The sequence below is a fragment of the Argentina silus genome (genome assembly GCF_951799395.1).
Source record: "Argentina silus genome assembly, chromosome: 1".
Classification (NCBI taxonomy): Eukaryota; Metazoa; Chordata; class Actinopteri; order Argentiniformes; family Argentinidae; genus Argentina; species Argentina silus.
Window position 1 is genome coordinate 38,451,921 of NC_139655.1, and position 144,179 is coordinate 38,596,099.

General features: G+C 41.6%; 4 protein-coding genes across 8 annotated transcripts; 3 read left to right on the plus strand and 1 right to left on the minus strand.

Moving 5' to 3' along the window:
• The first annotated feature begins 430 nt into the window (after positions 1–430).
• Positions 431–7,173, plus strand: crfb16 (cytokine receptor family member B16). 4 transcript variants are annotated; one of them, XM_083671029.1, is made up of 7 exons: positions 431–943; positions 4,094–4,217; positions 4,655–4,845; positions 5,417–5,541; positions 5,847–5,997; positions 6,498–6,667; positions 6,812–7,173. In XM_083671029.1, the coding sequence occupies exons 1-7, from the start codon at positions 880–882 to the stop codon at positions 6,944–6,946; spliced, it is 960 nt and encodes a 319-aa protein (XP_083527155.1). In that variant the 5' UTR covers positions 431–879; the 3' UTR covers positions 6,947–7,173. The 4 variants fall into 4 exon arrangements, with proteins under 4 accessions (XP_083527155.1, XP_083527156.1, XP_083527153.1 ...); XM_083671030.1 differs by having other exon boundaries at positions 6,498–6,650; XM_083671027.1 differs by having other exon boundaries at positions 6,498–6,917.
• An 87-nt stretch (positions 7,174–7,260) lies between these two features.
• slc39a6 (solute carrier family 39 member 6) lies at positions 7,261–21,779 on the minus strand. 2 transcript variants are annotated; one of them, XM_083671007.1, is made up of 12 exons: positions 21,259–21,779; positions 20,344–20,534; positions 19,557–20,202; positions 17,782–17,938; positions 15,443–15,562; positions 14,609–14,778; positions 13,228–13,422; positions 12,987–13,074; positions 12,304–12,693; positions 12,074–12,154; positions 9,579–9,769; positions 7,261–8,854 (listed from the first exon to the last, which is right to left on the minus strand). In XM_083671007.1, the coding sequence occupies exons 2-12, from the start codon at positions 20,532–20,534 to the stop codon at positions 8,702–8,704; spliced, it is 2,382 nt and encodes a 793-aa protein (XP_083527133.1). In that variant the 5' UTR covers positions 21,259–21,779; the 3' UTR covers positions 7,261–8,701. The 2 variants fall into 2 exon arrangements, with proteins under 2 accessions (XP_083527133.1, XP_083527132.1); XM_083671006.1 differs by lacking the exon at positions 21,259–21,779 and having other exon boundaries at positions 20,344–21,246.
• Positions 21,780–36,528: 14,749 nt separating this feature from the next.
• Positions 36,529–81,450, plus strand: LOC310806437 (tomoregulin-1-like). The gene is made up of 10 exons (XM_083672532.1): positions 36,529–36,845; positions 60,174–60,283; positions 61,346–61,475; positions 63,250–63,276; positions 66,891–66,987; positions 67,077–67,225; positions 78,053–78,109; positions 78,827–78,944; positions 79,252–79,413; positions 79,774–81,450. Exons 1-10 carry the CDS (start codon positions 36,692–36,694, stop codon positions 79,856–79,858), a joined length of 1,089 nt encoding a protein of 362 aa, XP_083528658.1. The 5' UTR covers positions 36,529–36,691; the 3' UTR covers positions 79,859–81,450.
• A 2,212-nt stretch (positions 81,451–83,662) lies between these two features.
• Positions 83,663–90,387, plus strand: cavin4a (caveolae associated protein 4a; the record flags this gene model as incomplete). The annotated part of the gene is made up of 2 exons (XM_083681768.1): positions 83,663–84,070; positions 87,546–90,387. 2 exons carry the CDS (start codon positions 83,663–83,665, stop codon positions 88,197–88,199), a joined length of 1,062 nt encoding a protein of 353 aa, XP_083537894.1. The 3' UTR covers positions 88,200–90,387.
• Positions 90,388–144,179: the final 53,792 nt, after the last annotated feature.

Sequence of the window (144,179 nt, forward strand, 5' to 3'; positions counted from 1 at the left end):
GTTTTCACTGCCCCCTGCTGAAAAAATACTGTAATAGCTTTTTCAATTTGATATTCAAACTCACAGAGACAACTTTGTCATCTCCAGGATGCCTGACAAGGACAGTTTAAATAAAATGTAGTAGGGGCCTGTATAATAAGTACCAAGGAAAAAGCATGAAACGTTTTGTATGGGGGGAACTTTCTACTGCCTTTGGCTTTTTCACAAAACACAAAGGTAACTTGGACATGCACGCTCACAAACATGCAGAGACACACACATACTATGCTAAGTGCTTGAGAGGTGTGTGCTGTTCATAACAAGTCTGACAGGCTCTTCAACCCTAATGTTATCCATAGCATCCAATCATACCAGTCATACTCACACACATGCTGACATTCGGAAATACACACTTCCGAAAACAGAGGAGAAGTCATGTTGAACTCACACACCCCACTGACACGCATCATAAACATGCAATGGTTATGTCTCTCACAGGAAAGATACACATTTGCACGCTCTTTCTGTACATTTTGATATATATATATTAGGTTGTAATTCTTTAACAGCGGAGACAAGGGTACCACCACGGCAGGTTTGGCAGAAGAGCGATCACCAGGACAGAGAGAAGAGCTTGGCATCACAGTCTGGGAGTACACACACCCGATCGGAGGAGAGGTTTAGTTTCAGTTGTGCCCATAGTCAGAGTTTGACTATCAATCCGCTTAGGTGGTGAGGTTTTGGTTGGAATAGAACAATGGTTGAAGTGATGATCACATCGAGGAAATCGGAGCAGTTTCACTCTATTTGGTGGATCATCTACATACAGTAAAGTGGTCAGAGACACAGTTTAACACAGAAGTCGCACACTTGGCCACAGGAGTGCTTCTATTCCTCTCAATGGAGAGAGTGGCTATGACACTGAGAAGCATTCTACTGCTGGTTCTCAACATCCCCACTCACTGTAAGTACTGCAGAAACAATCACTATCCTGCTATTCAAATACAGTGTAAAAGTATTTGGTGCTATGTATGTTTCAGGGGAGGCTGGTGGAGGTAGAAATCGGAGGACAGGCTCATTGTAATGCCGGGAATGAAATGAGGAATGGTATAATACCATTCATTCCTCATTCCATTCCATATGTTATCATGAGCCCATATCAATGAGCCTATATCAGACACGTGTGTTTGATACCATTCCTCGTCCCATGCATTACAATGAGCCCGTTCTCCAAACGGAGAGAGTATGGGGTGTGATTGAGTGCGATGAAAAGTGGGTGACCTGTGAACCAATTGCGGACCAAAGCAGCCCGGTGGAAACTAACATTGTCCAGCCCCCGACCATTAGAAATTAGTCTGTTGTGGAGGATGTCCCTAAATGTGATAATGTGTGCAGTATTGTATGGGCCTAGGATTGCATGATGGTGAAGGACACTGTTTTGACTAATAGCCGCACACACCTTGTTATGTTGCCACCACGTTGTCCCGGGACGTTGATGACGGCACGGTGTCCGATGCCACGGCCCCTTGTTTTTGCAAGGTTGAAACCTGCCTCGTCCACATACACCCACTTAACACTTTATTAGGAACACCTGTACACCTTCTCATGGTGGAGGTGGTGTAATGGTGTGGGGAATGTTTTCTTGGCACACTTTGGGCACGTTAATACCAATCAATCATTGCTTGAAAGCCACAGCCTATTTGAGTATTGTTGCTGACCATGTGCATCCCTTCATGGCCACAATTTACCCATTTTCTAATCTGCTACTTCCAGCATGATAATGCACCATGTCACAAAGCAAAAGTCGTCTCAAACTGGTTTCATGAACATGACAATGAGTTCAGTGTTCTTCAGTGGCCTTCCCAGTCACCGGATCAGAAACCAATAGAACACCGTTGGGATGTGGTATTGTGTGATGCAGTCATGTCATTCTGCAGGAATTATGCGATGCAATCATGTCATAATGGACCAGAATCTCAAAGGAATGTTTCCAACATCTTGTGGAATCAATGCCACGAAGAATTGAGGCTGTTTTGAGAGCAAAGGGAGGCCCTACCCAGTATTAGTATAGTGTTCCTAATAGAAAAGTGTTCGGTGAGCGTATATTAGCTCATGATGCACAGCATTGCTTCTAGCTCCATGACTCTCTGAAAGAGACAAGACAAAACAATGTAGCACAGTACGAAAAGACAGGGGTCAGTCGATATGATGTAGCACCATACACTTCCAGATCCAGTACCAGTGATAGGATAGTATAGCTGACCTGCACATATTCACATCTCAGTTGTTTTACACAGAGTTTCTTTTGAAAGGGACTCTGTACAGCTGCTTCATACTAATTCTATTGCGTTTCAGTAGACAAGACTGCAAAGAGAGTCACTCTGTTGATGTTTTGGAATACGGTGTTATCTGCCATTATGTGGTCCTGCAGTTCTCTGAGTCTGATGCAGTTATTTGCAATGACCATATTTACAATGTGGGTCTCCTGCTCTGGGGTGAACAGTCGACCTCTTCCACCAGATACTGGTTTTCTTGCAGTTCTGTAAAAACATTTGAATGGTTTTACTGATAGATCCTTTTCATTATGAAAGTACAGTACATATTACTGTACCAGTCAGACTACAGCACTTCGTTACTTACCGGTTCTCATTTAGAAATATCCAGATGATGATACCTGCAACAGTATAAGGGCTCAGATTTGGTTGTACCCGTTGCCCAGCCTCCCTCATCCTCATCCCATGGTTGACAACATGGTCAACCACAGTCGCTCTGATTTCATCAGTTATTGAGTTAACCCTTCCTCTTCCTCTTCCCTGTCCTCTCCTTCTCCCCCATCCTACTTCACCTCTTCCTTCTCCTTCTCCTCCTCGTCCTCCTCTTACTTCTTCACCTCCTCGTCCTTGTCCTTCTCGTCCTCTTCCTCATTGTCCTCCTCTTCCTCCTCTAGTTCTCACCCCTCTTACTATCTGTCTAATATTGGCCTCCATTGTTGTCCAAACCAAATGTTTACCTGTGGCCAATTTATAGTGCTCAAGCTCTGATTTGTAAGTGAACTCATTATCTAAAAGTGTTTTCACATGTGTCAGCGTAGAAAGGCAGTTGGGAAAATAGTGTAGCAATGTAGAGACCAATGTTTACAGTTTTGCTAGAAGTGTGTTATTAAATTGCAAACTGAGTGTAAAGCAGTGAGTTGTGTTTACAGTTTTGCAAAAAGTGTGTTATAAAATTACAAACTGTAATTTGTGTAAGTGTAACACAGAGCTGGACAGCAGGTTATGCAATACTTTTTGCCCAGGGCTAAACCACTCGCAAACCAGTTTTGAATGCTGTGAATGTGCTTACGTTTGTTTAAGCATTTGTGAGTGTGTGAGTGTGTGTGTGTGTGTGTGTGTGTGTGTGTGTGCGTGCGTGCGTGCGTGCGTGCGTGTACGTGTGCGTACCTGTACAGAACAGCAGGTGCACCTACTGCATGTGCTTCGAAACAGAATTTGCTTCACAAAACCAGTCAAACCTGCATTGATCATAGGCAAGATGACCTACTGTACCTACTTGCCATTGGATTAGAATAATTGCAGATAGCAGTTGTACCACATTTATTGCATATTCTGAACAGTGACCACAATATCTGCATAAACTATCAACACCAATCAAATTCAGACTCTCATCCCCTTACAGATTTGTAATAATAAAACAAAATAAAAGTATGAATGAAAGCTACTGTTGTGTATCAAGTTTCGGTGACTTGATTACTTTCGCATGCAACTTAGTCTCCCCTCCAAATCAAGCAATTTCATTGGAGGTTACATACTTATAACCCGTAGAATGGTTGCTTGTTTTTATGTGCGTCGTCTTTTCCGACTGGGTAGGACTATTTTAAGATGCTATGCTAGCTTGCAACATTGAAGAAAATGGAAGAAAATCTGAAGGAATAACTGAATTCTATTTTTCTGGAGCTCCGCCTAAGCAAGGTATTTGATTGGTTTAACGTGTCGCGAGGCATCACTCATTTCAAATGGGCTTCCGCCTCTGTAGATAATTTCTGCAAAGGATTACCCCAGGCGTTATGTTCACATCCAGTTTTGTTCTTGCTTCCTCTATTTATTTGTTTACATAGATGCCTGGCTACTGCCATCACCGCGGGGGGTCTCCATGGAGTCTGTAAACATGAGGCACTTGATCAAATGGCGCCCCCAACAGTCTCCCTGTAGTACTACAGTGTACTCTGTACAGTTCCAGGGGTGAGTCTTTCACCTCACCTCCCAAACATTACAGAAATGTTCAGAATGACGAAGCTTCCTGACACAGCTAGAGGGCTTCTGAGCTGTCTCACACAATTGTTCAACTAATTGGTTAACTGGCAGGCCCTCACTGAGAATGCTCCTAGGCTCAGTGTTCACCATTTGTGGGATCAGGGAAGATGTTAGTGGAGAAGAAAATACATAGTTCAATAAAAGCATATTAATTAATCCAAGGTCCAAACACTCTTGATAAAGATAAAGATAAAAGTCTGAATCATGTAGGAAATGCCAATTACCAGACCTCATCAAGGACTAGGTACAGTACACTTGAAGAAATAGCCACATACACAGCACGTATTATTTGTATATTTGTGTCTCAAATTGTGTTGACAGTGTGCTATTATTATGAGTATTTACATACCCTGTGTCTCCTGTAGAGAATTTGAGCGCACGGTCTTGAATGGAAGCTGGGAGGACGTGCCAGAATGTCAGCAGGTTGGCCAGTCCGAATGCGACCTGACCCTTGACCTTGGTTCAGACTCAGACTATAACGTGCGTGTACGGGCGGAATGCGGCAGACGTGTCTCACAGTGGGCAAAGCTTGGGAGACCATTCAACAGGAAAGAGAGTGAGGCATTGTGGGCCATCTGTGTCCATACTCTTTTTTTGATGTAATGTGGGCCATATTCATTTAATTTTCTTAAATCAAATGATTTGTACCTTATCTAACCATGTCAACTAAGATTACTTGGAAATACAGAAATGTGTTCATCCATACACCAATGCGTCAATAGTATGTATGCCAATGTATGTATCAACATAAGCTGAGGACAACAACCCAAGGGCAAGTGCCTGTATGTAGCTAATTAGGCCATTATGAGGTTTTACTAGCCATCAGGTAATTATTAATTTATCATTAGTGTTTTCATCTTCATGTCATTAGCCATGTGGCTAGCCTTCTTACCCTCAAGGTCAAAGATGCCCCCAATAGCATTGTTGTGTGTGTGTGTGTGTGTGTGTGTGTGTGTGTGTCTGTGTGTGTGTGTGTGTGTCTGTGTGTGTGTGTGTGTGTGTCCTGAGGGGCTGGGTAGAAAGCAAACACTTATAAGATACATATGAGTGCCTAATAAGTGTTTCCTTATCTGAAGTGTTACCCATAAACCTCTAGAATCTGAGTGGTAATGTCTTTTTAAAAACAGCCGTCCTGACTGTGCCTTCTATGACAATGACTGCAATGGGAGACGCCCTCCAGGTGGCATTCAAAGACCTTCCTCTGACGGTGGGAGTGACTGTGACCTTCTGGAAGAGTGGCGAGGAGCAAAGGGTGAGGCAACCACCCAGAGATAGGGTCGAGAGGTTGGTTTGGGATTGTGCCCAAAGTTGAATATCCTGAAAAGTAGACCAACCAGAGAGCTCGGTGGAGCTCTAATCATATTGTAGACCTAGACACTTATCCAACACTGCCTGTAGATGGATGGGTAGTCAACCACAGACATGGGGATACAGGCCAAGGGCAGGTTTGGGATTGGATCTACAGTTGATTCTTTTCAGATCAAGCACACTCCCATGAAGCAGAGGATATCTTCTTGATCTTCCTCAACAGCGACTCATACTGCTCTATTTCTAAAGCAGGCCTCCACACATGTGATCACTGTGGAACACAACCCATTCCACATCGCCGCCCTGCAGGAGGGAGCTGTGTACTGTGCCAGGGCTCAGGCCCACCTGGGCACGTCCAGCAGGAGCAACAGCACTGACATCCAGTGTGTCTCCATCGCAGGTGGGTGCTCTACAGGCAGAAACCACACAAAAAAGTGTGTGCATGTGTTTTTGTGGGTTGTGGTATTACACACAGACACACACATATTTAGTAAAAGGTGGATATGTGCCAATCACATTGGTCAAACAATGTTTACACTCTACCACACCCTTGATTATCATACGCACTAAATAAAAGAGCACACACACACACACACACACACACACACACACTCGCACCCTCTTTCATCATTGTTGTTTATGTATATTTATACTATTTATCTGTATTTATTTCACCTAAGGCTACACTTATTGGCTCACTGTTAATACTATTGATTGTATTGTTATTACTTATATTTTATTCCTATCCTTGTATTTCACTACACTGAAAGCACTGCACTGTTGAGCATTTACTGCTGTGCATATGACAAACAAACTTTAATTTGATTTGGATTCGACACTGTATATGTTTGTGCATACAACAGACTGCAACAGGAATAAACATTGTCTCCATCTTCACAGGCCCTGGACCCAACTGGCTGCAGACAACCGCCGTGTCTGTTGCCATGGTGATATTGGCAGGCCTGGTGTTTGCTGTGTTTTGGTCAATAATCCACTGTAATCCAGAAGCCTGTCATGCCTATTTCCGCAGGGAGCCACTGCCCACTTCACTGTGTGGGTTCAGTCATTTGGTACAAAATCAACTTTCTCTCTGTTTCTCTGCTCTGTATGGTTCATTCAAAGTTAAATGTATCTCAAGGTATACAGTAGACAATGTTCTTAACGGAGACCAACATGCACTTCTCATCTCTCGTCTCTGTTCCTGCCCTCTGTAGTTACTCGATTGGCCGATCACAAGACCGTATTCTAAGGAAGAGCTTTGCGAGCCCATCCACACAATCCTGCTGATTAGCCAACACAGCCTTCTGATCAAGCAGACTGAGCCTCTCACAAATGAGGGAGAGGGATGACAATATGAAAAAAAGACGGATTAAAGAATGGCAACTTCATAACCCTCAGCAACATGGTGGTTCTTACATGGTATTGATAATCAAACTCATATTCCTATTCTCAGAAAGCATTGCACAGAATTCAGATCTGATGTCTGCTGTGGTTACAATACTATTAAACGGTTTCCACCATAGTCTGTCATATTTTCTCCTGTTTACTTTTCCCAGTGAGACCAAGGCAGTGGGCAACCATGTTTTATTTGGATGTGGAATGTAAGGTATGAAATTACACTCAAGTGTAATGAAATACCTTGAAGTACACAAGTCAAATGATAGCATACAAAGTAGTTCCCTTTATGATGTACCGCTTAAATGTACCACGTGTGCAACAGATGAAAACATAAATGCTGTCACCAAGGCCGGGCTATCTTTTTAAATACAGCAAGACAAGACATTGGCACAATAACTTAATAAAATACCACTTTGAGTGACTTCATTCTGAACATAATATTTAGACATCATATACATTCATTGTATGGTTTTTAGAAGTGGTTACCACTACTACCACTTTGTGAATACAGGAGCAATCAGGTAAAAATGTGTGGTGAATTTCCTCACCCTGAATACAGCCTACAGAAAAGGTTCCAAATTACAACTTCTCATAGTTAATGTATCCAGTTCCACAGGACATCACAATTGATAAGGCGACTGAGAACCCCACTGACATGGGTTAAATCAACTAAATGTAACAGTAAAAGGGATCTGGAGGCTTCTGTCCCCAATAGAATACGTTCATGCAGAGGAAATTCTCAACACAATTTCAAATGTTAGTAATGTGTCCCTTTAAAAGGAAACAATGCAGTTTCCCCGCCACCGGGACAGGGCTGGAGAAATGTAACAGCTCAAATTCTTAGATGGAGCTATGGATGCAAGGACCAGCTATCCTTGAGATCAAAATGACATTTTTGCAGCTATAGAAGGTATACAAGAAGTAAAACGCATATATTTGGGATTCTGATGGTTAACAGTTCAACTAAGCAAGTGAGGCATTTATAATTAATACTCAAGAATCAATGGCTATAGATAGGGGTGCACCCTTTAAACATTGATTGCAATTTCCTTTCAAATCAAAGATAATTACAATTCATTCACAACTAAGGGTTCCCTATGAGGGTAATGGAACAGACAACACTGATCTGAAAAAATATTGGCCTTTGTACTTTTATGTCCACAAATAAAGCTTGGTCTTACAATCATCTCGTAAACAAAAAACGTGGTCCTCCATCTTGACCGGACATAAGTATGAAACACACTGAGGAAAGAATCTGACAGATTTAAAACGTAACAACTTTTAACGGAATATTTGTTTGTTTTGTTCACATTAATCAATATCTTATCTACTGATGGGAAGGTACTGGACTACAGGACAGAATCAATGTTGGAGACTACAGAGGAGGATACAATAATGGCTGACTGGAGAAGGAGAGACACATGGCGCTTGGTCCTGTGAGTTAGGAGTGTTCCTACTGTAGCACTGCTTGTCCCCAAGGAACCCTGTGTGAGCACGTTTATTTTCACATTTTGCTTTCCATTCTAAATCAACCAATCATGTTCAACATTTGTTCTTCATCAGAGAATGATGATTTATAAAATCAGCTCGCTGCTCTCTTGACTCTTTTCAGGACTCAGTTCAGGCAACATCAGACTATTTCTGAACTAGAAATAGAAATGCACACACAGGGGTGCTTTGAGACAATGACTGATAGCCCTTTGGTACTAGAGGTCAATGTCCAGCTTGATTTTGTGTTCAAAGATGGCAATGAGCAGCATGATGCAGAAACCCAACAGGATGCCTGCGTTCTGGAGAAGGAAGAAGCCACAGTGGCTGAAGCCGTGGTCCCCTGCATCGTTGTGAAGCATCTCTGGGACCTGGGAAACAGAAAACACACATTGAAAATGAAAAGGGTGGTTTTCCAGACATATAATGAACCAAGTCCTGGACTAAATCACACTTTCTATGGGGATTCCCCATTAAAAATGCTTTTTAATCGAGGATGAGAATTTATCTAAGACTGGGAAACCAGAAGCAATGTATTCATCTGGAAAAGGCAGCTTTGAATTCACAAAGATTCAAACAGATTGGCCAACTTCTTCATGTAAGGTCTTGTTCAAAAACATAATAATAATATCCCAGTTGTAGTATCTTTGTAGACTTGGTGTGTATTTTAATGGCCACTAGAGGACACACTTGGCTTCTTTTTGCATCACTTGGGCTGTATAGATGGTGTCTGTCTGTGACAGCTTCATTCCCTTGCTGCTCCTACTCTCAGTGTGTGTGTGTGTGTGTGTGTGTGTGTGAAGAGGCCATATGGTTTTGAAGGCCATCAACAAGGTCTCAACAAGAGAAACAAAAATGCCAGTGAATTTACTTAATGGGATGGGTACTTTGTACAAGGCCTGCTGTACCAACACAACAGCTGCTGCTGAAAGGCCATCAACAAACTCTATATACCTTGGGAGTTGGCCAGCACAATGCACTCTGGAAACACCCCTCTCAACCACTCTGTATTGTTTACAATGTTGACTATAATGGCTTCTTTACTACACCTGTCAAGTGACTATGAGTAAACAGTCTCGGTATCATGCGACTCACCATGTCCACCAGAGCGACGTACATGAAGAGCCCTGCGGTGAGGGCAAATATCCACATGGAGATGTTGTCAGCGTAGTGGCCGATGAGGATGCCCGTTATCATGCCAAGGTATGCCATCATGGCTGACAGCACGTTATAGAGAATGGCCTGACGCACTGTCATCCCGGCTTTCAGCAGCACAGCAAAGTCACCTGTGAGGGGAGGAGAGTTAACATCCACAGACGAGTCATAATGTCTGTCACTTGACACATCTGAGTCAGTTGTTCTGGGATGAGTTTTTCAAAGCACGCTGTTGACAGGTAAAAACATAAAAACGTGGATATCCCCCAGAGGTACAATGACAAACAGAGGCTTGAGGGTCCAATATCATTATCATTTTGTCAAATTAGCATAAAAGGTCACAAAAAAAGGAGAGGAATCATCTTACTTAGTGCCCTATGTAAGTAATGGGACAGTGAAGCATTTTTCCTTCTTTTGGCTCTATACTCCAAAAGTTAGGAATTTAAATCAAACAATTACACTAAGGTTAGAGTAGAGATTCTTAGCTTTAATTTGATCCCCATATTTCACGGACAGGGACAATTGGCTTGACAGGTGTTTCTGGTGAGTCAGTCGTGTTCCGTCACATCATTTGTGCAGTCATAAGAGAGGTGTCAATGTCTAGTCTTGACTATAGGCTGTGTGTTTACCTTTGGAGTCTGCTATTGGTGTCTGTCAACATGAGGACCAAAGAGGTGTTAATGAAATTCAAGGAAGCCTTTATTAGTTTGGAACATCAATAAAAAAAGAAGAAAAAAAATCGCTCAGCAATCGCAAACGGTCTGTTAGACCAAGGAAGACTCCTACAGTGTGATAGGTTGTATAGAAACTGTGTGAACTGTGTTAAGTTTTCTCAAGGTTCTACGGAAAATTCGAGATAACGAGATAACATTGGGGAGTACAGTTTCACTGGTGGACACTGGCAGCTGTTCAGACAAACACACCGTGTTCTGTTAATTATATTGTACGTGTCCTTCAAGAGTCTTATTGCTTGGGGCGGGGTCATGGGGGGGCAGGCGGGGTTTTCATGAGAGTACATTAAGAGAGTTGTGTATTCAGCTGATGCATCTTGGTATTAAACAATTGGAACTGCACTCAGGGTTTTGGACTCTTTATTTGGTAAAAGGCTAACTTTTATCTTCTAAGAATCTTAGTTGTATCATCAAGTGGATGACCGAAACATGCTCACCATAATTAAGAAACAACAACAGCTGTCCCACAGATCAGGAACACTCTCCAGGAGGTAGGCTTGATTATGTCAGAGACTACCATCTGCAGAATACGTCATCAGCCAAACTACAGAGGCTTCACTGCAAGGTGCAAACCACTAGTTATCCTCAAAAAGGATGGTCAGGTTACAGTTTGTGTTAAAGTACCTAAAAAGCCTGCAAATGTCTGGAAAAGGTATTGTGGACAGATAATATGAATATTATCATGTACCAGAGTGATTCCAAGTGGAAAGTTTGGAGAAAAAAGGATCTGCCCAAGATTTAGAGCATACCACCTCATCTGTAAAAAAATGGTTGGGGGTGTTAATGTTAGGGCATGTACAGCTACCACTAGAACTGGCTAACTTGTCTTACTTGATGATCTAACTACTGATGACAGCAGAAACATCTTGTCTGTGTACAGAAACATCTTGCCTGCTCGAGTACAAGCAAATGGCTCCAAATTCATTGGATGGCGCTTCATCATACAGTACGACAATGACTCAAAACGTACTGCCATAACTCAACTAAACCCAATTGAACATGCATTTAAATGTTCTGATTTTAGGCAAAAAGACCTAAAAACAAACAACTGAAGATGGCTGCAGTACGGGCCTGGCAGAGCATCACAAGAGAACAAATCAAGTGTCTGTTGTGGTCAATGGGTCGCAGACTTATTGCATGCAAAGGACTGTCGACCAAATACTAAACATGAGTGCTTAATTTTGACATTATATGAATCTGTCCCACGTTTGGTGCTCTAAAGACAGGGGGACTATGTATAAAATGTGTTGTAATTTTTGAATGGTGAAATCACCATTTCTTGCGTCATTTCCCTAGGAACGCATAAGCAAGCCTAGAGCCGGAGGCTGGGAAGGCTAGGACGAAGCCAAATAAAGTGTTTTAAGCCACTACAACTGTTTTTAACAAACAAATGAGCGCACAAAATGTTTCTACACACTTCAATGATCTGAAAAACCGAAAGGTTGAGGTATGAGTGGAGTTTTAGGCGACCTGTTTAAAAAAAAAAGTCTGGTTTGGTCTTCTGATTTAAAATCAGCGCCGGTGGTGGAGTGAACCGGCTTCCTTTAAAGAGGCTTTGTCTACACTTTAACCTCACAGTAATCGTTTGATTTCAAATTCAAACTTTTGGAGTACAGAGCAAAAAGAAGAAAAAACAAAAAAAACAGCAATTCACCACTGACTCGAGGCTTACGTGTAAGCATTCTGCGGGACATTTAACCTTACCCAGCTCGTGAGGCAGCTCATGGCAGAATACAGCGACTGAGGTACTAAGACCACTGGACAGCCCTTCAGTAAATGCCGCCCCTGTAGGAGTCATAACAAACATCCAATCACCATCTTAGGACTGAATCTATTCATCTTCTAGATGGTCATAAATAGTCCTGACTGTTACATGACTAACATCACTGTTACAAAACAAATATCAAACATGACTGAACCTAACGTGAACGTACCGATGGCCAGGCCGTCGCTGAAGTTGTGCAGGCCGTCGCCCATGATGACCATCCAGGCCAGGGTGGCCACGCCGGCCTGCTGGAAGTGCTGCTCCGAGTAGGAGTGGGAGTGGCTGTGAGGGTGGTGGTTCTGGGAATGGTGGTGGTGCAGGATGTGGTGGTAGTCGTGGTGGTGGTGGTGGAGGTGGTCTGGCTGGCCCACAGTGTCGTGGAAGTGCGAGTGGCACTTGTTCTCACAGTCCTCGGCTGTGTAGGCGGCGGAGGCCCCGGCGTAGCCTTCGGGTGCGGTGATGACGGCGGGCGCCAGCATCACCTCCTCCTCCTCCGCGCTCCCGTGGTGGAGGCTTGACGGGTGGTCGCCAAAGGCGCTGCCGCCGTTTGTCTCCATGTCTGGGGTTAAGACAGGAGGACCAAACACTGGGTTCATTTCTTCCATTTGTTTGTCATATTCTTGTAAAGTACATAACAAAGCTGTAAAGCATTGTCTGGGTTTGATCCTGACGACACACAGGGTTAATAGTTCCATCGTACACTAAACGTAGCTAACTGTTATGTTGCTAACTATATCATAAAGCAGTGGATGAAGCTCCAGCTACAGAATCAAAGTGTCTGCTGGTTCCCGAAGGCAAACTAGCCCACTATTTTCCAAATCTCATTACATCAGTCAATATCTTCAGATTTACCTTCAATTGGCTTGAGGTCATTTTCCTCCAGAGTAGGCAGTTTCTCAGGATCCACCTTGTCATCATTCCGATCTGATTTCTTTTGGATCTGTTTTGACAATACGGATAAGCAGTGAGATTAAAGCTCAACTGTACTGATAACTCACGGAACATAAAACAAACAGCAGACACACAGGTAAATGCAGATTAATATAGATTAAAAAAAACCTTCAACAATGTATGTCCCCTGCTGAGCCTTAACCTTTTGTTTCTTGTCCTTGTACATCTTGCCTAGGGTGAGGAAGTGTTCTATCAGGAACATGATGTAGACTCCACCCAGAGCCGTTAGCCCCTTCCACACCGCGTCCAGGTTATCCTCCTCTTCCTCTTCCTCATGGAAGTCGGGCATCGAGGTCTCGTTTAGCAAATGCTGATGATGATGGTGGCCTCCTAGAGACTGTTTGGTGCGAAGAGGAGAGGAATACCTCACAAGTTAGTAGCTACCTTGATGCTGACACAGAGACAACCTGTATTTTATTTTGTGGAGGCATTGACAAAAACACAGCTCAATAACATTTAGTGATGTGAATGATTAATGTTTAATCAGTGTTAATTTTGTTAAAAAATGAATGGCGAAAATATTCATCAAACACCTATTTTTCTGTGGCAAAAAATGAGACGATAACTGTCTAAATAGACGCAGAAAAAACTATAACTAAAGAGAATCATTTTTATTGATCGAGACAAGACAAAATCATCTCTTTATCTAAAATCTGACTAAATGGACAAGAGTTTTTGGAGAGGTGTTATTTGCTTGGTCCAATCAAAAGCATGCATGACATTAGCAGAATTGTAAAACGTTCTCGTTGCGATGTTGTTATTGGTGGAAAATTAATACCATGGTCAATTGTCATAAAAAGTCATGACAACCCCTCATCTCTGCCCGTCAAACTTTCTCCAATCTGGCCCTTATTTGATGCAAACAGGCAAGCGCTTGCTATCGGCAGAAAAAGGGGCTACTTATGTGGATTCAAGCAAGACCGAATGCAAAGTTTCCACGGGAGAAGAAAGCTTTTGCACCCACAAACTAACAGAGGAAAATACGACCAATCTCAAGATAGTCAGTGAATCTTAACGTTTGAGAGGGGCGTTTGGTTTGACCAATGCACAGCGAATCACCTTCGGTAAAGAAATAAGCAAAGATTGTGTGATCAATATCAGTGAATCTGCGCATTGCCTTGCTGAGGCTGATCCTCTCAAACGCAGAGCTTGTTTTTGCATTGATTAGGCCTACTGCTCTTTATGTGCCATGTCCAGCAGCAGGGCTCCACACTAGGCTCTTCCCCCCACTTTTTAATTTGGTGGCACCAACATCTTGTCACACAATAGTAAAAATGCATAGGCTAATCATCTTAGAATTGAACTTGCCATTGCATTCAGAGACAACTTGTGCTGTGGTGTGTTTCGGAACACACACACACACACACACACAAAATGTTCAGTTAGTCCAAATCAAAATGAACCAAAACCAGCATCCCTAATAACATTAATTGTCCTGTCAGACTGACGAGCTCTCTTTACTATTCCAACATTCTATGTGTTTTCATCCCATTTCCATAAACAACAACACTCCTGTCACTCACGTGGGGTATGAGGTGAAGGAATGCGTCTCCGCTCAGTGTGCCCACGGCCAGCGCCACCAGGAAACTGAGCAGGAACTTGAAGAAGACGCGGTTCATGAGGGGGATCAGCACCACGCCCAGCAGGGACAGCAGGCTGATGATGGTGATGGACACAAAGCCACCGATCCATGCTGAAATGCAAAGACGCAGATGCATGCATGTGCACACGCAAACATATGTTGTTTAGGAGGTTTACAAAGTATAAATGTACCATAAAGATAGCGATACTCCACTACTTCTGTTTTCGGCCATATGCGTCACTTGTTTTCATGACACAATTTTGACTGCCCAGCCAATAGGAAGGGACCTCTGATGTTCAGTCAACCCTCCTCCTGTCAATCACTACGGCTGCACTGTCAACAGGGAGGCAGCTACTCACGCATCAGTCAACAGTCAGGAAATAAGTCTTTACTTATAGTATGTATTTAGTATGTTTAAAACAGAATCGAGCATTTATTTGTAAACTATAAAAAACTAAACAAATTTAACATTACGGTTGGCAAAGAATCAGAGTTGAATTTGCTTATGGACATCTTTGTAAATATGACGATTCTGACAGAAATTGAGAATCTAAAAATACAAAATGAATGCATGTTAAAATGACCACTTTCAATACTAGTGCTAGACAACTATAACATGTAAATATAGTGGAGCTTTGCTGTAACACAATGGTAAAAGCATATGGAAATCAATAAATTAGGCAGCAGGGGTGGAACACGACAGAGCAAATAATACTGGAAATAAATAACATTTAGCATTTGAGTCTGATCAAGGAAACAAATAACATTCGCTTACCTGCTTGAATAGAAGAACTTTTGTTGTTTTCATTCATTTGGTCATCATCGTGGCCATGATCATGGTTATGATGGTCATGATTATGATGACTGTGGTGGCGATGATTATGATGATTGTGATCTGGAAGAGGGGGGAAAACACCCTGTGAATTACACATTGAATACATGCTACAGTTTCTACACTAAATCATTCCAATAACTCTTTACATTTTGATAGATAAAACTAGAAAAATACAATAATATTATTTATTATTATAATCCATGAATTAACCAGGACACAATGCAGTCCATTAGAAACACATGTCATGCAATAGGCTATACAGTTATAATCCATCAACTAGAACAGGGCAAAATGTTATCTATTGGAATACATTTTACATGACTATTTGATCTGTGTGCATTTTGGCCATTTGCAACTCCATGGGCTTTGTTATTTGACCTGTGTGGAGGGAGGCTGGGGTTTGTTATTTGACCTGTGTGGAGGGAGGCTGGGGTTTGTTATTTGACCTGTGTGGAGGGAGGCTGGGGTTTGTTATTTGACCTGTGTGGAGGGAGGCTGGGCTCCTGCTGTAGAGCTCTATGAGGGGTTGGACCTCGCTTGGATTTCTAAGAATTAACTCGGACCAAAGCGAAGTGCAGCTGCCTGGCCGAGACGGGGAGGCGCGTCATTTGGGTACCATGAGCCAAGACTAATCCCAAAAACCCAAGATAATTGCAGACACTCTTGCTCCACTTTGTAACACATGAAGTCTAATTTTAATTGAGAAATGTCCCCCTGTATCTATAAACACATGTACATATCATGTTGGTGTGTGTGTGTGTGTGTGTGTGTGTGTATATATATATATATATATATATATATATATATATATATATATATATATATATAAATAAATACAAATAAAATTCTCACACAGTATGCTGAGATCTTCTCTCTAACACAGTATTAACAACTTCAATGTCTGTGTAATTGAGATACACTAGAGCCTATCTATTACAATTAGAGTGTATATTATGCTGTTTGCTGTTTTTATTTAAAGAGACCTGAAAGTTCCATGGCAGTTACAGTAACAAAGGAGCTGACAGAATGTTGGCCTAAATAAACATTCCACCATGTTAATCAGATCACAGTTTTTGGATTTACAAAAATCTTAATAGTTCAAAAAGTTGCAAGAGCAGCAGTGGTTCAAAAATGGCAACTTTTGGTTTCCATAGACCTCCATGTCAAAATGTGCATGTTTGAACAGTTTAAAAAATATAATGAGTTTGAAAAAGTTGAATACAAGCAACGTGAGTTAGACGTCTCTGCACCTTTCAAAGTTGGATTGGTATGAATTGCTTAATGGTCATTTGATTGACAATCATGTGTTTTCCGATTGGACAATGAAATTAGATTCAGTTATTATTTTATGGCATTTCTTCCTGGAAGCTATAAATTAAGTGAAGGCAGCCGGGGCTAATTTAATAAAAAATAAAAATAAAGTATATCCCCAAAACACGATTTGGTCAAACAGTACAACAATTTTGCGTACTTTATTTTATCATCCTACATATACTATATCAGCGAATTTGTTTCTCTGTCTCTGCATGTGTGTGTGTGTGTGTGTGTGTGTGTGTGTGACTAAGTCCTCTCTCCCTCCCTCTCCCCTTGTAACTATAACAACATTTTCCACATTTCTGTGTGAAAAGGAAGCTAGCATAGCAAGCATTGGAAAATGAACTTCAGGCCTCCAGAGCCCATTCCACCCGTGCCTCCCGAGCCCGTAATAACACCGTAGCAACAGATTCCGAGCCAGTGGTAGAGCAGCCACAGCCAGCTGCAGCTAGAAAGGCCTAGTGCTATACCTTTAGCCCCAAATGGCTGAAAGAATACACTTGGCTAAGGTATGATAAAGACATGAAGCACATGTACTGTGTTTACTGCAAACAATCCAACTGTTGCAGGCAACACATCATTTACAGCTGCAGCTACTACATTCAAGCATGAGACCCTCAAAGTTCATAATAACAGCAAAGTGTATTTAGTAATGACAATAAAAAAACCTTTGTTGCACCTTATTCCTGCTTAAGTAGTTATTTGCATGTGCTGTGACTAAATAGCAAATATAGCATAGCATATATATCTATAAATAAATAAATAAGGTCACCCGTGTGTGTGTGTGTGTGCGACCAAATTATGTGCTGGTGCCCTTAACTGAAAAAGTTACTGCCATCAGTGCCATTAATGTAAAAAGTGAGTCTGGAGCCCTGTATTATTATGAGTTTAAACCAAATTAAAAGATCCGTTTATTATTTGTTTAAAGACAAATACACTTTCTGTGAAAGCAGTTATAGCCCTACCTTTCTGTCCAGGCAGGTGACCATTGCCATGCCGTATGCATGATTTGGTATCGATCTGGTTGAGAAGGGCAGGGCACAGGTAGCTGAAGTCACTGAGAGAGAGGACCATCTCCCTAGGCATCCCATGGGAGGACAGGATACTGGAGGCATTCAAACACTGAAATACATGACAGCAGCAAAAATAAGATATACAAATTAACTTAACATTGAACTTCCAATAAACATCTGTTTCCAATAACAGCCATGCCACTAATGACTTTGGAGCAAATAAGTACCCCTCCGATAAACACCTGGTCAAAATCCATTGTTTTATAGTATGTATTCTCTGTTGATATTAGCAGACGATTAAAGCGACGCATTTGATTACGAGCGACATTACCAGTATTTATTCAACAGTCTGACAGATCGTTTACGGCAGCCTTGTATGGAAACAATAATTTGCCGTATCTACCCAAGATTAATCTTGTCTTGCCGATTTCTGGTAGGATAATAATGTTTCTATAATGTCAGTGGATATTTGTTCTCAGTAGGCTATGGTCAATATTTCAGCTCTGTCATATCGCAGGTTTGGCAACAGCAGCGGGGGTAACAGGATAACCGCCTGTCTTAATTGGGTGCACTCGGTGGTTAAAGGCCGGGCTACTAAAATATTTTTTACAGTAGTATAAATACACAATATGAAAATGAATCTGGTAAATAAATGTACAAAAAAGAAAGATATGGGGACCATGACGTATACCATATCTAAATACGAGATTTACAGAGGACAATGTCAATCATAAGGGGAAATACTGGTTCCCAGTGTTGGAATTTGTGGCTTGAAAAAGTATTACATTCAACAAAAGTAATTTTGTTACGTGATAATATTACTTTGCATGCACAGTAATATTACTTCTTTTTTTTTTACGCTGTCCATTTAGCACAGAGGCTGAACCTGTATCTGCCTACCTGTATCAGATGAGCGAAGGTGGGGATTTTTCTTTCGTACTTTTCGCCATTATTTGATGTGATTTGAGTTTGACTTGTGTCTTTGATGATAAGTAATCCCTTTGATGTTATGCCTTTTAATTTAATGCATTTTTACAACACACCTGCCACCTTTCTTTGATTTTAGACTTTACGACAACAGGAAACCAGTTACAGCATGAATTCCATTCAGCTCCGAATTCCGTTAGCAGGAAACAAGGCTTTTAAATAATATATATACAACACACCGAGAGATTTAACTTTAAGAAGTAACTGGCGCGTTACTTGAAAACTGAACACAGTAACTTGTTACATTACTCTGTTACTTATACAAGTAAAACATTGCCCTCCATAAGTATTGGAAACAGGAAGCATTTTGTCTTCTTACTAGGGTTAAAGTAGAGATTCCCAGCTTTAATTCAACATTTTCTTTTTTCAGATTGTCATTTCCAAATGGTGAAACCAATCCTTTTTAAACATAGTCCTCCTATTTCATGGAACCAGTAGTATTTGAAAATTGACTTGAAATGAGTTTCTGGTTAGTGAAGCTGAGAATGTCTACTTTGGCCCCATAGTAATTGTTTAAATTCAAAACTGAACTGTTGGAGAATAGAGCTAAAAGAAACCAAAATGCTTCCTCTTTCTAATACTTATGGAAGGCACTGTATATTACCGTAATGCTTTCCTTTTGTAACCCTTTACCCCCAACACTGCTGGTAAGAGTGGTATATCAGGGATACAAATACAAACTATTAGCAAGATTAACTTTTAAACATCAAACACCTCTGAGGTTCCATGCCAAATCCTACCTCTGCTTTCTCCTGTTCGTAGTCTTGGCTCTGATTGTGGAGGCTGTCCTGACCATCGACGTGGTCGTGGTCATGGTCATGACTGTCTAGGTTCTCGTCATCGGAGCCCCCCTGGCTGACCTTCGGTGGCAGGGTATTGACCTGTCTGGTAGTGGCTTCTCCCGTTACACCCATAAGTGTTGGACTAGCGGCAGGCACCCCGTCCTGGGACACGTCACCATCTGCATCGCGCCGACTGCGTCTCTCCTCCGACTTCACCACCATATTGGTAGTGAACGTCGGGCCGGTGCTCATCTCTTGAGCCGCGGTGGTGGTGGTCTTCTTCACGTAGAGATTATGGTGGACGTCTGACTTCTCCACCTTCTTCCCTGGGTGGGGGTCCTCTTCCATGGGGACCTCGAGAGCCTTTCTGGTCTCAATGGGCTCGGAACGGGACTGCTTTTGGCGGTGCGTGCTGTTGTGGTCATGTGGATGGTGGTGGCGGTGGTGTATGTGCCCATGCCGCTCCACTCCCGGGGTTGGTCGTGGTGGTTGGTCGTGGGGTTGGTCGTGGTGTTTGACCACCACATTCCGGATCCGGTCCAGCCCCACGCTTTGCAGCAGACGCTTCAGGCCAGACAGAGAGATGGTGCCATTCTCGCCGTACCTAATTATTACACCAAAATGACTCACATTATCCTCATATCATAGTACAGGTGTGTTACATACAGTAGGTGTGTGTGTGTGTGTGTGTAAATGATGATATCAAACACAAGTGGAAGGAAGGGGAAAGGGACTAACTACATACCGGTTGAACAGAGCCTCCAGGTGCTGTCGATGCGTCTGCTCCGCCATCTGGGTGTCCACAGCTTTCAGCAGCTCACTCCCAGTGACAGGGCTGCATTCTGGATCAGTTACCTCGGCACCAGAGCATGGCCAGCACAGGGTCAGACACAACACTATGCGGGCGGCTACCCATCCCCAGCTCACCGTCATCATCTGAAATGGAATAATGAGCAATCAATGAAATGGACACTGTTGGTCACTGTTGACCATTTGGCTGCTCCTCCGCTCCGTCGTGTCTTTGACCGCAGGCAGCACAGCCGTGATAACCCACACTCCTCGATGTTTAGATACTATGCTAACGTTTAGCTAGCATGTGGCATTGTACGACTAGCACACCAGAAAAACTGCCCCCCCCCCTTTTTTTTTGCTTTCTCAAAGCCAAGGATGACCGCTCTGGCTAAAGTCGTGTTAGCTCTCTTGAAACGAGAGGATTCGTCCTCGTTTTATCTCGACGTGCGACATTTCGCTGGTTCGAGTCGCAGGCCATCACACGGTCGAGTGAGGGCGGTAATGATAATAAGCAAGCAGACGGTCCCAAAATACTACACATGTGGGAGTGGGGTGGGGGTGGGTTTCTAGCTTTCTGAACAGCCACCCGCTAGATGTGGGCATGGAGCTCCCACTACTTTACTATCAAAAGAGAGCGCCACAAAACTGAATGTGTGCACTCTGCACTAGGAGAACACCAGCACGGTGCCGTGTGCACAACACAACACAACACACGTCAACCAGCTACGGACCCCGGAAATTCAACCCAACCCGTCGAACGAAGAGGCGAGGTGGAACGGCACGCTTCTGCCAACTCGTCCATAACCGTTCTAGTGAGCTCTAAAACATCGCCAAAAACTGTTTTTATATGTTATCTTTGATCACTTACAGGATAGAGAGTTGGACGTGTATCTTCTGCGTTCGTTGTGAGTGGTGTTTAATAATATTGTTGAGGGTTTTGGGTTGTTTTTTATCTTCCTCTTGTCGCGACGCACTTGGGTCTGAAGGAGGCTGAGGATTGGACAATGGCGAAGGCATGTGACTGAAGTCTGAGATGACTTGTCATGCGAATAAGAGACTGAAGCAGCGTTGTCTACTCGATGGTATCAGACAGGGGAAAATCATGTTCCTAGGCCTGGGTTTCAGATCATGTATGCCATTTAGACAGGGAACTATCTAGGAAAATGATCTTCCTCGGCCAGGGTTTCCGATCATATATGCCATTAGGACAGGGAACTATCGAATAAAATGATCTTCCTAGGCCTGGGATTCATATGCCATTTAGACAGGTGGTAGTCGATAGCTCAGTTGGTAGAGCATAGCTAAAACAACGCTTAGGTTGTGGGTTCGATTCCTGCTGGGACCATATATATACTGAAGAATATATGCAATCACTGCAATTTAAGTGGCTTTGGATGAAAGTGTCAGCTAAATGGCATATATTATGAACTGTCTAGGAAAGTGATATTCCTAGGCTTCATATCATACATGCCATTTAGCTGATGTTTTTATCCAAGGCAACTTACATTGCAGTGAGTGCATACATTTCAGTATCTATATATTGTCCCAGCAGGAATCAAACCCACAACCTAAGCGTTGTTAGCACCATGCTCTACCAACTGAGCCACAGAGGACCACTGTCTAGCTCAATGTCAATGTGCTTATTCAATTCATTGTGTTACAACCATCATGATAGATATAGTCCATGAAAAGCAAATAAAGGCATATATTGCAGTGCACTTTGTGTTAAAGTGTTCTCTTGCAAAGTTTCACCCACTACTATGGTATACTGATTGCTCACTTTACCGCAAAAAACAGCATGTTTACGTTCTAGGGGTGGGGTATAAACCATACTGTAAAATGACAGACAGTGAGCAAGATTGTCACAGATGCCCTTGCTTATTTGGGTAAACTTGTGCTTAGGATGTCTACATTTGTGACTTTCAGTCTATCCTAATTACATTAATCTGCGGAGGCCCTTCTAATGGATCTGTCATCATGGATAATATTTGTATGAGCGCTACCTGCTTTAGAATACGATTCATACCCATGCCATACCACTATATATATCCAATAACAATGGTCATGAGATTTCAAAGACTCAACGAATAACCATTCATGTTCATAAGATTGTTAATGTTATTAGATCTTAAATGTTTTAGCTGGACACTATATGCTTAGTCAGTGTGGATTCCCATAGAAGACCTTTCATATGTGCATTGACACAAAGGTAGCGTTGTGTTGATTTTCTTGAACATAGACCTCCAGGGGACTGGGCCCCTCAAGCTCCTATGACTGCACATTCCAAAGGAAAACCTACCCCTCTGGCTGCATTCTTAGCCTGTAATCAAGTGCTCTTGACTTCACTATTTAAATTAATATTTGGACAGTTTTGGGAAACGCTATAAATACAGTGTCCACACATGCTCTTGATCGTGAAATGACAAAAGGCAATCTTGAAAGGTGCCATTGTAGCTCAAGTACCCATGTTTGCAACCAATAAATGAAGGAGAAAGGTCTGTATCATACTCCATGTGGTCCTTGCTGTGTTTTCCAGTTCCCCCTAGCAAAGGGTGGATTTGTTTCCCTATTCCACAGCAATTCATTTATAGTTTTTTCGTTTTTGTGAGGTATTTTTACTCTCAAGGCCTTAAACAGGCGGAAATATGCAGGAAGAAAAGAGCAATTTACATACAAATGACTGGTTGTGTGTGCTGCTGTCTATCAGTCTCGGGGATGGGGGGAGGTCACACACAACACAGGCAGGCGTTCATTAACTGTTCACACATGACTGGAGGATAATCATTTGTGTGAAAAGATCAATCGTTAAGTGGGTATTATACACTTTCTAAAATAATTAACTATCCAACTTTGATTTTAAAAGAAAATATACTTTTTGTAAAAGTAAAAATATTTTTTTTTTTTTGTCTATTACCATTAGTCCCCACCTTTGTGAAGCATCACAATGATGTTTCATTGTTGTCGTAATTTAATTAATAATTTGCCCAGTTTTTTCCCCTAGTTTGAGTGCCAATCTGTAATCTATTTGTTTTGGCCTACTTGTCATTGTCTTGGCACGGTAACAATGTAGCACTGTTTGTTGCAGAACCACAGTCTGGCCAGGCCAGTATTGTACTGGTCTTTCTGAGCTCTCACCATAGAAATTGTGACAATGAGCGTTGCTTGTCCCACTCTGATATGATATTCCAACATCGTTTAGAGTGTAGCTACTTGTCAATTACTCTCATGGACAGTAAAACTTGTTCAATTGTCCCAGTTACATCAGCACTGTATTATACTCTTCCAAAGTACCCATCCCCCTTAGTAGCTTGTCTTCTATTGTCATTTCTATTCGAATAATGAAATGTTGGGCATCACTTTCGAGGCAAGTTAAAGCTTTATCTATTACAAAACCTCCAAGAGTACGTTTCAGTCAGTTTCATCCACGTCTACATGATCTTGGGTTGGGCTGAAAAGTGTTCCCTTCCTCCCCTCACATTTACTCCCTCCCTCCTTCCTCCCCTCACATTTACTCCCTCCCTCCTTCCTCCCCTCACATTTACTCCTTCCCTCCTTCCTCCCCTCACATTTACTCCCTCCCTCCTTCCTCCCCTCACATTTACTCCCTCCCTCCTTCCTCCCCTCACATTTACTCCCTCCTTCCTCCCCTCACATTTACTCCCTCCTTCCTTTCTTTACATTTACTCCCTCCCTCCTTCCTCCCCTCACACTTACTCCCTCCTTCCTCCCCTCACATTTACTCCCTCCTTCCTCCCCTCACATTTACTCCCTCCTTCCTTTCTTTACATTTACTCCCTCCCTCCTTCCTCCCCTCACATTTACTCCCTCCTTCCTTTCTTTACATTTACTCCCTCCCTCCTTCCTCCCCTCACATTTACTCCCTCCTTCCTTTCTTTACATTTACTCCCTCCCTCCTTCCTCCCCTCACATTTACTCCCTCCTTCCTCCCCTCACATTTACTCCCTCCTTCCTCCCCTCACATTTACTCCCTCCTTCCTCCCCTCACATTTACTCCCTCTTTACTTTCCAATGAATTTCATTCAACTGCTAGATTCACTCAGCATTTGTAAAAATATATACTATGTATTTGTTTTTATTTTGTTTGTTTTTTACAAATGGAATAAAACAAAGAAGGCCTACAGTGTAAATAGATGTTGCGAGAAGGAATATGAAAGTGCAAAGTGTAAATAATAAATCATTTTTACTTTCTTGTCTTTTTTCTCTATTGAAAAAACAGGTACCCAAAACAAACCTTTGCAAGTGCTTCAATCTGGGCCCATGTTTTTATGATCACCTGATATTTGGTTAAAATATTGTTTTTCAGTTTCTCTTAAAATTAAAGGAAAAAATAAATCGGGGGAAAATAATAAAGAACAAAAGATAATTGTCTAAATTATAAAATAATCTGAATTAAAAGTGTGTATATTTGTCCCAGAAAGGAAAATACAGTATGAGTAGTAATCAATACCAAAACAAACCACAAGGTGGTGATCACTCACCAGGCCATGCCTCCCCCGGCCTCCTTCAGGACACAACACACAGGAACAGGAGGCACATATCGACACTGGCTGTCAATCACATTTCATGATAGTGGTAGTTTTCATACTGAAATGACTTTAAACTTAAATCTGCCTGTGAGAATGTGTTGAATAGAATCAAATGCATCATTGATTACCAGTGATACAATGACACCTCAGTTGGCCTTACATATGAATACATTTCTCTGGCCTAGGCTGTTGCAAAAGAAACAGATATATTGAAGACAGTAAAATCACAATAAAAATCAACTTTCCCATAATAATAAAAAAAAGGAAACTAGGCAGTATGTGCACAGGCATATGGTGGCTAGCTATGTGAGCAGTCAGTTTCATCACAGCAGCATGCGATAAAAGCCCATGTGTCTCGCCTTTCATACCCCCACACTGTCAATCATGTCCAATCGGTAGCTGGACATCAATCTTCAGAGAAACCCAGAGGTTAGGCAGTGTCATTAGATCTTCACCCCTCTCATCAGACAGCTTATCAATCACCTCTGCCAGCCTTTGCCTCACCCCCCAGCCTCTTGACCTTTGACCTGTGAACTCCACTACAAACACACACATTGGAGCCATGTTGGAGCCATTGCAACCACACCACCCACACCCCCTCCTTCCTCCCCTCCCCTTTTTCCTCCCCTCCTTCCTCCCCTCCCCTCCTTCTGTGGTCCTCTGTGGCTCAGTCCTCTGTGGCTAGAGCATGGCGCTAATAACACTTCGGTTATGGATTTGATTCCTGCTGGGACCATATATACTGAAATGTATGCAATCACTGCAATGTAAGTCGCTTTGGATAAAAGCGTCAGCTAAATGGCATATATATTCCTCCCTTCCCCTCCCCTCCCCTTTCCTCCCCTCCTTTCTCCCCTTCCCTTCTTCCTCCCCTAGTCCTGCCCTCCTTCCTCCCCTCCTCTCCTTCCACCCCTCCCCTCCCCTCCTTCCTCCCCACCCCTCCCCTCCTTCCTCCCCTCCCCTCATTCCTCCCCCTCCTTCCTCCCCTTCCCTCCTTCCTCCCATCCCATACTCCACCATTACACCACCTACTCCCTCCTTCCTCCCCTCCTTCCTGCCCTCTTTCCTCCCCTCCCCTCCCCTACTCAACCATTACATGTTTGCGGTCGGTCAGATTAAGCCCTTCAGGGAGTCACATACTCTTTGATTCTCCCCATAACCGACCATCTCCCACGGGGGGCATCCTGAGAGCTCATCACGGAACAGGGGAGATACCCAGGTTCTGATTAAAAGAGGGGGCGCCCTTCGGTCAACAAGTGCATCAGTCACCTTAATGAGCTGCAGACTGTTGAATGGTGGAGGTGATGGTGGTGTGAGTGTGTGTGAGGCGGCGGGGTGGTCACAGGAAGCGCAGTTTTGTAATAATGAGTGTGCGTCTTCAGAAGAGAAGGCTAGACTAGGTGTTGAGATCTGTGGAACCGGGAGACTCGTTTCTGCAACTTGTGAACTTAAAACATCAGAGAGCAACAGTACAGCGCATGTCTGTATGGCTACCATATGCTGGAGGATAGTAAGAACTGTTGGACAAAATGTAAATTGTCCTTTTCTAGATTTTCCATCATCACCTGACTGTGGTATAGTTAGACACATTGGACAATAATGATGTAACAGTATATAGCGGTGAAGAGGTAAAGTATAGTGTAAAGAGGATAAGGTAATCCCATTGCACATAGAGTACACACTGACAGCAGGCTGGGATTTACTCAGGTGTCCGTCTGTTTCTTTAGCTAGCCACTCCCGTCGGTCATTCTGTCTTAGACTTCATTTGAATGGTTGAATGACAGTAGACACTGATCCAATGTCAGATGTGTTTTCAACCTATTGATAGGTAGCTGTGTGGAGTATTGCAAATGAATGTATAACAATACACAAATATAGACTATGATTTGTGGACAGGAAACACAATGCACAAATGTAAGTTGAAATCTGTAAACTGGATTTATCCTCATACAATATGATTTGTAAATGAATACAAACCCTTGGAGAAATCACCAACTGTCACGCCAGTGCTGTGGACGAGATATTTACTGGCCAATCACAGTGAACTCACTTATGATGACATATCGTTGTTGACTCTCCAAATGGGATTTAGCAAGAAGGACCTAGCAACCCTGTGAATGCAGGTAGCTAGCTAGTCGTGAATGTAGGAGGGTTGAAGAAGTGCTGGACTATGTTGCATAAACTAGCTTGCCCCAAGGCGCATTTCGCCCTAGCAAGTTACTGTTATCATGTTATACTCTGTACGATTTGGATAAATGATTGTCTAGGAACATCTGACCGATGGCTGCATTGTACAGTAAGCCTATTTGTGAATTGTTATCAGAGAGTCCACAAATGCAGAATGCACTTCATACAAATGGAATTCGACCCAAAAATGTGTTGACATAATTTGCAACAGACAGCTGTGTATTTGTGAATGATTTACAACTTCAAAGCAGGACACATTTATGCTAATTGTATTCACATATCATGATGTATTTTAGCAAATCTAATGTGACTAATACACAGATTTTTATATGCTTTTGCAAATCGGTTTGTATTTATTCACAAATAATATTGAGGACAAATCCAATAGACTTACATTAGTGCTTTGTGTTTACTGTCCACAAATGGTAGTGTAGATTTGTGAAACGTTATACAGAATTGTTATTCGTTTGCAACATTTTGGCACTCATCTATCCATCGAACTGATCCTAGATCTGTGCCCATGGGCAACTTCTTCTAAATGTCTGGCTGATCCAGAGTGACAGGAAACAATGTGAGGGGGATAGCAAGTGCAGCCCTTGGAAACTGGAGGTGGACAAAAAGGCACAAATGTAACAAAAAAACTTCAGAGCAGTTTCAGACAGAACACAAAACATGTGGCAACACTTTACACAAGGGGCTCAACTATGTAAACGTCTCACATTTCCCACCAATGATACCTTAATGTGCAACGTAAATAATCACCATTGTCTAAGCTATCATACCCTCTCTCAACTTTACTGTTGAAAATAAAGGCATTTCAACTTGTTTCTATTGCTAATGATAATGTTGTTTGTGATTTTGTCATGAGGTGTCTATACTGTGATGAATTTTGTAATGAAACTGTAATTGTAAGTGTAACTGATCTTCATAGGTGTTTTCTGGAAAGTGAAGCCTGTTGTATGTTATGGCTAGGAGCCAGTATGCCGTTGCATAGTAATGGACCCCTCACAAAATGTTCCTTGTATCAGTCTCTCATTGTTATTCAATTATTCAGTGTTGTTTTTTGCCTATCCATTCCTGCTTGCATTGGCAGTATTTGGACAGTCAAGGGCAATTATTCTGCTTGTAAGAGACAGCAACATTGCTTTAGATATTCTCTGCCCACACGTTTTTCTAAATCCACTTGGACCGATGTGCTGTGTCTAACAACATCATCAATTAATCATTAATTTCAGTCTTTTGGGGATAGTGTGACGGACAATGACGCCGAACAAAAGACCAAGGCATAAGGTATACTGGTAACTCATTCATATGACTGTCCTGTTTCTTGTCATGTAATTGATTGTCATTTCATAGTCAATAGCCAAGTTGTCTTTCAGGAGTATTTCATAGAATTTCATCTAAATCCACCACACTATCTATTAGAATATACATTATAACTGCAGACTGTTTTACCATTCTGATCTGACTTTGTATTAAAGTCTATAAATCCATGACTTGTAGACAGGGTTACACTGGGTTTCTACTCTGACCTTCACCTTCTACCAGTCCTGTGCCACAAAGACAAGTATTGACAGCCGAGTAATACGGCCCACGCAATAATACACTGGTTACACAGAAGCTGCCAGTATCATTGAGCCTGACTTTAGTCTAAAATGAATGGATTATCAACAACCGCAGCCAGCAGTGGAGATCAGAGTACAGTTCTCTCCTAGTATGCTCTGAGGCTCCTCAATATGATGCCGAGGCTTCACAAAAGCTCTACTACTGTAAGTGTGTAGAGTACACTCTATCTAAAATTCCTTTCCCATGTCATATTCATATACACTGTATTGTAGTGTGTGGTGCTTCTTTCAGTTTATAAGAAGATCATTAACTTATACAGTATCGGGTAGGCCTTCACCATTTGTTCACGAGCACAAGTATGTGAATATACGAGTACTGTTTTTGAGACTGCGATCTCTCATTTTGTTTCGAGCTTTGAGTCCATGCTTTTGTATCCTGTTTTGTCTACTTTTTTTTCTTTTTTTTTTTAAATATGTTTTTAGGGCATTTCTGCTTTATTGGGATAGAGACAGTAAAGATTGACAGGAAGGATGGGAGAGAGAGGACGGATGACATGCAAGATAGGTCGAGGGTCAGAATCGAACCAGGAACCTTGCTACGCCACTAAGTGCCCCCACGTCTACTCTTTCTAAGTAAAGATTCTTTTGTTTGGCACCGCTACCTACTCGTCCGCCTCCCTTTCTCTGCACCGCACCTGGGTCCGCCTACAACACCAAACCCTTACAGTCCTCTAGTTACAGCCCAGAACAAAACTGCACATGGCATTTTACATGGCAACCAAAGTGGGACTGTGTATCGATGGCATGTTTGGGAAATACCATCACCATGATAGGAAAGACACCATCCAATCATGTTATTGAATACATGTATTTGATCCATGATGACAATGTGTGCTACTCTGGGTCTTGACCAAAACTAGATTGTGGTCGTATGACAAGACCCATGTCTGTATTGAGAGTGTTATTCCAATGGTCCCTGCTAGGTTTACTTCATAGACGGCAGCTTGATTGAGTGGAAGTAGAATGAAAACATGATGAAACATGGTGAAAACAAGAAATAGGGCTGAAGCAGAGCATTCTTCAACAGTGACAAATGTAGTCATGTTGTATATGTTGTATAAGCAGTTATTGCACCTGTATTGAGACTCGTGTTCAGCAGAACAAAAACATAATCTGGGCAAGCAGCTGCTGTTCTGACACTGCGTGAATAGTAATTCTGATTATTAATTAATTCAGTTTCATTGTTTTTTATTTGGATCTGCTGCTCTACAATAAGTGAGAATATTACCATTTGAACCATGTACTGTCAAATCATTTGGATGAGGTTTCCTTATCTAAAATAGTTTTATTTGTTGATGTAAAAACTGTTCATGCAAAATGTGTGGACATACACTATGAAATGAGAAATTCATATTAAACACATATATTGTACACTATTCCATTTCTGTGGACAAATCTACCTCTTGGCAATAACATGTCCTCCTCATCCATCACTGTATATTTTACGTGAATGAGTACATTCTGATCATTTCAAAATGCTGCACACAAATTTCATCATCTACGGGGTGCATCCCTTCTAACTTACAAGCGTGATCTTGAGAAGCTTTTCAAAAGGTGGCAATAAGGTGCAATAGGAGCAAAATAATTGATGATCGCAAAACCAAACTGATTGCCTTGAGGTGGAAGAAGAATAGTCTGTTTGAACTCTATGATTAAAAGATGTAAAACAATTTTTTGCTAAGAAGAGCCAGCCTATCCCTTCTTAAATATGATCTGAAAAGTAGGTGATCAAAGATATGATGACCTGCAGACTGAATACAAGAAATACCTCACAACAGAGCATCACCAGCCTGCACAATTATTGATAACACAACATACAGCACAAAAGGTTCCACAAACAGGCCACTGAGGAACAGGAGACATATGCTATGTGGAATATAACAACAAGATACAGTACCAGTCAAAAGTTTGGACACACCTTGCCAAGAGTGTGCAAAGCTGTCATCAAAGCAAAAGGTGGCTACTTTGAAGAATCTAAAATATCAAACATATTCTGGTTTGTTTAACACTTTTTTGTTTACTACATAATTCCATCTGTGTTCCTTCATAGTTTTGATGTCTTCAATATTAATCTACAATGTAGAAAATAATAAAAAATAAAGAAAAACCATTGAATGATAAGGTGTGTCCAAACTTTTGACTGGTACTGTATACAACAGTAAAATCACTTTAGCAAAATTGGCTTACTTACTACTTGCTACTGACAGAGGTCAATAAACTATGAATAATAATATTGCTTGTGAAAAGGTCAGTGGGGAGATTTTGTAGATAATATTATATGCTATAACTATTGGGTGTCTTGTGCACTTTCTTTGTCTTTGTGCTCCTTTATCTGTATACACCACAAGATCATCCATTTGATTTTCAGTTATTTTCTCTGAGATGCGATGAGTTATTGAATGACTGTCCATGCCAGACAAATCTGTCTGTGGTGAGGATTAGGGCTAATACAAGGCAAACATGCAGACTAGGGCTTAGTGACACTGGGTTTTACCCATAAACTGTGCAAGGATTGGGCAGTGGGCACCTTTACCAGATGGGAAATAAGATATACTATAAGGCCCTTTTTAACCTGGTTTCTGAGTTATGATGACAACAATACAGTTTCCTCTGCTGCAAGAAGAGAGGAACACATTGCACGATGTTCCTTTCTGACGGCGGGTAAACATAGTTGTGTTTTATTTAACATTAATTAAATGACACTTATATTATTAGGAACACCTGTTCACCTTCTCATGGTGGAGGTGGTGTAATGGTGTGGGGAATGTTTTCTTGGCACACTTTGGGCCCGTTAATACCAATCAATCATTGCTTGAATGCCACAGCCTATTTGAGTATTGTTGCTGACCATGTGCACCCCTTCATGGCCACAATTTACCCATCTTCTAATGGCTACTTCCAGCATGATAAGCATATCACAAAGCAAAAGTCGTCTCAAACTGGTTTCATGAACATGACAATGAGTTCAGTGTTCTTCAATGGCCTTCCCAGTCACCGGATCTGAATCCAATAGAACATCTTTGGGATGTGGTATTGCGTGATACAATCATGTCATTCTGCAGGAATTGCGTGATGCAATCATGTCATCATGGACCAGAATCTCAAAGGAATGTTTCCAACATCTTGTGGAATCAATGCCACAAAGAATGGAGGCTGTTTTGAGAGCAAAGGGAGGCCCTACCCAGTATTAGTATAGTGTTCCTAATAAAGTGTTTGGTGAGTGTATATCTACTATATACAGTAGTAGAGTATATACAGTACATGGTGCACTGTCATAGGGCATGAAGAGTGTTTTTTGCATTCTAAGCCTGGAAATATGGTTACCGCTGTTGATTGAATTTAGCCCTGAAGGATGTTTGATTTCTGTTAGCAATTAGCATTGCAGGGGAACAGGCAACAGTAAGAGCAGAAGCAAACGCTGTTACTTTTCCTACACGAGGCCTGAAGGAAAACAGAAATGAATTCAAATTTGAAGGCCCTAAAGTTGAATTATCTTTATCAAATTTCAAAGATATGCTCAACTCATTTTGTTCACTCCAGCTCGCAACAAAGATTGCTCTCACCTTTTTAATTTATTTTTCATTGAGGTTTCCTTCTCAATGGAAGATATAGATTTAGGTTTATCTCCACTACTTTCAAGTGATCATATTCATATACTTCCAATTTAATATTCTAGCATGTGTACAGTATGATCTAGTTTTAATGTTGTATCTCAATCCTTTTGCCTAATAACTCATGTTATTAGGCAAAAGACTTTGGAGTCTTTTGCCTCTATCCCAATAAAGCAGAAATGCCCTAAAAACATATTTTTTTTAAAAAAGAAAAAAAAGTAGACAAAACAGGATACAAAAGCATGGACTCAACGTTATATCTGACTCCAATGACTCGAGTCTATGTGTTGTTAACGATGCATGTGAACATTAGACATGGTGAACTCTATGTGATAACCCAGTCACGATTATGTTGTGCTGTTCTACCAGAACCTTTATCTAGCGCACAAAATCACATTAATGCACATTGGAAGAATGAGTATAGAGTATCAACAAATTAACCAATTTAACAGTCAAGAAAAATATAAAATATATAAAATAAACAAACTGTAGTAAATAAATGGAAGTTTAACCATAAGTCTAACGCTATGTGTGTCAAGGACACACAGGAGACCTGTCCACATAAGGCTTAACCCAAGAAACTCAAATAATGGTCTGTATCTTCCTGAAATATTCTCCAAACAATAGAACATAGGTGGGAGGGGCCTGTTTACCTATACTATATACATTACATTAGCAAAGGAATTGATGACATTCAAGGCGCGAAATCTTCAGGACGTCCACCAGGCATGCTCATTCAACTGTAAATAGGTGTTCTGGGCTGAGAGAGGGGGGCATTGATCACCATTCACAATGGAAGATCAGACAATCACTGTCTTTTGTATCAGCCACATTTAAATCACATGTCTGGCGCCACCAAATCCATATACAACAGTAGTAAATGTCTATCAGATCAGCTCTCTGTTTCAATCTGTGTACATTCATTGGAATATTACTCTTCTCTTCACTATTATCCTTTGGCTGGATAGTCTTCCAGACTGAGAGTTTGTGAGGAATGGACCTACTCTAAGCTCTTAAGGCACACATGAATGTTACAAATCCAACACCTGACACAGTTATTCCACCCTTTAATCCTGATAGATCACAGTATCTACCAAGGTTGAAACAAATGAATACAAAACTGTCAGTTCCTGATTAGTGCACATCTGATAAGTGCACACTCTGTAAAAACAATTACATTCTAAGCTTCCAATTATTTCATTATATTTGATGTCAAGTATTCATTTGGTATTCAGAACATGACTAATGTTACAGGTGAGTAAAATAAGGCACTATACACCCAATTCAGCCTATGGGAGGTGAAAACATAAAGTTACATTTTAAGTACATTGGCATGTACAACTTGTCATCGCATTGCCTGTGTCATAAACATAGTTTTCTAGTGATTTTAAACATTTGGGGCATATGAAATCATGGACCTTATTTTAGGCCTCTTTCGTTCCATTGTTTTTATCTTATAAACTATTTACGTGCGTTAACAAATCATTTCTGTTGTTGGCCAGACCCCTGTTGGTAAACAACGTATGCAAAATATGTTGGCAGCTTTAGAGTTTTAAAAGCATTTCAGTTCACTATTATTTTTACTTGTTAACGATATTTCCCTACGTCGGTTAAATGCATAACTTTTGTGACTTGCCTCGTTGACTGCATTGATAAAAACACTAAGGTTTGAAAGAGTATATGAAACCATATTCAGATTGCTTATCAATGTACAGTAGTATAAGCGTTAATATTGCATTATTCAATAAGAGAGGCTACAGTAACTACTACACAACAAGCAACACTGAAAAAGTACAACAGGCCTACGTTCAGGTTAACTCCCCTATTCCAAAGTACAGTTGTGTTAGCATTACTGCAATATAATATGCATTAGTGGTCAATTCCCTTAATTTACTGTATCTGTATAAGCATTGCAGAAAAAGCATTACTGCTAACGTTGAGGCATTAGGGGGTCATTTCCTATGCTCCAGTATGGGAAGCATTGGAGGGTCAAGCACCGGGGCACCGTCTAACTGTTTTCCGAGCTGTGGGGTGAACAACGAGGGGTTAAACTCTACCCCGAGTCCTCCATGATGCTCAGGATTATCCCCACTAACCACGGGGGCTACTGGGTATTGGAAGCGGAGAGGCTAATGCAGATGGTCAAGTAAATTAGACGCTATGATGGATAAGGCCACTGCATATGCTCTGCCCTGTATACCCTGTAGTCTTGTATACTTTTAGAATGCCCTGTCACTTATGCTTAAGAAATTCCAGCATATAGTCTATTCATCAGTGTCTGCTGGTATCCAGAAACATCAACATACATTTTTAAAGCACCTCTCCTCTAATAGGGAAGATTCCAATGATTAATGATGCTGTAATCTACCTATTACAATCCTCTGTTAAACTAATCAGAAGAAGTCAGTCTTGTGTTGAGTGTTTGTAATTTACATTGTATAACCACAACATGCCTGGATATATCATGTGAGAGGATTTCCCTGGAAGCTTGGAATAACATTGTGGACAGACCCATCCCTGCCAATCCAGCATGAACGTACACTAGCAAGCCAATTAGAGTAACTATAATGGATGTTAATCGAATTAGCATTGCTGATTTTCCATCGCTCTCTCCAGTTAGCTCCTCCAATCCACACAACATCCCCTTATGCTACATTACTACTGTCATCCTGGGCAGAGGGACTGCTAGAGGATCAGCGTTTCATTCATGCCCGTACTCTCGTCCCAATCAATGGCCGTCACCTAGGATACATTACCTTTGAGAGTTGCGCATACTGTACAATTCTGCTGTTCAGCATTGTTGCTGTGAGCCAGAGAGAATCTGTGAAAAAAAGACCTTTAGGAGCAGTGTACTGTAGGCTTTTCAGTAACATGATGACATATGGTGAAAAGCATAATCTGAGTCCTAATCACTACTGGAGGACAGTTGAGGAACACAAACACAGACTGATCTGGGACTGCAACACACTGTGAAAATCCCAGCTGGACTGGGAACAAACAGACGGAAATATGTTTTGGGGGCTGTAATTCTCTTAGAGTTCAATATGAAATTACCCACTGTAAGGGATTTCACCTCCATTTCAGTTGTTCACTGCTAGTGAGTACAGCCACCCCATAGGAGAGCTAATAAGTGCTGGTGCCCAGTGATAGCACTCAGAAGAGCTGTGGAACTGCTGTTGCTGAGTGGACCACATCAAATGGTACCACAGAGTACTATTCACTGCCTATGCCCAGTGAAAATCACAACCAAAACAGAGCTGTATCACTTCTGGTGGCCAGTTGAGAAACAGCAAACAACTTTTTGTTCAGTATTCTGTGCCAATTTGTAAAATAAGACACATGCCTCCATCTTGGTGTTGTGCCAATGTGCTTAAAGTGTCCAAAATAGGCTGGAAACGTATCTGGGCTATATAAATGTTTAATGAATATTCACATGTTCCAACATGTAGTGTGAGTAATGTAGTGTATTTCTACTACAAGTGCCTAGAGTACGACATAGGACACGATGGGCATCATTTGTTCAACTTTGGGTGCATTTTCTATCTTGTCAATTGAGTTACAAAATTTTTTGTCAACAGCACTATTTACACAAACAAGGGGCTTTTCTTCTGCAAGTCGATTTTATTGTAATGTGCATAGCGATAACAGAAAAACTGTGTGTGTCTGTTCGTGCAAGCGTGCGTGCGTGCGTGCGTGTGTGTGTGTGTGTGTGTGTAAAGGTCCGGGGCTAGGGTGGCTGTGAGAAAGGTTAGGAAGGGGGGCATCCTGTCACGTGACAGTCCTCTCCTCCAGATCTCTTTGTTGTAGCTGCTGCAGATGCAGCTGCTGTTTCCCGTCCGCCGCCTTTTCTCTATTCACCGGCTATCGAAACCATATATGGTTTTATGAACGGAAAACTTCCCGGGATTGTACTTCCAGGTTTAAAGGAAGGTTAAAGTGAGGGGTTGTTTTGAACGGAGGGCTTTTCCTGGTGCTAAATCCGGGGCGTCAGATAAGTCAGACCAGGAGCGCGTCGGACGGACGGAGAGGATGCTGCTGCTGCTTCTTGTATCATCTTTGGGAATTTCACCAGCCACCAAGGCTTCGTAAAGGACCAGCTCGTTTCATGGGAGTAGAGCCTTCACAATTGTCTTTTCTGCATCCAATCATATTGCTAATCTATCGCCTGTTCTCTGTGCAATCACGTCCCGTTGTCCCTACTTCTACACCTTCATCCATTCAGCACCGTTTCCGTTCAATATTTACGCAGAGGTGTTGAACTGAATTACGATCGGGATACATTCTGTGACGGTATAGCCTTATTTGGTGGGGATCATCTCCATCCGTTCATCATGGTGGGAAGCTTGCGTCCAGGGAGGTTGCTCGGACCTTTGGCTGGCTATTACTCGGCGTTCCTCTGCTTCGTGGCTATCGCTTCCCTGCCTGGAACACACGCATCCTACCCACAAAGTGGCGAATGCAAGGGGAAAGGAAAAGACTGCACAGGTGAGTGTGCTCAACACATCACAGATAGGCTATGCCCTATTTTCTTTTTCAATAGGGCTTATAATTAATGTTTGTGAACGTTTTGACGCTTTATCCAACTCCCTCATGTAAGTTTTGCTCCTGATCTGCTACTGTGTGTTATGAGAAGATGCGCAGTTCCTTTCATGGGCCTACGGATTGGCACATTTGAAGTGGTCCTCTCCTGTGTTGCTGTCTGACACATGTGTTGGCTGTTGGTACGTTGTCAATAGTCGCAGAGTTGAACCCCGCCCTGCCCCCTGTAATTGCAAGGTTGTGTACCTTCCATCTCTCTTGTCATCCACCCTTTTATGTCGCCAAAAAGGCAGGCGACGCTCTTGCCTATAGGCCTATACATCCGTTCTGTTTTATTAACAATTTAAGGGAAGATTGTCTTCTCCTGTCCATCTCCTGAGATTTAAATAGGGCATACTGTTGTAGCCTAGTCACTTGAGGGTGTTGAAATAACCTTGTATACATGTTTTATTCATGAACATCAAAATTGCCTTTTTCTTTTCAGTGTTTTGCATTAAAAATTAAGCATTTTCATCATAGATGGATGCACTCTGAACCTAATCTTCACGACCAAATATAGAGGAACACCATATTATATCAGCAAAGGCAAATGGAATGTTTTATTTATACTATCCAAAACAAAACAAAAAAACTGATTGATGAACTGATTGGAATTGGGATTGATTTTCGGTCTAATTTGCCTACTCATTTGCTGTGGGTAGGCCTTGAACACAATTTCTCCAGTTTGTAATAGCAAGTGTGTCCAGATCAAACAGGCTTGTAGTCTGAACATTGAAGGTTCTTATCTGATGGAATTTGTTGTGTCATCCTCAGATTTGCGTTCATGCTGGTCTTTAGCCAACTCTTTTGACTATTGTTGAAATGCCATACATTATACACAATACACTAACCCTAACCCAAACATGGTGGAGGGACATCATAACAAATCATAACTTGCTGCCATTTTAATGCCCTAAAGGTAATAGACCAGATAGTTATCTGTGAAGTAAATCGCAGTAAATGCAGTTTGAATGATTTAAACTGTGTGTGCTAATTTACAGTACAGTGAGTGCTATTTCAATATCACACTCACATGTTAGTTCCTTACACTCATGCCCAAAGTGAGGTGACTTTCAAGCTCCTTATCTGGCTACCTAAAAAATTCAAATATAGAGTACCATAGTGGAATCACTTCTTTATTTTATTTTTTTCCGAAAGAAAAGAAATCGATTTGAGTCACGTTCCTTAGACACTAGCTCAGGATCATTTTGATACAAAAGGCAGGTTTTACCCTGTAACCATAGACATTTACTGTACATACTGTAGCAATGTCAACAATGATTTAACAGAAAAGACACCCAAACAAACAAAAACAATGAGTGGTCCTTCATGTTCTCCCCCATTATATGCAATCAGCAGGTAAAAAAAAACTGTGTGTGTGTGTGTGTGTGTGTGTGTGTGTGTCTGTGCGTGCGTGCGTGCGTGCATGCGTGCTGCTGCCCTCCACATTTGAAGGGGGTCTTGTAAACCAGTTCAGAGCTGGGCTGTGTAATAGTGTGGTTTACAGATTTTATGAGTGACATATGTTCACTAAAATGAAAGAACGTTAGGTAAGGGAATATATACTTTGTTCCCCATGCTGAAACGCTTGCCTCTCCACCACTGACAGTTTGAGGTTGTGGATCGAATCTGTTACACATTTATTGAATGTCTATGATTATTCAAAGGACACAGTGAGCAAATCTTAAATGTATGCACCGACTGAGATAAGAAACATTTTATAATTTGGCACTTTGTGGGACTATTAAGCATGTACCCCTCAGGAGATTTTCTTCAAAAAGAATTTCCCCAAGTTTGAAACCTTGATTCAGCCACCACTGACAGAGCATAGCAGCTCATGCAGTATTCATAAGCTTCATTACCTCTCAATGTGCTACCTGATTGAGTGAATCTCACGTGCCTGTGATATTCTTAGAAATGTTTCTATCATGCTGCTGAATCTAATAAGATTTAATTAAAATTTCAACAAGAGCTCCAACATTAGCACGGCCATGCTTGAATATTAATCTTTCATTGTCGTAATTTATGTCGCTGAGCAATTATCCTGCTGAAACCGTCATTAGACCTCTCTGGAAGTCTACTGTGACAAAGGGGCAATTCCACGGTAACAGAATGACCCTGGGATTTGTCACTTTCAAACGTATGCCAAACAAAAACCCTTGATCGCAAAGTTTAACAAACAACAATATGATAACGATAATTAAAAACAAAAACATTTACTTTAAGAACTGTGCAGCTTCAAAGTTCAGTAACAGAATGACCCTAAAATATCCCTGTTTTTTTTATGAAACCACATACATATTTATGTGATTTGCTGGCTTTGCTTTCCCCACTGTACTCAACACCAATGAAGTCTCCAATTAGTGGAACATCAGGATGAGGATGAGAATATTGATGCGGTGCTTGGTGAGGATGATGATGAAGTGGTTTGTAACTACTACTGTTTGATTTCCCACTGTTTTTCAGCTGTGCCTGTAGAGGAACCCTTTTGGAACCCTTTTACCCTCATTGAAAAGTGTTCTACATGGAACCCAAAAGGGTTCCTTAAAGGGTTCTCCCACTGTACAATAAGTGAATGTAGCCAATTAAATTTCAGTAATTCCGTTACCGATTTGGTAACAGAATGACCAGTTTTAATCACTTATTAATTTGTAAACTAAATCAATATCAGTACAAACACTACAAGTATTTGATAGGTCTACCTATACTTCCTACTTTTGTTAACTTTCATTATCTTCACTCCTCATGAGGCAGAGCAATTTTACAATATATTACACTTATGTGGGGTTTTGGTAACAGAATGACCCGGAGGCTGGGAAATGATTCTTAAACTTACAGAAGCCTTTCCTAAAAATTAAATATAAGTATTGATATTGGTTGACTGAATATTAATGATCTTGAATATTAATGATCTTTGATGTTTTTCTTAACACCACTTTTTGATTGACACTTTTTACACAAAGCCTTTGCTTATCCCTATTCTTATAATGGAAGATTGTTGAGAAATGTATTTCTAACTTAATTTCCCCAAAATATAGACTCTTAGCTTTCATTTGACACCCAATTTGATATGCTCTGATGAATTTCACATTTTGGGCTTCATGTGTCCTTTTACAAGGAACTGCCCAAATAACTAGTTCAGCGTGCGGGCAAGCTTGCCTTCCAGACTGATCTGAAGTCAGTATCAAGTTCTGTAATGGCAGTGTTTTATAGAATGGAGTACACAGCAGGTTCTAATCTTAAATGGGCCACACAGTACTCTTGTTGTGCCCTTGGGCTACACATTTAGCCTGAATTGCCACAGTGTCATATCCAGCTATGAACATGATTGAGGGTCCTCAAGGAAAATTGTACTATCCTCACATGGATACATGCCTAAATGTTTGGATGAACATCTCCTACCATGCAAAGACAAGGAAATTAGATTTTTTAAATATTGTGTTTGGAAAAACAGTTCCTCACTATTTCTCGCTGTTTTACATGGTATAACAAGCGTAATATTCTTGTTAATCGAGCATAAACAAACAGTGATATGATCAATGAGAGAATTCCCTTTTCATTTATCTGTGTGAAGGAGCACAATTTATTCAAATCACAGACAACAAATAATCATCATCATGGAGAAACAACAACAACCGCTAATAAATAAATAAATCAAAACATTCATATCAGGCAATTAAAAGTATTCATACAGAAGTTTTACATAGTGATTGCATGTCTCCTTTTTTAATAAAGCAAGAAGACCGAAGACAGTGCATGTTATTGCAGTTATTGACATGACCAAGATATGACACAATATTGCTATGCCTCATATGCCTTATATGACTAAAATGTATTTGTAGCCAATACGGCACTCTAACATTTGGCTATTTTGACGTTAACCAGATTCAGTCTGTGAAATTGTATTTGTATTGTGCAGTAATTTATTTTACTGAGGTTTACAAACATATGTTTTTGGGCCTCACAATGAGCTGAAACTGAGAATAAGGAGTACCTTTAAGCTTGGGTTGATTTGTGTTGGAGGAAGAACCTCTAGGGACTGTTGACTTCTATGTCTCAGTCAAGGGCAATGCTGCTACTCATCCCATATCCCAGGAGGTATAGAGGTGTCAAGATTTCCTCTCTGTTCTTATGATCACCCAACGGAGGCTTTCACTCACTTGATTGACAAGCTCCTGACTTTGGATGTAGACACACATAATGCAGGTTTCCTGACCTCCAGAACCTGCATTAGAGAAACCTTTATCCTTTTGCATTTTAGTTATACATGCTGTGGTATTAGTTCCTGGACTGATCAATCAGAAGAGTGTTTGTCTACGTTAGTTTCAGGGACCCCTGTGTGTGCTGGATTTCTCTCCAGCTGAGATGGATTTAGCTACTAATCAGCTCTAACAGCTGGGGTTAGGATAACCAATTAACTTAAAAATAATGGGGTGGGAGCCGTTTTAATTGTTTCTACAATAGGCAATGAATTTGTCAACTAGTTAAATGTTTGTGTTTTCATCCAATGTGGGTGTTTATCACCAGAAACACTGACATGGAGGTATTTTTTCGTGTTCTTGGGAAGGGGACAGACCTTCTTGTTTTTGTAGTCATTTTGAGCTTTGCTCCTTCCTTACTTGAAGTCATGAAACAGCTGCAATAATGTCTGGAGGAGGGTCTATACCATGGAATATTACAAACAGCTGCATTTTAGAATTAGACAGTTAGGCCACACAGACGTGAGTCATTGTTTAATGGATGCCCCGTTTTACTTTCAATAAATAAATAAATAAAGCAAAATAACAATAAAAACATTATAAATGATGATTAATATGGTGAATCCATCGTTTTCTAATCAGGCCGGCCCAAAGAATTAAATTTAAAAATAAATGAAATTATCATTTTTAAAAATTATTTTCTAGTTATTATTTTCGCATGTATGACTGGCTGATGGTTGGCTTTGACCTTAAAGGGACAGTGTTGCATTTTAGGAAAGACAGAAGTGCATGACCGATGTTTAAATAGCAGCATTTTCATTAAAGCCACAGTCTGTAATTTTTTCCAGTAAATACTGTGTACTGTATAGGCCTACCCCTGCATTATGATATGACTTAAAAATAGCATAATGAGGTAATTACAACTATCACACTTTTCCATAACCAAAACACCAATGACTTAAGCTAAGAAATCTGTTAAACAGGTAATCAAGTTTGTATGGCCTTAACAGCTTTTCTACCTCTTCCATTCATTTTCACGTGGGATATTAGCTTGACTCACAAAGGCTCGCACAAATCGCACAAATCTGCTTTAGGCAATGTCAATGTAAAAGTTATAATTGTAGCTTATATCAAGTGATATTACCTTTCCTGAAGCCCGAGCTCGTGTTAAGCCATAAAACACAGTCTGAATGTCTTAAAAGCAGTATCCTATTTCAGTTTTTATACGATTTTTATAACATCAGCTTAATGTGCAACTGTCAATTATGTGTTGTAATGCTGCATGCGTTGATGGCTTTTTAGATTATGCATGAATGACAGGTTTATGAAAACAACACTGGCAGTGAAATTGCGAAGGCTTCATTTCTAAGTATTAGAGGGGCTCTTAAGCAGAGAGCTGCTGGAGCCTCTGCACCACTCCAGTTGTGGATGTTTTTATTCTACAGTATTTTGATTGATTAAGTTTTATTTGGGAGTAACACAAAATTCAAACAGAGTACATGTCCCAGAGGATAACACCTGTAAATACATTTGATTTTAGTTATACTGAAAGTTAAAATATGCAACTAAGAAATGTTTTTATTTGCTTAGGAAAAAACAGTGCCAATGTTGCACTGGTACAAGGCCTTTTATGCATGGATACCATTAGCCTGGTCGACACAGTTTCTCCTGGTATATTCCCCATAAAGGAGAAAATAATGCAGACTTTTGAAAATAATGCAGACTTTTGTTTGTGTTTTCTTTTGACTTGGTATGTGGTTATGGACATTCTGTACTTGGTTCTGGGTGGTCACTCAATAGCCTTGTGTAGCCATACTTCCAAATCATGTTGTTCTCACCTCTATTTTGGAGTTCTGGAGAATTTTAGATTAGCCGTTCTGGCTTGGATTGAACTAGATGGAGCAATGGGAGAATGTGCTCGCAATTTCATTGGATGTGATGTCCCAAGAACCCTCCCCCACATACCTGTAGAATGGCTGCTTGTTGTTATGTGCGTCTTTTCCAACTGGGTAGGGCTATTTTGCAGAGAGTTGTTGCCTACGCTAGTTTGCAACATTGAAGAAAATTGAAGAAAACCTGAAGGAAAATGTTGTTTTTTGCTCCACCCAACCAAGGTATTCGATTAATAAATGGTATAAATGTATCCCACTTGCAGTGAAGATAAGAACTTGAGATTAGTTAACCTGAGTATGTTGCTGTGTTTTCCCAATACAATGTCTAGACAGCTGTCCGAGTAGGAGTTTTTGTGGGAGTAGTTTGTGTATGAGTAATTTGTGTTGCGCAAGGAACAAAGCTTGTAATGTGCCCTGTTTGTTTTGCACCAAAACAACATTGTTTCATTTAGCCATATACAGTAGCTGCCTGAGTGTGTACACATGCTATCATGAAATGTTCACTTTGATGCAAGTTGGAAATGTCATTTAAGTGAAGTGATCTGTAGCCTAATCAAGGTGTACAACATTAGCCTGAGCTACTTGGCATTACGTATGTTTGTGGGTTTGATTCCCCTGGAACCATGTATACTGAAAAATGTATGCACACACTGCAATGTAAGTTGCTTTGGATAAAAGCGTCAGCTAAATGGCATTTATTATTATTATTATTATTATTATTATTATTATTATTATATTAAAGTCTATCTCACTGCACTTGGGCAGTGGACTCTCATTGACCCCATCCAGAAACAACCCTCTAGTCCTTCCACCCTAAACGCTTCTGTAGATCTGATATGTTGGATGGATGTGAGCATGATTGTAGTAATTCTTGCACTCTGAGAAACAAGGTATACTTTGGCAATCTTGCTGGTGTACAAAAGTATCCAAGATGTAAGAGCTAGGGTTTTGTAAGAGCAAGGTTTGTTTCTGACCAGAGCCAATGAGGTTCAATAGTGCCTCATCATTGACCCATTCATTCCAGCTGTAACTACTGTAGTCTTTTTCCCCGGGCTCCCAGACACAGATGCCTAACCAGGAAGTCTTGGTCTATCAGGATTCATTCACTAAAGTCTGAGTCCATTACTTAGGGTGTATACATCCTGTGTGTTAAGCACAGGTTTGTGGCAAAGCCATGGCAACAAAAGACATTCCAGGCCAGCCCCCCTTTACTGAATGTTGTGTCTGCATTGAGGAACTCACCTCCTTTGTTTTCCTCTCATATAGAAACACAAAAAGGTAAATGATTGCCTGGATACTCTCATTATGTGCCTATTAACCATGCTAACTAGCCTGGAATTGAACACAATACCTTTTTAGAGAGGCTTTTCCCCCAAAATCATGTTTTGTAAAGAGAGAGCACTTCCAGTGTTAGGGAAAGATAATGGCTGCATGGGGCCAGTGCACACGTGTCCAAATAATTGCCAAATTTGTGACAGATGGCAAGATGGTATTGTTGTCTTTCTGCTCGTTAGCCCAAGGGTATAGTCTGGTTATTGCATGTGTACTTTGGATGGCAAATTACTGAATTAGGCTACATCATAAATATATTCATACCCGACGAGCTAATGTGTATTCTACATCAGCAGTATTTTATATATGTCCATCATATTATTTCATATTATTTAAATTTGGATCAAACTTATTTCATATTTATAGCAAACGTATTGGTATGTATTTATTCACTTTTTTGAGTATGGCTATCTAGGGCAGGCCTTTGTTTCTCTCCTCTGTGATATTGAACCTTCCAAGCTCATATGCACTGTAGGGGCAGTTGTGCATTAACCTCTACAGGGTTGGAGTTACTTTCCCTTCCCATTGATTGTGGATAGACAAAAGAACCCTAAGAAGGATGGTTTGGGTATAGGCCTACAGTATGAGTCTTGAACAGCAGAATCATCTGTGGTCTCCACTTACACAACGACAGGAAACAGGTAAGAATTTTGGTTTCATTGCTGCAAACTATCAGTCTCCATCACTGCATGTGAATTAAAATGCATCACGTTGAAATCACCTGCTGGTTTGCTGCCTGTGCTTAGAGAACGGGTCTGGTGTTCTCTTGTGTGTGCCCAGAATTGGAATGGGGCCTGATTAGTCTCGCACCACTGAGTTCCTGGGCAAATTCATTCATTCTGTACACAAGTAGGCAGAAGGGATTTGCCTCAGAAAGTGTTTTATGATACACAGGAGGTACCCTAGCACAAATAATCTGGCCATTTCACTATTGTGGATTTTTATGTTACTGTGTTTTCTATGATACGATGCCATTTTTGTGATCTTATCTGTATTGATATTGTGATAGTCTCAAGTTGCTTGACCACACAGGCCTGTAGTAAAACCACTATGGGATGGAGTGTGCTGAGTACACATCACAGACAACAGGGATTGCAGTTTCACAATATCCCAGGTTTATTATACACCCAAAGGAAATATGCAGAGCCATGTGGTGTCCCACATGCATTGGGAAGATCTGGTCATAGACCCTAAAGATCGAATGATCACATCATGATATTATGCCTGTATTATGATAGTTATACCTAGCCTGTATTATGACACTTATACCTAGCCCGTATTATGACACTTATACCTAGCCTGTATTATGATAGTTATACCTAGCCTGTATTATGATAGTTATACCTAGCCCGTATTATGATAATTATACCTAGCCCGTATTATGATAATTATACCTAGCCCGTATTATGATACCCAACCTAAAGGGGGTTGCCTACACCAGCACAACAAAATAATAAACAAAAAAAATAACATAACAAACCAAAGCAAAAATAACAAACTAAACCAAAGCAATCTACTAATAGAGAGGGTCATAGGTGGAGGGGAGAATGGTAAGTTAAGGGTTAACACTAACCCGTCGGACAGTTCTTGATATGTGTGACATTCATGATCTGTAGGCTACACATTTTGTGTGCGCTTGCTTGAGCTCTGCTTACAAGCTCAAATCGTTTCCCATTAAGAAACAAAAGTGTAACAATTTATCTAGCCACTAGATAGTCTTTTAGAGATACAATTCGAATGCTGAGTACAATCCAGATTTCAGTGTCGCCAAAATGTTGAATATTTTAGAGAATTGTTATCAATAAAATTTTACATCATGAAAATAATCAAATGTTTGTGTTCACTTATGCATTTCAAATTATTTTTAGGCTACCCAGCTTGGAAGTGTGGGCTTTAGGAGTAGCCTAACCAGTGTGATAGCTAGACTACCTCTTTTAAACAATGTAGTGGGGGAAGGTGTGGGGGAAGTTGTGGAGCGGGGGAAGGTGTATTTGTCAGCAAATATGGGCTGATGTCACAGTCATCTTCTGCTGTCCTATATACAGTATGTTCATTAAGCGTCACAATAGGCTCTGCCAAATCCATGCACACTTTATTGGAATGCTAACTACCGACTATCTACAGTGACATTACCATATCTAATCAATGACAAATGAGGCTAAATCAGCTGAAAGTTTATGCAGTGGATCTGTCGGAAAATGCATATAGTCGCCAAATAACAACTAAACAAGCTAATCTCTGCTAGCTGAGAGAGCCAACCCTGACACCAAGCTATGTTACAGTACTCTTCAGGCCTAAATACATGATACTCTGTCCATACTTAAATTAACACTTGTTTCTTCAGGCACTGCCCAAGCTGTGCTACAAGTAACAATACCCTTTAGCGATAATTGTATTTATTGCTGAACGTGGAGCTTGATCTCCACCACTCCAACTCAGTGTCCTCCACAAAATGGCTCCCCACAACCAAGAGAACAGGGTTTCCTACACACTACTCAATATAGAGTCCAGTCTCAACTGCACCTACGCAGTCCCCCTCCCCATACAATGCCTATAAACTCAGTTTATCACAGGCCTATGATAGTCCTGCAGTATTGTTTCGTGGATAGCTCCTCTGATTTTCGGTCTGAATCACAGTATTCTGTTTTACTTTTCCTGCCTTGTTTTTGTTTATCACTGTATATCATTTGCCAAATCTGCTTTTCTCATTTTGCTTCTCCAGCACAGACCTCTGCAACAAATGTTGCAGTCTCGAGCATCTGGAGAAAGCCGATGTTAAATCTGCTTAGTCGCACAGAGGAGAGTGATGTCTCATGTCACTCTAAGCAGTAAAATCAAATCGAACAGCGCTTGACTTGGTTGTGTCTCTGCTTCAAGATCAATATTGGGTGAGAATTTTCCACCTCCGTAACACAATCACCATGAGATTAATACGATTGCAAGGGATCGGGAGAAGAAGACACTCTTAAAGACTATGCCCTAAGACCAACGCAGAGAGATATAGGCTACGGGCTTTGACAGCTAGTTTGATTTCAGGTTAATAGGCAAATTAAATGAACCCACAGTCTCCAAATGAAAATGTAAAGACAATGTACATAGGGTTCTTTCTCCTCTGGCATTCTCCATGTTTTGTAGTTGCTGTGCTCCCTCACAGTCTGTCCCATCAGGCTTGCATCAACACTAAGAACGTGCAGAGAGGCTAGAAACATTCCTCACGAGGACTGTGAGAACTGCATTACTGAAGACAAAAACCTTGTCCATTGACTTTAAGAACGGACCTCTATGAAATGTCTAGGTGCATGCCCCAGTTAAGACAAAAGCAACATCCAGAAGGAATCTCTGTAAGGACATCTTTGTGGAAATCCATTATTGACAAAGAGGAGCTGCTATGTGCAGCTACTATTTTTTTGTGAAAGAGACAAAACAAACAATCTGAAATTGAAATTATATTGCTGTGATTATGCAAATTACAGGGCCAGGGGATAACAGTAAAGAGGTTGACTTGAGCTTGGAGATGGCAGGCTGGTTTGTTTCCAATGTGTGATGATGCCATTTGCCGGTTTATGGCCCCCAGCTGTACTACTCACACTCACAGCCTGATATATGTGGAGGTGGAGGCTTTGTCACCTTGCCTTTAGTGTGTGCGTGTGTGCATGCGTGTGTGGAGAGGCTAGTGGAGGTAGTGTGTGTCTATGTGTGTTTTGGTGGACTTCAACCTGTTTCGTTGGACAGCCTTGGAAGCCTTCCGTTACCTTTGAAACCTTCTGACTGGATTTCAGAATCCCTTTTATTTGTGAGAGAGAGAGGGAGGCTGAACGAGAGAAAATAGAGTTCAAAGACAATATGTGTGAGTGTACATGTGTCATGTCTGGTTCTTAACTATTCCTATGTGTGTTGGTCCAAGTCTATGCGTCTGTCTGTGTGTGTTTGAGTGTGTGTCAGTCTGTTTGAGTGTGTACTCTATGTGTGTCAAGTAGAGAAAGAGAGGAAGCAGAGAGAGTGAAGGAGGGAAGGTTGCATTAGAGGATGTTGGCCCGGTCCACAGGGAGCCGTTTGAAGAGTATCTGCCAGTAGGTCTCATTTCATCGGGAGGGAAGCTAGCAGCCAAGACACAGTGGGGGAAGGGGGGGGGGGTGATGAAATCTATCAGATTAATCGATAAATAAGGACATGGGATCTCAGTTTTGCCTGGCCATTCCCTACACCTAGGTCTGCAATTTCTGGCAGGTAGATAGGCTGTTTGAGGAAATGAACTGAGATGCTGGTATCAAGTGAAGACGCACCAAATGTCGTCCAATCTGGGAAATAAATGTTATGCAATGCCATGAATGGATGGACTCATTTCAGTGTGACCTCAACCATCTGAAAGATCATCTATTTTTTGGTGTTTTTATCTGAAAGATGGACAATTGCTTGAGAATTCCAAAAGTTCTCCAGAATCTGAAAGAATTTCAGAGACATGAAAGCATATGTAAGACCCAAACAATCTGCAAGACTTGAGCAATCGGCGCAAATTAGAATTTGGGTCACTTTCGGAAACTATAGGTCCTACTGTAGATCAGACACTTGTTTTTTTTTGGCTTGTAATTTCCGGTCATTATTCTATGTAGAACAGCCATCACCAAGGCTCACTGGAGCTAAGGTTATCTGCACACTGGTTATCTTCTGGGGCCAGAGCAATGGCTGTGCCCAGAACATTGGAGGGCTTCTGTGAACTGCAAAGTGAAGAGAGCACAGTGAATGACTTGTGTTGATGATGTGAGTAATGGCTGAAGGGAGGGGAGCAAGGGTTAACCTCTGAGTGGTTGGCACCTCGTCCATACAGGCTCAACCAAACCTTAAGGTGGCGGATTGGCCTCCTCTTGAGGTCTTTGTGGGCCTAAAAAGGCTACAGGGCCTTATGTCTTGTTTACACACACAGATGGAAACCTCTGGAAAGAGGTGTCATTTCTCTCTCTTTCTGTCTCTCTCTCTCTCTCTCTCTCTCTCTCTCTCTCTCTCTCTCTCTCTCTCTCTCTCAAAGCTCTATTGATGACTGGTTGGAAAGGAAAGCATTTCATTCATCTGATCAAATGTGTGTATCAGAAGTCAAGTCATGTTCTTGTCTTTTACTCCCCCCCCCTCCCCCACACACATACACACATACACACACACACACACACACACACACACACACACACACACACACACACACACACACACACTCACACACACTCACACTCACACTCAATACACCAAAATAGTGCCTGTTAGGCTAAATAGGCTAAAAGGCCTGGGGTCACTCAGCCTTTGAATTCCCCCAGCACTTAAATCTTTCATCACGTCAGGCTCCTCGCCTCCTACTGAGAAGCCCCTGCTTTTTCTCTTTGGTTTTAGTTAGAAACCGCCATTATTTCAGCCTTTGTCTCGTAACAGTTCTGTCCCCTTCTTTTGTTCTGCCTGTCCTTTGTGACCATGTGCTCTGATAGAGATTCATGTCTCTTTGAAGCAAAAGGACACAACCACAGTGGGCTGCCTCATGACTACAGCTAAAGTCTTCCATTATTGTTTTTATGGTGGTTTGTAGAGTGTGCTGTGGATGAAAGAAAGACAGTGTAAGTATGGTAAGATGTTGGGGAGACAAGAAAAACTAATTGTAATGTCAGTGGTCTTTGTAGAATGTTTGGTTCTCTGATTAATTTGGTTATACTTAAGCTGAATGGAACTAGCTACTTAGCTGTTAGTGTTGCATTGTTGTGGCTGGTGTGGAATCAGATAACTGTAACTTGTAAGTACTGTAAAGTCATAATCACATTGGGTATTTTCAACTTGTTATCGCTGGGTCATTAGAATCCCAGCTATTAGTTCCATGTTTTAACTTTTAGCTAAGGTTATTTTGTTTTAAGGTTATTTTGTTGTAACGTTATTTTGTTTCAGCACAGTATGCAGCATGTTACAGCACAGTTGTCTTATGAAGAAAGCCAAATGATTTTTTGGAACGCATGGATCAAAAGAACTATATTTATGTTGTCAAAAGCATTTTCAATAGGGTAACAAGAAATCAATTGATTGTATGCTTAGGAAACAGCTCTATAACGTTGCCCAAGCAATGATAAAACAAATCTGTCCCTTGTCTGCCACTCTCCGTGCAGCACAGGGCAAAGCGGAGCGTGAGATGTGGTCACTATCCGCAGCTTTATACATGCTGCATAGCCAAAGGGAGATGTTGATGTGGTTATTTACAATTAAATAATGCCCAAAAGTTTACTTTGTTAATGTCGAGCCCTGTTAGATTTAACGTTAAGCCCACTATCTTGCATATTGTACAAGTTGGGGCCTAAACATCAAGTGTCGAGTCAAGTTACGTCTGACCCAATTCCCACCTGAAACGTTCAGGTTGTCAGGTATACCATGTGACAAACGGTAATCACCCCTCTGGAGGAGGTCTTTAAGTTCATGATCTAAGTCATGCCATGGACATTAATTAACAAAATGACCCTCTGTGTGTAAAAAATTATAGTAAAAATTAATTAATAGTTTATTAGTGAATGAGATGTCAAGTATCAGGGTTAAAAACATGCATGCTCCTTTGATTTATTCACCTTGTAGAGTAATTCACCTTGCTCTGCCTTCGTTGGATAAATATTGATTAAAACCAAGATGGCTGAAATATGAGGCAGGTTCCCTCAGGATGGACCCCCTCTCTGCAGACAGAAGGCTAGGCTTATTACAGCACAGCCCTGTTTGCCAAGGCATCCCAGTGATCTGCGACTCCTGTGGAGGTGTCTAAATGAGTGTGTCTCTTTCTCTATTGAGTGTGCAGACACCACAGGTGCAGGAAAACGTGTCTGGCTTCACACAAGGTGGGGAGAACCATGATCTACTGGAGGATTCGTCTGTGTGCCTCAGACCTTGCGTGTACTGTTTTCAACCTCAGTCGAATAATCATCAGCCACCAAATAAATAGTCCCTGTTCAATCAAAACAGCTTTGAGTAGCGATAACATGGTTCAGATCCAATCCAAACAGCTTCAAATACACAACTAACTTCAAACCAATCAGCTTCAAATCCATAACACAATGATCCACATCAGTCAAGACAGCTTTAAACTGTTTATTCTTCTGTTTCTGTATACACTGTCAGCTCAGTCCTAATCAAACAACCTTAAGGACATTGACCACAGGCCACAAAGGCCTGAGTTTCAACATCAAATCCAGGTCAGGTCCAAATCACCAACTCACCGCCCAACGTAAAACCACACAGTACAACAAAATAGTCCAGGGAAGCTGAGTCACGTGGAACTGTCTTTTATGCATCAGAAAACACAATGCAGGTGACACAGAGGTGCCATACAAGTATAATTTAACTAAAGGTAGTTAGTAATTAGAGATTAACAGGCTGTGCATTCAATGCAAAAATAGGCAGTGCACACGTTTATGATGAATTAGAGCACATTTAATTAGGGGAAAAATGCAGGATTCAGGTCGATCACAAAATAGTAAGAGCTACTATAGTTCACTCATTTGAATGATAGCTGGGACTTTGGGTCTAAATATACATTATTTAACCAAAATTGCTTATTTTGGTACAAAAAGGTTGTACAGTATGTTGTCATACTTATACATGTATTTCAGCTTAAAATGTTCGATATTAAGTGGAGGAGGTTATATGCCATTCAGTAATTGTCTATGATATCTGACATGGAGTTTAGCATAATTTATTGTTATGTTTGTTTACCTATTTAATCTAAAGTGTTATCAGTTCTCTTAAGTTAGCTGATTTCACAAGGCTTTGGTTGAGGCGAAAACGATGTAGACGCTAAGCTCTGTGTGGGAAGCACCGTTCCATCCAGCAATCAGGCCCACTTCTAAATCTCTACACTCAGCATCATCTCATCCTGGTTACTGTAGAGATTTTCAGCCACACCGCTCCCCTGCGCTGGATATCAAAATAGGTAATGTCACTCCAATCCAGTCCGGCTGCGGCATGCATGAATAAAACATCAAAGCCACTCTCTCTTTCCCACGTAAAGATTATTTCTCAACAACAGCTGATCAAGGCAAATGGACCGTGTCTGCGGCCCAAGGCTACATGTGTTTGTGATGCTCATTACACCCTCCTCGAAAACCCACAAACTGGACAAATTAGTCACAATTACAGAGGAGGGAGACTGGCACAGTTCTAATTAGAAGCCCTCAGGATGTCCAGTGCGGTAATTAGAGGACAGATCACATGGGTGGATCCACTGACCAGCTTTTTATTTCTGGGTTAATAAAATGGCTGCCTTTTGGATGTTCCTTATTATGAAGACTGTAAGCTAACTATCCAAAAAGAGACAGACACAACACACAAGTCTATTGTACGAAATGAAAACATTCAAAATTCGATTTTCATGCCTAAATCTTGATGCGTTTCTGTCTTGCCCGTAGCAACAAGGCATCAAAAGCCTTGGGATTAAAATTGAAATATATCATGTTTTATTCAAAAACTGGAACCAGCTCTTTTGCTTGGGTTGTGAAGGGAACAGTGAAACAGCATTTTAGTTCATGGAAAAGAGGTGCTAACTAATCTTGTGAGGTCAAGATTTTTGAGATCTCGGAAGCAACAAAAGGAAATCCCATTTCAATCTTCATTGTTCGACAGTTTGCAAAGCGGCTTCTCTGAGGCGCCATTGTTTCCATTTTTAGGACGCTGGTTTTCTCAAATGCATCAATATTTATTTTTATGACCTGGTGTTGCAGAGAAAGATCTTGTCTTATTATATGAATGACCTGAATGTGAATCTGCATTGAAGTGATAGAACATGCAGGGTTGTCAGTAAAACTGGCCTGAACTTCAAAGTTTGGTCATTGAACACTTTAAGAATGACTATAAAGATTGTCATTGAGGCTTATTACACCTACAGTATCACCAGGACCAGTCAATGTTCTTGTTCGATAATGTTTCAAAACATACATACACAAACGTCCTCTCGCTGAAGACAAACACTGTTGAATAAGGCTGCAAAACAACATTGTTTTTTTTTCTGAGATTTCTGTCGACTGGAGTTTGGGTGTGCTGTGGGGTGAATGTGTGTGTGTGTGTGTGTGTGTGTGTGTATGTGTGTGTGTTTGGGTTGGGGGTTAAGGCCTCAAGGAAGTCATCCAAGAACACATCCAGTCATCCGAGCAGTGTGTGTGTGTATGTGTGTTTTGGTGTGTGTGTGTGTGTGTGTGTGTGTGTGTGTGTGTGTGTGTGTGTGTGTGTGTGTGTGTGTGTGTGTGTGAGTAGGGGGATGGGGGAATAGATCTCTCCCTCTATAAATCTGGGGTTGAGAATCTGAAAAGGCCTGGCCTATCACTCAGCTCTCGGATGGCAGGTGGAGGCTCTGTTTCCAAGGTATTCAAATGAAGTAATTAGACGACACACCAGGAGCTCTGTACTTGCATTTAAAAGGGAGAGTCGGATTAAGAAAAGGAAATACTGCGAAATCAGTTTAAAGGGGTTTAAGAAGCGTTTTTACTGATTATGTTGCTGCAAAAAAGCCTATTTTTTTCTGTTTCTTTTAAGCCTTTCTTATGGTGGCATTTTACATGAAATGCTCAACGCCTCCCTCTCATGTTTCTGGTCTCTTCAGAGAATGCATGGCAGACTATCCCCTGTCTCTGCATTTAGGCTTAATCAATATGCTACAGCCGTCCTTGAAATTGTTGTGCTTGGTTATGAAATGAAAACGTTTTTCTTCTGCCAGGAGATGGCAGAAAAAACCTGATGAGTTCTATATTATGTGCGTGTGTGCGTGCATGTGTCTCTGTCTGTCTGCCTGTCTGTGTGTCTGTCAGTCTGTCCGTCTGTCTGTCTGTCTGTCATTTCAAGTTGTGCACAACGTGCACAAGGGGTTCCTGTGAAATTCATGTTGACTCAAGTGGAATGAAGGTGAATGAATGTATTTCCATGATTATATGGTACAGGGATGAGGCAGCTTGCTGCAAGATATTATATTTAGAATATAGATTCAAATCATCAAACCTTCACATTATCTCAAAACCATTCTAATGATTAAAAACAATTGGCAGAGTATGTGTATCTGAAAGGTATTGTTGTTTTTCAAGATGAAAGAGTGAAAGGGTTAAGGGCTAAAAGACCCAATCTGCCTGAGCTGAGGGAACCAGTGAAGTGTAGGCCCCAGTCTCTCAGACAGGAGATGAGGTATTGACTTCTAGTAGCCTGGAGTCAGGGGGCTCCGCGCAGATAACGACCCAGGAGACAGACAGGCTAGGTGGGCATGACGACTCAGGCGAGCGGGGGGATTTGGTGGGTCGATGTGCCTCCGGTCCTGTCTGCCACGGACCGGCAGGTTCTTCAGTTCCAGGCTGGATCATCTGGAGGAATCATGTGCATTTGTATTCAGTTTCTTTCGAATACATGTAAAGGGAAGATATCTAGAATAGTGAAAACCCTCAATTACAACCACACACACGCATACAAGCAAATATATGTTGAATTGGTAGATTCAGATATAAACACTCAATCACACCCCTCAAACACCTACTACCAAATGCAGTTATAAACACATGCACACACACACACACACACACACACACACACACACACACACACACACACACACATTTCCCTCCTTAACTGCACCCTGCCAGGCACAATCTTCCCTGATGGATGGGGCAATGGCTTGACTTAATTAGCCATGAAAGGCACACTAGCCCGCAGAAGGAAGGAAACAATGAGCGATTGAGGCCAGCCAGCAGTGGACAGCTGCTGTAAACAGCTGTTGTTGACAGCCTTTTCCTGAAACAAATGACGGTTCGCCATCATAACATGCTCTCCTTCGACCGACAGGCATGCAAAGCCGCTCAGAAGAAGTTATGTTGCAGCAAGGGATGGTCAGACAAGGAAGATTCAAATTAGCTAATTTGTGCACAAGGGATAGTCTGGTCCGCAACACGTATCTCTTGGATGCAACATAAATTGTCTAGTTATGGCTCTAGGTAGAGAGATAAGATATAGCTATGTACCACTATTTTTAGCATGCGACATGTGAACATTGCCAGACTAGAATAAGCTTGGATATAGGATGATAAGACAAGCGATAAGACATTTAGCAAGCGAGCTAGTTCTGATGCATGTGTAAGACAGGTACAGCCATGTCAATTGCCAAATGCTTATAGCTGTTGATTTTGGCATTTTGTTTCTCAGGAAAACATCTGCAACATCCTGTGAAACAAGCCTTTTTTTGCAGAATATATGAGATGTGACTATAATGTGCTTTCTTGAGAGAAACACACTGTACACTGTATCATGGGGACAGGTTTTACATTGTGCGCATTACACATGCAATATACATTTGTTCAACATCATACTATCATCCACATAGAGCAATACTGAAAACAATATAGATTACTGGAGAGCAGCTTTACTCTTAAACTGTCAAAGTCATACTTACCTACAGTATGTGTTTTCATGCCTGGCTTTGAGGCTGGAGGAAAGCTTGAAGCCTTGTCTGGTGTATGGTGGCTAGTCGTTAGCGATGTATACATTTTGGGCCGGTCAAAAGCTGTAATTACCAAACATTACACAGTTCTTCAAAGTCAACTCAGCCATGGTGTGTGACACTTACAGAGGCATGACTACGTAATATGTGGTATCGCTACATCACTTTGCCCCCATTTCAACATAAGTAGGATTCCCTCTCTTTTATGTTGCTGGAATACGACGCTAATTTATGTACACCGCACATTTTTGAGTCACCAAGCCCTATCATTACCACAGAACTGGAAAGGGACAACTCCCAACGGAGCCTCTGAAGTACTTAGCAGAAACAAAAGCAATATGTACGTGTCACTGTGCTTAGAAGAGTCTGTGGTAGGACATTGCTGTAGAAAAAACGATGGATTGACATTTTTAGGTATGAACTTCCTCTTCCTCATAGACTATTACCCTTTTCTACCGTTTTAAACCCTCTAAATTTACATTTACATTTTACATTTATGGCATTTAGCAGACGCTTTTATCCAAAGCGACGTACAACAATACATTTGTTTAAGTAAGTGAATCATCTATCCAACAGTCATCATAAGACAAAATAATCAATGCTCACACCAGGGGCCATTGGTAGTCGTAATGCCAGTAGGCTAATTCTTTTTAGTCTAATTCTCGGGGTTAGGGTTAGTATAGGGGGGGGGGTAGTGAGGGTGAAGTGGTCTTTAGGAGGGACTGTTAAGATGAGATGGGTTTTCAATCTACGGCGGAAGATCGGAAGTGACTCTGCAGTCCTGACCGTTGTGGGAAGCTCATTCCACCAGCGGGGCGCCAGGACAGTGAAAAGCCGTGACCGAGTAGCACGGCCTCTGCATCCACGTAGAGGCGGCGGTGCCAGGCGGGCAGCCGAGGTGGACGAGCGGAGTGATCTTGCAGGGGTTTGGGGGCTAACCATTGCTTGCAAGTAGGGAGGGGCTGTTCCCTTTGCCGCCTGGTAGGCAAGCACCAGGGTCTTGAATTCTCTTCTCATAAAATAATCTTTTAGAACAATCCAATAAACATGAGCTATCAACTGTAATACATTTTCTTTTTCATGACAGTTAAGGGAATTTAGTTATATAGGTTTCATGTGTGTTTATGAAAGTTGAGAAAATAGCATCATATGAGATATAAATCATTTAACATTGAAATGACTAGTACTAGGGCAGAGGACTCAATAGCATGACTTAGGACACAGGCTTGATCCAAAAGAATAGTATTTACTAGCAAAAGGTTCGGTACACAGGTGGGCAGTCAATAGGTAGCGTATATCCAGAAAGGGGTAGGCAAAACCGAGTACGGTACACAGGTAGTCAATCCAAGATCAAAGCAGATAGTCCAACAGGGAGAAGGCAAAAAGCAGAGTCAAAAAACACTCAAAGATCAAAACCATGAAAACTAGACACTAGGGGAATTGCTGGGACACTGAGGCACAATAAACAAACTGGCAACGAGACAGAGGAACACACAGACTAAATACACAGGGAATGATGGTAAGGAACAGGTGGAATCAATCGGGTGGGAAAACACACAAAGGCAGATAACGAAGTGACAGAAACGAAAAACAACGTGAGAAAAACAGGAAATAAATGAATAACAAAAACAAACACAGAAACATCTTGCTCCAAATTTCTCCAAATTCATTGGATGGCACTACCTCATACAGTAAAACAATGACCCAAAACATACAGTTAGGTCCATATATATTTGGATTCTGACACAATTTTTGTTGTTTTAGCTGTTTACCAAAACATATTCAAGTTACAGTTATATAATGAATATGCTTAAAGTGCAGACTCTCAGCTTTAATTTGAGGGTATTTGCATCCAAATTGGAGGAAGGGTTTAGGAATTACAGCTCTTTTATATGTAGCCCCCTCTTTTTCAAGGGACCAAAAGTAATTGGACAATTGACTCAAAAGCTGTTTGATGGACAGGTGTGGACTATTCCTTTGTTATTTCTTTATCAATTAAGCAGGTAAAAGGTCTGAGTTGATTCCAAGTGTGGTATTTGCATTTGGAAGCTGTTGCTGTGAACGCACAACATGCGGTCAAAGGAGCTCTCAATGCAAGTGAAACAGGCCATTCTTAGGCTGCAAAAACAAAACAATCCATCAGAGAGATAGCGGAAACATTAGGAGTGGCCAAATCAACAGTTTGGTACATTCTGAGAAAAAAATAACGTACTGGTGAGCACAAAAAGGCCTGGACGTCCACGGAAGACAACAGTGGTGGATGATTGTAGGATTCTTCACATGGTAAAGAAAAACCCCTTCACAACATCCAGCCAAGTGAGGAACACTCTCCGGGAGGTAGGCATATCATTATCCAAGTCTACCATAAAGAGAAGACTTCACAAGAGCAAATACAGAGGGTTCACCACAAGGTGCAAACCATTCATAAGCCTCAAGAATAGAAAGGCCAGATTAGACTTAGCCAAAAAAACATCTAAAAAAGCCAGACCAATTCTGGAACAGCATTCTTTCGACAGATGAAACTAAGATCAACCTGTACCAGAATGAAGGGAAGAAAAAAGTATGGAGAAGGCTTGGAACTGCTCATGATCCGAAGCATACCACATCATCTATAAAACATGGTGGAGGCAGTGTGATGGCATGGGCATGCATGGCTTCCAATGGCACTGGGTCACTAGTGTTTATTGATGATGTGACAGAAGACAGAAGCAGCCGGATTAATTCTGAAGTGTTTAGGGATATACTGTCTGCTCAGATTCAGCCAAATTCAGGTCGATTCAAAGTCGATTCACAGTACAGATGGACAATGACCCAAAACATACTGGGAAAGCAACCCAGGAATTTTTTAAGGCAAAGAAGTGGAATATTCTGCAATGGCCGAGTCAATCACCTGATCTCAACCTGATCAAGCATGCATTTCACTTGCTGAAGACAAAACTAAAGGCAGAATGACCCACAAACAAACAACAACTGAAGACAGCTGCAGTAAAGGCCTGGCAAAGCATCACAAAGGAGGAAACCCAGCATTTGGTGATGTCCATGGGTTCCAGACTTCAGGCGGTCATTGCCTGCAAAGGATTCTCAACAAAGTATTAAAAATGAACATTTTATTTATGATTATGTTAATTTGTCCAATTACATTTGAGCCCCTGAAAATGTTTCATAAACGTTTGATCTGATATTTTTGTTCAACCCCTTGAATTAAAGCTGAAAGTCTGCACTTCAATTGCATCTCAGTTGTTTCATTTCAAATCCATTGTGGTGGCGTACAGAGCCAAAATTATGAAAATTGTGTCACTGTCCAAATATTTCCAGACCTAACTGTACTTCCATAGCAACTATAGAGTTTTTCAGGGCGTAAAAACGGAAAGTTCTTGACTGGCCAAGTCAATCTTATTAATGCAATTGAACATGCATTTCATTTCCTGATGATACGATTTTAGTACTTACAACTTCCTATGCAATTCAGAGACCCTATAAAAACAAATTTTAAATATTAATTGACAAATTACATTAACTATTAACTTTCCATGGAGATGGATTTAATTCAACTTATTGAGTGATTTGTTGATGACATTTTTGCATTTTAGCTAATTTTAAGGGTGTCATAGCAAAGGTCTGAATACTTATGTACATGAGGTATTTCTATATTTCAATTTTAATAAATTTACTGAAATTTCAAAAAACTTGTTTCCGCTTTGGGGTATTGTGTGTGGATTGATGGCAAATTCTTTTAATTTAATCCATTTTAAATTGAGTCTATAACACAACAAAATGTGGAAAAAGTGAAGGGGTCTGAATACTTTCCAAAGGCACTGTACTTTAGGACTGAAAATGGCTGCAATACAGGCCTGGCAGAGCATCTCCAGAGAAGATACCCAGCGTCTGGTGGGGTCAGTGGGTTGCAGACTTCAGGCAGTTTTGTCTACCAAATACTAAATATGAGAGCTTAATTTGGACATTTGATAAATCTGTCCTATTACTTTTGGGTACCCTGAAATAGGGGGACTATGCACAAAAAGTGTTGTAATTTCTGAATGGTGAAACCAATGTGTACACAAATACAATCTCTACTTTGACCCCATTGTTATTGTTTGATTTCAAATCCAAACTTTTGTGTAGATCCGAAAGAAGAAAAAATGGTTCACTGTCCCATTACTTACGCATGGCACTCTAAGTCAAAGAATGACACAAGGACAGGACAGTGTTTTAATCAATATCGGATGTCAGCCGGTGCTTCACAGACATGTCCTGCGAGTGTACATTCAAAGTACACAGAGTGTACATTCAAAGTTAATGAAGGGATGAATGAATGACCCGTCGTATTTTTCCTCTGTCATTCTAGACGTGTCGGAGAAAAAGAGTGACCTGCGAGTGTGTGATGACTCCACCTGCCGCTTTGGGGGTGTCTGCAGAGACGACAGGGCCCAACTGAAGTGTGTGTGCCAGTTTCAGGTATGATGATTATGTTTTTAATTCCTTAAAAGCAACTCCTCTACGTTTACTGGCAGATTAAATATTCAGATTCTATTCTAAACAGATCTAAATATTTTGCCTTCAAATTGAAAAAATCATTAATTATGTTCCTGCTGAGTGGCGTTTTTTCTCTAGTCTGTGTTGTTTTTCCCCAGTCTGAGATGCTGAATGATAAGGCCACCATATTTCACTCTAATGTGACTATAATTACAGCAGAAGGAGGCCAGGTGTGTGTGTGATGAGTCCAGAATACCTTAGAGAGAGAAAGACTGAGATTCTAGTGTAATGGGAAGACACTCGAACAGAACTGAACTGTACCTCTTAATTTGGTCTATGCCTTTAAAGCAGTCATAGATATGACATGGCAATCAGTTATAACCATTCATGACATGCCTCCCAATCAATGATTGATGACTTGAATGTAATGACATGTTGAGTGGTGCAGTGTACTATTTAACAACATATGTGCTCTAGTCAACCATCTTATCTTACTGCTAGTACCAAGGCAAAGGCAATCCGTTTGAGATGAATTGACAAACGTTCCCTTCCTAACAACCTGTCAGTCTTATGGCAGATCTACTCATGCCCAATAATTAGCCTGTGACTCATGGCACAAAGCCCAACAAATATTGTCAGAGAGATTGTGACCACTAACATTGACTTGAAGTCTTCTCCTCTCAGCTCATCATCGAATCCTAATTTGAGATGCAATTCAAATTTCAGTGCAAATTCCCCAAGAGTAGAACTATATCAAGATGTGTCTGTGTTTGCCTCCTATGTATGTCCAATACAGATTAAACAAAAGGCCTCAATGCATTATGTATGTGTAAGTCCAAGTAACACCTCATATTTCATTTCATTGAACAAAAGTTCCCGATGCAGGCGGTAACAATACAAAAGGCAGAATTTTCACTGGTGTTCCATAGCCATCTCCATAGTTCTTCTCCATTTCTTATAACAGAAGGTACTGAATTCATAATTAGTTTAGTAAACTCTTTGCATTATACAGGCCGCTTCACTTGATTGTATTTCTCATTTCAGTGTCACAAAAACTACATCCCTGTGTGTGGCTCTAATGGCGACACCTACCAGAACGAGTGCTACAGGAGGCAGGCTGCCTGCAAACAGCAGAGGCTCATCTCACGTGTATCTGATGGAGCCTGCTCAACCGGTGAGTTTTACCAGTACATTTGTAGCACAAGTACATCACCATTACATAGCCAGTGCCAGTGAATTATAAGTACATTATCAATACATATTACGAGTACATTACATTAGTAATGTTTTAGAACAATCCAGGTGTTTCTGCCGGATTTCTTTTGTTCCCGATACTTAATTGATTATATTGTTCAGTCAGAATGACCTGTGTTATCAGATCTTGATCAATTTCTAATTGCAAGACAAGGATGAGAACCAGCCGACTCTGCAGCCCTCCAGAAGGACCTGTTGTAGTCCTCCAGAAGGACCTGTTGTAGTCCTCCATAAGGACCTGTTGTAGTCCTGACCCTTCCTGACCCTTTTTGACCCTTCCTGACTTTCTTTTCTCTGATTGAGAGTTTTCAGGCCATGTTGGCGTCATTGTCTATCATTATACTACACAATACTAGGACTAAGACCAAGCCATGGGTAGTTTAGAGTTGTTGATATTATCACATTTACAAGGTCTAAATGAAAAGCCAATTCCAAGGTAGAAACAGAAACGTGGGGAGAACTTTCCCTCTGGTTTGCCCTCCCTTACACTAAGCCTTTTCTCATCAAGGATCGTACCTTCTCACCGAATGCTGGATGATGAAGATATCCCCCAAGACACCCAGGGTTTATGCTGTCATAACACATTGCAAAACATGTGTGAAAACGTGTAGCAACAGTACAGCAGCAAAGTGAACCCAATCTGTTGGGGCAGTGGTCTGATTTCCCTAGTGGTGCTCCACAGGGCCACGGTTCCTATTACAGCTATACGAAGGCTATAGCTGTGCAATATGCCCTCTGCATCCTTCCCCTCTCTCCTCGCTCAGTGCAATTTCCTATCCTCCAGATTTATGCTTCCTGTAATTGAAGCATTTGGCGGCTATGTGCTAAGGGGATGCCATGAATACTTAGTCCCAGCCGGTTACATTTATTTCTCTTAGCTTGAGTTAGAGGCTGAGCACTGGTGGTCTCATGTGGCTGGTTCGCTGTGAGAAGACTTGGTGGTTTTTGCTATAGTGTCTGTGTGTAGGAGGCAGATAGAACGCCCTCCACAGGTCACTAGGTGGTATGTGGGCGTGTCTCAAGGGAGGGGGCAAAGTTTTGCTGTTGTGAATGATGATGTCAGTGAGTATCTACAGAGCTTGGCTGACACAAGACCTTTGATTGAATTCCAACCATAGTTTTGTCAGTGAAGACTGGGCTGTGGTGTTGCGCTAAAGAAGCCTTTTTTGTTGCTGAACCATCAAGCTAATGCAAGATTTATCGTTGCTAGGTTTTGGTCTGATCCTTCTGTCAAAGGCTCAATGACCATGACATTGTAAACATTAAGAAGAAAACCGAGGTGAAACTTGATTAAACGATGCAGTAAGCATCCATTTCTTAATGCAGCAATGCTATGCTAAGTCCCTGAAATAACAAGTGTCCATTTCATAATTCAAAATATTCCTTGCCAAGATCTGTGTCTAGCCAGGGTCCATTTCTTATTTCAACAATGCTATGCCAAGAAGTATTTCAGAGCTGTTCTACTCAGCTCTCTGGCACTTCTGTAACACTGTTCCACATGGGAACTGCAAAGCCCCTTAAGAAGTATTAATGAAGGCTTTATGTTTTGCTTATCAAACATGAATACATCCATATTTCAACCTTGACTATTACTATCTCTATGTACTTGAATGAATATTGGTGTTGTGCTTATGCAGTGCCTTGGCCTAAACTGAAATTGTGACTGACTACAATGTTTTCCAATCTTCCAATAGATACTGGTTCTGGATCTGGAGACGGAGGTATGTGATATTCTATGGTTATTCATTACATCTGATTGTATATACAGTGCCCTGCATAAGTAATGGGACAGTGAAGCATTTTTATCCAATGTTTGGATTTGAAATCAAACAATTACTATGATGTTAAAGTATAGATTCTCAGCTTTTATTTCATGGTATTAACATTTGTACATATTGGTTTCACTCTTTTGAAATGATAAGCACTGTATACATACTGTGTTACATATGATTTCTGCATCACACTAAAAAAGTATTTGTTTTGGGACTTACACAAATTGAGGAGTGAAATGTCCTTAGATATCAAAGAGGGCATAGAAAGGTACATTAGCTTTAGAACACTTTGAAGATTTTTCCTCACATACCATAGAGGGATACCTGGGGCTATTTCAAAGTCCTAAGAAGTGCACAGACTAATACACCCGGCAATGATTTCCAATTTCCTTCATTCTGAATGCTAATATAGTCCCTTGACCATGACAATTGGTTTGTCAGCCATTTCTGGAAATGCCTATTTGGATAGCAGTTTAACTTTCAAATCCTCACTCATCTCCGACTTCTGAAAGTTCTAAACTTTGCAAGCTTCTCTCAGAATAAGGTTCAAATGACATGTGAATGACTGGAATGAAAACTTGAGCTGATGTTTGGACTACAGATGTATAAATAGAAAGACATTTTACAAAAGCGAGTGAACTGTGTGGCTTTGTACACAGTCTATAAGCCTGAATGTTAAGTCTCCAATAATGATCTTGGAGAAAATGGCAGTTCCTCCCATTAACTTCCCCAGATAGAGGTATTAATATTGTCTCTCTTGAGAGAAACACTGAATGTGTCATGCAGCCACAGTGCTTATTTTGGCAACACAGACATTTTGTGACCATCTGCAGGTGGCAGCCACAGCGTTGGTTGTTTAATACGACTGTTGGGGTTTTAATTGGAAGCCCAATATCTCTACCATCTGTAAACAGGACTGGAGAGACGATAGAGTTATCCCCTACAGGCTATTGGCTGGGCTGTTGATATAAATTATTTAACTTCAGTTGAGCTCTGATATATGCGTATTGTATCTGTGTATCTGGCTATATTTTGTTGTTTGTTGTCCTTTTTGAGCGCACTTGGTTTGGGTGTTTATATGTTATATGGTATAATTCCATAAGGGTATGGCTATCAATTTTTGCTGTACAAATGCTGCGTGCATGACTGTTGTGCACTGTGTCTGTGTACACAGATTTTCGGTAAAGGGTAATGCTAAGAAATATTGCCATGGGTTCACTATAGCCTAGCTTAAGGTTAACAAAGCCTTAGCAGCATATCTTTATCTATTGATTCTCAGCTCTTTGTCCTGACTGAGCAATATGTCCAATACATCCATAAACAGCAGGCCAATCTGTCAAACAGAGGGCTAATCCATATACCGCCTCGGCGGTCTGCCGGCTTATTGCATCTTATCAAATATGGGTTAATTGTAATCGTCTTTGATCTGAGCAGTGGGCGTTTTTTTCGCTTTGGTTTGTTTTCTCTGTGATTGAAAAATCCCTGTACTTATCTAAGCTTCTCTAATAGAAGGTGTGAGGGAGTAGTGTTTTTGAATCTGCCTCCTGTTGATGATGCATCTGTTAGGCAGAGCAGTGGTGTAGTATGAGTTGAAATTGATGAAATTGTTCAGTGGAACAACAAGCACACAACAAAATAAGACAAATTGATATACAGTACCAGTCAAAAGTTTGGACACACCTTCTCATTCAATTGTTTTTCTTTATTTTTTATTATTTTCTACATTGTAGATTAATATTGAAGACATCACAACTATGAAGGAACACATATGGAATTATGTAGTAAACCAAAAAGTGTTAAACAAACCAGAATATGTCTTATATTTTAGATTCTTCAAAGTAGCCATCTTTTGCTGTGATGAAAGCTTTGCACACTCTTGGCATTCTCTCAATCAGCTTCATGAGGTAGTCAACTGGAATGGTTTTCCAACAGTCTTGAAGGAGTTCCCAGAGATGCTGAGCACTTGTTGGCTGCTTTGCTTTCACTCTGCAGTCCAACTCATCCCAAACCATCTCAATTGGGTTTAGGTCCGGTGATTGTGGAGGCCAGGTCATCTGACGCAGCACTCCATCACTCTCCTTCTTGGTCAAATAGCCCATACATAGCCTGGAGGTGTGTTTGGGGTCATTGTCCTGTTGAAAAACAAATGATGGTCCCACTAAGCACAAACCAGATGGGATGGCATGTCGCTGCAGAATGCTGTGGTAGCCATGCTGGTTAAGTGTGCCTTGAATTTTGAATAAATCACCAACAGTGTCACCAGCAAAGCACCCCCACACCATCACACCTCCTCCTCCATGCTTCACGGTGGGAACCACACATGTAGAAACCATTCACTCACCTTTTCTGCGTCTCACAAAGACACAGCGGGTGGAACCAAAAATCTCACATTTGGACTCATCAGACCAAAGTACAGATTTCCACTGGTCTAATGTCCATTCCTTGTGTTTCTTGGCCCAAGCAATTCTCTTCTTCTTCTTGTTCTTCCTCAGTAGTGGCTTCTTTGCAGCAATTCGACCATGAAGGCCTGATTCACGCAGTCTCCTCTGAACAGTTGATGTTGAGATGTGTCTGCTACTTGAACTCTGTGAAGCATTTATGTGGGCTCTAATCTGAGGTGCTGTTAATTTGCGGTTTCTGAGGCTGGTAACTCTAATGCACTTATCCTCTCCAGCAGAGGTAACTCTTGGTCTTCCTTTCCTGCAGCGGTTTGATGGTTTTCGCGACTGCACTTGACGATACATTCAAAGTTCTTGAAATTTTGAATTGATTGACTGGCCTTCATGTCTTAAAGTAATGATGGACTGTCGTTTCTCTTTACTTAGTTGAGTGGTTCTTACCATAATATGGATTAGAACAGTAGTCGAATAGGGCTATTCGCTGTATAGAACTGTGTACCAACCCTACCTCTGCACAACACAACTGATGGTCTCAAACACATTAAGAAGGCAAGAAATTCCACAAATTAACTCTTGACGAGGCACACCTGTTAATTGAAAACCATTCCAGGTGACCTCATGAATCTGATTGAGAGAATGCCAGAAATGTGCAAAGCTGTCATCAAAGCAAAAGGTGGCTACTTTGAAGAATCTAAAATATAAAACATATTCTGGTTTAACACTTTTTTGTTTACTACATAATTCCATATGTGTTCTTTCATAGTTTTGATGTCGTCAGTATTAATCTACAATGTAGAAAATAATAAAAAATAAAGAAAAACCATTGAAGGAGAGGGTGTGTCGAAACTTTTGACTGGTACTGTATGTGAAACTGAAAACCTTGTTAATGGAACTGAAAGTTCAGGAAAAGCAGGAAACTGAGTACAGGATAGATAGATAATGAAAGAAAAAGATGATGAAGCAATGAGAGTGAAACTAAAAGTCCCGGTACAGAATGATACAAAGACAGGATGAAACCTGGAAAAAAATGAAACAGAAAGAGTATTTCTTGTAAGGGTTGAATACAACAGAAAAGACAATGAAATGGAAAAAATAAATAAAAGAAAGAGGATAGAACCGAATGTCTGGGAAGATTGTTGTTTACAAATCCCTTCTTTCTTCCAGATTATGAGGGATCAGGCACAGATGTCGGGAACAAGTATACCAAGTGTAGCACGTGCAAGTATGGAGCAGAGTGTGACGAGGACCTTGAGGACGTTTGGTGAGTTTTTGTGTAATAATATTGAATTAAATAATATCTGTGGATTTTTGAATCAAATAACAACTATAAAAATGGCCTCTTTTGTTCAGGTGCATATGTAACATTGACTGCAGAGGACACAATTTGAACCCAGTGTGTGCCACTGACGGAAACTCCTACAACAACCCTTGCCTGGTCCGCGAGGCGTCGTGCATGAAGCAGGAGCAGATCGATGTCAAACACCTTGGGAGATGCCCAGGTAAAATTGAGATGTACGCAATGAGTTGTCTGTTATGATGAAGAGCTCTGTGCCCACCTGCTGTTTACAAGAGGTGAAATGCTCCTCATTAGAATAATTATGGGTTAGAAGAGAGACACAGTACAGGTGACTTAACAGGTGACTTATCAGACTACATCACACTGACATCATGCAGGTTTGAATGTGCATGTCGCTTGCAAAAAGAAAGTTTGAAAGTCCAAAAACATGTCCATTTGTGCAGTGGGATGCCAGAATCGAAAAGCTGTTGACAAAGGTCTTAATTTTTACTGAATACCATCAACTCACACTCCTTTTAATGCTAACCGCAGACGTCTTTGGCTGCAAGCCCTCAGAAGAAAAGATTGGAACGAGAACCTCATTAAAAATGCCCGACATTGCATACCAGTGCTTTAGGTGCCAGTAGTTTCAGTTTATTGTTTCATGTCTTCATGTCTTCATCTTTCAGCTCTGAAAACATAATAAAAGAAATGTTAGATAACTTATTTTGTTAATACAAATTGCAACCACAGCTGGTTCCATGTGTCATTAACTTATTACATTGCACTGATAATAACATGTTTATATTAATTCTGTGTGATAGTAATGGCTTTACATGATGCAATTCAATTGTTTAAAGTACTCATTTATACCTGCTTCTTACATGTCCATGACCTGATCTTGTCTACATTCAGATTGTGTCTACATTTCTAGACAGGTATAGAGTATTAAAATACTTCAAGCGATAGTTCACCCAAAAATCATATATCATATATCATATATAACCTTTGACATTGGTCTTTCTACGCTTTGCTCTGGCTGGCTGCAGTTGGCTGTCTGTCCTTTTAGGCTTTCTGCTGATTTCACTCAGTCTGGCTGGCTTCACCTCTCTCTTGGATGTGTGGATCCACATATTAGTTCCTGAAGTACAAGACTTCTCTGTCTTTCCCATCCTGACCCACAGCTCAACTTTTAACATAAGTGCAGCTGTATGGCTGCAGCATGACCCTAACCTGCAGGAAAATGGTGTAGAGATTTATTCCTAGCTATCTAATGTATTAACACATTGGTTTAAATGGTGCTTGGCTAGATATGTCAATAACCACAGCTGTATGATTGCAGCAGTGAATTTTTATTAGATTAAATGAATGACACTGACAGTGGATTGGGTTAATAACAATGGAAAGGTAAGATAATTTAGTAAATTAACGTTAGGTACATAGCCAGCCATACAGGTACAGTTCGCAGTCAGGATACAGTTGTTTGTCTTGTTGACAATAACCCACGCCTTGTACAACTCCGTCTTCTTGCCCTGTCTTTGGCTAGGCAGCACCTCAGTCTTCAGCACTACAAAGTTTTGAACTTGGTAATCATGAAATTGTAGGTCTTGGACGTGACGACAAAGAACAAAGTTGTACGCATCAAGCGACTTTTAACTTCTCCCGGGTATGCTTTTAACTTCTCCTGGGTATAAACACTTGGAGTGTCGATCAGGTAAGTATGTACACTGCCTTCGGAAAGTATTCAGACCCATTACATTTTTCCACATTTTGTTGTGTTATAGACTCAATTTAAAATGGATTAAATTAAAAGAATTAATCCAGCCTCAGGATCACATTCCTGAGCAGTTTTGTTCCTCTCCATTTGTTCAGTTTGTAATGACAACCTGATCCACACAGTGTGTAATTGATTGCTATGCAAATATATTAATTCCAAAATTACATGAACTATTATCCTTGCATTAAGATGGACTCAGTTCAACTTATTAAGTGATTTGTTGATGACATTTTTGCATTTTAGCTACTTTTAAGAGTGTCATAGCAAAGGGTCTTAATACTCATGTACATGAGGTATTTCTGTATTTCAATTTTAATACATTTACTGAAATGTCTAAAAACCAGTTTTTGCTTTGTTATTCTGGGGTATTGTGTGTGGATTGATGGCAAATTTGTTTAATTTAATCCATTTTAAATTGAGTCTATAACACAACAAAATGTGGAAAAAGTGAAGGGGTCTGAATACTTTCTGAAGGCACTGTATGTCTGGTCACTGAAGGCTTGAACATTTCATTTCGTCGTTTAACCATTGACAGGGCGCCAATGCATATGGGTCTGCAAGACCAAGGCTAATTTCATAGCATAACACTAAAATCTACAATTATTATGTTAAGTCATAACGTAGGCTACATCGGATTAGTTCGCTAGCTGTCTTCCTCTCTTCATTTGTCCTTTGTTGTCCTTAGCAGCGTGAGTTTTCTGCAACCCTAATGTGCGCGCATCCCCAATGTTTACAAACATATAATTGGCCCATCCTTTTTCACCTGAACACACTCAGTGCTTTGTGTTGTTGATTCATTCCATAATTGGTGCATATTCAATAGCCACAGCTAATCAGCATGTCCAATGATTATAGCTGTTTAGATGTTTTATGGCACAGATTGAATAGACACACTTTCTGTAAATGCAAGTATTTAACTACCCTTCCCTATAGAGTCTTGCTGTATTAGCAAATATGTTGAAAAGCGACACAGTTATTGATGAATTGGAATGGCATGTCTATGTGTCTCTTGAGTTATTGCTGTGTCAGCTAGCTTAGCATAGTTATGTATTTTTAACCCAACTAAGATGCACCCAACTACGATGTTTTACCGTTATACAGTGGGGGAAATAATTATTTGATCCCCTGCTGATTTTGTTAGTTTGCCCGATTACAAAGAAATGAGCGGTCTATAATTTGTATGGTACTTTTATTTTAACAAATAGACACAGAATATCAACAAAAAAGTCCAGAAAAACATATTATATAAAGTTATAAATTAATTTGCATTTGATCGAAGGAAATAAGTATTTGATCCCCAAGCAAAACATGACTTAGTACTTGGTGGAGAAACCCTTGTTGGCAAGCACAGAAGTCAGACGTTTCTTGTAGTTGGTCACCAGGTTTGCACACATCTCAGGAGGGATTTTGGTCCACTCCTCTTTACAGATCCTCTCCAAAACCTGAAGGTTTCAAGGCTTTTGCTTGGCAACTCGAAGCTTCAGCTCCCTCCACAAATTTTCTATAGGATTAAGGTCTGGAGACTAGCTAGGCCACTCCATGACCTTAGTGTGCTTCTTCTTGAGCCACTCCTTCGTTGCCTTGGCCGTATGTTTTGGGTCATTGTCATGCTGGAAGACCCATCCACGACCCATCCTCAGTGCTCTGGCTGAGGGAAGGAGGTTCTCGTCCAAGATCTTACGGTACATGGCCCCGTCCATTGGCCTCTCAATGCAGTGAAGTCGTCCTGTACCCTTAGCAGAGAAACAACCCCAAAGCATAATGTTTCCACCTCCGTGTTTGACGGTGGGGATGGTGTTCTTGGGATTGTAGCATTCAGCATTTCTCTCCCTCCAAACACGACGAGTCGAATTTATGCCAAAGAGTTCAATTTTGGTCTCATCTGACCACATCACCTTCTCCCAAGCCTTCTCTGAATCATTTAAGTGTTCATTGGCAAACTTCAGATGGGCCTGTACATGTGCCTTCTTGAGCAGGGGGACCTTGCAGGCACTGCAGGATTTCAATCTGTTACGGTGTAGTGTGTTACCAATGGTTTTCTTGGTGACTGTGGTCCCAGCTGCCTTGAGATCATTACCAAGCTCCTCCTGTGTAGTTCTGGGCTGATCCCTCACCCTTCTCATGATCATCCTTACCCCACGAGGCGAGATCTTGCATGGAGCTCCAGGCCGAGGGCGATTGATGGTTATTTTGTATTTCTTCCATTTTCTAATAATTGCACCAACAGTTGTCTCCTTCTCACCAAGCTTCTTGCTGATGGTCTTGTAGCCCATTCCAGCCTTGTGCAGGTCTACAACTCTTACCCTGATGTCCTTTGAATGTTCTTTGGTCTTGCCCATGGTGGTGGAGAGGTTGGAATGGAAGAGATTGATTCTATTGACAGGTGTCTTTTATACCCATAACAAACAGAGATTAGGAGTACTTTCTTAAAGTGACAGGACTAATCTGTGTGCCTCATGGGCATATAACCGGTCTGTATGAGCCAGAATTGTTGCTGGTTTGTAGGGGATCAAATACTTATTTCCTTCGATCAAATGCAAATGAATTTATAACTTTATATAATGTGTTTTTTCGGGACTTCTTTGTTGATATTCTGTCTCTATTTGTTAAAATAAAAGTACCATAAAAATTATAGACCGCTCATTTCTTTGTAATCGGGCAAACTAACAAAATCAGCAGGGGATCAAATAATTATTTCTCCCACTGTACATTATCACATTATAATCTTGGCTGCAAGGATTTTTTTAGTTGAACCTTGAATTCAGATGCAATGTACTCCAGAAATCACTTCACCTCCACTAGGGGTCCTACAAATTGTGTTCTTGCTTAAATCATGTCAGGAGTAGGTTTAGGAAAAGATACAGCTATTTTAGTTAGGAATATAAACCACTTTTTAGTTAGTGCCAGACTGATACTGAATTTTTGGGTACTGATGACGATTTATGGGGGGGCAAATTTCACAGATTACTGATATATCTGCAGATATATAATTTTTCTGTGGTGAAATTATTATTATTATAAAACAAAATTTAACACTGTAACAATGTCCGTGATACACAGAGGCAGACGCAGTGGTGTAGTGAGGGAACGGTCCCGTTTATTCATAGAGTCAGTAATATTTCGGCTTTTTAGCCCTCCAAAACCAAAACACTCGGCGACTTTCCAGTTGCCCTCCTTCTCTCTCGAACGCAGAGGCACACACATCTTAAACCATCTAGTCAACGAGGCTTCATTTGCAACAGGTGTGCAACGGAGCCTCGCTGACGTCACCCTGGCCACGGTCCTGTAGCTCCCTCTACAGGCCGAACGCTGCATGTCCCCCCACAAACACAGAATTCTGTTTTTAGTACAGGGTTCAGAAGAGAAACAATGGCAAAACATTGTCTTTATGCTGATTCAGCAAAAATCCATGTCCAAAATTACTTGATATGATCTTGATTGATAAATAGAGCAACATTTTTTTAAATTCATGTGCACAGTTACTTGTTCTATTCCAAATGGGAATTTCACATGTTCTGCATATTGATATACAGTGTCCTGGGTAAGTAATGGGACAGTGAAGACATTTTTCTTCTTTTGGCTTTATACTCCAAAAGCTTTGAAATCAAACAATTACAATGAGGTTAAAGTAGAGATTCTCAGTTTTATTTGAGGGTATTTGTGTACATTATTATACATTAGAAATGACACTTTTTATACATAGTCCCCCTATTTCAGGGCACCAACAGTGATGGGAGAGCTTGCTTGACAGGTTGTTTCTGGTAAGTCAGATGTGTTCCATCACATGATTTGTGCAGGCATAAGAGAGCTGTCAATGTCTAGTATTGATTCGAGGCTTTGCATTTGCCTTTGGAGTCTACCATTGGTGTCTGTCAACATGAGGACCAGTTTGGAACGTTTGGAGAAAAAAGACTTACAGCATACCACCTCATCTGTGAAACATGGTGGAGGGGTGTTATGGTTTGGGCATGTATACAGTAGGTCAGAGTTTAAAATGTTAATGCTTGTGTGACGATATCGCCAGGGTATCGCGGCAGTAAACTAGCCTTCTCTAAACATTATTTGAGGTGTTTCAACTCGGCAGCATTGAGCAAATCTAATGGAAGGGCTTGTGGTGAAACAGTAGCTCATATCTACGTCTTCATTTGCCCAATTTGTGAGCTGTTATTAATGTATATTTTCATTTAATTCGTTTTATTGCAATTCCCTTTTTTTCATTCTGAATTAACAATAATGGCAGCCTTTTAGGGATTCTTTTCCATAAGTCTACATTCATGCCTTGGCTATTGATAACAAATAACAGATTCAGAATCTACAATTTGTCTACATGCAGAGTAGCTTACGAGTTGTTTAAATTTGAAAAAGGAATTATTGTCTGGTCGAAGACCAGGTAGATGAGGGAGAATGTGAAATGCAAGCGTTTTTTTTCTCCTCAGCTGTGAGGGAGCACGGAGACAGAGAAGCTGGTGTGCTCACACATACACACACAGCACTGCGCTGGAGGAGTGAGGGAGTTTTTTCACCCCTCCTCCCCCTGTGAGTACACGATAAGAAAATAGATGATTAGTCGTATAGCGGACAAGATGATTTTTCACGTCCCTAGTAGCTACTACACAACTGAAGGAAAGGTTTAATTGGGATCCTCAAACGGTAACGCTTTTGATGAAGAAGGCAGGGTGTTGTAGGCTAGCTGCTCCTCCTGTTGTACATTTGTAGTTGATTCTTAGCAAGTTGGCTTTGGCTCTGCTCACAGAGAGGAGAGCATATTTAACAACTGAAGTCTTGCGGAGGGGAGGGAAGAGTGATGCACAAATACGCATGCAATACTGACACTTGGAAACAAATAAAATAATTGCTGCACAAACAGTAACATAGGGGAAAAAATGTTGTATTGGTTTGAATTGGAAGCCTCTGTGGATGGAATTTTCGCAAAGGCACACCCTGGCCAAAACAAGGCCAGCCCTTGTGTTTTGGTTGCGATGTTTACCTTTCACAACTCAAGCGGCAGACAGCACCTTTAAGTAGGCCTATGTTTGAAACATGTATCCTATGCCTATGTTGGGGTTAATACCTTTATTCAACAGCATATCATTGCATGAAAAAGTATAACTTTATTGAACAAGCAATACAAAGCTGTAATGACCTGAATGCAGCATTTGAAATCTATATAGTTACAATGGAGTAAGGTTTGTGAAGGCATACTGAATAATGAGGTCAGTGCACCTTGTACACACACACACACACACACACACACACACACACACACACACACACACACACACACACACACACACACACACACACACACACAACACACCCATACACGTGTTGCTTGTTTGTTTGGCACATGCTGTTGACATGTTGACATGGCTGGTAGTTATCAAGCCTCTTAGAGTAGGACATTTTCAAGCTCTCATACGTGCTTGAAAATTCAGAGTGATGCACATGGCGCTACTTTTACATATATTAATAAAAGCAAGTTATCAAAAGTCTTTAGACATAAAAGTTGTCATTAATCTGAAAGTATTTAGGAGACCTCAAGAGGTGTCCTTACTTGTTGAGTAGACTACAAATTACCAATAGATGGCCAGATTTCAAGAGGAGAGAAATGTTCTACAAACAAAGTTCCTTAAAAGATACCGGTTGGATAAGGATGGAATTTGTGTTACTAACCTTGTTAGGCATGCCATCACCCCATCTTAGCTACGGTCTTTTGCACTCTCTGAAGAAATGAAAAGAATCCTTCTTTGAGATTATCTTTTTTAGGGATTCTTTTCCATAAGTCTACATTCATGCCTTGGCTATTGATAACAAATAACGGATTCAGAATCTACAATTTGTCTACTTTCTCTTTGAGCCCACTGCAGACACTACAGCCATTATTAGTATTTTTTATGTGCACAAATCAGATATTAACAAACGGCTATATATCAATCATTTCATGTTTAGCCTGGGCTACTTGATCATGGCTGTTTACACTGGTAGCCTGCCTTAGGCTGATGAGCCACTGTGGTTACAATATTGGATATTGGATATATTATTTTTTATTATATTTTTGAGGGGTAAATTACTTTTCTTATTTAGGCTGTTACTACAGTAATCAACAATCAAAGCAATTGAACTGTTGAGTAACGAGAGGTGTCCGTCAAAGGAAAGCCGGTGATATAATTGTGCTTTGATTAGCCCACCAACATTGGTGAGATGTAGTCTGCTGTAACATCTGCTGTAATATTAATGCATTGGTTACCTTGGAGTTCCCACAGTGCGGACTGAGTGCAAAGGCTAAGCACCAACACAATAATAACAGTCATTGTCATGCACATGACAATGATGTCTCATCTATCATCTCATCAACAATATGAGATGAGAGGATTGTTCTGGGACACAGGGCAGTGAACCTGTGGTATCGTACACCTCATTGGGATCAGAATTTAAACAATGTCCAGAGGGCTCATACTAGCTAGCTTGATGCTTGCCTCAATTTAACACTGACTGTTTTTGTTAACACCATGTTAGTGTCATTATTTTACCTCCAAGCTTTGTTTACACTAGCAAGTGGCGAAAAAATGGCTCTTTGGGCCGTATCACAACTTAAGATAAATGCTCAGCAATTCATTATTTACACAAAAAGCAATGCTTATTTCTTACTGAAGAACAATACTTATGCTAGTCACAGACTAACCTCACTCCTGGATTTAGGAGTCCTAGCCTAACTGCTAGTCCAAAGCTCTTTCGAAATCCTGTGTCATGACATGCTAGCTGTTCACCTCATCACATAAACAAGTAAGCCCAAGCTAGCCTTTCAAGTGACAAACATCCATGGTTCATGCTAGCCCTGCTCCCATGCAGTGCTTTATGCTGGCCTGACTGAAGCTGCACATAGCCAGATAAGCCCTCGCCGAGCAGACACCTGTCCTCGGTGCTGAGGCGGCCCATCAGTCATGCAAATCAATGAGCGTGAGCAGAACGCACTAAAGCCTCTGAAGCAGTAAACAAACACGCAGCCTGACCGGTGCCTCAAACAGAATAACATTTATTCACTGCCATTCTAATCCCCTGTCAGGCAAAACCGTCCAGATTCAATTTACTTTTCACCACAAATGATGCTTGTGTTTGTTTGTGTGTTTTAGGGACATGTTTAAAAAAGCTCTTAAAAGCTCAAATGAGTCATGTTATCCATGAGATCTACTGGGCTCATTAGTATTCTTAGGCTGCTGTCTGATACATCAAGAATCACGTTGACAGTGCCAACGCCCAAAGCTATTTTAGAAAACCATCGAAGTACATCCTTTTAGGCTTGATTCAACTTGATGCACTCATCAGAATTACAATTTCTCTCTTTTGACATCAAGACATGCGGGATAGCCTATATGGAACTTCTCTATGGGTCCTTTAGTAGACACAAATCAGACAAATTGTATGGATTTCTTGTTAGTTGTTAAGGACAGTGAAATGTCAGGAGTTGTGTGACCAAGCCTCTGATTAGCTCTGTGGGAAGGGGTTTCTGACAGGACCCGGGGTGAGAAGCATCTGCCTGTTGTCCGGCTGCTGCCTCGCTAATGCAGCAGACCAAGACTGCAATAAAACCTTCCCGTTTCCCTCCCCGTAGACCTTTCAGAGGGATTATGTTACATTGTAATCCCAATAAATACAAAATGAAAGTACTGTGTCATCAGCATTGCAGGGTATTTTCCAACTGGCATATTTGAAAACTAGAAAGTTTAACTAGAAAGTCATTGATTGATGTCAATAGATACTGTATGTTCATTGATATAGTGATATTGATATAGACTGACAATTCTTGGTTTTAAAGCAATCTCAACAGCTTGTCAGCTTGATTAAAGCAAAAACATTTCCAGCAATTTTACTTGCAGCTTGCACTAACTACTGCTGTTGTTGTGAATACTGTACAGTGAATTTATTTGACATATTCAGGCATAAGCATGGTATACCTTAATCTCTGTAATGCTAATGTTTCTCATAGCGATATGTTTCATCATTAGGCTCACTGTTCAGGACCCTTTTGAATTTCCCACAACCAATGACTATTGCAACAATGAGAGAAAGGCACTGTCGATATTTCCTGAGGAGTGAGGGAGTATTAAATATTGATGAATTGATGTGTGCTGGCTCTGTTTACTTCTTCACAGGCCCACACCTCCTTATTCATCTCTCATCCTTCCTGTTTAGAATGTACTTCACCAACCTCTTCCATGGGACCGGCAGCACAACTGGCTGTCCACTGTTTCGTACCATCAGAAGCTCCAAATGCTGTCCTAACAGGCCTAAACTCCCCCTTTACTCTCTGTCACTGACTGGTCTTACCTCTCCTTTAAATGGGAAGACTTCCTCTTTCTCTTTTCAGATAGATTGACTTTGATGGATAGATCACTCCTCAGAGAGGAACTCTTCCCATATGAAATACTCGATCCCTGAAAAATAAAACAACCACTACACTTCCTCCACTCAAATAAACGGTTGAAGCTAGTTCCAAGAAGAGCAATATCATCCTCAACCAGATGGGCAGCTGCAGCTTCTTATGTAGACCTCCGACTTCTAACAGATAGACCTCCGACTTCTAACAAGCAGACAAGGGGCCCAATCCTGAACCCAGACTCCCCCTTGTGGATCTGAAAGGACTGAACAGGTGTAATCCATGTTGTGGAAACTCTACCCAGCCTACCAAAAGGGTAGGGGGTGCTATTGTCATGTTACTGATAGTTGTCCAAACCTTTCAGATCAACAAGAAGAAATCAAAATAGGCCATAGCATACCCCTGTCAACTCCTTACATAAAACACTTTGCTGGCTGAAGACAAATAAATGTGTAGCATGTGTATCTACACTCATCTGTTACTATTGCGTTGTGGTTTTGTTGTTGTTTTTGTTGTTGTTGTTGATCTGTGACAATGCAATGGCTGCTCTTCCTCTGTGGTTGCTGTAAGGTTTTAGAACTTTAACCCCTGGATATGACTATATATCTATGATCCTGGCCTCCAAATATGCTGGAGTATGCACAGTGTATGTTGAAACATTTTTGTGAATGAACTGCATTGGGCTGCCATAAGCAAGTAAGCAAGAATGCACCTTAATCTGAGATTCTTGCAGTCTTAAGATTCAAACTGCATGGTCAGGTCTCTCACAAGATATCAAATCACTATTTTATTCATTTGTGTTTATGGAATCTCATTCTGATGACTCAGGGAAACTGTCTAAACAAGAGTGTGATTGTGAATAGCTAAATCTCATTTCCTGTCTTATTTTCCTTGAGCAGATAAAGAAAAACTAGGGAAGAAAGATGATGGCAGTTCGTACAAGCCTGATCTTTTAGGTAAGGATGCTGATTCGTTCAATTGCATTTTCTCTTAAGTAAGTTTAACATTTCGATTCAGTTAGTAATTCCATCATAATGCCAAATATCAAAGTAACTTGGAATGTAATGTTAATACACTAAACTACACCACTTCAAGTAGTCAGTGCAGAAGCTGATCATAAAATAGATTAAACAAAATTTAAAAAAGCACACATGATTTTATTTTCATCTCTATTTTCATTGTGTGCATTGATATAACCAATTATATCTCTCTTGGGAGAACATTTGCATAAACCCTTTAGTCTTGATCAATGTCTTAACTGTTGATGCAACTTAAAAGAAGTCAGCATATGACAAGTACATATAAACAGGAAAAGTAACAGTGTTCTTATTCCACGTAATGACATGTTGTTATTATTATTGTAAGTGAAGTATTCCACACAGTCATTTAATGAGTCATTGCAATACTTATTACACTATACGTGTTACCACAATAATCATATGTCAATCAATCAATTACATTTATTTGTACAGCACTTTTTACATAGACAAATGTCACAAAGTGCGTCACAACAAAAACAATACCAAACAATACAAACAATAAATACAATACAAACAATATGATCTAACTCTAAACCACAGACCACCAAAAGCAGGACTTTTGGGCCAAACTCCCCAGAGGGGAGAAAAATAATCTGTTTTGTCTGAAACCTCATTTCCATGTTGGCTCCTCAGACACAGCTGACCAGGGGGATGGATCCTACGCTGGGATGCTCATACCCTGTGCAGACATCTACGCTGGCTTCTGTGTGCATGGGATATGCGAGATGAAGTACAACATAGCCACCTGCAGGTCTGTCTGGAGATTGCCCTGGCTCCTCCTCCCTTCATCTCACATTCACTTGACTGCTAATATTCAAGAGATGTCGATGAGTGTTGTGCACTCGTGAATTGAATCGTGTCTACTTCAACTGACACAAGAGCTGGAAATGATCTGATGTTTTATCACATTTTGAGTATATTTGATTGAAGAATGTTTACATGGTACAGCATGTTAATAAACCATATCATGATTTGACATAGAGCTACATTACATCTTTCTATATTTCTCATATTTCTACTGCTTTTGCATCACCTTTCTCCTCGTGGTGGTGACACAGCTGTGACAACGGGTACAAGGGCGCACAGTGTGAAGAGCCCCAGGACTTCAACATCCTGTACGTGGTGCCCAGCGGACAGAAGCTTCACTATGTCCTCATCGCCGCCATCATCGGAGCTGTGCAGATCGCCATCATTGTTGCAGTGGTGACGTGCATTACAAGGTAGGTGGTAAGGCAGGTACCACCTGTTACAGGGGTGTGATGTTTAGTCTTTCAGGTTATCAAGTACAGTTGAGCAGAAGAGATAAGATGAGACCCCAGGTGTGAGTGTCTTAAAGCCAAGAAAACTTTAAGTGTGTGTACACTGAGGAAATAACACTTGTACGGAAGGCAAATAACCCTACATGCAATCTACCTGTGTAAAGTTACTCAGGGCTTAAAATGTTGATGTTCATGGGGATGAACTTGATGTTCAAGAGATAATCTCGCCTAGCAGACAATCAAATCATCTGTGACATGGCTGTCATTAAGTAGATATGCAATGATCTTAAAATATATTTTTGATGTGTTTATTTTTTACAGGAAATGCCCGAAAAACAACAGGGGCCGTCGACAAAAACAAAACCTTGGACACTTCTCATCAGACACTAATTCCAGAATGGTATAGCTCCTTTTTTTTATAGGTTTTTCTTACAAAGTGGAATACCATTTTTTTATGTAAAATGTGTTATATTCTTTTTTTCCTGAAGAAGAATGAGGATATTTATTTCAGGGGCCTTATTTTTCCTTTTCTCTGGTGGATATGTAGCGTATCTTGCAGCGCTATTTGAACATGTTTGAACGGCCACAGACTGGTATGAGGAAACCGGCAACAAAGCCACTCGTCGCTTTAGCTTTTTATCGTCATTTTTTAATTTATTTTGTATTCTCGTTTGTTTACTTTGAATGCTTTTTTGAATATGGTACCTTTGGCAAACTGGCAAACATAGAATCTTGTGGAAATGTAAGCAACGTCTGCCTCTTTGGAATGTGCTATTTATTGGAAACAATTATTTCTGAGCCCCTCTCTCTGTCTTGTTAACTTTATATCTCTTTTTACAAATGATGTGCAGCTGATCACCAAATGCAGTTTTTATTTCTTGGGTGAGGGGTCAGCAAGCGAGGTGGATATGTTTACACTAATTCTCTGGTATGTAATTCAATTAAAATAATACACTGTGTTTAACTAGCTAATAATTCATTTTTTGTTAATGCTTATGTTATTTTTTACCTTTTTTTTCTTTACATTATTACTACAAGGTTTATTTTACATTTCTAGTTACTATATATCGCATGACTTGTGAAACTGTGTTCCGTGGTGTAGTTTTAACTTAAAGAAATGCTGCCAAATCTCGAAGCTTCCATCTCAGCACTACCAATCCGATTATTCCAGCACATTATAATAGGTCTCCATGTAGAATTTTATTCGGTTGGTAGATTGAAGAGATGTGAAGGGTATTTGGAGATTTTGTCAGTCAGAAAAAAAGGAATGTGTAATGTTTAAAACTATTTTTAAACCACAGTTGTAGACATCATCTCGGGGTAACTTCAAAGTACCTATGGCTGGAGTTTTACTTTGATGACGAGACATTAAAATGGATTGTAATGTGTCAAGACAGCATTTTTGTTTGTCTTGGTCTTTTAACCGTCTTACTATCACAGGATTGTAATGGAAGAGATATCAGCATTTGGGGTACAGTGCTGGTTCATGTAAAAGAACAGTGAAATTAAGGACTACACATTGAGGTACTATCATCCCTTTATGATATTTGTCATGTAATTAAAAACTGTCTTGGTTGCTAAAATGGATGTTAACCAGACATTTCTTTGAATGTGAAGATATTATGTATTTTTTCCCACAATGTTTTACATTTTGCTCCTCAGCAAGACATTCCGGACACAGAGCAAATTTGAAATGGCAGAAAAATGTAAATATGACGCTTTGAACACTTCCGAGGTCCAAAGTGTAACACTTAACCGGCAGGTTAAGCTGTTTGTGTTCAATATTTTCATTACTGGGGCCTTTATGTAAATGTATTGGTCTGCGTTCATCTGTTCGTAGGTCTTTGAGCCAAGTGTTTCTACGTGTTGTTTACCATCCCAGCCGTGACTATAAATGTGACTAGAATGTGTTTGACATGTTGTCGATATTCTGCATGTAGGACTTTATAGGCCATTTTTGTCCCCAAAAAATAAAATGGAAATGTTTTTTTTAATGTATGTCATGGATTGGAATGCATCATTTAAGTGTAAATGTACTGTTTTACTTCACGATCATCACTCAAGAGTGTAGGGTAAAAATGGCTGTGATACCTTTTTTTGTATCTTTAACTGGCTATCTAACCAATATTGTGTTTCTGTGTGTGTGGATGAAATATTTTCAATGTGTAAAGCAAATGTGGTACGTAATTGTAGTGTGTTTGTGTGTTTGGAGTGTGTGTGTAGTATGCCTGCAGTGACTAATGAGACTTCTCTGTACCCATGTGGCCGGCCACAGAGACTCTCCTCCCCAGTTTGCACACAAAAGTTGAACCGTTTGTGACAGTCAAGAGATAACTTCACCTCTGAATGTGCCCTCCTGCTCTCTGTACCGCCCATCCACAACCAGAGCTGTCAGGAGGTGTTTCTTGTGTGACATGAGACATGAGCATGAACATGGCCTCCAGTGATGTAATCTCCCCTCTTCCATTTCTAGTTCAGACCACAGTACGAGGGGGGTTAGATAATTAATTGGCACTCGAATCTAATTAAAAACTGCTCATCTGCAGAAGCCAGAATGGGAGCAGAGGTCACAGCCCCTCCTCCTGAAAACGCGTAGACATACATTTCAGGAAGGGTAGGTAGAGGGGGAATATGAAAGGGGGATTTGGGGGTAGGTTGGTGGTAGGCTAAGGCACTTTACTGCTATGTAATTATAGACAGTGGTGGGGGTGGGGGTAGGGTTTTTGGGAGCAGAAGCAGCTGCTGACTTCAGTTGAGGCGAATCAGCAGCCCCCCCTTCCCCCTTCCCCCTGAGGAACAGGGACCTGCCCCTGATTGGGAGAGGGAGGTGGGGAGGGGGCGCTTGATCCTCAAGGCAGTCTCAGCTCACTGGTTTCAGTCGGTGGTAGGGACCCGCTCTCTGACCTTTTGGTATTCTGAAAGGAAATCAATGGAAACAGGACCACTGGGGAAGGGAATATGCTGAGATGCAGAGATGGGACAGAAGGGAGACTGAATGGTGCACAGGCAGGACAGGACTGAAACAGTTCACAATTATCAGGACTGCACTGAAACTGGCATTTAGTTCAAACTAGAGAACAGTGAAACGATTCAAACTGGTTACTGAGGACTGAGATTCAACAATTATCATAAGGTATCTGATGAAACCAATGGATTAAAAATAAGAAAAGAAGTAACATATATCAAGCTACTCTTACCTGATGATGAAAAGAGAAAAGTTAGATTTGAGGTTTTTCCATTTGCCACTATAAAGGTATATGAGGTTCTGTTGTTGCCATGCACTATGAACAACAAAGAAGATTTACATTTGAATTTGATGACTTTGAATTTGAGCACTTCAACAAATCAAAGTGGAATATCTAACTGTAACAAGTCCAATACAGTCAGTAGCTAACAGATGGGGGCTTCAAATCACTCAATGCTCCCGCTGTCTATATGGCACCACTTTGATACTCATTGCCATACAGTGTTGTCAGTGGACAATATAAAAGAGTTCTGATCTCACTCCCATTCAATGTGTGGACTCTGCTGCCCTGGGGAATGCAAAAAGGGCAGCACCACAATGTTTAATCCCCTCAACATTCCAGCAATGGATAATCAAGGCTGACAACCAGGGTCAGGGTCTTCTTTAAACCTGTCACTACAGAGACCACGAATGACTCAGAAGCTGTCGTTGATATACATGACATACAGCTGCATATGTTAAGATATGCAGAGATGATTACACCACTTGCTGAATGGAAAGTTATGAATTAATCTGGGTCTAACAGTGAGTGAGGGAGGGGGATTTCCATCATCCCTTGCTTTGCATCCTCCAAAAATGCCCAAGTGTCACCTTACCAAAAGAGTATTTATATCCATGGGGTGCGTACTGACATCGCCGCACCCTTTCAGTCTCTTGCCCCCCCTGAGTGATGTTAGCAGGTCCCTTCTTGTTCCTACTGCCTATTCTAAAGGGGTAGGTGGAGTCTACTCCCTCTTCTGCGGCAGACCTGAGCTGGGTCACAGTGGTAGGGAGTCACCTCTCTCTGGTCTCTGAACTGGTAACTTAATGGTTCCGGAGCCCTCCAAACCAAGACAAATCACACCCGAGATCCTGAAGTTCTCAGACACCAAAGCTTTGAGAAGTCGCTCTTGCCCCTAACCAAGTCCAAGTTTCGTGGAGAAAAAACTCATTTTATTTTCTACTCTTCTCCTTTGAAACATCGTTATGGATCAGCAGAAGTACCGCACGGCAGGGGTGCCGGACAAGCTGGAAGTGCTGGGGGTGGAGGACGAGGCGGGCAACCCCATTAGTGCCCTGACCATCCTGTCCCTGTTGGAGCGCGTGGCGGGCATCATGGACAATGTGCAGTCCTGTCAGCAGCGCATGGAGGAGCGGCAGCTGGAGCTGGAGAACAACATCAAGTCCATCCAGGGTGACGTGCTGAAGCTCGCCAAGGACCACACCACCACCAGCGGCACTGTGGAGAAGCTGCTCCAGAAGACCCGCAAGGTCAGCTCCAATGTCAAAGAGGTGCGCAGTCGCGTGGAGAAGCAGAACGTCCGTGTCAAGAAGGTGGAGACCACACAAGAGGAGCTCCTGACCCGAAACAAGTTCCGTGTCGTTATTTATCAGGTAATTGTGTCTACCAGTAACAGTCATGTACACATTGTAATGAAATTGCAACAAAATTGCAACCCCCCCCCCCCCCCCCCCCCCCCTCACAGGATGCTCAATAAAATATGTATACAGTTTGTGTTTAGACTAAACGAAATCCCAGAGTTCAAAAGAATCAAAGACCAATTTTACTATACCATGGAGGTGTGATATTACCTTGGAGTAAGTCCATACATTGTTTGGTGGTGTAAAGATGTAATGTCCCCAGCTTAGGTTTTAGGGGTATTGTGGTGAGGAGATTATACCTCCCCCAGTAGAGATTCTCATCTCCCCCAGTATACAGTACAATGAGGATCTACAAGACTGAAACGCTGACTCCCTTCCACTGAAATGGACTACTGTCAGGTCAAGTGTAATAGAACTTCAAGACTTGGAGAAGAGAAGGGAGGAAGAATGACATCCCTCACTCTTAAACTTGGGTGAAGTTACGGTATATCATGGACAAGAATAGATGGGAACGTTAAAAGAGAGGCTACTTGTCGCCTTCAGTATCAATAGAATAGAATAGATAGTAGCTCCGGTTAAAGAGACTTCCAGACTTTATAATAGTAATGAGAGATATGTGTGCTTTCCCCTGGAAGCAGCTGCGTTGTGCTTGTGAAAGAGTGGACTATTCTGGGAGCCATGGCATGCTCCCTACTGCCAATGGGGACACACGATAAACTGCCGTCAAAAATAAGGTTACGCCATGCCCTTCTAACATAGCAGCAGGCGGCTGGGGCCAATTTGGAGAGAGGGGAAACCTGCCAATCACTATGACCTGGCTTTGGGGCAGCCTCTTCATATGCTGAAGAGAGAGCAAGATCGCAATAAGGAGCAGTCAATGGGTGTCAGATGCATTTTATTGTACACGAATAAAAGATGTAGCATTTTCTTCTGTCATGACCAATGTCTGACAGAAGATTTGACAGCATTTGTCAAACAGCATTAATTAAATAAATTAAAAAATGTCTCTAATTATGACAGACAAAAACAGACTGGAATTACTAAATATGTCTTTAGTGGGCCATCATTTCATCCTCTAAATGTGACACGACGGCCTGTCTCAGATCAGCCATGGCATTTGAAAGGCCACAGCTTTAATGGAGTATCATTATATACTGTATGATTGAACTTATAAGCCATAGAGGCTAGCTTCTCATGGAAAGATATGTTTGCAATTGGCAAATTGCAGTGTTTGCATTGGTACAAATTCCTGACAGTCTCTAGAATATGACAATAGAGATGGCCTCCAAATATTATAATAATATGCATTTCTGGTTTTATGTGGAGAATCCCATGTTTGTTCTGTAGTTCCTATGAGGGACTGAATTTCCCTCTAACCTGAAGGGGGACAGTCTGAGTGTAGGATTTCCAGATGACTGATTTGCTGTCGGTTATTCTGAGGGCCTGGCTAGCAGGGCATAGATCTCCTAATATAGTGATTTTGCCTATGACGCAGCGGTGGCTGCACTGGTCATTCCACTTTAGTTAGGAAGCTATGACGGTTCACTTGAGACAGTCATTGCCAGTGGCAAGGCATGGCAAGGCTGAATAATGGGCTAGAGCAGGCAACTATGGGTCAGGCAGTAATAGGATGAATAATTGTTGTCCTACAATGGTGAATGTCACTATGTATATGACAAATGTTAGATGTAGAAATACAGCATGTTAAATTTAACCACTGGTATTAGTTGCATATCAAGTAATGCTTGAATGTCAAAGGTGAAGACAAAAGTCAAGATATGTTCAATGAATGAGCAGAGAAAACGGTTCCTGCTTTGAAGAAACCGGTAGACCACTCATTCATCTTGCCACTCCTGGTCAACCAGTGACAGCTAAACATTCATTCTAACAAAGAAGCTAGCTAAATCTTTAACTTATCTTGAAATCTAAAATACTGTTTTGTCTTGACCTTTGACATTCAAGCATTACTTGTGCAACTAATATCAGTGTTTCAATTTCACATGTATTGTTTAACATGTGCTGTATTTATACATCTAATAAGAGTTACTGTAGGGTATGTACAGCAAATTGGTGACAAACTGAGGTCCAAAGAGTTTTGACAACTACTACTAAACATTGAACTTAGTCCAGCGCCTCCTACTGTCATGTAACCATTACAACAGAGGACACGTCAGTGACAGAGTTCAATGACGATGGCACTGCCAGTTGACTGAACCAGTGGAATTAAGTTGTGACAACTATTATCACATGGGTGGTTGATGGCAATGTTGGTCAATCGACAACATAAACAGGTCGTATACTGTTAAGAAATTTCGACACCATCAGGTCAGAAAACTAATAAATAGTGGCCCACATTCCTCCCTGGTGGTATAACTATTGTGTCATTCACTGAGCCTGGGCATGTTCAGACGACTCCCCTTGATTAATGAGTGTGATTGCCGGTCGCTGAATCTTAATTAGGATTAATTAGGTCTCAGATTCAAAGTCACCTGCAGAACCCAGCAGGTCGTTCAGGCATCAGAATGGGTTTTCTAGGAATTCCTGATGGAGAGGGAAGTTTAGGCACAATGGCACACATAGTAGGTTACATTTCCAGAGATGTGGTGTTCACTTTTTTAGAGTGCTTGTTAATGGAAACAATTTCAAAGCTATTCTCAAATTCAAAGCTATTCTCTCCAAAGTGTGTGCTGAAGATGTCTATATCTCAAGAGTTGCTTGTTGTAGATGGCAGTGATACTGTGTGTTTTGTGTAGAGAAACTGATATCACCACAGAGCTCTGAGCACTGTCAAACATGCCTCATGGTATTGAGTGGTTTACTGGCATGACATATATAGCCCAGCAGGAAACATACGGTTGCAACCCCTCTGCATCACAAGGACATACAGCCATTTTATGTGGGTTAGACAAAGCCTAGCATCACCTCTGCAATTGACGAGGAAAATAGCAATTTCTCGATAATTACCTCAAAAGTGCACATACAATCACTTGCTTTACTGTAACTCCAGAAGTAAACTGCTATACATCGCTTACAGGATACATATGTAAAAACAACATTTATGGAAGACAGCTGAAACCTGCAGGCAGGCACATGTAAAATAATGCTGCCCAGTGATATTCATTAAAGGAAAATTCTAGAACAATCTTTTTTATAGGATACAGTGCAAGTAGATTTCAAATCCAAACTTTTGGAGTACAGACCCAAAAAAAGAAAAAATGTTTCACTGTTCCTTTACCGAAGCAGGGAACTGTCTTGTCATTCCATAATTATGGTCTGAAAATATAATTATTTTATGCACAGGGGCCTCATAGATATTGTAATATAAACCTTACATTTACTTCACGATATCATTTTGACACAAAAGTATCATCACAAACATACTTTGGAATAAAATGCCGCTTTAAGAGGTGTTGATAAGTTAACTTTAGAAGTCAATTCATTATCACCCATACATTTACTATTCTTCTGTTCCTTTGGCTTCCTCTAGGGGGAGACACAGATCCCTTCGGTAGCAGTGACAAAGACCCCCAAGGGAGCCGGTATGGAGGACCTGGAGGTGGAGCCAGACACTTACGATATCCCTGCAGACATCTCCTCGGATGAGGAGTACATGGTGGTGGAGGAGGCTGAGTCTTCCAGAAGCGCCCGTCTGAAGAAATCTGGAATGAAGGGTATCGAGAGCATCAAAGCCGCCTTCTCCAAAGAGAGTATGGTCAAGACCAAGGACAACCTGGGCACAAAGTTCCATAACCTGGGCGAGAAAGTGGTGCCCCCCGAGAAAAGGGAGAAGATGCACCAGGCTGGCGAACGCCTCAAGCAGTCCGGCGAGAGGCTGAAGGACAACATCGCCAAAAAGGTCCCCACCAAGGAGACCTTCAGGATCAAGCTGAAGAAGGAGAGGACCGTGGCAGAGGGTCAGGAGGGTCAGGAGGGGGCTGAGGGCACCGGAGAGGAAGAGGAAGCAGTGACCCCCACCAAAGCAAGGAAAGGAAGCCCAGATGTCACCTACACAGAGGTGGTGACGGAAACCAAGAGGGAGGGTCCGGTGGAGGAGCCGGCTGCGACCCGGATAGGGGAAGAAGCGATGTTCACTGTGGAAGCAGTGGATGAGGGCAAAGAGCAGGATTACGACAGGAAGTAGATCTCCTGGATGTGGCTGTAGGTCACGAAAACAGGAAGTGGGGTAGGAAGAGAGCCCTGCAAGAGGAGAGAGGGTCTGTGATGAATTTAAATCAATGACAGACATTTTACTTTATAAATATGTATTAAACCGAAGAGGTGCTTGTGTTGGATATAGATACTGACCTGTCTTTAAAGAGGGGTGGAAGGTGTTCTGTGACCAGGTAATCTATACAGATTGTTTGTTAGGGTGATGTTAATCATCTCACATAATCAAAATGTGTTATAATTGTTCAACTTTGGCATGGATTTTGTTCACAATTTTGGGGTGGGTTGTACATGGACACAGTCACAGATGAACACAGAGGAATGAGTACAATGTTAAGTTTTTCATGAACAGACGTAAGGTTAACTTATCTAGATGAACTGCTGTGATGATTTTGGTACACAGACTAATTTGCTCTCAGATGTGTGGTTTGTGTAAACAAACGCAAGGATGAATGACCAGTATAATATAAATGCTGCCAAATTAGAATGTGTTTGCACAAGTTGGCTAGAGGGAAAAGAGAATTAACGAAGGGAGAAAATAACGATGGCAACATGCGTTCCAATTCTGAGATGATTCTGAATGTTAGGGACATGTTTGTGTATGATATTGATCTTAACTCTGAATGTAAAATGTTGTACATAGCATAACCATAATTATAAAATTGGTCAACACAGATTTCAGCTGGTCTCTGAAGAGTCTGGAAAGGTAAAGTTACACATTAATATAAACGACAGACTGGGCTCTGTGCGTTAAAAAACCAACAAGGATTGACTATTTGGTTACAATGGGTTCTATGATGAGGGGGTGACTCAGTAGTAGGTAATTATAGGCAGATAATTGTGGCATAAACAGGCAGCCACAAGTAACGATAGTTGAGGATTAGATTTACATTAATGAAAATATCTAAGTGTGGTTCATATACTCCAGCACACACCCAAGTACTAAAGCCTAGACTTTGCGTGTACAGTACTTTGTTTTTACCTTAGTTCTCATAGCAATTAAATCAGTAACACTTTTGATTAGGGAACACTTTTAAGCAGTTATCTGTAGCTTATAAGTGTTTGCTTTCTACCGGGCATGGTTGACCTTGAGGTTAGGGAGGCTAGCCAGTATCCGCAAGATTGCCAGTTCAATGTGGTTGTCAGATGTGAGCCGGTGATTGGAGGGTTCCCTAAGAAATGGCTAGTAAGACCTTATAATGACCCAGTTAGCTACTTAGCTGAATTCCTAATTAGTGTTTCCTGTAGTAAAGTGTTACAATTAAAGGTATATCAAAGCTATCCCTGAGTAAATATAGATTTAAAATATGTCATAAAAGTTGCACAAGAGGTTATGCTAAGTTTTAGAGACGTCATATCTCAAATGTACTATGTTCTGTGAAGAATAAGTTCCATAGTTTTGACTTCAGAGGTATGATTGTGTAGTGCCATCAAAACAGAAAAGGAAATAGTAAAGGCGATATGGGTATCTGTAATGTTTAGAGCAGCAGAAAGTTTTGAGCACTGCTGGAATTTTGTGCAATGATGTCTGTAATTTTTGATCAAAGACAAAAAAAAATTAAAAAGATAAATATAGTTACTCACTATTTCAAAGTAGTTTCTTATTGAATACCATTTACAGCTTGTTTATACCCCTCATTTGGTAAAAAAGAGAATTACATTGCTTTCCTTTGTTATATAATGCCACCTACTATCCATAGAACAATGTAATGAGTTTCAAACAGTATGAGGAGCCAGATCAAATCATGCCTTAGCAATGGGATTGGATTGATTTGATTTTTAAGTATTGATGTTACTGGGGTAGAGGCACAATAAGTAAAATGTAGTTGATAGTTATGAATACCGGCATTGCTAGCCATTTATTTCATGCTACATCATTTACAAAAATGTTTTATTTTTTTGTGAATTGATGCTTTTTTGCCAACCCCAGCATTAAAAAATGTAATGTTTCATTGAGATAATTATCACTTGACACTGTTGTTGATCTTAAGAAATGAACACCTGCAATATAGATAAAAAAACATAGATTTTATGTAAGTGTCCATGACGTATGCTTTATTGATGAAAAATATTAATTGTCATTGATATGCACAGTGATATGTGACATGTATAAGCAGCACCAGAGATGTTCATGATTGTTTTGTTTTTGTATAAATAAAGGCCTAATGCCACCTCTATCAACTCTTAAGTATATTCTTTTGAAAATATCACACCACTATCTTTGTGAAGGACACAAGTGACAGGAATTAAATCATATATTTAATCTTGGAAAAAGTACAGACATTGAACTCACACACCTCAGTGAATTGGCACTGGCTTATGAACACCCATAAAAGCATGCCAATCTCATCTACAGCTCAAATGAAATCACTACACGTGATATAGGCTCAAGCAAAGTGCAATCACTCAGCTGAGTCAGCAATGTCCTTAAGGTTCACTTCTGTGGCTGCATTGGAATATAAATTAAATGTCAATTATTCTGAATCAGAAAGAAATGGACTTTGCAGGTCCTCTGTGTGGCGAGGGGTCAAAGTGGCAGTTTGTCCGTGTAAATATATTGCCCTAAGCAAATAGTCTGGGCCTCTTGCAACGTCTGTGAATTGCTGTAACTTCCCCGGTTTATAACCACAGCAGTGTGTTCTGAAAGTGCCTCTGATAAAAAATGGCTTTAATTGGATGCACAGCAGCGCTCACAGTTTAATCTCACCTGCTGCATACCATGAACAAGTCCTTGTGGGAAGCATATGTTTTTAGACAATTTTATCTTCGTTGCAAGTGGGATACATTTTCACCTGGGCAATATTTGTAATCATTGAGCTTGTTTGACTTCAAAGTGAAAGAGATTGTTAGTACGTTCGAGGTGACACAGATTCATCTTGTGATGGTGCGGCTAAAGTGATATTAAACATTAAACATGTCATAATCGGGCGCAACGAGGAAAGTGCACCTCAGACTGCACCTATTGGTGAATTGACTGTTTTCAAATAATAAATGGAAATTAATCAAGCTCCGGTAACCTTTCAGCCTACCTCAAATCCGTGGACTGCCTTCAAATAAACACAAAACTGTAAGAAGCAAGACTAATCATGAATCAAATAAGCACTACACGTTCCGGTAACTTTCAGTCATACGTCTGAACTAATTCACATAAGGAGGGGCAACACGTGTACAATAAACATTGTCCCTCACAAATGATGTTGCGCCCCTCCTTATGTGAATTAGTTCAGACGTATGACTGAAAGTTACCGGAACGTGTAGTGCTTATTTGATTCATGATTAGTCTTGCTTCTTACAGTTTTGCGTTTATATATATATTATAGTAAAAACAAGCTAGCTGCTGTGCTTACTGTACCAGCTGATGTACTAGGCTATACAGTTAGGCTACATGCAACACTGCTATGAGATGAATAAATATACTATTACTGAGTCTGGGCTTTTGGTGAAGAATAATAGCAACCCCTTTGACCATCATCATCCTTGTATGTAGTTATGCAGCGAGGGAACCAACACAGCCAGTCCAACAACAACACAACACAACACAACACAACACAACACAACACAACACAACACAACACAACACAACACAACACAACACAACACAACACAACACAGAGTGGCTAACTATCTATAAATCCAGTAGTACCCCATTACCCTGGGCCTGGGTTAACATACAGTTTATTACATGGTGTCTACAGTATTTGGGACGTGGGAGGTACATGCATGTATCATATGGTGACATTCTGCTAGGTTAGCTACTGTACTGAAAAACGTTTAGTGGACTGGATATGCCGAGGTCTACAAACACAGGCAGGCAGCTGTAAGAAGCTGTGTAGGCTGTGCAGGCTGTGCAGGCTGTGTAGGCTGTGCAGGCTGTGCAGGCTGTGTAGGCTGTGCAGGCTGTGTAGGCTGTGCAGGCTGTGTAGGCTGTGCAGGCTGTGTAGGCTGTGTAGGCTGTAAGAAGCTGTGTAGGCTGTGCAGGCTGTGCAGGCTGTGTAGGCTGTGTAGGCTGTGTAGGCTGTAAGAAGCTGTGTAGGCTGTGTAGGCTGTGTACGCTGTAAGAAGCTGTGTAGGCTGTGTAGGCTGTGTAGGCTGTGTACGCTGTAAGAAGCTGTGTAGGCTGTGTAGGCTGTGTAGGCTGTGTAGGCTGTAAGAAGCTGTGTAGGCTGTGTAGGCTGTGTACGCTGTAAGAAGCTGTGTAGGCTGTGTAGGCTGTGTAGGCTGTGTAGGCTGTAAGAAGCTGTGTAGGCTGTGTAGGCTGTGTAGGCTGTCAGCTGCTCACTTGGATTTCAGTGGCTCTTTTTATAGCTCTTGCCACCTCTGAAAGGTGACACCACCGCCGTCTGCACACTGCACACTTCTAAATGGTTACAGAAACCTGTGCACCTTTGCTTCACTGCTCCCTGGTTGTCAAGGCAACTAAGTCATCAACTAATGCCTGGGATAGCTAGACTACACGTTTTTAAACATCGGAGAACTTCTCACATTGAATGATTCAGTCAAGCCAAATCGTACTGAACTGGTATTCAGTACATAGTGTACAGTGTACATAGTGTTCAGTACATAGTGTACACTACCATGGCAGTAGGATGTGATCACTGGCCAATTGGCTGTGACAGCCTATCGGATATGCCTCACAGCACCACTCACACTTGGCGATTTGAGGCATAATTTATTGAACATGTTAGAAAATGAGAGAGATTGCGCTCTGCAGCGTTATGTTTTGCTCCGAGTTTACTTGCATTGGGAGCTGATCAGGAGCCCATAGATCGGGCAAAAAACATGTAGTGTCCATGCAACTTTAGTGAAGGCCAGAACACTGAGATAAAGCTACGTACATTTGCATTTATTCACATGTGCGTTATTTTGAACCAGTGTAGTGACCAGGTAATCCCATGGCCCTGCCTGTTATTGTTCTAATTATTTACCAAGCTATAATTTAGATTTACCTCAATAGTCGTGAGACCTATATGAGACACTTTATACATCGTAAGTGACTGCATTCAGCTGTTTATTATGCATTAACGTACCACATGTCAGATACTGAAGAAAATAAATGAGCTCAAGGGTGATTCAAATATAATGTAAAATGACTAGGTCTCACTTTTGATGTGTGCTTTAGTTTGGTCTTTTAGTTCAACTAATCTAATTTAGTCAGCCAACTTGAATCCTTCTGAAAATTACGAAGGAGCCCTCTTCCTCACTGAAATGGGACATCTGAACATTTGAATAAAAAATAAAATGCTCTGATTGATCAACATGTAACTTTGAAATAACCTTGTACAGGGCTTTCAAACATAGAATTTCACTCTCCATAGCTTGGGTGTAATAAAACAATCTTGAAGAACTGGAAAGAGTGAAATAGAACTTAAACCTACTGAAATAACACCATCTGTAGCACTAGTGTGACATTTATGCTAGAAAAGGGATTGGAAACTGTAATGTTGTGGAGTCAGTCAAGAGAGAAGGGTGATGTTGACTGGCTAACCCTAGTTTCGAATCATGCCATGTGAAGATTTTTAGCCAGACTGGTCTCCTACAGTACATAAGTCGTGTGCCTATATACGATAGTACCATTCCTAATTGTGTGTCCTGGTTGATGCATATATTATGCTATATTGGCAGGTGCATACAGAAAGCGGAAACAACATTTAAGGAGGCTGGTGGGGTGGTGGAGGCAATACCAACTCGCCTTGCAACCCACAGATCGCTCATTCGAATAGCACAAGGACAACAATATTGTCAAACTTAATAAAGATTAAATTCTTTATTAACTTCATGCAAATAAATAATCTAAGTCCCACAAATTCACTTACCCTCACATACTTCAGTTGTCAAAAAAACTCTTATATGCTTCAACCAGGACATGCAATTGGGGACGCATACTATTGAATGCATACCACGATTTAATTAGGAGACTGTGTTCCGCTTGTAGCACTTTAGCTACCACCGGCAATAGAGGAGGGATTTCAGTTTGAAATTGCTTAGGGTTTCTGCTAGGACTGCTGTGAAGATTACATTTCCCCAGTAAAGGGTTGTTTATGCCCCCAGACAGTGAACACTCTACTGATGTCATAGAAAGGTTCACTCTGTAATAAATTTACACCAAATATAATCTGTTAGCAGGTTCTCAATGCCAGCAGCTTGTGCTACACACACACATGAACACACATACACACACAAACACACACAATTAGGCCTACATACAGTAGAAGTTGGAAATGTACATACTTAGGTTGAAATCATTAAAACTCATTTTTTAACCACTCCACCGATTTCATGTTAACAAACTAGTTTTGGCAAGTCAGGTTAGGACTACTTTGTGCATGACACAAGTAATTTTTCCAACAATTGTTTACAGACAGATTATTTCACTTATAATTCACTATATCACAATTCCAGTGGGTCAGAAGTTTACATACACTAAGTTGACTGTGCCTTTAAACAGCTTGGAAAATTCTAGAAAATGATGTCATGGCTTTAGAAGCTTCTGATAGGCTAATTGACATAATTTGAGTCAATTGGAGGTGTACCTGTGGATGTATTTTAAGGCCTACCTTCAAACTCAGTGCCTGTTTGCTTGATATCATAGGGAAATCAAAAGAAATCAGCCAAGACCTCAGAAAAAAAATTGTGGACCTCCGTCTGGTTCATCTTCAGGAGCAATTTCCGCCTGAAGGTACCACGTTCATCTGTACAAACAATAGTACGCAAGTATAAACACCATGGGACCACGCAGCTGTCATACCGCTCAGGAGATGCATCTCCTAGAGATGAATGTACTTTGGCACGAAAGTGCAAATCAATCCCAGAACAACAGCAAAGGACCTTGTGAAGATGCTAGAGGAAACAGGTACAAAAGTATCTATATCCACAGTAAAACGAGTCCTATATCGACATAACCTGAAAGGCAGCTCAGCAAGAAAGAAGCCACTGCTCCAAAACCGCCATAAAAAAGCCAGACTACGGTTTGCTACTGCACATGGGGACAAAGATCTTACTTTTTTGAGAAATGTCCTCTGGTCTGATGAAACAAAAAATGAACCGTTTGACCATAACGACCATTGTTATGTTTGGAGAAAAAAGGGGGACACCATCTCAACCGTGAAGCATGGGGGTGGCAGCATCATGTTGTGGGGGTGCTTTGCTGCAGGAGGGACTGGTGCACTTCACAAAATAGATGGCATCATGAGGAAGGAAAATTATGTGAATATATTGAAGCAACATCTCAAGACAGGAAGTTAAAGCTTGGTCGCCAATGGGTCTTCCAAATGGACAATGACCCCAAGCATACTTCCAAAGTTGTGGCAAAATGGCTTAAGGACAACAAGGTCAAGGTATTGGAGTGGCCATCACAAAGCTCTGACCTCAATCCTATAGAAAGTTTGTGGGCAGAACTGAAAAAGCATGTGCGAGCAATGGGGCCTACAATCTTGATTCAGTTACACAATTTCTGTCAGGAGAAATGTGCCAAAATTCCACCAACTTATTGTGGGAAGCTTGTGGAAGGCTACCCAAAACGTTTGACCCAAGTTAAACAATATAAAGGCAAAGCTACCAAATACTAACTAAGTGTATGTACGCTTCTGACCCACTGGGAATGTGATGAAAGAAATAAAAGCTGAAATAAATAATTCTCTGTACTATTATTCGGACATTTCACATTCTTAAAATAAAGTAGTGATCCGAACTGATCTAAGACAGGGAATGTTTACTAGGATTAAATGTCAGGAATTGTGAAAAACTGAGTTTAAATATATAGTTGGCTAAGGTGTATGTAAACCTCCGACTTCAACTGTATGTGTATGATGTGATGGCGTTTCAATGACTCTCACCCTTTTTCATCTCAAATGATATTGAGGGAGGGCTTATACTTTCATACGCATTTTAATATAACTGCGAACAGAGAGAAAATAATCTTACAAGAATAAGCATTTGGATATAATGTGCATTTGAGTAATAAAAAAAATTCTAATAGTTAGCTAGTTTTACAATCATTTTTTTCTGGGACTAACAGGAGCCTGACATCATTAAGCAAATCACAGTAGACAAGTGCTACAGTACATTAAAGATAATCAACAAACCAGCTTGCATTGAGCCGTTTGTCAATTGGATCTATACAAGCCGTAAAAATAACAAGGCTTGCCGAACTTTGGGAAGTGGGACCATTTGCACAGATCCTGCACAAAGGTGTTCCTGCAACAAATGATCCTTAAAGCCCATAGAAAAAGTCTGCTTTCAGAACAGCCCTGGAGGATTATAGCAGCAAATAAACCAATCCCCTCCCCCACCACCATCCCTCTCCCGTATCCTCCCGCCCCGAAAATGCAGCAGTTCAGAAGAGAGGCCTCATTACCATGTCTGTCAGGTTGAGCTGTGGATCCATCTCTGTCTGTCCTCCCAATTACCTTTCTATCCAACGCCCCACACAGATCTGGCAGGCCACAAGAGGGCAGGCTCAACATGTACATTCTGACTGGCAGACAAGAGCCTATAATCAAAGTGCCAGGGGAAATGCGGCCCAGTTTTCTAATGTCTTCAGTGTTTGATGATGCTGAAAAAAAGAAAAGCTGGCAGCTGAGGTGTGTATAGTCACAGGTGTATTCACATGTTTTGTTAGAACCATAGCACACACACATACACAAACGCACGCACACACGTACACACACATACACACACACGTACACACATGTACACACACACACACACACACACACACACACACACACACACACACACACACACACACACACACACACACACACACACTGCCCCCCCCCCAACTCCAGGTCTGCCCCCTCTCTGTTTCCTGTTCCTGAGGCTGGCCAGCCGTTGCCTGGCACCTTTTCATCTTAGAATGCTTTCATTTCTTTCTCAACACCCACACTTCTCACTGTGAGGAAATGCAAACGGCTACCTCTGCCATCATCTAGGCCAGGCATTTACATAAATGTAAAAATATATGTAAGCACATTGCACTGTTATTATAACATAAATCCCTTTAATTTATCAGGTTAAGAAACCCACATTACTCCATCAATCAAAGATCAAACTTTTCAAGTGAATAACAAAGACAAATATGATTAAACAAGTTAAATGAACTTTTTTGTCACAGTTGAGAAGGGCAGAACTATGGTTGAACAAATAATTGTGAGCTGCTAAAACATGTGGGACATGTGTGGCATTTAACAAAAACAAATAGCTGTAGACAGCCTTACAGAGGGCATACCTCCAACTAATGAGTGTACTCCTTCATCACCGACACTGCCTCGTAACACAGAAGACATATCGGTTTTTCTCCTTGAAGCAAAAACATGTATTCGCCTTCCCACCTTTTATTAAATTGCCTTCCCTCTGCATCGACTTTTCTCTTCTTGGACATTTTGGGATTATTTGTAGATCTTTTTCATATCCATCACCGGTTTAGTCAAACGCCGATATGCGATCTAGCGGCAGAATCCCGTCATTTCGCGGGTCACAAATTTGACATGCATTGTGGGAGATGTAGTTTATGGTCACTGTACGCTGTAAAGCAGCGTAGACTTTTATTTTAAGACAATTATGTACTTTTTAAGCTCTCACATAAAATGACGTGGCGGGCCGCATTCAACCCGCGGGCCTTGAGTTTGACACATGTGATCTAGGCGATGGATGTCAACGATAAGGCCAACGAGCCCGTTGGTCAGTCCAATCAGGCCTGTGGGTAGATCAGCTGAAATGGGAAGATAGCAATGAAGTTATATTTGAAAGCATTGCTTGCATAACGTCTTCTCCTTCTCCTGTTTAATCCCTACCACCCTCTCTCCTGATTGGAGGACATGAACAAAACAGTTAGACTCCTACTTACAGCTATTTATTGTACTTGGTAAGGTCTATTTTTAGTTCCAACCTGCAGATGCCCACAGATGAACCCATCTTAAAAATAAGGCAATTGTCTGAGTTTGAATAGGCTACTGTAACAATGTAATATTGAGCTCTGTGGAAATGAAGCATTGAGTGTAGGCTGAGTATAGGCTACTGTAATATCCAGCATTGTAATGATATGAGGCACCAGTGCACACAGCAGTGGAAGTTGTTTAGTTTTACTAACAAGTGTGTTATTTTTTTCGGCCAGCGTGAGGTTGCATTTGGTCCAATACAGTGCCCTGCGTAAGTAATGGGACAGTGAAGCATTGTTTCTTCTTTTGGCTCTACACTCCAAAAGTTTGGATTTTTCAAACAATTACTATGAGGTTGAAGTAGAGATTCTCAGCTTTTATTTGATGGTATTCATGTACATATTGGTTTCACCATTTAGAATTGACAACACTTTATTTATACATAGTCACCCTATTTCAGGGCAGTAATGGGACAGATTAATATAATGTAAGTCTGTAACCAATTGACCCCACCAGATGCTGGGTATCTTCTCTGGTGATGCTCTGCCAGGCCTGTACTGCAGCCATCTTCAGTTGTTGTTTGTTTTAAGGTCTTTTTGTATACAATCTTATCATCAGGAAATTAAATGCATGAGTTGGATTTAAATCTGAAGATTGACTTGCAAGCAATGTTTAGCCCCCAAACCCCTGCAAGATCACTCCGCTCATCCACCTCGGCTGCCCGCCTGGCACCGCCACCTCTATGTGGATGCAGTGGCCGTGCTACTTGGTCACGGCTTTTCACTGTTCTGGCACCCCGCTGGTGGAATGAGCTTCCCACTACTGTCAGGACTGCAGAGTTACTTCTGACCTTCCGCTGTAGATAAACCCATCTCTTCAGGCTACATCTTAACAGTCCCTCCTAAAGACCACTTCACCCTCACTACCACCCCTATACTAACCCTAACCCCAACCCTAGAGACCTCTTCATCCCCGCTACCCCTCCTGTACAAATTCTCTCCTGCTAATATATTTTTTTAATAATAATAGCCTACTGGCATTACGACTGCCCCTGGTGTGAGCATTGATTACTTTATCTTATGATGACTGTTGGACAGATGATTCACTTACTTAAACAAATGTATTGTAAGTTGCTTTGGATAAAGGTGTCTGCTAAATGCCATAAATGTAAATGTAAAATGTAACTTGGCCAGTCAAGACCTTTCCATGTTTTGCCCCTGAAAAACTCCCTGGTTCCTATGGCAGTATGTTTTGAGTCATTGTCATACTGTATGATGAAGCGCCATCCAATTAAAATGGAGCCATTTGCTTTTACTCAAGCAGACAAGATGTTTCTCTACACTTCAGAATACATTCTGCTGCTGCAGTCAGCAGTTGCATCATCAATTAAGACAAGTTAGCCAGTTCACGTTCTGGGCAGATCCTTTTTTATCCAAACCTTCCATTTGCAATCACTCTGGCATATGATAATATTCTTATCATGTACCAGATTATTTGTCCACAAGACCTTTTCCCAGACCTCTGCAGACTTGTTAGGTATTTTTCAGTAAACTGTAACCTGACAATCCTTTTTGAGGATAACTAGTGGTTTGCGCCTTGCAGTGAAGCCTCTGTAGTTCAGCTGGTGATGGTGTATTCTGTGTTCCTGATCAGAGGGACAGTGGTTTTGGGGATTTTCTTAATTATGGTGAGCGTTCATCCACTGTAGAAGTCTTCCTTGGTCTACCAGCCTTGTTGTGATTGCTGAGCTCACCAGTGTTTTTTTCTTTTGAATGATGTTCCAAACTGTTGATTTTGGTAGGTTTAAGGTTTTGGCTATGTTTCTGCTATATTTTTTTCTGATGTTTCACCCTCATAATGGCTTCACAGACTTTCATTGACATCTCTTTGGTCCTCATGTTGACAGACATCAATAACAGACTCCAAAGGCAAATGCAAAGCCAAGAATCAATACTAGACATTGAGAGCTCTCTTATGACTGCACAAATTATGTGACGGAACACACCTGACAAACCAGAAACACCTGCCAAGCCAATTGTCCCATCACTTTTTGGGTACCCTGAAATAGGGGGAATATGCATAAAAAGAATTTCTGAATGGTGAAACCAATATATACACAAATATCGTCAAATAAAAGCTGACAATATCTGCTTTAAGTCCATAGTAATTGTTTGATTTCAAATCCAAAGAGTGTGGAGCCAAAAGTAAAAAACATGCTTCACTGTCCCATTACTTACGCAGGGCACATTGAGCTGTGTAATGACATACTGTAGCTACATTGCATTTAAATAACATTAACATTCTCATTCACCAGAATTAAGACATTTGTTACTGAAAGTCCATCCAACAATGTCTATTGCTCCATTAACTCTACCACTTAATTTGCATTACAATTAATTTCATTCTGATGTAAAACATTCTCTTATGCTAATCTACACATGCAGATGCATCAAGCCTACCAATATAGGCATGCAGCCAGCAGTCTACCAACAACTACCGCAGGCCCTGGCACTCAAACGTCAGTCACCAGGGAGCTGGTGTGTGTGTGGACCAGCATGCAGATCAAACACACTTCCCATCTTCTCATCCTGCACGGTTCACCTCACTACAGGAGTGTGTGCAAACATGAATTATTCACTGGCAACCCCCCCCCCCTTCCCGGTGGTCTGTTGTCTGCTGAAGGCACTGGTGGAGATTGTGTGATTATATACTGTTATGTGCGGCCATGTGTGCAACCGTGCCCCACAGGACAAGTTTATTCAAGAGAGAGGGAGAGAGGGATAGAGAGAGGGGGGGGGGAGCGACCAGAGAAGGGTGAGAAAAAAACACATCATCTAGTATTACTCTTACACAAAATTGAGGTTTCCCTTGAAAACGTAGTACTGATGGGCATATAGAAAAGAAGGTCAAATTGCTGAAATGAAAACATAGCCATACTACACATACTACGCTGCACCCCCTCAACTGTTACAAATACAGACAGCTCAGCATTCCTCTTAATTGACTTACGCTCAACTGCCAAAGGTGCAGTACAGTGTCTGCAACAGTGCAGACAGGGGTAGCAAGGGTTAATGCAGTATATTTTACATGCCCTGCATAATGTTCTGGTATTTGCATGAAATCATCAAGAAAAACACAGCAAATTAGCAAGAACAAAAGCACAAAGCCACTGCTGAGAATAAAATACAAAGATAAACTATTACTAAGAGTCTAGGGAAACAGAATCGAGAGGAACATGGGAAGGAGAGGAGGAGGAGAAACCTAAAGGAACATGGGAAGGAGAGGAGGAGGAGAAATGGGGGTTGAAGAAAGGGTAGGGGAGGGAGGGGGAGGGTACAAGAAAAACTGTTGGTATTACCATTCCCCCACATCACAACAATAGCCTGCTCTCTACCCATAATCAAAACAGTGTGTGCGTGCGTGTGTGTGTGTGTGCGTGCGTGTGTGTGTGTGTGCGTGTGTGTGTGTGTGTGTGTGTGTGTGTGTGTGTGTGTGTGTGTGTGTGTGTGTGTGTGTGTGTGTGTGTGTGTGTGTGTGTGTGTGCGTGTGTGTGTACGTGTGTGTGCGTGTGTGTGCGTGCGTTTGTGTATGTGTGTGTGCTATGGTTCTAACAAACCATGTGTAACACACTCACCTCTTTATATTCAGTGAGCCTACCAGCAAACAGAATCCATAGACAGTGACAGTCTACAGACTGTATTGTGTTTATACAGATAGTGCTGTACGTGTGTGACATGTCTAGGAATACACCTGTGACTATACACACCTCAGCTGCAGGGGTTGAGTGAAACCCTCCTGGTATTGATAACCTGTTTACAGATGAACACCTCCAGCAGAGTTAACCTTTTAAAGGAATAGACCAATTATGGACTAATAATCAAAACCAGTTTAACAAATGCCATTTATTATTTTCCTTGTAAGTCCCAACCTCTAGGAACCCCGCTCCAAGTGTACATCCAAAAAAGAGTTACTTTGACTAACCCTAACACTAACAATTCAAAACAACCCTTTACTGAGGAAACAATCTTCACCACACTGCCTAATCCTAAATATGTTTTATGCATAAGAAATACGTAATTCTATTAAGAGAGCCGTGATGAAAGTAACAGTTTTTTTCCTCTTTACTCAAAGATGGATAAAGCTAGTGCCACAATATTTGATGACAAACAACTCATATATGTCCTATACTATTAGCCACTGTAATTTAATTCCTAGGTTAAGTGAATTTAAATGAAATAGGCAGAGAAAGAAACCACCGCAATGTTACTTTTGTACCTGCCGGCGGGATGGGAGTAACACAGCCTTGGGACAAAAGTAACGGCTGGCAAGAAGTCCACAACATCTGTCTTAATTCCATGTTTCTGGTTTGTAATGCTGGTTACTTTCAACAAATGACCTATCAGCCATAATTCCATGTATGTGTCGAATTGAATAATCAATGCTATAGGTTTGAAATTTATGAAGATTGCACAACCACAATATTTTGCCACAATATTAATCAGTCTAAAATGGGTTACATAATAGCTATATTAACCATTATTTCCCCATCTCACTTTCATGGGAATGTAGTAGAAGCTTGAACTTCTACTACTACGTCTCAGCCCAGCAAATATCATCCACCGGATCAAAGCCAACCCTGTGGCATTCCTGCATCAGGTGGGAAGGTGCAGCTGCTCAGGCCGACCCAGCCCCCACACCACCATAAGGCGCCTCAGTAACCACCCAGTAAGCCAGCCCCAAAACAGAGACAGCAAGGATGGTTTATCGCTGGGCTAGGACCAGTCGTAACATTGACTAAAGGGATGAGTCTTGAGCCTCGACTGAATCTGAAACTCCCTAACATGAATTGGAAGAATATTCTAGAGATGGGGCACTCTGTAGCAAAATGGTCTACCCCCTGCCGTAGTCTTAGATATTCTGGGAACGGCTAATATCCCTGTATCTTGTGAACAAAGTTCATGTGAAGGTTTATATAGCTGAAGGTGGTCGGCGAGATGCAAGGGAGTCCATGTAATGCTTGAAGGCTAATAATATCATTTTAATGTCTGTTCGTGCTTTAATTGGAAGCCGCAAGTACTGGACGCAAGTACTGCAGTAATGTGATCATACTTATTGGTTCTAGTAGGATTCTAACAGCTGTATTTTGTACTAGTTGGAGATTTTTCAGTGAGAAGTTTGAGCAGCCAGATAATAGCGCATTGCAGTTATTAATTTGCGAGGATACAAACGTGTGAATCAACTTTTCTGCATCACTTTTTTATGTCTAAAACACAAGCTTCTAAAGTGTCCAGCTGTGGTACTTCTCCTCTTTTCATTGAAATATAAAGTTGAATGTAATCTGCATAACAGTGAAAATGCTCCATGCTTTCAAATAATATTGCCTAGGGGTAGCATATACAGAGAGAACAGTAAAGGGCCTAGTACTGAGCCTTGCGTGACACCAAACTGGACCTTAGAGGGAGCAGAGGTTTTCCCATCTACTGTAGTAGAACAAACTGGTATCTATCTGTTAGGTATGATCTAAACCAATCTAACGCTAAACCACGCAAACCAACAAGATTCTCTAATCTCTCTAAAAGGACAATATGATCAACAGTGCAATGACAGACACAGAGCTCTGGTCTGAAGCCAGCAATAAGTCATTAACTACTTTGACGAAAGCTGTCTCAGTTCTATGTTGGGGCCTAAAACCTGACTGAAGGGTCTCATATATGCTATTCTGAAACATAGTAAGCTGCTGGGCTACTGCTTTCTCAAGTATTTATGAGAGAAACGACAAGTTAGATATAGTTATATAATTAGATAAGAGTTTCTGGATCTAGGTCTGGCTTCTTCAATGGAGGCTTAATGACTGCTACCTTAAGAGAACTAGGCACACAGCCAGAAGAGATAGAACGATTAAGAATATCTAGCATAGTTTAACTAGCCTAGTAGGAATAGGGTCAAGTAAACAACTGGATGGCTTAGAGGACGTAATCAGTTTTCTGAATGTCTAAGGGCTAATGGAATCGAAACCTAACAAATCCCTATTGTCTCCCGGTGTTCCCAGTACAAGGTCCCAAATCAGCCTTCTAACAGGTTAGTTCTTTAGCCTGGAAGGGATTTCCCGTACCCAGGATTCTATAGAAACATAGGCTGATGGCGAGAAGATTCGTCTAGCTTCGGACCAACTTCATCCTGGTGCCTTCCCCGCTGCCGCCTTGGCTGCACCCTGCTGTGACCTGGTAGCAGGATATGGTCCAAGGCCACACCAGTTAACGTTGGCTAACGCCTGATCTCGTCCGATCTCGGAAGCTAAAGTAAGCTAGTAAATTGGTGGATGTGTCATGGCTTGTATGTGGTTCTTTATGATCTTGAGTTCTCCAGATAGTGGCCCTGAGTTGTATTTACTTTATATACAGCACCAACCACTGGAAACCTTGCTCACGGCCATACCACCCTGAACGCGCCTGATCTCGGAGGCTACGCAGGGTCGGGCCGGGTTAGTACTTGGATGGGAGACTGCCTGGGAATACCCGGTGCCATAAGCTTTTCACAACTTCCACCAGTACAGTACACTGTTCCATCCTTTAACACAACTTGGTGTGAGTGCAGTTTGTATGTTGTTGTTTGTTTCTGCCTTTTGAAGCTTATTTGTATTCCTTGTAAATTGGTGGATGTGTCCTGGTTTGTATGTGGTTCTTTATGACATTGAGTTCTCCAGATAGTGGCCCTGAGTCGTATGAACTTTATATACAGCACCAAGGGTGCTAGGGTTAGGGCCGGAGTTAGGGCCAGGGCCGGGGTCAGGGCTGGGGCTAGGGTCAGGGCTGGGGTTAGGGCTAGGCCTGGGGTTCGGGCTGGGGTTAGGATTAGGGTTGCGTTAGGATTGGGGTCAGGGTTAGGGTGAGGGTTGGGGTTAGGGTTGGGGTTAGAATCAGGGTTAGGTTAAGGAGATTTCAGTATTTTTCATTTAGCCCCTGTGGGTCAATGGTTCAAATAGCCCTTATTCATCTCCTCTCCGCCGCTTGCCTCTGACTCTTTGGCCAATTTGAGTTGCACTCCAGCCCAAACATCCTCAAGTTGTTGACTGTGTGGGCTCCAAAATGTCTGTATAGGGTGTTTTTTTCTCCTGCTGGCCAATGTGGCACACGTGCTGCGTTAGTCTGTCCCTCAGGGGATTCTGAGTCTCCATGTGCATTTTATTACAGGACAGACATTCCAGTGCATACATCACATTGGTTGTGTGAAGTTCAACCCTGGACCTGATTGGAGCCCCTTGACCTGAGTATTTATAATAGACAAACTTTCTGTACACCAAATGTTTGTTTGGTGTGGGTTTGGATAGGCTGGAGTGCACTAAAATGTCTTTCAAATAGTTGTTCCTTCTGTAAGCCGCTATAGTTCTGAAAGGCTTGGGGCCCTCCTCCTTTTCTTGTGCCTCTGAAAAATGTTTTTTGATGATCGAATTCAATTGTACTGATGTATGACAATATGTTGTAACAAAAGGAATTAGAATCCCTGTTTTGGGTGTTTCTCCTTGCAGGGAACCCATGCCAAACATTTGAGCCACTTCTGATTTAGTTTTTCTGAGGAATTGTTTAGAGTAGCCTCTTGGCCTTAATGCCTTAACCCTTGTGTGGTCTTCGGGTCAAATTGACCCGTTTTAAATTTTTACTTGAAGAAAAAATATACAAGGAAACATTTTTTCAACCTGAAACTCCATGGCCTTGGCTTATTTACTGTGAAGAACATGTCAAAGAAAAAAAATCATTGAGTGCACATGCTATACACCCCCTACACATTTATGTCCTTCACAAGGTCTTCGGGTCAATTTGACCCGCATATACACAGAGACACACAGACTCACAGAAACATGCACACAAACACTCACTCACACACATACAAACACACACACAAACACAGAATCTGCACAATGTTGTTACAAAACATTCTGGGAAGCCAGAGGGAGGAGACCCTGAGAGACACCAGGGGACACGGGTGGTACTGGATATGTCACAGGGCCTCAGTGGCCACAACATCACTTGGGATAATTTTTTCACATCGTACAGCCCGGGACAGGAACTTCTCAAAAGAAAGCTGACAATGGGTGGAACAGTCAGAAAAAATAAGACAGAGCTCCCACCTCAGCTTCTAACTGTAACGAACAGGCCAGTCCATTCCTCCCACTTTGTGTTTACGGCCAACATGGCCCTGGTATCCTACATACCCAAAAAGGGCAAAAATGTGATGCTTATGAGCACTGGTGACACCGCACATACAGAGGAGACAACATGTGCCCAGGAACCCAGCTTCTCTAGCCATAGTGAGGAGGGTGGAGGAGGCTCCTGCTGTCCCACCTGCACGACCCACACAACCACAACCTCCAGTGCCTGAAGTAAGTGTCCTGTTGTTGTTGTTGTTTATGTGTGCGTGTGTGTGTGTGTGTGTGTATGTTTCTGAGTATCTCTGTATGTATGTGGGTCAAATTGAAATTGACTATTAGAAGATGTGGTGGGAAAAAAATCCTGAACTAATAAAGTATTTTCATTATTCTAGATTGCAGCTGGTGGCAACAAGAGGAAGCACAGCGAGGTGTGTGAACCCTCAAAGGACTCAAAGACACAAACCACATGCAGAAACTGCTAAAAGTACATCTGTAGGACACATACTCTCAAATTGTATGTATCCAATATTATTTCAGAATTGTTTGAAAGATGTATTTTTCAGTGTACTGTATTTCATTGACAGTGAATAAAGCAGTGTACATTTCGTTCATGTTTTGTGTTTCTATTTATTGTAAATCATCTCAAATTATTTTTGAGACATTTTTGAGAGATGTATTTCATATCCAGTGACTAAATCGATCTAAGTTTGGTTCTTGTGTTTCTATTGTCGTTCATCACCTGTATTTGCTTTTCACAGCTTTGATTATAATAAGATAAAGATGAAAATCAAATGAGAATATCTCCTCAAAAATAATAAACATCAATGAAAACATTGTTTCATTTCAACTTTTCAGAGATAAGCATTCCACCCAAGTCCTTATTATAGCAGATTTTTTACATCAATTATAACTTTATCACAAAAAACGAATTACACTTCCACTGTTAAATATGATCTAGCAGAGATTAATTGCAAATATTAATCATACATGTTATCTATATTGTTTGGAATTGAGATAAAGACAATATATGTTAAAGAGTTTTGAATGGAAATTTGTATTTTTGTATTGCTTTTAAAGCCCCAATAATGTCCCGGGTCAATTTGACCCGAAGACTTCCAAAGGGTCCAAAAAGTGAAGACAATACGAGGGTTAAAAGGGTTCTAGTCGCCTCCTCCACATCCTCAGTTTTTGTACACAATATATGGAACCGAATTAGTTGAGATATTATTAACGCCCTATATGTATGTTGGGAGTGATAACTGGTTTTATAAAGAGAATGTCTATCCATTGGTTTGAAATATACTTATAAGCTGTTTATAGCTCTCCACCTCCTGGGTAAAAGACCAATAATTCTACCTGTTCTGATTGGATATTGTATTTGATTGATATGGTGATTTAAGATTCCCATAAATGATTCCAACTCCTCCAATGAATGGTCCCAGAGCCCATAAATATCATCCAGATACCGTAGGTACAGTAAAGGAAGATGTGTGCACTTAGGGAAGACTGTTTGCTCCCACACGTTCATATAAATGTCTGCATATGCGGGAGCAAACTTCTTCCCCATGGCGGTACCATGTATTTGGAGATAATGTTTGGAGCTAAAATCATTCCTTGTCAGGCTAAGTTTTAATAGCTCCAACAGAGCCTTCATCCAGTCAGTTATGATCAGGATATTTTCCAAAAATCTCTCTAATAGCCTGTAGGCCGAGGGTTGTATCAATATTGATATAGAGGCTGCCAATATCGATAGAAAATATCACTGTATGACTTGGGACATTCATCAATTTCAACTTTGACACAAATGTATAGGAATCCTTTACATAACTTGGATGCCTCTTTGCCAGAGGATTTATGTTTTGGATTTATGACCTGATAGGACTCCAATCCACAATCCGATACTATTGGTCTACTGCATGGAACTCCCGGTGCCGTAAGCTCTGAGTTTTTATGTATTTTTGGTAGTAGGTATAACTGTCTTTGTCTGGGAGTATCTGATCCGAATAAAGTGGATCTAGTAGTGCATCTGTTTGGCATATTTTCTTGTTTGTGTATATCTGCTATGATCTGCTAAGATCTGCTATGATTTTTCTTATCATTTGCTGTGTTCTTGGTTGTATTGAGTGAGGTAGTGGGATATGTTTTTTATTTGTTAATTGCCTATTAGCCTCTACGAGGTACTGTGTCCATAATAACAATCTGGGAGCCCTTGTCCGCTGGTTTAATAATAATGTCCTGATTCTTACTTAGTGCCCCAAGGGCTCTGCATTGCTCCTGTGACAGATTGTCATTATTTGGAACTCTGGCTTTTACATGTTCAAATGAATACTTGTACAGAGAGATTAAATCTTGAATAGTCTGTGAAGTAGTTTGTAACTTAGGTTCCCATTTAGAGGGTTCCATAAAGGGTTTTGGCTAAAGTGGATCTGTATTGTATTTAAAGTGATGCATCAATTTCAGTTTTCTGTGATACATGTGGAGGTCGCCCCTGAGTTCCATGTGGTTTACCCCCCTCGGGGTGGGAATAAAGGTAAGTCTTTTGTCCAACAGCTCGTTCTCTGCTTCACTCAGCTGAAAACAGGTTAGTGACATTTGACAGATGGGGAGAGGTGGTATGAGCGCACTTTTCCCCTTTCATGAGTTCAACTGATCTAACCAATTCTCCAGGATAATTAGTGCTGTCTTCTTGTCCCAGTGGACTATATCATGTAATTCTGTCTGAAATCTAAGCGGATTAATTTCTACCAATTTGTGACATTCCTCTAAATGTAGACATTTAGTTTCTCTATCCGGTTCTGTTGTGTTATAGGTAGTCTATCAGAAAAGCTAATGGTTGGCACAAAGATCCCTGCATTGGGGAAAATGTCCTTAGCCGCAGTCAACAGTTGTTGTAATTGTTTTATTGACATTGTAGGTTGTTGTTCCCTTAGACAGTTGTTTAGCCCCAATGAGAGAATAACCTTCTCTGTTTCAGGATGAGGCTGTAGCTTTCTTGTGACTATGATATAAGGTGCCCCTGAAAAGCTATCAATCTGTATGGAAGTGTCTGTGAAGTACGGAATTTGATTCCGGTTGGAATCTCCAATAAACACCACCGGTTTTTCCACCTCCAGATTCCAGTCATGCACCTTCCTATCAATAGTTCTATGGTAAGTGGGTATTAGGAGTGGAGCCTGTGGAGGTGGAGTGTGAAGTGTGTGTGTATGCGTGTCCTGTTGTGTTTTGTTGGATATAATGTTAAAGGGCTCAGAATGGGTTAGGCTTAGGGTCAGGGTTAGGGGTTAGGGTTAGAGGTTAGGGGAGTCAGAGTTGGGGAATGGTAGAGGAGGAGTCAGAGTTGGGGGGGGTAGAGGAGGAGTCAGAGGAGAGGAGAAGAGAGAAGAGACATGAAGCGACAGGAGGAGAGGAGAGAAGAGACATGAAGCTACAGGAGGAGAGAAGAGAGGAGAGACATGAAGCGACAGGAGGGCTGGACTGACAGCTGACACCAACACAGGAGGTTCCAGACTGAAGGGCAGGACATACTAACGGCTAACGGGCTAGCATAGCAAACACACAATACAGCCTGGAGTCATGTCAACATCCTGCTCCACTGAGACATCACATGTCAGGATATCAGGTGATTGTGGTCATCAGCTCAGCAGCAGCCAGTTTGTGGATGTTCTTCATGTTTCTGCACCTTGGTAAAGTGTTTTCTTTGGGACCAACCACCATTCTTTATCAGATCGAGTAGCTAGCGTGTGTTAGCGTGTGCAGAAATGGAACGCACAGAGACTCTTTCATATTCGCAGCTGTGCTAAACTATTGACTTCATGAGTACAGTAACAGCTCTTACTCCCTCAGATATAGAGATAGTCAGTAATATTCCCACAGCTATAGAGAGATAATCAGTAATACTCCCTCAGCTATACAGAGATAGTAGTAAATAACTACTATGAAAGGCCATGCATATCAAGATGTTAGTGATGCTAATTACAGTGGGTATATGATGGGGTTAGGGTTAGGCTTAGGGTAGTGATCATAATTACAGTGGGTATGGGTTAGGGTAGTGATGGTTAAGGTTAGGGTTAGGGTAGTGATCATAATTACAGTGGGTATATGATGGGTTAGGGTAGTGATGGTTAGGGTTTGCATTAGGGTAGTGATGGTTAGGGTTAGGTTAGTGATGGTTCGGGTTAGGGTAGTGATGGTTAGGGTTAGGGTAGCAATGATAATTACAATGGGCATATGATGGGGTATGGCTGTGTCTGTCTCTCCTCCTTCACCACTCCCTCTCTTCTCTCTGACGGATGGATGGACAGATCCTCTCCTCCACAAGTCTGGGTGCTTCAGCACCAGCACGTCCTTCTGAGATCTCCTGAACACACATGTTCATTAACTAAGGAACATACCACATACATGTACATGTTAGTGAACTAATGGACAAACTACATATCACATAACCCTAACTTATAGTAGGGACCTAACCCTAACCCTCACTCACTTCCTTCTCAGAAAGGCATTGGAGGGTTAGGTTAGGGTTAGGGCTAGGGTTAGAGCTAGGATATAGTTAGGTTAACATCTAAGAGGGTTAGGGTTAGGTTAAGGCTCGGGTTAGGTTAGGGTTAGGTTAACATCTAAGAGGGTTAGATGTTCTGTAAGTTTGGTTCTTTTATAAATTTATTATGGGTCTTCTGAAAATGTGACAAAATCTGCTGGGTCAAAAATGTACATACAGCAATGCTAATATTTGGTTAAATGTCCCTTGGCCGTTTTCACCTCAATTAGACGCTTTTGGTAGCCATCCACAAGCTTCTGGCAAGCTTCTGGTTGAATCTTTGACCACTCCTCTTGACAGAATCGGTGCAGTTCAACTAAATTCGTTGGCTTTCTGACACAGAATTGTTTCTTCAGCACACTCCACATGTTCTCGATGGGGTTTAAGTCAGGAATTTGTGAAGGCCATTCTAAGACCTTAATTCTAGCCTGATTTAGCCATTCCTTTACCACGTTTGATGTGTGTTTGGGGTCATTGTCCTGTTGGAACACCCAACCACGTCCAAGACCCAACCTTCTGGCTGATAATTTTATGTTTTCCTGAAGAATTCGGAGGTAATCCTCCTTCTTCATTATTCCATTTACTTTCTGTAAAGCACCAGTTCCACTGGCAGCAAAACAGGCCCAGAGCATAATACTACCACCACCATGCTTGACGGTAGGTATGGTGTTCTTGGGGTGAAAGGCCTCACCTTCTCTCCTCCAAACATATTTCTGGTCATTGTGGCCAAATAGCTCAATTTATGTTTTATCTGACCACAGAACTTTGCTCCAGAAGGCCTTTTCTTTGTCCATGTGATCAGCAGCAAACTTCAGTCGAGCCTTAAGGTGCCGCTTCTGGAGCAACAGCGTCTTTCTTGCACGGCAGCCTCTCAGCCCATGGCGATGTAAAACATGCTTGACTGTGGACACTGACACCTGTGTTCCAGCAGCTTCTAATTCATGGCAGACCTGCTTTTTGGTGGTTCTTGGTTGACTCTTGACCATCCTGACCAATTTTCCCTCAGCAGCAGGTGATAGCTTGCGTTTTCTTCCTGATCGTGGCAGTGACACAACTGTGCCATGCATTTTATGCTTACAAACAATTGTTTGCACAGTTGATCTTGGGACCTGTAGCTGCTTTGAAATGGCTCCAAGTGACTTTCCTGACTTGTTCAAGTCAATGACGCGCTTTTTCAGATCCGTGCTGAGCTCCTTAGACTTTCCCATTGTAGCATTTTTGGCTGAGTGTAATGAGTGTATCAAATGAGCCCTATTTAAATGGGCTGAAATAAGTCACCAGCTGTAGTCAATCATAATCACTCATAAGAAGTTAAGAGGCCATGCCACAAAGCAAATTTGATTGACACAACTTTCTACATCACCAAAATTGATAATTCAAGGTGCTGTATGTACATTTTTGACCCAGCAGATTTTGTCACATTTTCAGAAGACCCATAATAAATTCATAAAAGAACCAAACTTCATGAATGTTTTTTGTGACAAAGAAGTATGTGCTCCAATCAATCCATCATAGAAAAATAAGAGTTGTAGAAATGATTGGAAACTCAAGACTGCCATGACATACATGTTCTTTACAAGTGTACGTAAACTTCTGACCACAACTGTAATTGTTATTGTTTTTATTATCTTTTATTACATGTTATTGTTGATTGATGTTGATGAGCTGCTCTGCCCTAAGCATTTTGTTGCATTGTATACTTGTATCCCATTTAATGATAAATCAACTTAAACTTGAACTCCAAATGGTTATGTGTTTCCAACTGTGTGTGTTGCTATGTCAGTGTGTGTTGCTATGTCGCTGCGTGTTGCTATGTCGGTGTATGTTGCTATGTCGGTGTGTGTTGCTATGTTGGTGTGTGTTGCTATGTCAGTGTGTGTTGCTATGTTGGTGTATGATGCTATGTTGGGGTGTGTTGCCAGGTCTCTCTTGTGAAAGACTCGCGTGGTGAAATAAAGGTTCCATAAACCGAGAGGCTCGTCTTGTCGTTGCCATGGTGTCGTCTGCCTGTCAGTCTGCCTGTCTGTGTCAGTCTGTATCTGTCTGTCTGCCTGTCCATCTCCCTGTCTGAGTCTGTCTGTCTGCCTATCAGACTGCCGGTCTGTGTCTGTCTATCTGCCTGTCAGTCTGCCTGTCTGTGAATGTCTGTCTGCCTGTAAATCTGCCTGTCTGTGTCAGTCTGCCTGTCTGTGTCTGTCTGTCTGCCTGTCTGTGTCTGTCTGTCTGTCTGCCTGTCTGTGTCAGTCTGTGTCTGTCTGTCTGTCTGTCTGTCTGTCAGTCTGTCTGTCTGTGTCTGTCTGTTTGCCTGTCAGTCTGCCTGTCTGTGTCAGTCTGTGTCTGTCAGTCTGCCTGTCTGTGTCAGTCTGTCTGCCTGTCTGTGTCAGTCTGTGTGTGTCTGTCTGCTTGTCAGTCTGCCTGTTTATGTCAGTCTGTGTCTGTCTGTCATGTTATTTTTCACATGTGAAATTCATGTCTTTTTTTCTGTAAGGTAAATCATGCAGACAGTTGGGTCAGAAAAGTGTTCACATAATTGGGCCCAAATTCTGCTTTAATTTGATTATTAATTACATTATTGATGACTTTATCTCCTTGTCATATGTAGTATGTTATTCTGAACTATGATCTGTGCATATCCACACAACACTTCAACGTGTTGCCGATCAAACGACATCCTGCTTTTGCATCTGATCATCATATTTCTAATGTTATAAGCAGTTTTGTTTTGGTCTGGTTTTTAGGCGGAAATTAGTCAAATAGGGCTTCCAGCAGAAGAAGTTAAATCAATGGTAAAGTGGACACCCGTTCAATTCCTCAGCTGTCCCAATTCCTTCCCTTCACAACACATATTTAACATGCTATATTAGACCTGCAATTTAATTGATATCTTGGTACTTCCAAATAGTTGTGTCAGCATATTTTGTACAGTAGGCCTATCACCTACTGCTGTATTTTGTGTTGTTGTGTATATTATTAAGGGAAATATCTGCTTTTTTCATGTCTTATCCCTGTGGCATCGCTGTGCCTCTTGCCTCTGACCTGATACCAGTACATCCTCTCTCCTCTCCTGTGTTATAATACAAGTACACCCTCCTCTCCTCTCCTGTGTTATTATACAAGTACACCCTCCTCTCCTCTTCTGTTATTATACAAGTACACCCTCCTCTCCTCTCCTGTGTTATTATACAAGTCCACCCTCCTCTCCTCTTCTGTTATTATACAAGTACACTCTCCTCTCCTGTGTTATTATACAAGTACACTCTCCTCCCCTGTGTTATTATACAAATACACCCTCCTCTCCTCTCCTGTGTTATTATACAAGTACAACTCTACACCAGTACATAGGCCTAGGAAGCAGCAGCAGTCAATATAACATTATGATCGAAATCTGCCCTGTGGACAAAATCTGGGATGGTCCTATATCCAATTTAAATCTTTAGGTCCCTCTCTATCCAAATGGAAAGGTTTTATGTTCTCATCATTAAGACACTTTACTAAATTTGATTTCTATCTGTTCACTGGACAAAAATCATTCCTATGGGATTTCCCCTAGAGTGAAATGCACAGGGCCGATTGTTTTTGTTTGAAGCTTAAAATGCATTCATCATTTAAGTATTGAATGTAATTAAATGCTTGGGGCAGAGCAGCTCTTCAACATCAACATCAATCAACAATAACATGTAATAAAATATAATAAAAATAATAAAAACAATAATAAAATAATAATTGTGCATTTGAGGTTTAGTTTAGGTGTTGTTGCCTCTGCCATGGAATCGACACACACTGCATGGAGACCGAAAAATCGATGTCCCAATCACCTTACGAACGTGGAATGCAAATACACATTTCTAAAAACTAGAAGGTATTTAGAGATGATTTACGACTATACCCAATCCTTAAAATCTATTAGAATCATAAACATGTCACACTAATGCCATAAGTTGTAAAACAAAAAGTATTATCATTCTAATATCAATTAAATAAAACATGATTCTAGCGGCAATTTCTTGGACTTAGCCAGATTGACCCAGCGATGCTGGCCTCCTCTCACTTATTGCTCCTGTTCTCCCACACCCCTCTCTACTGGTCCCGTTGCCTGGAGCCCAGTTTGTGTAGCAGCTGGACTGACCCAGAAGCCCAGGTAGCAGGCGTAGTCCAGGCCCAGCCACACGTGAGAAGTGGAGGCCATCTTGGCCCTGGCCACGCCCCAGTCCTGGATTGTGTCATTGTGGCAACCAGGATGAGTTCACCTGGGGGAGGGGGAGTTTAGTATACAATATGGGGGTGGTTTACCAGACACAGATTAAGCCTACTACCCGGGCTAGAAAGTACTTTCAATAGAGATTCTCCATGGGCCACGGTCTTTAGTCCAGGACTAGGATTAAATGGGCCTTGGGAACTGTTCTGAACACATAGTGTTCTCAATGACATATGAGGGCTTCATTACAACAATGTACTGTCTATGGCAGAGCCAAACAAAGGAAAATGTACAAACTGAAAAAGGAAAAGGCTCTCATAAATGTACCTTTAGTATGGCTCCCAGGTGTGGTGTTCTCTGATGTTTGGTGTTCAGAAGTTGAATGTTCGGTAGAGGTTTGGACAGCTGAGGGTCCTGCAGTGGTAGTTGTCGTATCATTCACAGACATAATAAGAAACGAATTTCCTTTGACATCCCAACATCATTTCAGTGCCTAGCTACCAGCCAGTGCTGATTCTCTCCATCTACCTCACAAACCTAACTCCATGTTCCTTACTGAATTCTCAGACCTTGTCACCTCTCTCTGCTCTGTCATATCGTTACTTGGAGACTTTAACATCCATGTGGACTCTGACACCTGGAATCTGGTTAAAGAGTGCCTTCCTGAGCCGCCTTGGCTTTAACCATGTTGAACTCAACATGGTGTGTTCAAATGGTGTGTCCTCTCTGTCAATAATATAGACTTGGGTCTCTCTGACCAGAAAATAATCTCTATGGACTTTAAACTCACTCCCCCCCCCCCCGCGATCAAGCACGCCATGAGTTCCTGCAATCTCACATCCCTCGACCCAAGCCTGATATCTATGGCCCTTCAATCCCTCTCATCCTCTCTAACCAGGATGCAGTTTCACTGCTTTCTCAACAGAACCCTGAATGAGCTGGCCCCTCTCAAGACCAAAGTAGTCTCATTCAAGCACACCGCCCCCTGGTACACCGAAGAACTGCGCTCTTTAAAGATGGCCAGCCGGCATCTGGTGCGGCAACACAACAAGTCTGGATTAACCCTAACCTTAACCCAAATCTACCACTACCACATTGTTGTTTACAGAGATGCATTAAAACCGGCTCGCTCCAGCTATTACTCTGACATCATCAAGAATAACAGTCACAATCCCAAGGTCCTATCCTCCACAGTCAGATCATTACTCAAACCTGCTGGAAACCCACCCAGTCTCCACTCCCCCGATGACTGTCATGAACCCCCCGCCCCCCCCCCCCGCCCCGCCTCCCCGCGCCTGTTTCACCGGATTGCCTACTGACAGCATTCAACCAGGTTAACGAACCTACTGACAGCATTCAACCAGATTAACAAACCTACTGACAGCATTCAACCAGATTAACAAACCTACTGTCATCAAAGTCATTACTATCATGCATTCCACCACCTGCCACATTGATCCCATGCCCACCACTATTAAAGCCTGTGAACCTCAGCTCTGTCCCCTCAGAGTAAAGGCCACAAACTCATCCCTTGAATCTGGTCATGTTCCCTCTGTCTTGTTGTCCAGTGTGTTACCAATGCAGATCTCAGCTCCATCAAGCCTCTCAGGTCTGTAGTCTACTCCGTTGGTGATGGACACAGCAATGACTCGGTACACACCCAGCAGGTCCACTCTCTACCAGGGGCTGGTCTCCTGATGAGTGAGGCTGCAGGATTCTCTGTCCCAGTCTCAGTCTGTTTCCATCAATGGCAAGAGAAGCAACCCCAATGGTATTCTGGGTTATGAGTGGCCACTCCCTCCAACGCCATGTTTACTGGAGGGAAACACAGAGGAGAAATCCCACATCAAATCACAGGTTGTGATCCCTGTGCACTGAGAGAGTCATCATCAAATCCTAGAGGAGGCTACAGTATGCTAATCATCAGTCACTTGGCAGGAAGGAAAACTCAGTTACATCTTACAGGATTTCAATAGTTAATCACATGACATTGTAATGTAACATGTACAGAATATTATGATCAACACAACAGTGGTTTTCTTTCCTGTTGGGACACTGGCTGGCTGGGTTGAGAGCACAACACCTGTGAATATGTTAACTTATTAATGTATCATAATTATATAGATTATTTAGGCCCACAGTATATTATTATGTACATCTGAAATGGTAGCAATAGTTGTGGAGGCATGTTTGAAGTTGCACAGAGCGTAATAGAGGTGATGGCAGAAGTTGTGATGGAGGAGCGGTAGAGGGGAGGTAAAGTTGAAGACATGAGGTACCACAGAGATACAACAGTGTTCTATGTCTATGTGAGGTTCAGCTATATTGGAAGATACTGTGCAAAAGATCACATGTGCATATAGTATGTGTAGGAGCCATTTTGGCCATTTTGGTTACTTATTGTACATTGTGTGAATTTAGTGTGGTTTTAGGATATCTAACATATTGGGTCACATGTACATATAGGCACACGGCTGAGCACAGGTGTAGAGGCACATGGTTCTTACCATCACCATGACAACCTACAGCCGTTCACCATTGTTATCACCATGACAACCTACAGCCGTTCACCATTGTTATCGCCATTTGTCATTATCACCACCAGAGGGCTTATGGGTTATTATGTATGGTAACTTGGTTTTATATTGCATCAATAAATGGGTGGTCCCCTAATCACCCGAAGAAACTTGGAGTGGAAAGCCTGTCTGTCTGGTGTGTTACTAGGCTTAAGTGGACCTGCGGAACTGTTACATAGTGTTTTCTATGATATGAGAGGGCTGTATTAAAACAATATGGCAGAACCAAACAAAGGGAAAATTGAACAAACTGAAACAGGAAAGGGCTCTCATAAAGGTAGCGTTAGTCTGGCCCCAAGGTGTGGTGTTCTCTGGTGTTCAGTAGTTCAATGTTCAGTAGTTCAATGTTCACGAGAGGTTTGCACAGCAGATGGTCCTGCAGTGGTGGTTGTTGCCCTGATCTCTTAAACATAAGACATGATTGTTGGGGACATGCAGTAGATTGTTCCTATTATATAATAACTCAAATCAAATCAGAATAATCTCAAAGTCATTTAAATTAAGCAATTAAACATTTTCAAAGAATGTGGGACGATTCTGGCATGATATTTTTCAAACATGCTAATTTAAGTCACACATTCCATATGTTGATATCTAATAAAGTGACAAATTCACATTACCTGATATTATAAACTATAAGGGCTGTTATTTGCTGGAGCCAATAGCGAGTTGCTGAATTTAAACTCATTTGATTACATCTCATTGCTCCTATTAGAAACATTAGGGTTAAAATGGCTGACTTTGCTCACTTTTTGGTACTTTTGCATTAAACCATCACCACAACCTGGATTCTATGACACCCTTGTCAGTGGGATGAGCACATTGAGTTTCTGTGTGATTTATGCATTGACGTCAATGGGACATTTATGGGATGATTTAAGTTACGAACGCAGATCTGGAGTTAGGATTCCACCCCTAATGCAGAAATCACACAGTGATCACACACTCAATGTGCTCATCCCACTGACAAGAGAGTAATAGAATTCAGGTTGTGGTGATGATGGTTTAGTACAACAGGAGTTGAAACAAGTGGGAACACTCTAGGTAAGGTGAGACACTGGGACACTCTTGAAAGAGACTGGGAACAGGCTGACCACGGTCAGATGGTTGGGGAGTTGGAAGGAGGACGCAGGCAGAGAGAAGTCCAGTTTAGCCGCAATGGGCATTTATTCAAGTACTCTTTCTTTAATATTTCCAGAAATTGGTTACATTGCATGTGTGTGCTGTAACAACAAAAGAGGCAAAAACATAGCTGTCAGAAATAAGAATACATAACATGGCACTTCATAATCAGCACACTTCACATTCAGTGTCATAAGTTGAGTTTTGGCCCAAATGGGCCTCCACTCTAACATCACATAATTAATTAATTAACTGTTCGAACAGCACAATACATCATTATAAAGTTACGAAACTACCATGGCAGCATTAACATAAATTATTCCAAAGGATAAATCAATATACTGCAGATTTGAATATTTACATATTTACATCACTACTTCCGGTTACCGGCATAGCGCTCACGTTATCACCGCTTGCTACACAAACAATACTTGCAGGCGCGAACTTCAAACGACATGCAGGTGTCGGATAATGTTGGATATACAGCCAAGATCAAAGGCAGGAGGAGAGGGAAACCACACTCACGTTTCAAAGACGCACACAGGATAATTTCGCAGGCCAGGAGATAGGAGACGTGTCGGGATCTCGGGCAAACGATCTGGATGCAAACGATGGCACCTCGCAGCCAGGTAGGTTATATTGCGGTTCTAATTAGCTGATTGTCATCAGGTGTTTGCGTTACGCGTGAGGTGTGGCGTGGTTGCATGAGTGCGTTCTGGGCAGGGACAGTTGAAGCAGCGCGATGACACAAGCCAGTTATTCGGGAAGTGAGTGGGGATTTTGTACAGGAGTCATAGAGTCCAGGTTGTGGACTTTTTAGGTTACATGTCACCTTGCCAACACTAGGTGTATTACATCGTCACATGTTCTCTAGTTGTGCTTCATTCAGAGGTTTTCCTCATGCGTTATTTGCCAGGGAAGGGAAACATTCAGTGAATATTGAAACATTGTTTCAACAAGGCAGCTCTGAGAATATTGCAACATCATAGCCAATGGCTCTATGAAACCAAAATTGCACTTCTTTGCAAATGGATGAAACTATCAATTAAAGTGGAAGACGTGAGGTACCACAGAGATAGAACGGTGTTCTATATCTATGTGAGGTGAACAGAGTTCATTTATGAAATTTCTATATTTCTATTTCTATTTCTACATTTGGGATTGAGTGAGTGGTGAAACCTGTCTGGTCGTTAACTGAGCGTCAGATCGTCATCAGCAATCACAGAATCTGCATTTCTATCGTGACGATCATAGAGCAACAGCCTCTGCTACAGCCTCCTGACATGAAGACGCTTGACACAAAGACGAAGGAGTCAATCTGTGGACTCCATCGAGGAAGGCCTGAGAGGAAGGCCAAACTACTAAGTATTTTTATTCTATTAGTTAGATTTTTCACTACTCTGAGTGTACTGAGTGCTACCTACATCTTGTATTTTCCACAAACCCTCTATCTCTATACCGGCAAATATCACAATGTGCTTCCTCCCCATTCCTGTTATTTCATCCCTCAGGAGGACACCCCCCACTCTCAACCCTTCCAATCTAATCTACCCACCATGCTCAACTGACCACGACCTCACTGTCGTGCGAGGACTTTGGAACTCAGCGTTCTGAGATAGCAGAGGTTATCTCAGCCTATGCCTGCTTCATGTCCCTCCACTTCCTTCCTCTCACAGAGACATGGATTACCCCGGAAAACACAGCTACTCCGGCAGCCCTCTCTGATGCCGACTCCTTTTCTCATTCCCCTCATCTTGCCTAAGTGGTCACATAATGTCCTTCCCCTGTCACACCTGTCCATATCCACCTTCGAATTCCCTGCTGTTTCTCCCCTCCCCTGTCAAACTTCACATTGTTGTTATCTATCATCCACCAGGTCAGCTTGTACTGACGAGGTGGATGTCCTTCTCAGCTTCTTCCCTGAGATCGGCACACCGCTCACATTACTGGGTGACTTCAACATCCAGTCGGAGAAGCTTCACTCGTCTGGAGCACTTGACCTTCTCTCCTCCTTCGGCCTTACCCTGTCCCACTCTCCTCTGACTCATAAGGCATCTTCACCAGATCCTCCCATACCTCCAACCTTACTGTTACCCCTCTTCCGGTTTCTGATCATCATTTTGTATCCTTCTCCCTTTCTCTCAAATCCTCCCCCTCCCAATCAGTGTCTACCCTGTATCCTCTCGTCACAACCTGCGTAGCCTCTCACTCACCGCTCTCTCTTCCTCTGTCTTATCCGCCCTACCCTCTGTTGAATCCTTCTCCCTTCTATCCACTGATGCAGCCTCCTCCACCCTCCTGTCCACTCTTTTTTCATCCTTCAACTCTCTCTGTCAACAGACCTCAAGGCCGGCTCGATCCTCTCCATGTGCTCCCTGGCTGTCTGAAACACTGCAAGCTTGTAGAATAGGGCTCCGGGCAGCTGAGAGGAAATGGAGAAAAACTGGCCTCCCTGATGACCTAGAACCTTATCTCTCTCTCCTCCTCAACTACACCTAATCTGCATCAGCTGCATCAGCTTCTTACTACCATTCCAAAATGCAATCCTCTGCCTCTGACCCAAGGAAACTGTTCTCCACATTTTCCTCACTCCTCAACCCACCTTCCCCCCCTCCTCCCTCCCCCCTGTCTGTGGATGACTTTGTCACCTACTTTGAAAAGAAGGTTGATGACATTAGCAGCTCCTTCCCTCTACCTCGCACCAACACTGCTACCTCTCCTCCCAAACACACTGTGCTAAACCCAGTCTCTGGTTTATCAGATTTTCCCCCCCCTCTCCCCTGATGATGTTCTAAAACTGGTCACATCCAAGCGGGAAACCACCTATCCCCTCCCCCTTTCTCCAATCCATCTCCAAAGACCTCCTTCCGTTCCTTACCACCTTAATCAATTCCTCTCTATCCATAGGATCTGTCCCAGCTGCCTTCAAGACAGCCAGAGTCAAGCCTCTTCTCAAGAAACCAACTCTTGACCCCTCTGCAGTCCATAACGACAGACCAGTATCCCTTCTCTCCTTCTTATCTAAAACCCTTGAAAGTGCTGTCTCTAACCAACTGCCTAACCACCTCCTTCAGAACAACCTCCCTGACCCTCACCAATCCAGCTTTAAGGCTGGGCACTCTACTGAGACTGCTCTCCTTGCTGTCACAGAGGCCCTCCACTCTGCTCAAGCTTCCTCCCTCTCCTCTGTTCTCATTCTTCTGGACCTGTCCGCTGCATTTGACACAGTAAACCATCCGATCCTTCTCTCCACTCTTTCAGAATTGGGCATCTCTGGCTCTGCACTCTCCTGGTTTGCATCCTACCTGGTTGATCGCTCTTACTAGGTGATGTGGAGAGAATCGCTGTCCACTCCACGACCCCTCACCACTGGGGTCCCCCAGGGCTCTGTCCTAGGGCCCTTACTGTTCTCCCTCTATACCAAATCTCTAGGCTCTGTAATTTTCTCACATGGTTTCTCTTACCACAGCTATGCAGATGACACTCAACTCTTTCTCTCTTTCCCCCATTCTGACTCACAGGTGGTAACACGTGTCTCTGCATGTCTTGCAGACATTTCTGCTTGGATGTCAGCCCACCACCTCAAGCTCAACCTTAACAAGACTGAGCTGCTCTTCCTCCCAGGGAAAGCCTGCCCTCTCCAAGACTTCTCCATCACAGTAGAGAACTCTACTGTGACCTCCTCCCATACGGCCAAAGAACCTTGGGGTGATCCTTGACTACTACTTATCCTATGTGGTGAACATCACAGCGACAGCACGCTCCTGTAGATTCTTCCTCTACAACATCAGAAGGATACGTCCATTCCTCACCAGAGAAGCAACACAACTTTTGGTCCAAACACTTGTGATTTCTCGCCTTGACTACTGCAACGCACTCTTGGCCGGTCTCCCCGCCTCCACCATCAGGACTCTGCAGTTCATCCAGAACGCTGCCACCCATCTGGTGTTCAATCTCCCCAAATTCTCCCATGTCACTCCCCTCCTCCGCACCCTTCACTGGCTCCCAGTAGCAGCGTGCATCAGATTCAAGACCCTGGTGCTCACCTACCGGGCGGCAAAGGGAAGAGTCCCTTCCTACTTGCAAGCAATGGTCAGCCCTCAAACCCCTGCCCGCACATACACACACACACACACTCAAATTCCCACTACTACACCCAACAGAAAAGCACATCACAAAAGTAATTGTTACGCTATGAACGTCGGCGGAATCAAAAGACGGCGCTCAGGGGTACGATTAGCCCGAAGCCGTATTTAATAATAATAATAAGGGAAAGGGGTTGGGGAGAGAAGGAGGGGGTAATTCGATAGAGTGGTCGTGGGTCGGTCCAGGGTTCGGCAGGCAGGCGGGTAGTCAGACGTGCAGGGGTTCGGCAGGCAGATGGGTAGTCGGACGAGCAGGGGTTCGGCAGGCAGGCAGGTAGTCAGACGAGCAGATGGTCGGGAAGCCGGGAGGTCCAGTAGTCGGGGAGGGGGCTAGGTTCGTGGAAGGGTCGACGAGGGGAAACACCAGGGAGGACGGGGTATCTGGATGTGGACACAAGGGAACGCGGTGACAACACAAACAAACACAGGATACTCGAGAGAGGTAATCTAGGGCTAGAAGCATAAGGAATACTCGAAGGGTTACCGTGGGACGCAGTACAATCTGGCACTGGAAAGAAGATCGGGCAGGGTTCTTATAGGCAGGTGATTGGCGATGGGTAGCAGGTGCGTTGATAGGCGATAGGGAACAGGTGCGCTGTCGACTGGGAAGACGCTCCAGTGATGACTGCCGTGGCCTCGAGGTGGTGCCAGAGGGTTGGTTGGGAGGGGGAACCGTAACAGTAATGTCTGCATACCACTTAGTAATGTCTACATACCACTTAGTAATGTCTGCATACCACTTAGTAATGTCTACATACCACTTAGTAATGTCTGCATACCACTTAGTAATGTGTGCATACCGAGTCACTAACAACATGTAACTGCAACTAGCACTTGATTTATATGACAACGCTGTAATGCTCAAGAAAGTACATTCCTAGAGAGCACTAATAGCATTACTAAAGCTATTTGAAGTAGCATTACTAAAGCTATTTGAAGTTGCATTACTAAAGCTATTTGAAGTAGCATTACTAAAGCTATTTGAAGCAGCATTACTAAAACTATTTGAAGCAGCATTACTGAAGCTATTTGAAGCAGCATTACTAAAGCTATTGCATCATTTGTTCACAAAGTGTTGTACAACAACAAACCACAAACGATTGAGTGATAGGTCCTCTCTAGGCGTCCTTCTCTCTCCGGTGTCTACCTGTCTGTGTCTCTTCAGTCCTTCTCTCTCTGATGTCTACCTGTCTGTGTCTCTTCAGGTGTTCTCTCTCCTTCCTTGATACCAGCCATCATGTCACATGGGCCTCTGTCGTCTTGGTACCATGCAAGGGTAGAGGAACAGCATGACTTCAGCAAAGAACACAACCAATGGATTTCAATATTCAAAGTACAGTATAATAAATTTGTACTGTACAACAAAATCTATCATTGTCACTATCTTTTGTGTTATTACTGAAAATAAACATAAACGGCTTTAGGCTATTCCATTTCATCCTATTGTGTATTGCTGTTATTATTTTGTTGTTGTTCTTATTGTGTATAATTGAGTAATGATGCTGCCATGTCACTCACACGCACACACACGCACTCTAGTGCTGCTGTTCTAGGCTGACAACAGCGGAGGTCATTTCAAAATGAAAGTCCCTCAACAAATCTGGTGACTCCTTTTTTACACACACACACACACACACACACACACACACACACACACACACACACACACACACACACACACACACACACACACAGCCTCCTGAGGGCATCAGGCCAGCCACCTGTCTTTGATACTACTACCATATCCTGCTTTCTCACGGCCTGATCATCTACTTTCTTCAAACTTTGCTCCCTACTACTACACTACTACTACTACTACTACTACTACTACTACTATTACTATTCCTATTACTACTACTACACTACTACTACTACTACACTACTACTACTATTCCTATTACTACACTACTACTACTACTACACTACTACTACTACTACTACACTACTACTACTACTACACTACTACTACTATTCCTATTACTACACTACTACTACTACTACACTACTACAAATACTACGACTACTACTACTACTATACTACTACTACTACTACACGACTACTATACTACTACTATTACTACTACTACTACTACTATTCCTACTACATTACGACTACTACTACTACTACTACTATTACTACTATTACTACTACTACTACTACTACTATACTACTATGACTACTACTATACTACTACAACTACTACTACTACTTCTACTACTACTACTACTGCGATACTATTATTACTACAGTCCTACTACGGGAGAAATGGCTAGTGTCAATGAGGGGGGGAATCCGAGGAAGATGAGGGTTCATATACACAGTACGTTCTGGCACCAGAGTGAAGGCTGGGCAGGATTCTTATAGGCGGGTGATTGGGAATGGGTCGCAGGTGTGCTGAGTGGAGACAGAGAAGAGGTGCGCTGTTGACTGGGAGATTGAGGCTCCAGCGATGATCGCCGGGGACCATAACACTTTTGGCTCTATACACCAAAAGTGTTGTAATTTCTAAATGGTGAAACCAATATGTACACAATCAGTCATCAAATAAAAGCTGAGAATCTCGACTTTAACCTCACAGTAATTGTTTCATTGTAGAGTGTAGAGCCAAAAGAAGAGAAAATGCTTTACTGTCCCACTGTCCCTATACTTACGCAGGGCACTCTATGTGTATAGATCAGTGACAGTAACATCTGGTACTGTATGTGCATTGTAACAATGTCAGTATGTCCACAGACATAAAAATAATACATGGCAGCTGTCACGCCTGAGGGTTCTGTCTGGTGACTCTGGCGCCCCCCTCCGGCCACACGGGTCAGGGCCTCCCAATCTGCCGGGATCACCCTCATCCGCTTCACCTGTGTATTCTGTCCCCGGTGCTATTTAGCCTGTCTGTTCCCTCATGTCCCCGTCCGAGATTCTCTCCGTATCCTCCCCGTCTGTGCATAGTGCCCGTCTGTGCATAGTGCCCGTCTGTGCATAGTGCCCGTCTGTGCATAGTGCCCGTCTGTCTGTTCGTAGCCCAGCTATTATCGCCTGTTCCTGTGTTTATATTGTAACGACCCTGTGTAAGGCCCGTTAGCAGCTCCGCCAAGTGAGTTAACTCTCTTGGTGTTGTGGCTAGCGCGGCCAGTTTGTAAGCGGGAGGTTGCGAGTTCGATACCCGCTTAAGGCAAGCTACTCTACCCCGCCGTTCGTTACAATATTATTCCACTTTCTAAGTGAGTACTTTTGTTACGGAGCTGGTTTCTCCGCCTTTGTTTTATCGTTTTGACCCAGTGTTTGTTTGTTCCCGTTGTCCCCACCCGTTATTATTAAAAGATATCCGTTCTCATACACTTCGCGCTGTGGTCTGAGTATCTCTCCGCTTTTGGGTCCACCACACTACCTCTCACCCCGTAACAGGCAGCACAGTGGTTGAATTTGGCTTCCACTTTTTATTGTTTGTAGGTTTTCCTAAAAGCTGTACCCTCATAGCACATTTTCAAAAACAAAGAACACGTTAAGATTTCAAATTCATGATTGTAACAGAATTGTAATCATTTTCCATAGTCTTACACATTGACACAAATCAACATGATGCTGATATCACACTCTACTGTACAGTGTGTCCAGCTTAAGGAAAACTAAAACAACAATGACAAGTATAAGAAATGATTGTACTTCACATGAATTGGCTGGCTCATGTTGACCTTAAAGGACACTGAGGCCTAAAGTGAATGGCTCTGACATATTTATTTACCACTTAAGAATGCTGAGAATCCATTTCGATTGCTGTCCAGTTTTTATCTTTACTGAAATGGTGCCACTGTCGAATTACATTCAGAATTGACCGCGTTTCATAATCCCACTCTCCTCTCCACCCACTCTCACACATTGTATGTTAGTTGTTTGTATTAAACCACACAGTCAACAGCATTTACCTCACTATTTCTGTCCTCATCGATCAAAGCATACATTAAAAGTTCTAAAAACCTCTTTTTTCTTTGGGCTGCTGGAGTTTCATAATGTAGATTAACAAAACACTAATCAATATATCAATACTCACACACTTTATCTGACAACATTGGAAAAAAAACACTTTAGCTACAACTTGTGTATGCAGTATCAACACAGATTGACAATTAAAAGAATCTTTTGACACAATTTAGTCTCTTTTTTTTCTCTTGTCTTGAAACACTCATACAAGACAGGAGATGTGGAAAGAAACAATACAGGAGGAAGGCGGGGGAAAACTCCCTCTGACTTTCCTCTGGTACACTCTTTGAAGAAGAAAAAAATAAAAAGGTTTTTCCTTGTGAGAAAACTCTTTGAAGATCCCTTTTAGGTTCCATGTAGAACCCTCTGTGGAAAAGGGTTCTCCCACACGGACAGCCAAAGCATCCTTTTGGGAATGCCAGAGGATATCCCAAGGTGCTTTGGGGGGGATTGCACAGCATATTAGTCTTTGAAAAGTCATAGACAGTAAACATGAACAACAAAGACCACGACAACACCCCATGGACAATCTTAACAGGAGCACATAGTCAAGGCAAAGTGTAGTTAATAAACTTAGATGAAGAAAGGAAGCTGCAGAGGTCCGGATGAGTCAGTTTAATCGTCTTTAATTAATCATAACTTCATCATTACAATCCACGGCCAGATGTGGGGGCTCCTATACAGTCAATAATGTCCCCTCCCCTCTAGTCTAGCCGTTCAGTCTTATATACCGTACAGCATGCCTTATCTTACAGAACAGCATGTACTATCTTCCAGATTTGGGCATGGAAATCCCAGGTCTACATTATTCTAGACATTTTCAACCTATACGGTGGTGATGTTCATACCCTTTACCAAATAAGGCTATTCCCAACACTATCTCTCCTGTACCATCCCGTACTGTCTCCTCAATCCACAGTGGCCAACTGCATGCTGCAACATTCCAAGTGCACAATACTGTAGGCTTATACATAACACATCAGGCCTTCTTCTTGTCAGAGCAAAATACACTACATATTCCCCCCTTTGGGACTTATTAAAGTCCCAACACAGAAAAATTGTATATCGTTAACTCTAATCATACTGCATGTAGTTGTGTGTAACATGGTTCAAAGGGATATAAAAATAACAAGTAAACCACAAAAATTATTGTGAACTTAAGCCGTGGAAATTATCAAATAACAGTTCCTAAATAATAGACAGTCTATTCAATGTCCCATTAAGAGCTTACGCGTACATTAAGTCAAGCCTTGCTTATGTGATTAAAAATAAATTGCTATGGACATAAACATACATAAGTATAGACTATTCTGTGATACACACGTGGTCCCATATATGTTCAACAAAGAATAATAAAGAGTGATAAAAATACTTCAAAGAATAATAAAAAATGATAAAAATACTCCTCTTCAGGTCTTCGTTGCTTGATTTACCCTTACCTGGGGGTCAGAGGTTACTAGCACATAACCCCCCATATGAGGACAGTCTTTACCACTGCCTCATTTGTGTAACAGACAGAGAATAGAAAGATAGAGAAAGACAGAGATTTGCTGAACACGAAGCCTCTAACTTCGAACTTCACCTCATCCAAAATGAGGATTTGCCTTCGGATCGTTCAACTTAATCTTCAGTATCCTTTCCATCTTCCTCATTGCTGTCATCGTCATCCAGATACCCAGGGTTTGGATACAAGTCAGGACTATCATAGTCATCAGGCATTCCTGAACCTTTACGGTCTTCTCTTCTTCCCTTCATAACTGCCATTTGAAGTGCTTGAGTATTCATTGCCTTGTCAATTCCTCGTGTTATTAGTCCTCGTATGATTGGAATGCAACAGCAGATTATGAGGGCTGAGACAATCACACAGCCCAGTATGATGGCTCCTATTCTGGCGAAGTAGGCTCCCCATTGTCCCATCATGTTCTCCATCCAGGAAGTCCATTTGCTTCCAAATCCAGCATTCTCTTTAACTTCCTCCCTTAGGTGTTTGAGCTTCCTCATGGCTATAGAGAATTGTCCATCGGCTGCTGTGTTGTTAGGGATGAACGTGCAGCACTGTTCTCCAAACATGTGGCATACTCCTCCTTTTTCTGCCAATAGAAAATCCAGCGCTTGTCTGTTTTGCCAAGCCATTTCACTCGTTGCTGCAAGCTGTCTTCCTAGAGACCCTAAAGCATCATGCGTGTAGTTTATGAATCTTTGCTGGTTATAGTAGATGTAGTTTATCCAGTCAGTATTGACATTTATTCCAGCTGAAGGAAGAAAGAAAGATGTGAATCCCATTGCTACGGAATTTATAGCCTTGTATTCACTGGGTATACCTCTAGGAATTCCCAAACTGTCTAAGCGTCTGTCCTCCTTGTATTCCCTCCGAGGTCTCGTAGATCTAGATTGTTCTTGGACTTCCAAGTCCTTTGTTGGGATGACAACGATAGGGTGGATCGCCTGCACCCGAGCACATCTCCCATTCCATCTGCAGGGTGTTCAGTAGATCACAGAGCCAATATTGATCTGCTACAGCTTGTGTCGCATAGTGGTATGGGCAAACACTAGGAGGAATCCCAGCTTTTTTCCCCTTCTTTAGGATTGCTGATATTTTCGCTGTTTTTCCTATTTTCGAAGGCACACATCTTCCATCATTTGTGCTCATTCCTAGTATAGATAGGTTCGAAAGATCCCATATACTTTCACAAAGTTCTTTGTCTAGTACGCCCACCTGGACAGTTCCCACTTTTTCAAAGCATTCAAAGTTTCCCACAAGCGTTAACTCTGTTCCAGGGGATATTGTCTTTAATTTTCTATCTATTCGTACATCTAGAGCATCACATTTGGCTCCCAACGTCTTCACAAGCGCCTCCGAGTCCAATACCCTTCTGTCCTTCATTATAGTGTTGTCATAGTATTCTCTGGATCCAAGGAACTGCAAGCACTCTGCTTCGCAGAGTGGGGCAAAGGTAATTGCTTGAAATGGCTTTATCCCAAATGTTATTCCTGCAACATCAGAGCCCTTCATTCTCTTCAGCCAGTCTGCTTTTAGCTCCCCACAGTTTTTCCAATTGAATTTGGTATTCATGATTATTAACGAGCTTTCTTTTGCTTTGGAGCATATATAACAGTCTTTTTTGCTATGAGTCTCTCCAGTGTATTTCATCCATTGATACCAGAGGTTCCTTCTTGCTTGTCTCATCAGTGGATCTTGAATTGAGTTCTGTGCTGTCCTTATTTTATTCTTATTTATTTCCTCTCCAGGTCCAGATCTGGTTGGTCTCCTCTTTTCCATATCCTCCCTGGTTATCTGTTCATCAATTGTGAGGTTTTTCTCAATAGTGAGTTCTTGTGTTACATCTGACTCCATTGTGGTAGTTTCCATCATCTTCTGAGTTTTAATCTCCATTGTCTGAGTTGATCCAATTTCATGTTCAACCATAAACATTGTATGCTCATTCCTGGTTGAAACAATTTCTTCTTGAACTAATGGGGTCACTATCTCGGCTTTGCCGACAGGCTCTGGCTCTGTGGTATATTCTTGTTCTATCACTGTAGGTTCAAACTCTGAAGTTGTTTGCACTTGTCTGTTAGTTGTATATCCGGTTACAGATTCTGGCTCTGGCTTAGGACTCGTCAACTCTTCTTGATAATTTTTTGATCGTGTTTTATACGTTGCTAGCTCCATTGACATTTCCACTTCCGGTTAGCTTTGTTGTTGTCTCCAATTCCTCTATTTCCTCAGTAACTGTATCTGTGAGGAATTCTAGTACTGACTACCAAAGCGTTGTTTAATCCCTAACTTTTGTATGATAAGTTTCACCGTCTTATCTACAAATTCTTTGCCATTGTCTGATGAAATTCGATCAGGAATTCCCCAGCGTGATATCACCTCACGGCATAAAAATTTAGCAACTGACTGGGCATCTTTTCTTTTGGTTGGGCATGCTTCTATCCATCTGCTAAATCTATCGACAACAAATCTATCGACAACAACAATATCTTTTGCCTCCTACAGGGCGAATCATATCCACGTAGTCGAGGACGAGTTCTTGCATTGGCCCATTTGGTGTTAGGATATGTCCTGGAGGAGTTAATACTCCTCTTCTAATATTGTTTTTCAAACAGATTGTGCATCTACCTATGACATGGTCAATTTGTTCTAGTAGGTATGGTGCCCAAAATCCGTATTCTTTTGTAATTTTCCTTCTCACTTCCCCCCTCGCTACATGGGCAAGCCCATGAGCGTCATGTATCAACAGTCCTAGCAAGTTAGGAGGTGCTACTATCAAACCCTCATTGTTCCTCCAGAGGCCTGTAGCAGCCTGACTCGCTCCTCTGACAAGCCACAAGTCCTTATCTAGTGTACTTGCTTCCTCTTGCATCATGGTCAAGTCTTTGGGAGTAATTTTCTCCACTAACTCCACTTCGTGTGTCACCAAAAGAACTGCACCTGGTCTGTCTGCTCCATGATTGACGCTTGACTGTAGATTTTCGCTTTGTGTCAAAAGGACTCCCTTAACGCACACTTTTTCAAAGTAGGTGAATTCATCAGATCTGTTTGAAACATTGCATTTTATCCATGCACGACGACTGCTTAGATACTCGCAGCACAGTTGCCCCATATAAATTGCCCATGAGCGCGGAGCTTGTCTTTGTCACTGTAGCAACTTTGCTCCATCAGGGGGACAAGCCGGTTCGACGCCCCTGTAAGCACATGTTTCTCTAATTCCTTTGTTTCAGGCAAGCCACTGTGACGTCAGACGCCTTTACGCATACAGCTTTGCGATGCTTAGACAGTAATAACATAATTCATGTTTACATTTCTTTAATTTTCGACGCATTGTCGTTATTCGTGACGCATCAATGACCAATTGATTATATGGCAATGCAATGAAAAAAGCGTGTGGAAAACAGTGTTAATGACAGATTTGAGAAGCACATTTCTTCAATGTTGGCCGCATGGCATTCCTGTGCAGGTGACAATGGTAATTTTTCAAAACGACAAGGATATTTAAACACATGATTATTTGTTTGGTGTGCTCTATGGCCTCTGCTACAAACCTCATCGAAATGACACTTAGATATCTTAGGGTCTACATATGAAATCTTCCCAAATGCTCTAGCGGATAGGAATCTGCCTTGTAACGCAGGGCGGCCCGGGTTCGATTCCCGTCATGGCAAATGATTCTTGTAGAAAAATAAAATGAGTCCCAACGTGTGCAACAGAACAGTTCGAAATCTCGTTACATTTGCATCGTCATGAACATGACTTATATCAGGCTAGCTCATTTTTTCTTTGTTCATTTTAAGTGTAGAAACAATATTTCGTTTGTGACCATTTTTTTCTGCCGTTTTGACAACAGGCTCATGACTAAAGAACACACGGCTGTCTGCTGATTGACGCTTGACTGTAGATTTTCGCTTTGTGTCAAAAGGACTCCCTTAACGCACACTTTTTCAAAGTAGGTGAATTCATCAGATCTGTTTGAAACATTGCATTTTATCCATGCACGACGACTGCTTAGATACTCGCAGCACAGTTGCCCCATATAAATTGCCCATGAGCGCGGAGCTTGTCTTTGTCACTGTAGCAACTTTGCTCCATCAGGGGGACAAGCCGGTTCGACGCCCCTGTAAGCACATGTTTCTCTAATTCCTTTGTTTCAGGCAAGCCACAGTGACGTCAGACGCCTTTGCGCATACAGCTTTGCGATGCTTAGACAGTAATAACATAATTCATGTTTACATTTCTTTAATTTACGACGCATTGTCGTTATTCGTGACGCATCAATGACCAATTGATTATATGGCAATGCAATGAAAAAAGCGTGTGGAAAACAGTGTTAATGACAGATTTGAGAAGCACATTTCTTCAATGTTGGCCGCATGGCATTCCTGTGCAGGTGACAATGGTAATTTTTCAAAACGACAAGGATATTTAAACACATGATTATTTGTTTGGTGTGCTCTATGGCCTCTGCTACAGACCTCATCGAAATGACACTTAGATATCTTAGGGTCTACATATGAAATCTTCCCAAATGGTCTAGCGGATAGGAATCTGCCTTGTAACGCAGGGCGGCCCGGGTTCGATTCCCGTCATGGCAAATGATTTTTGTAGAAATATAAAATGAGTCCCAACGTGTGCAACAGAACAGTTCGAAATATCGATACATTTGCATCGTCATGAACATGACTTATATCAGGCTAGCTCATTTTTTCTTTGTTCATTTTAAGTGTAGAAACAATATTTCGTTTGTGACCATTTTTTTCTGCCGTTTTGACAACAGGCTCATGACTAAAGAACACACGGCTGTCTGCTGATTGACGCTTGACTGTATATTTTCGCTTTGTGTCAAAAGAACTCAGGAACGCACACTTTTTCAAAGTAGGTGAATTCATCAGATCTGTTTGAAACATTGCATTTTATCCATGCACGACGACTGCTTAGATACTCGCAGCACAGTTGCCCCATATAAATTGCCCATGAGCGCGGAGCTTGTCTTTGTCACTGTAGCAACTTTGCTCCATCAGGGGGACAAGCCGGTTCGACGCCCCTGTAAGCACATGTTTCTCTAATTCCTTTGTTTCAGGCAAGCCACTGTGACGTCAGACGCCTTTACTCATACAGCTTTGCGATGCTTACACAGTAATAACATAATTCATGTTTACATTTCTTTAATTTACGACGCATTGTCGTTATTCGTGACGCATCAATGACCAATTGATTATATGGCAATGCAATGAAAAAAGCGCGTGGAAAACAGTGTTAATGACAGATTTGAGAAGCACATTTCTTCAATGTTGGCCGCATGGCATTCCTGTGCAGGTGACAATGGTAATTTTTCAAAACGACAAGGATATTTAAACACATGATTATTTGTTTGGTGTGCTCTATGGCCTCTGCTACAGACCTCATCGAAATGACACTTAGATATCTTAGGGTGCACATATGAAATCTTCCCAAATGGTCTAGCGGATAGGAATCTGCCTTGTAACGCAGGGCGGCCCGGGTTCGATTCCCGTCATGGCAAATGATTCTTGTAGAAAAATAAAATGAGTCCCAACGTGTGCAACAGAACAGTTCGAAATCTCGTTACATTTGCATCGTCATGAACATGACTTATATCAGGCTAGCTCATTTTTTCTTTGTTCATTTTAAGTGTAGAAACAATATTTCGTTTGTGACCATTTTTTTCTGCCGTTTTGACAACAGGCTCATGACTAAAGAACACACGGCTGTCTGCTGATTGACGCTTGACTGTAGATTTTCGCTTTGTGTCAAAAGGACTCCCTTAACGCACACTTTTTCAAAGTAGGTGAATTCATCAGATCTGTTTGAAACATTGCATTTTATCCATGCACGACGACTGCTTAGATACTCGCAGCACAGTTGCCCCATATAAATTGCCCATGAGCGCGGAGCTTGTCTTTGTCACTGTAGCAACTTTGCTCCATCAGGGGGACAAGCCGGTTCGACGCCCCTGTAAGCACATGTTTCTCGAATTCCTTTGTTTCAGGCAAGCCACTGTGACGTCAGACGCCTTTACGCATACAGCTTTGCGATGCTTAGACAGTAATAACATAATTCATGTTTACATTTCTTTAATTTACGACGCATTGTCGTTATTCGTGACGCATCAATGACCAATTGAAGTCTAAAGCTGGCGCACACACCCCCATCCTCATCAACGGGACTGAGGTGGAGCGAGTCACCAGCTTCAAGTTTCTGGGTGTCCACATCTCTGAGGACCTCTCCTGGACCCTCAACACCTCCACCCTGATAAAGAAGGCTCACCAGCGTCTCTTCTTCCTGAGGAGACTAAAGAAGGTCCATCTATCTCCTCAGATCCTGGTGAACTTCTACCGCTGCACCATCGAGAGTATCCTTACCAACTGTGTCACAGTATGGTATGGCAACTGCTCGGCATCGGACCGGAAAGCACTGCAGAGGGTGGTGAAAACTGCCCAACGCATCACCGGTTCCTCACTCCCCTCCATCGAGGCTGTCCAGGGCAAACGATGCTTGCGTAAGGCACGCAGCATCGTCAAGGACATCTCTCACCCCAACCATAGACTTTTCACCCCACTCCCCTCCGGGAGGCGCTACAGGTCTCTCCGCACCCGAACCAGTAGGTTCAGAGGCAGCTTCTTCCCTGCGGCTGTCACCCTGCTGAACTTGAACACTACACCTACCTGACAACCTACTACCCCCACCCCCACCCCCCCACCCGGACAATTGCACTATTGCACTATCACTCCCCTCCCCTGCTCTTACTCAATACCACTGCTCTTCTGTACATACCTGTTCATACTGTTCATACTGTTCATAATGCACATAATGCACATATCCTATATTTTCTTAATACTACTGCACATACTGTACATACTTGTTTATACTGTTTATACGGCATTCCATATTTATGTTTATTCTGCATCTACCTCATGTTACTGTTAGTTACTGTTAATACATATATACTGCTAGACTGCATTACCCATACAGCTCATATGCTGCTACACTGCTCATACTGTAACTATTTATTCTGCTATAATGCTACTGCTACTCACATACTGCTATACTGCACTGCTATATTATACTGCTTATATTATACTATATTATACTGCACTACTACTGATCATATATTGCACTACCTGTAAATACTGTTCATTGCACTTTCTGCTATTTTGCACTTCTGGTTAGACGCTAACTGCATTTCGTTGTCTCTGTACTTGTACTCTGCACAATGACAATAAAGTTGAATCTAATCTAATCTAATATGGCAATGCAATGAAAAAAGCGTGTGGAAAACAGTGTTAATGACAGATTTGAGAAGCACATTTCTTCAATGTTGGCCGCATGGCATTCCTGTGCAGGTGACAATGGTAATTTTTCAAAACGACAAGGATATTTAAACACATGATTATTTGTTTGGTGTGCTCTATGGCCTCTGCGACAGACCTCATCGAAATGACACTTAGATATCTTAGGGTGCACATATGAAATCTTCCCAAATGGTCTAGCGGATAGGAATCTGCCTTGTAACGCAGGGCGGCCCGGGTTCGATTCCCGTCATGGCAAATGATTCTTGTAGAAAAATAAAATGAGTCCCAACGTGTGCAACAGAACAGTTCGAAATCTCGTTACATTTGCATCGTCATGAACATGACTTATATCAGGCTAGCTCATTTTTTCTTTGTTCATTTTAAGTGTAGAAACAATATTTCGTTTGTGACCATTTTTTTCTGCCGTTTTGACAACAGGCTCATGACTAAAGAACACACGGCTGTCTGCTGATTGACGCTTGACTGTAGATTTTCGCTTTGTGTCAAAAGGACTCCCTTAACGCACACTTTTTCAAAGTAGGTGAATTCATCAGATCTGTTTGAAACATTGCATTTTATCCATGCACGACGACTGCTTAGATACTCGCAGCACAGTTGCCCCATATAAATTGCCCATGAGCGCGGAGCTTGTCTTTGTCACTGTAGCAACTTTGCTCCATCAGGGGGACAAGCCGGTTCGACGCCCCTGTAAGCACATGTTTCTCGAATTCCTTTGTTTCAGGCAAGCCACTGTGACGTCAGACGCCTTTACGCATACAGCTTTGCGATGCTTATACAGTAATAACATAATTCATGTTTACATTTCTTTAATTTTCGACGCATTGTCGTTATTCGTGACGCATCAATGACCAATTGATTATATGGCAATGCAATGAAAAAAGCGTGTGGAAAACAGTGTTAATGACAGATTTGAGAAGCACATTTCTTCAATGTTGGCCGCATGGCATTCCTGTGCAGGTGACAATGGTAATTTTTCAAAACGACAAGGATATTTAAACACATGATTATTTGTTTGGTGTGCTCTATGGTCTCTGCTACAGACCTCATCGAAATGACACTTAGATATCTTAGGGTCTACATATGAAATCTTTCCAAATGGTCTAGCGGATAGGAATCTGCCTTGTAACGCAGGGCGGCCCGGGTTTGATTCCCGTCATGGCAAATGATTCTTGTAGAAAAATAAAATGAGTCCCAACGTGTGCAACAGAACAGTTCGAAATCTCGTTACATTTGCATTGTCATGAACATGACTTATATCAGGCTAGCTAATTTTTTCTTTGTTCATTTTAAGTGTAGAAACAATATTTCGTTTGTGACCATTTTTTTCCGCCGTTTTGACAACAGGCTCATGACTAAAGAACACACGGCTGTCTGCTGATTGACGCTTGACTGTAGATTTTCGCTTTGTGTCAAAAGGACTCCCTTAACGCACACTTTTTCAAAGTAGGTGAATTCATCAGATCTGTTTGAAACATTGCATTTTATCCATGCACGACGACTGCTTAGATACTCGCAGCACAGTTGCCCCATATAAATTGCCCATGAGCGCGGAGCTTGTCTTTGTCACTGTAGCAACTTTGCTCCATCAGGGGGACAAGACGGTTCGACGCCCCTGTAAGCACATGTTTCTCTAATTCCTTTGTTTCAGGCAAGCCACAGTGACGTCAGACGACTTTGCGCATACAGCTTTGCGATGCTTAGACAGTAATAACATAATTCATGTTTACATTTCTTTAATGTTCGACGCATTGTCGTTATTCGTGACGCATCAATGACCAATTGATTATATGGCAATGCAATGAAAAAAGCGTGTGGAAAACAGTGTTAATGACAGATTTGAGAAGCACATTTCTTCAATGTTGGCCGCATGGCATTCCTGTGCAGGTGACAATGGTAATTTTTCAAAACGACAAGGATATTTAAACACATGATTATTTGTTTGGTGTGCTCTATGGTCTCTGCTACAGACCTCATCGAAATGACACTTAGATATCTTAGGGTCTACATATGAAATCTTTCCAAATGGTCTAGCGGATAGGAATCTGCCTTGTAACGCAGGGCGGCCCGGGTTTGATTCCCGTCATGGCAAATGATTCTTGTAGAAAAATAAAATGAGTCCCAACGTGTGCAACAGAACAGTTCGAAATCTCGTTACATTTGCATTGTCATGAACATGACTTATATCAGGCTAGCTAATTTTTTCTTTGTTCATTTTAAGTGTAGAAACAATATTTCGTTTGTGACCATTTTTTTCCGCCGTTTTGACAACAGGCTCATGACTAAAGAACACACGGCTGTCTGCTGATTGACGCTTGACTGTAGATTTTCGCTTTGTGTCAAAAGGACTCCCTTAACGCACACTTTTTCAAAGTAGGTGAATTCATCAGATCTGTTTGAAACATTGCATTTTATCCATGCACGACGACTGCTTAGATACTCGCAGCACAGTTGCCCCATATAAATTGCCCATGAGCGCGGAGCTTGTCTTTGTCACTGTAGCAACTTTGCTCCATCAGGGGGACAAGCCGGTTCGACGCCCCTGTAAGCACATGTTTCTCTAATTCCTTTGTTTCAGGCAAGCCACAGTGACGTCAGACGACTTTGCGCATACAGCTTTGCGATGCTTAGACAGTAATAACATAATTCATGTTTACATTTCTTTAATGTTCGACGCATTGTCGTTATTCGTGACGCATCAATGACCAATTGATTATATGGCAATGCAATGAAAAAAGCGTGTGGAAAACAGTGTTAATGACAGATTTGAGAAGCACATTTCTTCAATGTTGGCCGCATGGCATTCCTGTGCAGGTGACAACGGTAATTTTTCAAAACGACAAGGATATTTAAACACATGATTATTTGTTTGGTGTGCTCTATGGCCTCTGCTACAGACCTCATCGAAATGACACTTAGATATCTTAGGGTCTACATATGAAATCTTCCCAAATGGTCTAGCGGATAGGAATCTGCCTTGTAACGCAGGTCGGCCCGGGTTTCGATTCCCGTCATGGCAAATGATTCTTGTAGAAAAATAAAATGAGTCCCAACGTGTGCAACAGAACAGTTCGAAATCTCGTTACATTTGCATCGTCATGAACATGACTTATATCAGGCTAGCTCATTTTTTCTTTGTTCATTTTAAGTGTAGAAACAATATTTCGTTTGTGACCATTTTTTTCTTCCGTTTTGACAACAGGCTCATGACTAAAGAACACACGGCTGTCTGCTGATTGACGCTTGACTGTAGATTTTCGCTTTGTGTCAAAAGGACTCCCTTAACGCACACTTTTTCAAAGTAGGTGAATTCATCAGATCTGTTTGAAACATTGCATTTTATCCATGCACGACGACTGCTTAGATACTCGCAGCACAGTTGCCCCATATAAATTGCCCATGAGCGCGGAGCTTGTCTTTGTCACTGTAGCAACTTTGCTCCATCAGGGGGACAAGCCGGTTCGACGCCCCTGTAAGCACATGTTTCTCGAATTCCTTTGTTTCAGGCAAGCCACTGTGACGTCAGACGCCTTTACTCATACAGCTTTTCGATGCTTACACAGTAATAACATAATTCATGTTTACATTTCTTTAATTTACGACGCATTGTCGTTATTCGTGACGCATCAATGACCAATTGATTATATGGCAATGCAATGAAAAAAGCGTGTGGAAAACAGTGTTAATGACAGATTTGAGAAGCACATTTCTTCAATGTTGGCCGCATGGCATTCCTGTGCAGGTGACAATGGTAATTTTTCAAAACGACAAGGATATTTAAACACATGATTATTTGTTTGGTGTGCTCTATGGCCTCTGCTACAGACCTCATCGAAATGACACTTAGATATCTTAGGGTCTACATATGAAATCATCCCAAATGGTCTAGCAGATAGGAATCTGCCTTGTAACGCAGGGCGTCCCGGGTTCGATTCCCGTCATGGCAAATGATTTTTGTAGAAAAATAAAATGAGTCCCAACGTGTGCAACAGAACAGTTCGAAATATCGTTACATTTGCATCGTCATGAACATGACTTATATCAGGCTAGCTCATTTTTTCTTTGTTCATTTTAAGTGTAGAAACAATATTTCGTTTGTGACCATTTTTTTCTGCCGTTTTGACAACAGGCTCATGACTAAAGAACACACGGCTGTCTGCTGATTGACGCTTGACTGTAGATTTTCGCTTTGTGTTAAAAGGACTCCCTTAACGCACACTTTTTCAAAGTAGGTGAATTCATCAGATCTGTTTGAAACATTGCATTTTATCCATGCACGACGACTGCTTAGATACTCGCAGCACAGTTGCCCCATATAAATTGCCCATGAGCGCGGAGCTTGTCTTTGTCACTGTAGCAACTTTGCTCCATCAGGGGGACAAGCCGGTTCGACGCCCCTGTAAGCACATGTTTCTCTAATTCCTTTGTTTCAGGCAAGCCACTGTGACGTCAGACGCCTTTACGCATACAGCTTTGCGATGCTTAGACAGTAATAACATAATTCATGTTTACATTTCTTTAATTTTCGACGCATTGTCGTTATTCGTGACGCATCAATGACCAATTGATTATATGGCAATGCAATGAAAAAAGCGTGTGGAAAACAGTGTTAATGACAGATTTGAGAAGCACATTTCTTCAATGTTGGCCGCATGGCATTCCTGTGCAAGTGACAATGGTAATTTTTCAAAACGACAAGGATATTTAAACACATGATTATTTGTTTGGTGTGCTCTATGGCCTCTGCTACAGACCTCATCGAAATGACACTTAGATATCTTAGGGTCTACATATGAAATCTTCCCAAATGGTCTAGCGGATAGGAATCTGCCTTGTAACGCAGGGCGGCCCGGGTTCGATTCCCGTCATGGCGAATGATTCTTGTAGAAAAAAAAAAAGAGTCCCAACGTGTGCAACAGAACAGTTCGAAATCTCGTTACATTTGCATCGTCGTGAACATGACTTATATCAGGCTAGCTCATTTTTTCTTTGTTCATTTTAAGTGTAGAAACAATATTTCGTTAGTGACCATTTTTTTTTGCCGTTTTGACAACAGGCTCATGACTAAAGAACACACGGCTGTCTGCTGATTGACGCTTGACTGTAGATTTTCGCTTTGTGTCAAAAGGACTCCCTTAACGCACACTTTTTCAAAGTAGGTGAATTCATCAGATCTGTTTGAAACATTGCATTTTATCCATGCACGACGACTGCTTAGATACTCGCAGCACAGTTGCCCCATATAAATTGCCCATGAGCACGGAGCTTGTCTTTGTCACTGTAGCAACTTTGCTCCATCAGGGGGACAAGCCGGTTCGACGCCCCTGTAAGCACATGTTTCTCTAATTCCTTTGTTTCAGGCAAGCCACTGTGACGTCAGACGCCTTTGCGCATACAGCTTTGCGATGCTTAGACAGTAATAACATAATTCATGTTGACATTTCTTTAATTTACGACGCATTGTCGTTATTCGTGACGCATCAATGACCAATTGATTATATGGCAATGCAATGAAAAAAGCGTGTGGAAAACAGTGTTAATGACAGATTTGAGAAGCACATTTCTTCAATGTTGGCCGCATGACATTCTTGTGCAGGTGACAATGGTAATTTTTAAAAACGACAAGGATATTTAAACACATGATTATTTGTTTGGTGTGCTCTATGGCCTCTGCTACAGACCTCATCGAAATGACACTTAGATATCTTAGGGTCTACATATGAAATCTTCCCAAATGGTCTAGCGGATAGGAATCTGCCTTGTAACGCAGGTCGGCCCGGGTTTCGATTCCCGTCATGGCAAATGATTCTTGTAGAAAAATAAAATGAGTCCCAACGTGTGCAACAGAACAGTTCGAAATCTCGTTACATTTGCATCGTCATGAACATGACTTATATCAGGCTAGCTCATTTTTTCTTTGTTCATTTTAAGTGTAGAAACAATATTTCGTTTGTGACCATTTTTTTCTTCCGTTTTGACAACAGGCTCATGACTAAAGAACACACGGCTGTCTGCTGATTGACGCTTGACTGTAGATTTTCGCTTTGTGTCAAAAGGACTCCCTTAACGCACACTTTTTCAAAGTAGGTGAATTCATCAGATCTGTTTGAAACATTGCATTTTATCCATGCACGACGACTGCTTAGATACTCGCAGCACAGTTGCCCCATATAAATTGCCCATGAGCGCGGAGCTTGTCTTTGTCACTGTAGCAACTTTGCTCCATCAGGGGGACAAGCCGGTTCGACGCCCCTGTAAGCACATGTTTCTCGAATTCCTTTGTTTCAGGCAAGCCACTGTGACGTCAGACGCCTTTACTCATACAGCTTTTCGATGCTTACACAGTAATAACATAATTCATGTTTACATTTCTTTAATTTACGACGCATTGTCGTTATTCGTGACGCATCAATGACCAATTGATTATATGGCAATGCAATGAAAAAAGCGTGTGGAAAACAGTGTTAATGACAGATTTGAGAAGCACATTTCTTCAATGTTGGCCGCATGGCATTCCTGTGCAGGTGACAATGGTAATTTTTCAAAACGACAAGGATATTTAAACACATGATTATTTGTTTGGTGTGCTCTATGGCCTCTGCTACAGACCTCATCGAAATGACACTTAGATATCTTAGGGTCTACATATGAAATCATCCCAAATGGTCTAGCAGATAGGAATCTGCCTTGTAACGCAGGGCGTCCCGGGTTCGATTCCCGTCATGGCAAATGATTTTTGTAGAAAAATAAAATGAGTCCCAACGTGTGCAACAGAACAGTTCGAAATATCGTTACATTTGCATCGTCATGAACATGACTTATATCAGGCTAGCTCATTTTTTCTTTGTTCATTTTAAGTGTAGAAACAATATTTCGTTTGTGACCATTTTTTTCTGCCGTTTTGACAACAGGCTCATGACTAAAGAACACACGGCTGTCTGCTGATTGACGCTTGACTGTAGATTTTCGCTTTGTGTTAAAAGGACTCCCTTAACGCACACTTTTTCAAAGTAGGTGAATTCATCAGATCTGTTTGAAACATTGCATTTTATCCATGCACGACGACTGCTTAGATACTCGCAGCACAGTTGCCCCATATAAATTGCCCATGAGCGCGGAGCTTGTCTTTGTCACTGTAGCAACTTTGCTCCATCAGGGGGACAAGCCGGTTCGACGCCCCTGTAAGCACATGTTTCTCTAATTCCTTTGTTTCAGGCAAGCCACTGTGACGTCAGACGCCTTTACGCATACAGCTTTGCGATGCTTAGACAGTAATAACATAATTCATGTTTACATTTCTTTAATTTTCGACGCATTGTCGTTATTCGTGACGCATCAATGACCAATTGATTATATGGCAATGCAATGAAAAAAGCGTGTGGAAAACAGTGTTAATGACAGATTTGAGAAGCACATTTCTTCAATGTTGGCCGCATGGCATTCCTGTGCAAGTGACAATGGTAATTTTTCAAAACGACAAGGATATTTAAACACATGATTATTTGTTTGGTGTGCTCTATGGCCTCTGCTACAGACCTCATCGAAATGACACTTAGATATCTTAGGGTCTACATATGAAATCTTCCCAAATGGTCTAGCGGATAGGAATCTGCCTTGTAACGCAGGGCGGCCCGGGTTCGATTCCCGTCATGGCGAATGATTCTTGTAGAAAAAAAAAAAGAGTCCCAACGTGTGCAACAGAACAGTTCGAAATCTCGTTACATTTGCATCGTCGTGAACATGACTTATATCAGGCTAGCTCATTTTTTCTTTGTTCATTTTAAGTGTAGAAACAATATTTCGTTAGTGACCATTTTTTTTTGCCGTTTTGACAACAGGCTCATGACTAAAGAACACACGGCTGTCTGCTGATTGACGCTTGACTGTAGATTTTCGCTTTGTGTCAAAAGGACTCCCTTAACGCACACTTTTTCAAAGTAGGTGAATTCATCAGATCTGTTTGAAACATTGCATTTTATCCATGCACGACGACTGCTTAGATACTCGCAGCACAGTTGCCCCATATAAATTGCCCATGAGCACGGAGCTTGTCTTTGTCACTGTAGCAACTTTGCTCCATCAGGGGGACAAGCCGGTTCGACGCCCCTGTAAGCACATGTTTCTCTAATTCCTTTGTTTCAGGCAAGCCACTGTGACGTCAGACGCCTTTGCGCATACAGCTTTGCGATGCTTAGACAGTAATAACATAATTCATGTTTACATTTCTTTAATTTACGACGCATTGTCGTTATTCGTGACGCATCAATGACCAATTGATTATATGGCAATGCAATGAAAAAAGCGTGTGGAAAACAGTGTTAATGACAGATTTGAGAAGCACATTTCTTCAATGTTGGCCGCATGACATTCTTGTGCAGGTGACAATGGTAATTTTTAAAAACGACAAGGATATTTAAACACATGATTATTTGTTTGGTGTGCTCTATGGCCTCTGCTACAGACCTCATCGAAATGACACTTAGATATCTTAGGGTCTACATATGAAATCTTCCCAAATGGTCTAGCGGATAGGAATCTGCCTTGTAACGCAGG

Bases quoted from the DNA above. Each gene is read 5' to 3' on its own strand.
- slc39a6 (XM_083671007.1), bottom strand. From the start codon at position 20,534: ATGATGACGGTGAGCTGGGGATGGGTAGCCGCCCGCATAGTGTTGTGT. The intron at 20,203-20,343 runs GTATGTAGTTAG...TGTAATAATTAG, and splicing joins CTGGAGGCTCTGTTCAACCG to GTACGGCGAGAATGGCACCA. The intron at 17,939-19,556 runs GTAGGATTTGGC...CATGTATTTCAG, and splicing joins ACGAACAGGAGAAAGCAGAG to TGTTTGAATGCCTCCAGTAT.
- LOC310806437 (XM_083672532.1), top strand. From the start codon at position 36,692: ATGGTGGGAAGCTTGCGTCCAGGGAGGTTGCTCGGACCTTTGGCTGGC. The intron at 36,846-60,173 runs GTGAGTGTGCTC...CTGTCATTCTAG, and splicing joins GAAAGGAAAAGACTGCACAG to ACGTGTCGGAGAAAAAGAGT. The intron at 78,945-79,251 runs GTCTGTCTGGAG...GTGGTGACACAG, and splicing joins TACAACATAGCCACCTGCAG to CTGTGACAACGGGTACAAGG.
- crfb16 (XM_083671027.1), top strand. From the start codon at position 880: ATGGAGAGAGTGGCTATGACACTGAGAAGCATTCTACTGCTGGTTCTC. The intron at 4,846-5,416 runs GTGAGGCATTGT...TTTTAAAAACAG, and splicing joins ACCATTCAACAGGAAAGAGA to CCGTCCTGACTGTGCCTTCT. The intron at 5,998-6,497 runs GTGGGTGCTCTA...CCATCTTCACAG, and splicing joins CCAGTGTGTCTCCATCGCAG to GCCCTGGACCCAACTGGCTG.